General features: G+C 54.7%; 3 protein-coding genes and 1 long non-coding RNA gene across 15 annotated transcripts; 2 read left to right on the top strand and 2 right to left on the bottom strand.

Moving 5' to 3' along the window:
- The first annotated feature begins 27,656 nt into the window (after positions 1-27,656).
- On the top strand, positions 27,657-66,647 carry MAP3K1 (mitogen-activated protein kinase kinase kinase 1). Of its 2 annotated transcripts, none has more exons than XM_036408886.2 (20): positions 27,657-28,010; positions 44,671-44,821; positions 46,331-46,528; positions 46,774-46,968; positions 47,925-48,041; positions 48,375-48,523; positions 48,857-48,978; positions 49,449-49,530; positions 49,636-49,816; positions 52,082-52,354; positions 54,503-54,624; positions 55,752-55,843; positions 56,110-56,299; positions 56,555-57,827; positions 58,128-58,280; positions 58,905-59,067; positions 62,177-62,308; positions 63,394-63,536; positions 64,201-64,332; positions 65,826-66,647. In XM_036408886.2, exons 1-20 carry the CDS (start codon positions 27,673-27,675, stop codon positions 65,973-65,975), a joined length of 4,356 nt encoding a protein of 1,451 aa, XP_036264779.1. In that variant the 5' UTR covers positions 27,657-27,672; the 3' UTR covers positions 65,976-66,647. The 2 variants fall into 2 exon arrangements, with proteins under 2 accessions (XP_036264779.1, XP_045427607.1); XM_045571651.1 differs by having other exon boundaries at positions 46,768-46,968.
- A 32-nt stretch (positions 66,648-66,679) lies between these two features.
- LOC118702686 lies at positions 66,680-70,843 on the bottom strand. Of its 5 annotated transcripts, none has more exons than XR_006739756.1 (2): positions 70,434-70,843; positions 66,680-66,979 (listed from the first exon to the last, which is right to left on the bottom strand). It is a non-coding gene; the product is annotated as an uncharacterized LOC118702686 (long non-coding RNA). The 5 variants fall into 5 exon arrangements; XR_004982813.2 differs by lacking the exon at positions 70,434-70,843 and adding an exon at positions 68,269-68,789; XR_004982816.2 differs by lacking the exon at positions 70,434-70,843 and adding an exon at positions 68,331-68,789.
- On the top strand, positions 70,311-78,680 carry SETD9 (SET domain containing 9). 5 transcript variants are annotated; one of them, XM_045571656.1, is made up of 7 exons: positions 70,311-70,467; positions 71,690-72,030; positions 73,070-73,193; positions 73,397-73,512; positions 73,912-74,017; position 74,204; positions 76,541-78,680. In XM_045571656.1, exons 1-7 carry the CDS (start codon positions 70,370-70,372, stop codon positions 76,883-76,885), a joined length of 1,131 nt encoding a protein of 376 aa, XP_045427612.1. In that variant the 5' UTR covers positions 70,311-70,369; the 3' UTR covers positions 76,886-78,680. The 5 variants fall into 5 exon arrangements, with proteins under 5 accessions (XP_045427612.1, XP_045427610.1, XP_045427611.1 ...); XM_045571653.1 differs by lacking the exon at position 74,204 and having other exon boundaries at positions 70,312-70,467; positions 71,690-71,800; positions 71,876-72,030; XM_045571654.1 differs by lacking the exons at position 74,204; positions 76,541-78,680 and adding an exon at positions 74,255-74,380 and having other exon boundaries at positions 73,912-74,055.
- MIER3 (MIER family member 3) lies at positions 77,887-96,933 on the bottom strand. 3 transcript variants are annotated; one of them, XM_036408889.2, is made up of 14 exons: positions 96,842-96,933; positions 96,019-96,043; positions 92,722-92,867; positions 89,618-89,752; positions 89,073-89,144; positions 88,099-88,219; positions 86,848-86,933; positions 86,239-86,311; positions 85,148-85,299; positions 83,329-83,410; positions 82,299-82,393; positions 81,805-81,932; positions 81,595-81,737; positions 77,887-81,498 (listed from the first exon to the last, which is right to left on the bottom strand). In XM_036408889.2, exons 1-14 carry the CDS (start codon positions 96,848-96,850, stop codon positions 81,050-81,052), a joined length of 1,716 nt encoding a protein of 571 aa, XP_036264782.1. In that variant the 5' UTR covers positions 96,851-96,933; the 3' UTR covers positions 77,887-81,049. The 3 variants fall into 3 exon arrangements, with proteins under 3 accessions (XP_036264782.1, XP_036264783.1, XP_045427608.1); XM_036408890.2 differs by lacking the exon at positions 89,073-89,144; XM_045571652.1 differs by lacking the exon at positions 89,073-89,144 and having other exon boundaries at positions 82,299-82,390.
- Positions 96,934-111,743: the final 14,810 nt, after the last annotated feature.

Genomic DNA, 111,743 nt, shown 5'->3' with positions numbered 1-111,743 from the left:
CACACACTCACACTCACACACACTCACACACACACACTCACACACACACACTCACACACACACACTCACACACACACACACTCACACGCAGGAAGGAGGTCAGGCTGACCTTGAGGGAGAACAGGCCTGTTGGGCCCCTCTCCCCGGCACTGCCGAGGGCTGACCTGCCGGCGGAGGGCGCGGCCCTTTCCCGGCACCGGCACTGCCGCTCACCCACAAAGCTGCCTGCCAGCTGGCTCCGCGGTGGACACCTGCCCGGGCGGCAGAGCGGCCGGCAGCTGGCAGGCAGGCCACCGCAGACAGAGGCCCTCTGTGCCCGCCCCGGCCTCCCCCCCCCCGGCCTCCCCCTCCGGCCTCCCCCGGCCTCCCCCCTCCCCCGGCCTCCCCCGGCCTCCCCCCCCCGGCCTCCCCCAGCCTCCCCCCGGGCCTCCCCCCGGGCCTCCCCCGGCCTCCCCCGGCCTCCCCCCCCGGGCCTCCCCCCCCCGGGCCTCCCCCCGGCCTCCCAGGCTCAGGTCCTTCCTGGGGACCACGGCAAAAGTGCCTGTCTGAGGTTCGCTGCCCCAGCTCCCTGCCTGCACCCCTCTCCCCTGCTCCATCCCCCTCCCCTGCCCGCACCCCCTCTCCCCTGCCCACACCCCTCTCCCCTGCCCACACCCCTCTCCCCTGCCCACACCCCCTCTCCCCTGCCCACACCCCTCTCCCCTGCCCACACCCCTCTCCCCTGCCCGCACCCCCTCTCCCCTGCCCGTACCCCCTCTCCCCTGCCCGCACCCCCTCTCCCCTGCCCACACCCCTCTCCCCTGCCCGCACCCCCTCTCCCCTGCCCACACCCCTCTCCCCTGCCTGCACCCCAGCTCTGTGCCTGTGGGTGCAGACCTGGGAGCTGATGACCAGCAGCTGTCAGGGCCCCCTCCCCCCCAGTTCAGGCCTCCCCCTCCCGAGGCTCAGGGCTCACCCTCCCCCCTCCCCCGCTGGGGCACCCCTGGCTCAGGGCCCCTGGCCGCGCACCAAGGCCTCCAGGGCTTCCTGTCACACGAGTGAGTGCAGTTTCGCTCCCTCCGGGCAGAGCTCGGCCGAAACTCCGGCCTCACGTGGCGCGGGCCCAGCGGGAGCCGAGGCAGACGGCCCCCGGCCTGGCCGGCCCGGCCGCTCCTCACGGCCCCACGGCCCCGCCTGAGGCAGTGGCTCCTGTGGGCCTGCTCACCGCCTGCTCACCGCCGGCCGGGGAGAGCCTGCGGGTCCAGACCTGAGCGGCCACAGCGCACACGGATGAGCCCCACGCGTGTCACTGAGAGACGGACGCGCGTGCCAAGCCCAGAGCGGCAGAATCCTCCGAGGCAGGACGGAAAGGCCGGGAGGGGGGCGGGGCCGAGGAGCCGGAGGAGCCAGGCTGGGTTTTATGGGGGGCCGGCGGGGTCCCCCTGGTTCGAGGCCTCGGCCACACGCACTGGAGGCTGCTCTGACGGTGATGCCGGAGGGCAGGGCGAGGCCACGGCAGGTGCCACGGCAGGTGCTTGCTGTGCCTCCAGGGGTCTGTGGTGCTCGCTGTGGAAACTGTCCACACGTTTAAAACATTGGGAGGAGATGCACGGTGATAAATTAGCCAATATCCGTCCCCCCTTTCTTGCCACGTGACCCTTTCCCCACGAAACGTGGCCGGTGGAAACGGAAGGTCCGCTGATCTGAGCAGACACGGCGGCGACGGCTCTGCGGTGGCTGGTCCCCTGGGCGCAGCGTGGCCGCCCCCGGAGCGGGCATCAGTCTGTGCCCCCGAACCCGCCCGCTGCGCCCAGGGGCCGGCCCGCCCACGGGGGCCGCCACGCAGCGCGCTCCGGGGCGGGGGGCTCTGGAACGGCTCCACAGCACAAGCGCCAGCAGAGGAACCCGTCCAGGCCCCGAGTCACCGGCTTTGTGGCCGCTTCCCTTTACCACCGCAAACACAGCCGCCTTGTTCCCCGCCAGCGGTTCTCCCCCACAGACCCTCCGCCCAGACACACACAGAACCGCTGTGTGCCGGGCCTGGCCGGAACCGCCAACTCCCTTTGGGGGAAATTAAAGGAAGCCGAGTGAGTCTGCTCGCCGGGGGCAGAGTGCACGCCGGTCTGTTGTCCTCCTTGGCGAGCTCGTCGAGTCGCACAGAGACACACGCGTGTGCGGAGCCCCAGGTCATGCGAGGACGTGAGTCCTCCACGGAGTGGGGTCCGTGTCTTCACCCGGAGCCGGTGGGCAACCCGGTCCAGTGAAGGAGACAGACTCCGTTCACGGCCTCGGTGAGCGTCGTCCGTGCCCCAAGGACGCGGGTGCGATTGCCGAGCAGGGCCCGGGCGGATTGGCGAGACCCCAGTGCAGAGTGTGCAGGAGGCAGGAGGCAGCCGCTCCCTTTCCTGCTGTCTAAAGTCAACCAAAGCAAATCAAAAATAACTTTAAAAAACACATGTAAGCTTATGCAGAGTCAGACAATAACATGTCCCAGGCGCATGCTCTGTGCGTGTGCCGCCCAGCGGGGTGAAAACCGGGTGTGGCTGGTGCTACACTGGACGAAACTCAGGGTGAACCCCCAGCGGACCAGCCAGGCCCCGTTTCCCCCCAATCCCCTCCTCAGAGGAAGTGTCCGCGAGCAGCTGGTACCTGGGACTGCGGGTTTGATCAGCGTCTTCCAAGAGCCCTGTCCGCGGCCCCCGGCACACACACACACACACACACACACACACTCACACGTACATACACACATGTACATCCTCACACATGTGCGCGCACACAAAGTCACATATACATGTGTGCAAGCGTGTGCGCATGTACACGTGTGTGCACATGTGCACACACGTGTACACACGTTAAAAACGGGCCTCAGTCCTGGCCAGTTTGGCTCAGTGGGTAGAGTGTGGGCTTGTGGACTGAAGGGTCCCGGTTCGAGTCCTGTGAGGGATACGTGCCTCCGTTGCAGGTTGATGGCAGCCCTGGTCGGGCCCGGGAGAGGTCACAGCCACGTCTCTCTGTCTCCTCTCCCTCCCACTCTCTCTAAAAGCCGACGGGAAACACCTCCGGGAGGATTCACACAAAGCTGACCTCCGACCCTTTGCCAGGAAGCCTGGCGTCCCGCGGAGAAACCCACAGGTGAGACCATGGAAACACAGGTGTTTACATTGCGATTCATAGCAGTGACAACATTACAGTTAGGAGGCAGCAACGGAAAGTTATGGCCGGGGGTCACCACCGCAGGAGGAGCTGTGAGAAAGGGCGGCGGCATCAGGAAGGGAGAACCGCTGGCCTAGAGCTTTTGTCCATTCGCTGATCTGCTCGGCAAACAGCTCCGCCTGCACCTGCAACTTCCGAGGTGGCGGCAAAGGTCCTGCCCTCCGGGGGAGTGGGGGGAGGGAGAGACGAGAGAGAGAGAGAGAGAGAGAGAGAGAGAGAGAGAGAGAGAGAGAGAGAGGAGAGAGGAGAGAGAGAGAGAGAGAGAGAGAGAGAGAGAGAGAGAGAGAGAGGGAGAGGAGATACAGAGAGAGACAGAGAGACAGAGAGACAGAGAGAGAGAGGAGATACAGAGAGAGAGAGAGAGAGAGAGAGAGAGAGAGGTGACGTGCTCCGTGTCCGGTGCCCGGCGCCGGGAGAGGAAACAGGGAAAGTGAGGCGGTGCCGGGCTGGGCGGTAGGAGGTGCTGCCTGAGTCGTGGTGTATGACATGCCCGCAGGTGAACACGGATGGAGAGGAGAAAGCGTGCTTTGTGTGTGTGAGGAAGCGCCTGCCACAGCAGCCAAGTGCAAAGGCCTGAGGCCGGGGGCGTGTTCTTGGACCCAAGCAGGCCGGTGCGTGAAGCAGGCGGGGCACGGAGCGGGAGCCCGCCGGGGACATGGGGGGGGGAGCCCGGGATGGGGGGGAGGCCGGGATGGACGGGGGGGGGGAAGCCCGGGATGGGGGCGGGGAGCAGGGGGAGCCCGGGATGGGGGCGGGGAGGGGGGGGGAGCCCGGGATCGGGGGGGGGGGGCCAGGATGGGGGGGGGGAGCCCGGGAGGGGGGGGGCCAGGATGGGGGTGGGGAGCCCGGGACAGGGGGTGGGGGAGCCCGGGATGGGGGGGGAGCCCGGGATGGGGGGGGAGCCCGGGATGGGGGAGAGCCGGGATGGGGGGGGAGCCGGGATTGGGGGTGAGCTTGGGATAGGGGGGGAGCCCGGGATGGGGTTGGGGGAGCCCGGGATGGGGGGGGAGCCGGGATGGGGGGGGAGCCCGGGATGGGGGGGGAGCCCGGGATGGGGGGGCCAGGATGGGGGTGGGGAGCCCGGGACGGGGGGTGGGGGAGCCCGGGATGGGGGGGGAGCCCGGGATGGGGGGGGAGCCCGGGATGGGGGAGAGCCGGGATGGGGGGGGAGCCGGGATTGGGGGTGAGCTTGGGATAGGGGGGGAGCCCGGGATGGGGTTGGGGGAGCCCGGGATGGGGGGGGAGCCGGGATGGGGGGGGAGCTTGGGATGGGGGGGAGGGGAGCCCGGGATGGGGGGGAGCCCGGGATGGGGGGGAGCCCGGGATGGGGGGGAGGGGAGCCCGGGATGGGGGGGGGAGCCCGGGATGGGGGGGAGGGGAGCCCGGGATGGGGGGGAGCCCGGGATGGGGGTGGGGGAGCCGGGATATGGGGGGAGCCCGGGATGGGGGGGAGCCCGGGATGGGGGGGGAGCCGGGATGGGGGGGGAGCCCGGGATGGGGGGGGAGCCCGGGATCGGGGGGGAGCCCGAGACAGAGGAAGCAGGCTCTGTCCTTGGTGGTGGGCTGTGGGCAGGAGGAGCCAGGCTCTCCACGGGGGGCGCTCCGGATGGACTGGCCCGTTGCTACAATAGAAGGAGCGAACTCTGGGAGGAGCAGGCGTGGGTGCCGGGAGAGGCTACGAATCGGAGCCCCGCCTGGCCTGTGGCTGCGGGTGCCCTCATGGACATCGCTGATGGGCCTGCCACCAGACGTGCGTCTCCACAGAGCCGCTGCGTATGGCTGCTGTCCAGAGCAGGCCAGCCTGCGGACGCAGGTGCTGGTGCTGTTAGCGGGTGGGCGTACTGAGCCATGAGACTGTGGGGGCAGGTGGGGGAGAAGCAGGGCCTGAGACACCTCTGTGCTCAGAGGCCCACGGGGTGGGGAGCGACAGTGAGGGTGGCAGAGGAAGGCACGGGGCATGGACGAAGGGCAGACATGTGTTCCCAGGTCGAGTGAGTGACCAGCTGGGGGTGGGTGTGAGCAGAGTGATAACAGGAAAAGCAAACAAGAGCTGTCTGCGTCTCCTGCTCTCCTCGCTCCAGCCTCCTGATGGTGATGGTGATGGTGGTGATGGTGGTGGTGGTGATGGTGGTGGTGATGGTGGTGGTGGTGATGGTGATGGTGGTGATGATGGTGATGATGGTGGTGATGGTGGTGATGGTGGTGATGATGGTGGTGGTGATGGTGGTGATGGTGGTGATGGTGGTGATGGTGGTGGTGGTGATGGTGGTGGTGGTGATGGTGGTGGTGGTGGTGATGGTGGTGGTGATGGTGATAGTGGTGATGGTGGTTATGGTGATGATGGTCATGGTGGTGATGGTGGTGATGGTCATGGTTATGGTGGTGATGATGATGGTGATGATAGTTATGGTGGTGATTGTGATGGTGATTATAATTGTGATGATGATGGTGGTTATAATGGTAATGATGATCGTTATAATGGTTAAGATGGTGATGATGGTGATGGTGATGGTGATGATGGTGATGGTGGTGATGGTGATGGTGATGGTGATGATGGTGATGATGGTGATGGTGGTGATGGTGGTGATGGTGATGGTAGTGATGGTGGTGATGATGATGGTAGTGATGGTGGTGATGGTGATGATGATGATTATAATTGTGATGATGATGGTGGTTATAATGGTAATGATGATTGTTATAATGGTGATGATGGTGGTGATGGTGATGGTGATGGTGATGATAATTGTGATGATGATTGTGGTGATAATGCTGATGGTGATGATGGTGATAATAATGGTGAGAACAGTGCTCACCAGGAGCCACCCCTGTGGACCACCCGTTGGACCATTCATCGGGTCCCAAGGGCTGTGCTTGTGCAGGTCTCATGACAGCTCAGCCGGTGGGGTGGTCCCCGGGGCATCAGCTGAGGAGGAAGCTGGGCTGCCTCTCAGGGACTATCATGCTGAGAAGGAAGCTGGGCTGTCTCTCGAGGACCATCAGCTGAGGAGGAAGTGAGGCTGCCCCTCGGGGACCATCAGCTGAGGAGGAAGTGAGGCTGCCCCTCGGGGACCATCAGCTGAGGAGAAAGTGAGGCTGCCTCTCGGGGACTATCAGCCGAGGAGGAAGTGAGGTGCCCCTCGGTGCAGGAAGAAGACTGAGCTGGGGTTCTGCTATGGACATGAAACAAGGACTTGGCATCTATTTGCCAGGCGCTTGAGATCCCTGCAACAGGGCTCCAACATCCTCCCGGGCTCATCGCTCCTCTGGGCAGGTGTAGTCACCCCATTTTACCACCACAGACTCTGCCTAAGGGACTCCACTGCCTTCCCCGAGGGCGTGGGGCAAAGAGGACTGGCCGGGCCCTGCCCACACCATGGTCTCTCTCCATTCCCTGAAAAGTGCACCGAGTCTCAGACCCCGCTGCATTCCTCCGACAGAAGCCTGTGGTGTAGAAAGCATAGAATCAGAAGCATAACTTCACAAGTGATCGTCTCTTTTGGCTAAAAAATAAAAGTTAAAAAATAAACGGTGCAGCTGGATTCACGAACTGATATTTGCAAGCTTCAATAGAAGAGAAAAGGGAACAAAACAGGAGACAGGAGCCATCAACGCGCCTCACCTGCACGGTTCCCCAGCCGAGGGCGATGGAAGATGACACCGCAGGAGCCTCCGTCAAACACAGGGCTCCTGTGTTGTCTTCACCATCCCCATGGCAACCTCGTACTGTTCCCTGCCAACCGGCAGCTCCGTGGGCACCAGGAATTCCCAGCCTCTCTGGTAGCACCAAGCCCTTCCCACAGTCGTTTGTATTAACATTTGCAAAAGATTAATTTCCCTTTGATTCAAGTAATCCCACATTCCCAAGACTCTCTGGGCGGGGGCCGGCCAGCTGCCGGGGGCCTGCCGCGGCTCCGGTCCCGGTGCCGTGAATGGCTCATTGTCAGGGGCAAACCCGCCGTGGGGAGCGGAGAGGAGCCAGAGGAGGAGCCGCGTCCGGTTCGGAGCCGGGTCTGGACTCGTGGCCGTGGCCATGCGTGGCCACACCGGGGCTGCGGGCGGCCCGTGGCCAGGCCTCTGGGCTCCGCTCCTCTGGGTGCTGCCAGGACACTATCAAAGGTCAACTCACTTCCAACCAAGTCCTTCCTGGGGCCACACAGGGGCCAGGGCGTCCCCCGGTCCCCAGGCACCGGTGAAGCACCAGCTGGATGCAGGAGTGCACACTGGATCTCAGAGGAAGGCCAAGGTCGCCTTCAAACGCGACGCAGGGCTTGAGTGACTGGCCCGAAGCCCAAGAGATTTGGCCCAGCCTGCACCCTCTCCAATCCGGGACCCTTTGAGGGCAGTTGGACATCCCTCTCACAATCCAGGACTGCTGGCTTCCATTTTGCCTAACTGCCTGCCTGCCTTCCTGATTGTTCCTAACTGCTTCTGCCTGCCAGTCTGATCACCCACTAACCTAGGGGTGTCGAACTCAATCAGAGAAGGGGCCAAAATCTAAAATCCAGCCTAAATCGCGGGCCGAATGGTTTACTGAACAGTCATAAACTGTCATTGTGATGGAAACGCAGCGGAGTGCAGTGATGACAGCGCGGTGCGGGCCACATTGCAAGGCCTGGCGGGATGGATTTGGCCCGCGGGCCTTGTGTTTGACACATGTGCACTAACCACTCCCCTATCAGCCTGATTGATGCCTAACTGCTCCCCTGCCAACCCAATTGCCCCTAACTTCCCTCCCCTGCAGACCTGATCACTCCCAACTGCCCTCCCCTGCTGGTCTGGTCCCCTCCCAACTGCCCTCCCCTGCTGGCCATCTTGTGATGGCCATTTTGTATCCACATGGGGGAAGCCATCTTTGATCACCTGGGGGCAGCCATCTTGAGTGTTGGAGTGATGGTCCATGTGCACATTACTCTTTTGTTAGATAGGATTTGTGTTTTTCTTTTTAATAATCAGAGAAAGACCATATTCCAAGATAAAGCTCTCACACCAGTTCTCCAACCATTGCACATGTCAGAGACGAGGAAGTTGCCGAAACCGGTGTGGCTCAGTGGTTAGAGCACCAGCCTGCGGACTGTAAGGTCCCGGGTTCGATTCCGGTCAAGGGCATGCACCTTGGTTGCGGGCACATCTCTGGTAGGGGGTGTGCAGGAGGCAGCTGATCAATGTTTCTAACTCTCTATCCCTCTCTCTTCCTCTCTCTGTAAAAAATCAATAAAATATATTTTAAAGAGAGAGAGAGAGCGAGGAAGTGACCCAGACAATGGCTTCGCTGAGGTGGCAACTCACCTGCCGTGGGCACCACAGCCCGTCTGCTCCGGCACAGAGGTAGCTGATCCATCACCCTCCCCCTGCCCGCCCCTGCCCGCCCACACTCCACCGGGTAAGGTGAAAGGCGAGTGGACGCCCCTGGACTGTGCCTCGCGGCCGTCGGTGCCCAGCTCAGCGGGGGCTGCTGTGCGTGGAGTCACTTTCCCCTTGGCCTCCATCGCCACAGAGGGGCCTGTTTGTGCCACACTCCGCTGTCACCGTGGGCCGCTCCCCCGCGTCGGCTGCCAGCTACGAATCCTGGCAGCGGCTGCGAAAACATGGGGTCACGGCCTCCCCACGCCCGCGCCCGCTGACAGGCCTCGCCACTGGGAAAGCCCAGACCTTTCACGCCCCCACGCCCTCCGCGCTGCACCAACTTCTAGAAAGCGTTTGTGCTGCAAGGATTCAAAAACTGCCTGCGGCTGGGGAGAGGGGAGCGCGGCCCCGAGGACCCTGGCTCCCGCGTCCGAGGACGGACGAGGCTCAGCTACAGCCTGTCTTTGTCCCCCCGGTTTGCAATGAGTGCAGCCCCGCCCACCTGGCCTGCCCGACGTAGGGCAGAGGGCAGAGGGCAGAGGGCATCCGAGGTCGGCGACCCTGTCCCAGCACCTCCTTCCCCGCCCGCGACCCCTGCTCCTGGGCTCCCACAGGGCAGCAGAGCTCACCGGCCATGAGCCCTGGGTCTGGCCCTCCCAAGGGGAGTGGCCTGTGGAATCAGGCTGAAACCAGCTCTCCGATATGCCCCCAGGGGTCCCGGACTGCAAGAGAGCCCAGGCCAGGCTGAGGAGCCCCACTGGTGCGCGACAGAGCCGAGAAAGGACCATGGAAGGGCTCCAGGGCGTGTCCGGCCCATCTTGCTCAGTTCCAATCAGCCGGACCCAGCAGCAAGCTAATCGACCCGTAGGAGCATCTGCCCCCTGGTGGTCAGTGTACGTCATAGTGAGAGGTTGAGCAGTCTTAGCATATCAATAGCATATTACGCTTTGATTGGTTGGTAGGTTGTTCTGCCGTTCGGTCTATTTGCATATTGCCCCTTTATTACGTAGGATGTGATTTGTTTGTTGCTTAACTCATGGTAGGTGGACAGCGCAGTGTTGTCAGTGCGTTCACATGGTTGTGCAATCCCTTTCCAGGAAGCTCTCGTCTTGCAAAACCGAAACTCTGTCCCGTAACCAGCTCCCTCTCCCCCTCCCCTGCCAGGCACCACCGTTCTGCTTCCTGTTTCTATGACCGACCGCGTTAACACGCCCCGCCTGGCGGCCACCGGTGTTTGTCCTTCTGTGACCGCCTCTGTCCTCAGCACCGAGCCCTCAGGGCCATCCCTGCCTTCCGAGGCGAGTGACACCCGTGTGCGTCCGCCCCTCGCCCGTCAGCGGGCACGTGGGTGCTCCCCCCTCTGCTCCTGTGAGAGAGCTACTGTGAACACACGGACTCGCAGCTGCTGTTCACCAGGATAAGTCGACTGCATTCCGCCTGTTCCTCCCGACTCATGCCTCAGGGCCGGGTCTCAGACGCTCAGCTCTGCGCCGGCGGCTGTGGCTCAGGGCTGGGCATCGACCTGTGAACCAGGAGGTCAGGGCACAAGCCCAGGCTGCAGGCTCGATCCCCAGTGGGGGGTGTGCAGGAGGCAGCCAGTCCACGATTCTCTCGTCGATGTTTCTCTCTCATCCATGTTTCTCCCTCTCCCTTCCTCTCCACATCGGGACAAGCTGAGCCGGTGGCTGGGGCTGTGGGGGAGCCGTGCGGGGCGATCGCCCGGGCTGTGCCATGTCCTGGGGTATGACAAGGCCCGTGACTGCGTGTGAGTCTCGGCCCTAACAGCTGAGGCGCCTGACCTTGAGGAGGCACCTGACCTCCCTCGCCCTCAGGGCCGCCTCTGACCGTCTGTCCGGAGCCCCGTGCGGGGCGAGGAGTGAATGGCAAGGAGGACAGAGCGGCACTCGCTCCCCGTCAGCCTTTGCTCTGGCCGTCCCGGCCGCCCGCTCCCTCCCTCCCTCCCTCCCTCCCTCACGGCCTTCCAGAGGCTTCCTCCTCCTTCCTCCTCCTCTCTGCGAAGTGCCCGGCCGAGCCCCACCTCCCCCGACGGCAGGTTCTCTGGCGTTTCCCCCAGTCGCCCCGTCTCCCGCCCTTCATCCCAGCCCTGGCCCGGGCCCAGAGGCCCAGAGGCCCAGAGGCCCAGAGGCCAAGGAAGGCTCCCCCCCCCCCCCCCCCGCCCACCCCGCAGCTGGGCCGTCCATAAAGCCTCCATTTAGGCTCCTCATGCATACGCCCACGCTCCCCAGATCCCCCCTTCTCCCCGCACTGTCCTCACACAGGCCTTTGTGCCCCCGCCCTGGGGGGCTCCAGAGCACACCCCGAAAAACCACGTCGGGAGCATTCTCCGAACGTGTTTGTCTGACTTCCCTCCTACGCCTGCACCAACATCCACCCCACCCCCACCCCATCTACCCCACCCCCACCCCTTACCCCATTCCCCACCCCCACCCCATCCCCCACCCCCACCCCATCTACCCCATCCCCACCCCTTACCCCATTCCCCACCCCCACCCCTTAGCCCATCCCCGACCCCCACCCCTTACCCCATTCCCCACCCCACCCCATCCCCCACCTCTACCCCATCCCCCACCCCTTACCCCATCCCCCACCCCCACCTCATCCCCCACCCTCAACCCATCCCCCACCCCCACCCCATCCACCCCATCCCCCACCCCTTACCCCATTCCCCACCCCCACCCTCACCCCATCCCCCACCCCCACCCCATTCCCCACCCCATTCCCCACCCCCACCCCATCCCCCACCCCATCCCCTACCCCTTACCCCATCCCCCACCCCTTACCCCATTCCCCACCCCATCCCCCACCCCCCCATCCCCCACCCCATCCTCCACCCCTTACCCCATTCCCCATCCCCCACCCCATCCTCCACCCCATCCACCCCATCCCCCACCCCTACCCCATTCCCCACCCTCAACCCATCCCCCACCCCCACCCCATTCCCCACCCCCACCCCATCCCCCACCCCATCCTCCACCCCTTACCCCATTCCCCATCCCCCACCCCATCCTCCACCCCATCCACCCCATCCCCCACCCCATCCCCCACCACCGTGAAGCCGCTGCCCGAATGGGACACGCTCTGTCCCTCCAGCACAGAACCCAGACTGGTCCTTGTGGGGCCGAAGCTTGACCCTTTTACTGGTTTATTTAATACGTTTTTGTTGATGTCAGAGAGGAAGGGAAAGGGAGAGGGAAGCATCCATGATGAGGGAATCGTGGATCAGCTGCCTCCTGCAGGCCCCCTACTGGGGATCGAACCTGCAACGCAGGCATGAGCCCTGACCAGGAATTGAACCCTACCTCCTGATCCATAGGTCAATGCTCAGCCACGGAGCCTCTCCAGCCGGCTCTCCTGTTTCCTGTCACGGGGTGTGGAGTCACTGCTGAGGGCACCATCTCACAGGAAATCTGGCCTCTCTTGCCTCGTCTGCTACCCAGAGACCTGGAGCTCCTGGGACGGCACAGAAGGCCTGTCCCCGGCCGCTCGGTGCCTGCATATGCAAATTAACCTGCCATCTTTGTTGGGTTACTTTGCATGCTCACTCCTGGTTGGCTGGTGGTCAATTTGCTTCTTTCTTTTTTATTAGTGTAGACTTAAATGTGTTCCTTTTTAATTTTAAAAAATAGCATCGGCACGTCATATCATCACCTCTGACATCTGCCGGCTGCTTTGTTCTACCACCTTTCCTTTGGCCAAAAGTGTGGTCTCCTCACGTCACAGGACCTGGCGCTTGTGTTTCGGGCGAAGCGGACGGTTGCGGGTGCCTGGACTGCCCCAGCGATGAAGAGAAGGTTGTACCACAGGCCCGTCAGCCTGTTTCAAAGGAAGACGAAATCCATCTTCCTCCCTTGTTCCTCTCTGTGTTTTTTTTTTAGAAAATATTTTTTAATACTTTTCTTCTCTTTGTATTTATAGCATCATTCACTTCCACAGTCACAGATTTCCCCTCCCCCCCAAATGCCACAAACTGCTACGAATGAAAGCTGCTTATCAATTATACACGACAATGGATGGTTTACATAAACCCACTCATAGGTTAACTTGTTTCCAGAAACCTCTCTTTTCTCTTTTTTGGCCAACTTATCTAAAAAATGCTGCTGCAGATCTGTACAGCCTGCTGCTCTGTTCGGTGAAAAGGGGAATTTCACGAACAGGAGACGCTGGCGAGGCCCCGGCCGTGCGGTTCTTCTCACACTCACAGACCTGGGCCTGCCCCCAGCCCTGCCTCCCGGCTCTGCTCACAGGGGGCCGTGCTCTCCGCTCGCCAACGGGATCCAAGCAGCGGCCGCGCCCGCGGCCTTCCGAGCAGACACTGGGGAGCACACTTGCTGGAGAAACAGCTATTTGTTATCGTTTCTTCCGGCTTTATTTCAAGTCAGCGCGGCCTCCAGTGTCCTGCTGCACATTCCGTTTCAGCTCCTCCGTTCTGCGTCCTGTTCACCGACGTCTGATTTGTTTCCACTGTCATTTTGCTCTAAAAATTGGGGTCCTCCTCCCACTCACATAGCTGCACGCTGGGGCCACGCCAGAGCGCGGATTGCAAGCGGGTCCCTGGCTGGTTTGCTCTGTGCCAGGGAGCAGCTGGCCCGCGAGCAGGGCGGGCGTTTGGTTTCTCTGTTAGACACCGCGGCCGCCGGTTTGGGCTTAGGATCCCTGCGTCGTTTCTTCCGTTCTGCGATCATTTCCCAAGGTGGCTCCCGCCCCCCAAACTGGAAAATGAGAACACGAACGGCGCCACCCTCAGGCTCCCCCGGGAGACGCCGGCCGTGGCCGTGGCCGGGAGCGGGTTTCGGCGGGATTTTCGGGCTCTGCGGGTGGGACGGGGACGGGGACGGGGAGGACACGGGCGAGCAGAGCGCCGGGCAGGAAGGAAGGGCCTCGGAGGCCATGGGTGGCTGACCTTGAACCCCCGGTGAAACCACTTCTTGTTCACGGTCACATTCCAGCCTGAGCAGCAGGGTCTGAGGTGCTGCTGTAATGTTTTCACTTTAAGTTTTAGGGTGTGGCGGTGCCCACAAACCCAGGCAAAGCCTCTCCGCCGTGCCGGGAGCGGGGTCGGTGCCCGGCAGGCAGGCCGGCTCCGGGGTAAAACGGGTCCCTCGGCCCGGCTGCCCACGCTCCGGCCAAACAAGGCAGAGAATTCCGACACGAGAGCCGCTCAGCCTCCATCCAGTTTGCTGCATTTCGTGTCTTCTCCGTCCCCAAGGCCACACATTGGAAACATTACTGGGTGGAAGGTTCTGGAACTCCAGCTCCCTTTGCGGCCAAGCCCAGCGTCTGGGTCCCCCAGGGCCTGGGGCGGGGCCTGGGGCAGGCACGCCCATGACACCATGTCCGTGGTTCCCCATCACGCAGGCCCCGGAGAAGGAGGGCTGTTAAATAATAATAATAATAATAAATATAATAATAATAATAATAATAATAATAATAATAATATGGGTCTAGAACACAGCGGAAAGCTCTGTCTGCTCGCTCTGCTGCTCTTTAGCAGCCAGGGCCCAGGTGGCCCCAGCCTGTGGTGGGAGCCCCGCCTCCCCTCTGGGTGCCTCCGTGTGGGTGGCTGCTGAGCGCATTGCCGTTGGGAGGAGACGTGGGGTGGCAGGAAGGAGAGTGGGCGGAGGGATATTATCGCTGCACACACTCTCCCCTAACGCCCCGGGGAGACGGAGCAGCTCCTCGCGCCAGCTCCGAGGGAAAGGGCCAGAGCAGCTCACCTGGCGTCTGGCTCGGCCTCGCTCATGAAGGGGATTTTGGGGTGCTGTGGGGTTGGGGGGACTTTGGGATGTTGTCGGGCTGGGAGATTTTGGGGTGCTGTTGGGTTGGGAGATTTTGGGGTGCTGTGGGGTTGGGGGACTTTGGGGTGCTGTGGGGTTGGGGGACTTTGGGGTGCTGTGGGGTTGGGGGGACTTTGGGGTGCTGTGGGGTTGGGGGACTTTGGGGTGCTGTGGGGTTGGGGGGACTTTGGGGTGCTGTGGGGTTGGGGGACTTTGGGGTGCTGTGGGGTTGGGGGACTTTGGGGTGCTGTGGGGTTGGGGGACTTTGGGGTGCTGTGGGGTTGGGGGACTTTGGGGTGCTGTGGGGTTGGGGGACTTTGGGGTGCTGTGGGGTTGGGGGGACTTTGGGGTGCTGTGGGGTTGGGGGACTTTGGGGTGCTGTGGGGTTTGGGGGGACTTTGGGGTGCTGTGGGGTTGGGAGATTTTGGGGTGCTGTGGGGTTGGGAGGACTTTGGGGTGCTGTGGGGTTGGGGGACTTTGGGGTGCTGTGGGGTTGGGGGGACTTTGGGGTGCTGTGGGGTTGGGAGATTTTGGGGTGCTGTGGGGTTGGGGGGACTTTGGGGTGCTGTGGGGTTGGGGGACTTTGGGGTGCTGTGGGGTTGGGGGGACTTTGGGATGTTGTCGGGCTGGGAGATTTTGGGGTGCTGTGGGGTTGGGGGATTTTGGGGTGCTGTGGGGTTGGGAGATTTTGGGGTGCTGTGGGGTTGGGGGACTTTGGGGTGCTGTGGGGTTGGGGGACTTTGGGGTGCTGTGGGGTTGGGGGACTTTGGGGTGCTGTGGGGTTGGGGGACTTTGGGGTGCTGTGGGGTTGGGGGGACTTTGGGGTGCTGTGGGGTTGGGGGACTTTGGGGTGCTGTGGGGTTGGGGGGACTTTGGGGTGCTGTGGGGTTGGGGGACTTTGGGGTGCTGTGGGGTTGGGGGATTTGGGGTGCTGTGGGGTTGGGGGACTTTGGGGTGCTGTGGGGTTGGGGGACTTTGGGGTGCTGTGGGGTTGGGGGACTTTGGGGTGCTGTGGGGTTGGGGGGACTTTGGGGTGCTGTGGGGTTGGGGGACTTTGGGGTGCTGTGGGGTTGGGGGGACTTTGGGGTGCTGTGGGGTTGGGAGATTTTGGGGTGCTGTGGGGTTGGGAGGACTTTGGGGTGCTGTGGGGTTGGGGGACTTTGGGGTGCTGTGGGGTTGGGGGGACTTTGGGGTGCTGTGGGGTTGGGAGATTTTGGGGTGCTGTGGGGTTGGGGGACTTTGGGGTGCTGTGGGGTTGGGGGACTTTGGGGTGCTGTGGGGTTGGGGGGACTTTGGGATGTTGTCGGGCTGGGAGATTTTGGGGTGCTGTGGGGTTGGGGGATTTTGGGGTGCTGTGGGGTTGGGAGATTTTGGGGTGCTGTGGGGTTGGGGGACTTTGGGGTGCTGTGGGGTTGGGGGACTTTGGGGTGCTGTGGGGTTGGGGGACTTTGGGGTGCTGTGGGGTTGGGGGGACTTTGGGGTGCTGTCGGGGTTGGGAGATTTTGGGGTGCTGTGGGGTTGGGGGGACTTTGGGATGTTGTCGGGCTGGGAGATTTTGGGGTGCTGTGGGGTTGGGGGACTTTGGGGTGCTGTGGGGTTGGGAGGACTTTGGGGTGCTGTGGGGTTGGGGGGACTTTGGGGTGCTGTCGGGTTGGGGGATTTGGGGTGCTGTCGGGCTCGGGGCGCTGGGCCCAGGGAGGGTGTCTGAGACCCGCGCACTCACCAGGACAGAGCAATCGGTGCGGGTGGGAAGAGCTGAGATGAAGCGGAGTTTGGGCCTTAGTCCCCGGTCCCGGCCAGAAGCCCGGAGCACGCAGCCGGCCCAGCGGGGTGTCCGCTCTGGCTGGACAGTGGGTGCGCCTCAGGGTCACCCAGCAGCCGGAGCATTTGTCTATCTGCAAATTACGTTTTTAAAACAGCTTTTCTGCCCGATGTTTACAAATCAAATATTTCTCTTTTTAATGGAGATTCCAGCTTTTTAAAGAAATCAGGAGTGAGGGCCCCGCTGGGCCTGTCTCCCTGCCACGAAGGAGGGGCGGAGCCAGATGAGTTTCCAGCCCCCGCAGCCCCGCCCACCCTCCGTCCCCGCCCACTCACAGCTCCCACCCAATCACAGCTCATACCTACTCACAGTCCCCGCCCACCCGCAGTCCCACCCGCAGTCCCACCCGCAGTCCAGCATCACTAAAGGCTGGCAGTGGCTGGAGCTCAGAATGCGAGGATCAGGGAGCCCGGAGCGGAGCAGGTGTCCGCCGGGAGGAAGCGCCGCTAATGGGGCTGTTCCCGGACGTGGAGCCTCGGGGCCCCGCCAGCCAGCCTTCTGAAACCCTATTTGAGCAGACTTGCTCCTTCCAGGAGAGCACAGAATCCATAACAGATCATAATCCTCTAACAGAGGGACATGCTAACTGCTGCCGCCTCAGAGATGGTGGTGCCCACAGCCACAGATGGCAGCGCCCTGTCCCCTCAGCCCCACCCGAGGGGCAGGCCCGCCCTCTGCAGCCTGATTGCCCGCGCCTGCCTCCGGAGCCACCCAGGCCCCTCAGGCCTGCGCTGCTGGCAGTGGCAGCAGTAGCAGCAGAGTTGTGATGGGGCGTCGCCTTCCCCTGATCCCCGGTGGTCTCTCCCCCCCACCCAGGGCTCCAGGACTGTGAGAGGGGACAGACCAGGCTGAGGGACCCCCTACCCAAGCACTGGGCCTCTGTTTTTCAATAAATTATTTCACACAGAAATCATCCTGGCGGCCAGTTTGCTCAGTGAATAGAACATCGGCCTTCACACCAAAGGATCACGGGTTTGATTCTGGTCAAGGGCATGCACCTGAGTTGTAGTTTGATTCCCCAGCTCTGCTCGGGGTGCATTCGGGAGCAACCAATTGATGTGTCTCTCTCACGTCCATATTCCTCTCTCTCTCTCTCTCTCTCTCTCTCTCCCCCCCCCTCACCTCCTCCCTCCCTTCCACTCTCTTTAAAAATCAATGGAGGAAAATGAGGATTAACAACAACAAAAATTATTTCACCAAAACACTTACAGCCCCATTCATCAGCTGCTTTGTTTTTAATCTCGCCCCCGCCTCTGAACCAAAGCTCCCGGTGTGCGGGTCTGAACCCAAACCCGGTTCTGTCCCAGCTACGCTGATAAGAAGCATGAGCCACGTTGTTACCACGCTCTGTTCGCGCGCTGCTCTGCTCCGAGTGGAAGCCGCTCTCACCGCCGGGAGCTGTGCGCCGGGCGTGGGCGCCCACGCGGGACGCGGCCCGTCCTCCATCCCAGGAAAGCTCTGGCCGAGACCCTCTGCCCCGGAGGCACCGCCGTGGGCCCCCGCCCCAGGCCTGGAACCTCGGCCCACAACGTGGCTCCGTCGCCTGTGGCTGCCCTGCCTCCCCGCGCTTCTCTGGGGTCGTCGCGAGCTACGTGCGGCCATCACCGTTAAAACGCGGGGACGGAGGAGGCAGGGCGGGGTGCTGATGACACTCCACGCGAGAAGCCGAGTGGCTGCCTGTCCCATCACGGCGTTCGGTCCACAGCCAGGGCCCCCTCCGGGAGAAGAGTGCCGACCCGGTGAGGCCATCCGCAGGCCGGCCTCACTGCCCACCTGCGACGGCGCCGCGCCCCCAGCGGCCGCCATTCACGTGCGCACACACACACACTTACCGGTGCGCACACACGCACACACGTACACACTTACCGGTGCGCACACACGTACACACACACACTTACCGGTGCGCACACACGCACACACGTACACACTTACCGGTGCGCACACACGTACACACACACACTTACCGGTGCGCACACACGCACACACGCACACACTTACCAGTGCGCACACACGCACACACGCACACACTTACCGGTGCGCACACACGCACACACGCACACATATGCGCCCTTTCCTGGGGCAGGAACGTCTTCACGTGGGCTTAAGCTCCCGTGCGCGGGGTCGGGGGCACAGGCCTGGGCGGCTGGGGGAGGTGGACACGGAGCTCCGGGCGGCCGGACCGGCAGGCTCCCAAGGACCCCGAGCGGCGGGGCAGCCTCGCCTCCCCATCGCTGTCCGCACGGCCCTCAGCGGGGCCGCGCCCGAACCCCGGCCCAGACGGGGAGACAGACACGCGGGGCAGCTCCTTCCCGCCGAGTCCCGTTCGCCAAGACCTGGAGTCCACGGCCCACCCTCCCACCCACACTGTCTGCTCACCTGCTTCTTCGCAGGCAGAGCAGAGCAGGGCTCGCGGAGCGCCGGGCAGGCACTCGCGTGGCTCCTGGGGCCGCCCCGAGGCTCCGCCGGCTGCACCGCCCCTCCCAAGCCCAAGCCACAGGAGAAAGCCCGACTGAGGCCACGCAGAGGGTGGCTGGACTGACGGGGGAGGGGGCTCCTGGCCCCCAGCTCTGCACTCAGCCCCCCAGGGCACCCCATATCCTTATGGGACTTGAGGACTTAATATTCCTTCTTTTTTAATGTTAAGCTGACCGGCCTGCGTGGCTCCGTGATTGAGCATCGACCTGTGAACCTGGAGTTCACAGTTCCATCCTAGTCAGGGCCAAGCCTGGGTTTCAGGCTCAATTCCAACAGGGCGTGGGCATGCAGGGGGTAGCCGATCCATGATTCTCTCTCATCAAGAATGTTTCTCTCTCTCCCTCTCCCTTCCTCTCTGAAATAATTAAAAATATTTTTAAAACAAATAATATAAAAATGCTGAGCTGTCTGGGCACACAGACCCCTGCCAGGTACTGCTGTGCATGGCGGCTGGCACAGGTGGGTGGCAGGGAGGTGGCGGGGGCAGTCTGGACAGACGGGGAGGCTGAGAACAGGTGGGGAGGCCACAATCCAGGGTCCCCGCACCCGGTCTGGGCCCAGGACCTGGGGCCTGGACAGGGTGCCCTGCAGGTGCAGGTCTGTCCCAGCAGAGCTGCTCAGGGACAAAGCGGCCCCTGTCACAGGACAGGGGAGCCTGGGAGCCGGTGGGAGCTCCTGGGAGCTTGGGGGGAGGGCGGGCAGGGGGACAGCTCTCGGGCCTGCACTGGGTGCCCCTGAGCCAGGCCCAGCCCACAGCCACGGGGTCTCGGAAACGGAAGAGGCTGAGAGGCCAGATGGGGTCGTTCAAACGTGCAAAACGCAAAACCCACACAGTGAACGTCAGAATCCTCTGGCTCCCAGGATCCCGCTCTGGAGGCTGCAGCTTTGCTGGCATCACCCAGGTGTGGAGGGACCACCACCCAGGTGTGTGAGAGGCCACAGTCGTGGGGCGCGGCCACAGCGTTTAGACGGGTTCGGGCCTCGGACTAATGACAGGCACCGTCCCCTCGTGGCCACGGGCAAGTCCAGCCTGGAGGGCAGGGCCTCCCAGCACCGTGACAGCCAGCAGCTGTGGCTGTGAGCGTGCACCTTCGGTCCGAACGTGATAGAGGCTGCAGTAAACAGAGCTGGATCAGGTGCATGTGATTGAGGATCGGAATCCGCGCGAATGCTGTGAACACCTGAGCACGCCCTTCCTGTCCTCGTGGCATCAAGTATAAAAGACACGACTTGCGTCCCACCAAGACCCAGCGTCCCCTCTCGTGTCTTCTCTGAGCCTTCCCCCCCCCCGTCCGGGGCGCACTGGCAGGTGCGGCTGGCGGAGTCAGGTGAGCACAGGAGCCCCGGCGCTCGCCGCCCCGAGTGGTGACAACGGGCAGGACCTGTGCTCCCGCTCCGGGTGCGGGCTGGGAGGGGGCCGCGGCGCTCAGTGCCTCGTCTGCGGATTCCAGGAAACAGTCCGGCCGATGAAGGCAGGTGCCGAGACCGGACAGGAAGCACGTGCACAGCGCTGGGTCTGCCGCAGTGTGCACGCCCCTACTCAGGACAGACGTGTCCGAGGGCAGCGCGGGGGGTGGGGGGGGCGCGCGGAGCCCCATTCCAGCCCGTTTCCCACCCTCCCCTGTCCCACGCGTGTTTGCAGGACAGAGCGCACGCCGCTTGGAGTGGCCGGCAGACAGGGTGGGCGTGAGGGAGCGTGTGGCCCCCTCACCTGCCTACCCCCACCCCCACCCCCGTCCACTGGGTGGCCAACGACATCCAACCCAATGTCCGTGATTGTCAAACCAGAAAAAAAGTTGCCTATATGTCTCCACACCTATAGATACACCGTATCCATGGAGGTTAAACAGTCCGCTTACTCCGAGCCACCTCCTGGTTCCCGGATTCTGGTTTATCCGTGAAACTGACCACCTCTCTCCTGTTTCACTGTGTCTCCTCCAGGGATGCTGATGATCGCAACAAACATGGTTTTTATGAGAGACTTTTAATGGTTAACGGGAAGTTGTGTGATTTGTACATTAGGATTTCCGAACCCTCACTTTGTTTTTCCACCCAGTTCCGTAGCTTCTGCAGCCTTGCCTAGCCTTGTCCTCTGCGCCGGACGGGGCAACAATGGGTTACAGTTGTTCCATGGAACGCGATACAGCAGCTAATGGACGGGAGACCAGATAAGCCGTCTGGCGGCTCGGCTGCGTTCCCACCGGCCCGCGGTCCGTACCGGCCAGCTGGGACCGGGTGCCAGCGACGGGTAACCCGTCCCCTTGTGTCCGGACGCCTCCGAGGCTGGGCCCTGGGCCCTTTCGGCCTCCGTCGCGGCAGAAGATGCTGATAAATCAGTGACTTCAGCCGCAGCCCTTCGAGGGGAGCCGGGCGGCCGCAGCGCAGCCCGGGCGCCTCCACCCCCGAGTCTCTGATCGGGAGCGAGGACCGTGAGTCCGCTGCGGGGCCGCGTGGGCTCGATGGTCCAGCCGAGACCCTGTTCCTGCCCCGTGCCCACGGGCAGGGCTGCGGGCTGGTGTGTGACTTGCCTGCGGTCCGTCAGGGAGAAGCGGGAATGTCCCCCTGGCCGTTCGGCCGGGGATGAGCAGCGGGTGGAAGAGGGAGTCCGGGTCGGTCTCCCCTGAGTGCTGCCGAACCCGTACCTCCCCCTGTGGCCCTCCCCGGGCGCGTGAGCCACGAGCCCAGATTCTAGCTGCAAGGGAGGCTGGGAAAGGCATCGGGCCGGAGCTTCCCGGGCAGAGGGGCGGTCCTCACACACGTAAGGAAGGCCGTGTCCCGGACCCGTGTTCTCCAGGACCCCGTCCCCCGGCCTGTGTCCCCGCCCCGGAGGGCAGAGCCCATTGTTCCCGCCCACATGCTCCGCATGGGAACCCGCCCTTTGGCAGAGAGCCCGGCTATTTTTGGAAGCTGGAAAAAAATGCGGAGAATCTGGCTGGCCGAGGCGCGTACAGTATCGTTGTTTCTGTGTATCTGGGGCAGCGCACGGCCGTGTTTGACTCTGATTGGCTCCTGGGGACGTGAGGCGGGCGCTCTGGGCAGGAGCAGGAGAGGCGCTGGCAGCTGCAGTCCCTCCTGCTGGGCCTGGCCGCGCCCCCTCTCCGGGCCCCCCCCCCCCTGCCCTCTCCCTCGTACCCCACAGGAGCCTCTCCTGGACCGAGCGCCTGGGGTCCTCCTGCCCCCCTGCCCCCTGGCTCTCGCTCCCTCTGTTCCAGGCAGCGGCCCCCGAGGCCCGGCAGGGGGAGCAGGCACCGTGCCTGAGTTGCCCGCCTGTCACCCCATCTCAGTGGGTGCTGAGTAGGGTCCTTGGACCTGGGTTTCTTTCTTTTTCTTTCTTTTTTTTTAACAGAGAAAAAGGGAGAGGGATAGAAAGTCAGAAACATTGATGAGAGAGAAACATCGGTCAGCCGCCTCCTGTACACCCCCCACCAGGGATGTGCCTGCAACCAAGGTCCATGCCTTTGACCGGAATTGAACCTGGGACCCTTCAGTCCGCAGGCCGACACTCTATCCACTGGGCCACAATGGTGTTGGCGGACCTGGGTTTCTTTATCTGGAACCAAGCCCCTGGATTAGCGCCCTGACAGGCACTCTCCGCAGTCAGGAGCCCAAGGAACGGCCGAGAGGAGGGACTGGGCGTCAAAACACGCCCCAGGCGGGGCTGTGGGGAGGGTGCAGGACAAGAACGGTCTTTCCCCGGACGTATGTGGCCCCCGGCGCCCGGCCCTCCCGCCTGGAACACAGTCCCCATCCTCCCGGTGGCCAGACACACTTCCTTCTCACGTGACAGGGCGTGCTCGCCGGGACGGACCACGTGTTAGCACACAAAACAAGTCTCGGCAATTTCAGAAGAGGGAAAGCTGTAGCTTATGTGTTAACATCTGTTCCCAGAGGAGACGTGTCTTAGATCCTCTGAGAGAGCAAACACGACGGAAACGGGCGAAGGGTTTGCCGGCCGTGTGGCTCCGTGGCTGAGCGATGACCTGGGACCCGGAGGTCACGGTTGGAGCCCCGTCAGGGCAGGTGCCGGTGGTGGCGCCTCAGGGAGCGGTGCTGGCTTCCTGCTCGCGGGCGGGGGCGGGGAACTTTCGCTTGTACTTCCACATTGTTTCCCACACGTTGGAACAGGCATGTGTCCTTAAAATAACATGTTACAGATAACCAGCCTGTAGGAACCAGGAGGCCTGGCCAGTCAGTCCCCCGTGGGGGGTGTGTAGGAGGCAGCTGATTGATGTTTCTCTCCCATCGATGTTTCTAGCTCTCTATCCCTCTCCCTTCCTCTCTGTAAAAAGGTCAATAAAATATATTTTTTAAAATGTTATGTGTGCAAAGGACAGCCTGGCATCCAGCATGTAAAGTCCCCCTCTGACCCCCCTAAACCGCTGAGCCTCCCCTGTGGGCTCGTCACGAAAACCCTTTGCAAAGGTGAGGTGTGAGCCGACACAGCTTCCCTGCTGAGGAGACACATATTTTGGAAGATCCATTGTTTTACGGTCATGTGTCACAAGTGCAGATCGGTTATCTGTGACGTGTTGTTTTAAGAAGGAAACTCGCCTGTTCTAAGGCGTGGGCAACAACGTGGGCGTACAGTCGAAGGTTCCCGCCCGCGCCCACGGCCACGCCCGCGAGTGGGATGCCTGGCACCGCTCCCAGGCGCCCGGGCCTCTGCCGGGGGTCAGCCTTTCACAGACTTGGCCCCAGAATGGGTGTTACTGTCCTCCGGGCAGCTCCGTCCTTGGAGAGGGAGACACGCGGCCAGGAGGGGAAGGGACCGCGGTTTCTCGGGAAAATGGCCTCGGCTTTTCCCACGTCCCGTCCCGAGGGAGCGGGAGGCCGTCCTGCTGTCTCCGTCCCGTCAGCACGGGCCCTGGCGCAGCCCCGCCGAGGCTGACGGAGCGAAGTGCGGCGCCAACACAGCATCTGAAGCAAAACTCAAAACACGGCTGACAGCTGCTCCCGTGAAACCAAAACCAAGAAGGGCCCCTGCCGATCGGCTCGGCGCTCAGACCAAAGACCGGGCTGGACTCTGGTCGAGGGCTGTACCTGGGTTACAGGCTCGGTCCCGGCCCCAGGCTGGCTGTGTGTCTGTCTCCCCGTCCCTTCCACTCTGAGAATCAGAGGGAAGATACCCCAGGGGGGGGAACAACGAACGTGTGTCAGCTCTCAGCTGCAGCCAATCGGGAGCTGCAGAGCTGCCCGGCTCCCAGGGCTGCATGAACTCATCTCTTGGGGATGTGAGAGGCTCACCTTAAGTCTTCGTGTAAGTTTTTATCTATGTGTATAAAAGTCTAAGCAGCTGGAACGAGTGGTTGCTATGACATGCACTGACCACTAGGGCACAGACACTCAGCACAGGAGCTGCCCCTGGTGTTCAGGGCACCTCCACAGCCAGCCTTCCCGGCTGGCCACCCTCCTACGGCCCCTCCCCCGGGCCCTGGGGTGGGTGGTGGCAGTTGCAGCATCTTTCCCGGGGGGGCCAAGGGACGGCTTCCTTGGGGCAGACGGCCAACCTCCCATGCCCACCTTTCCTGGCCCACAGGCCCCGACCAGCCCACTGCCCACCTGCCTCGGAGGCCGTGTGGCAGTGAGGGGAGGAAGGAAAGGGGGGGAACGTGCAGTGGTGGCATTAGTGTCCGGCGTCTGTCCCTTCCACGTCTGTAGCTTCCTCTCCAGCCCGGCCCTAGGCAGAGTCCTGTATCTCTTATATCATTGTCTATAATTTCCACATCTATTTCTTTTATTTTTTCAATGTATTTTTATTGATTTCAGAGAGGAAGGGAGAGGGAGAGAGAGAGAGAAGCATCAATCATGAGATTGGCTGCCTCCTGCACGCCCCACATTGGGGATCAAGCCCACAACCCCAGCATGCGCCCTAATCAGGAACTGAACTATGACCTCTTGGTTCATAGGTCGAAGCTTAGCCACTGAGCGCTCAGCTGGGCCACATCTAGTTTCTTTAAAGCAAAGTGAAAAGGTTCTTGCAAAACAAGTCCTTGCAGATTTAAATGCATTTCTCTCAGCCTTTCACAATCATCATTCCCACAACCAGTCCGACAGACTTTCTCTGAGGATCCTGTCCACTCCTCTGAAAGCACTCACCTTCGTCTTCATTGGAGCACCTTTCTTTTTGCACTCACACACTAATGTTTCAATAATTTAATAATCAATGTAATAGAGCTTAATTAAATCCCCTCAGGAGAGTGTAATAGGTGTGACCAGGTGCGGGGACGACTGTGAGGATTCTCCTGGGGCGTGGCTCCCCCGTGGGAGGAGGGGGCACCCTCTGCCCGGGAATGGCGGGTGTTAAACTTTCTACTATCACGTCACCTACGGTGTCCTTGGGGCCCATTATCCCGTACATGACAAGGTCTTCGGACTTTGAACACCTGCCAACACCTGGGACATCGGTGGAATGAATATGGAGAAGCCGAGTTCCAGCCTGAGAGTGTACCCACCACCTAGATCTCAGAGGCGTGCACACGCACACACACACACACACATGCACGCGCGCACACACACGCACGCACATGCAGGGGTGCACACACGCGCGCGCACGCGCACACACGCGTGCACACGCACACGCACGCACATGCACGCGCGCGCGCGCACACAGCGACGGATCTGAAATGTCACTCAGTTCGATAAGTGCCCGCTGATACAATATCTCTAGAAGGGAATGTTTTATCCACCTAATTCCGTGAGGACGGAAAACCACGTCCTCAGAGGAGACGCCAGCGCCTTGCACGTGCTCAGTAGGCACTTCCTGCCAGTGCCGGTGAGATCTGCCCACGCCAATGTCGGCGACATCTGTGCCCGAGAGGAGATGCAGTAGCAGACACGGGTCCTCCGAGTGAGCCGCGTGGGCACACAGGGTGCCTGGGCGGAGGCAGTGATCTGGGAAACTGGTGCCAAGGTCACTGAGGTCACAGCATCTGACACCGTCGCAATGTGACACCATCTCCACGCCAGTCAGCGAGGGTGGACGGGAAGAGCTCTGAGCTCCCAGTGCACAGCAGCCTGCAGACACACATCTCCTGATGTCATCAAAGAGGTTAACAGCCTGGCCAGTGTGTCCAGTGGGTAGCGCGTCGGCCTGCTGGCTGAAGGGTCCTGGGTTCAATTTCAGTCACGGGCACATACCAGGGTTGTGGGCTTGATCCCGTCGGGGGCTGTGCAGGAGGCAGCCGATCAATGATTCTCTGCTATCATTTATGTTTCTCTCTCCCCCTCCCTTCCTTCCTGAAATCAATAAAAATCTATTTTTTTAAAAAAAAAACAAAAACGGGTGCAGGCAGCTGGACACATGCCACCAGGAAGGGTACAGCTCCGGGCCCACAGCTCCGGGCCAGCCAAGAGCCGCATCCCCTCCAGGCGGATTCCCTGGCTGCAGAGGAGGGAGACCCATCCGTCCTTCATTTTCCTCTTAATTTTTTTTTTTGTCTTGATGCATAAGGACAAATCTTTGCATAAAAGATGGAGAGAAGGACTCAAAAGCCCCAGAAACCCGGCAGAGACCAGCGTGGGCCAGGTCCCGGCGGAGCTGCGGACGGAGGTCTGGGAACCTGGCCAGTGGGCGCTGAACCCTCACTCGGTCCAGTTCTCACCGCGACAGACCCGGAGGAGGGAGAGGCCGGTCTCTGCGGGGACCCCTCTCCCGCCTCTCAGCCCCGTCCGCGGCGCCAGGCTGGAGACACCGCCACCCGCCCGCCCTGGGCAGGCGCTTCCATGGAGCAGGAGGAGCCGGGGATCAGGGATCAGACTGGAGCAGGAGGAGCGGGGATCAGGGATCAGATCGGAGCAGGAGGAGCGGGGATCAGGGATCAGATCGGAGCAGGAGGAGCGGGGGATCAGGGATCAGATCGGAGCAGGAGGAGCGGGGATCAGGGATCAGATCGGAGCAGGAGGAGCGGGGATCAGGGATCAGATCGGAGCAGGAGGAGCGGGGATCAGGGATCAGATCGGAGCAGGAGGAGCAGGGATCAGGGATCAGATCGGAGCAGGAGGGCCGGGTCCTCTCCGGGCGGCGTGGGGCGCGGCCCGGGCAGACCGCCCTTCGCCCGGAGGCCGCACGTGGCCAGGCGGACGCCGACCAGGACTTTAGCGGATTTGTCCGAACTTCCGGACGTCCCGCCGGACTCACGCCCAGGTGCCGCTGCAGGGGCCGGAGGCTCAGACGCAGGCTGGCCTGGGAGCCGGCGGTCAGGACCCCGGGGGCCGGCCCTCGGTCCCGTCCACGCCGGGGACCTGCCGCTCTTTGACCCGACAGGCCCGGGCGCCCACCCACCCCCGCTCAGGGGGACCGCCCCGCCGTCTGGGTTCCGCGGGAGTCCCGGCGGGAGGGGTGGCCGCAGGTTTCCCGGGGCGGGGGGGGGGGGCCGGAAACGTTACGCGGCGGCTCCACGCGCCCCAAGAAGGTGGAAACCAGGAACCGGTCCCGGTGGGACCCACCGCCGGCACCCGCGCTCCCGGCCCCCCACCCCCGGCTGGCGGAGGGCCCGGGGGCGGGGCGGGGGAGGTGACCGGGCCGAGGCGCCCGGAGCCCCTCCCCCTCCCCTCCGCGGCGCCGCGCGCACCGGTCAGGTGTCTCCGCGCCCGGGGCGGGCGGGTCCCAGGTCCCGGCCCGGAAGTCTGTTGGCGGCACCGGGCGGGGCGGGGGCGGGGCTCGGAGCTTTAGAAACAAACACGCGTTTCTGTGTCCGCAGGGGGCGGCGGGGCTCCGGTCCCGTCTGGGGGGAGAAGGGCTGGTCCCCGCGGCTCCCCGACGCCCCGGGCGGACGGCGAAGGGGAACGTCGCCGGCGGCCCCAGCGCACCGCGCACCGGCCCGCGCACAGCCCCGTGGCGGGGACCCTCCGGCGGCGGCGCGCACGGCGTCCCCTCCACCTGCGGCCCGTGCCCCCTGGGGCCCCGCCCACCCCGGGCCCGCCCCCGCCCCGTAGCCCCGCCCCGCGCGCCTGCGTCCGGCCGGGCCGCTCCGCCGCGCCTGCGCAGAGGCCTCGGCCCGCTCCGCCCCGCCCTCCGCCTGGCGGACGCGGCCGCTACAGAAAATGGCGGCGGCGGCGGGGACTCGCTCGTCGTCGTCGGGACTGGCGGGCGCGGAGGCGGGCGGAGGGTCCCTGCAGGCGGGCGGGGCGCGGGGCGCGGACTGGCGGCGGCGGCAGCTGCGCAAGGTGCGGAGCGTGGAGCTGGACCCGCCGCCGGCCCCGCCCCGGTCCCCGTCCCCCGCGCCCGAGCCCGCGGGCGGCAGCGCTGCTCTGCCGGTGCCCGAGCCGCCGCCGCCCGGAGCCGCCGGCCGCGCCGGCGCCCACGCCCCGGAGCCCGGGGACCGCGGAGACCCGAGCGCCGCCGGGACCGAGCCCGCGGAGCCGCCGCCTGCTGCCGCCGGGTGAGCCGCGGGCGGGACGGGGCGCGGGGCGGGGAAGGGCGCCGGATTGCGGGGTGCGCGCCCTCCGGGTCGGGATCGGTGATTGTTCGCGGCCGAGCTGGCGCCGTCCCGGGGCGCCGGGACGCGGGAGGCCGGCGATCGGGACTGGCGAGCGCTGGGCGGACACGGGCCCGGCCTCGGGCAGACGCGGGGGCGCCTGTCACGGCCCGGGACCGGCCCGGCTCCGGACGCGGCGCCGGCTGCTCCGGGGACGCGGCTGCACCACAAGGACCGCGGCGGCCTGGCTGGCCGTTTGCGCGCCTGGCTCCGGGCCGCGTGTCCGCCTGTCCGCTCCCGGCGGCACCTGCCCCCGCAGCCGCCCCGCGAGGCCGGGACCCGGGCCGGCAGCCGCCGGACGGGGACCTCGCCCCGCGGGTCTAGCCGGGCGCCTGTCTGTGCAGGGACTTTCCCTCCGTGGGGCGGGCCACCCGCGCTCCATGGTCTCCGCGGAGTGTGCACCGCGCGGTCCGGGCGTGTGCGGCCGCCCCTCCCCGAGCGGCTCTGACCTTTCCCGCAGCGCTCCCGGACCGCACCGGACAAGCGCTGGTTTTGGTTAACGTGCGGAGTGATTTGGCACTTCTTTAGAACTTGGCGAGTTAAAAACGCCGTGTTTTCCTGGGAGGGTGTCCGCGCGCGCACACGCCGACCCCGAAATCACGGTCACCCCGCGCCGCGCGCCCAGGGAAGGGCACCGGCCGGCGCTTCCTGTCCGCGCCCCGAGCCCGGGAGAGCGATTCTGAAAGCAGCCGGCCGCCCACAGGCTCCAGAGAAAACACGGAACCCGAGTGTGGTCACCCCCCTGCTCGCAGGAGACCACCGTGTGCGGGTTCGGTCCCGTTCCGCCATGTCCGCACCTGCTGGGGACGAGCTGCGGGGCGAGCCTCCGTGCTGGCTCCGCGGAGCGGGACTAACCGGGCTGGCGGATCCGGGCTGAGGGAGGTCCCGGTGTGCCATCGGCATCCATACCGAGGTCTTCCCTCTTTGTTTATGGAGCATTCTCTCTGCAAAGAAGGTGAAATAATGGGCTTATCAGCATGATCGTTTTTTAAGGGTGAATTTCACGGGCCAGAATGCTAGTGTATTCACCCCCAATGTCATAACTGAAGACTTTTTATGGTAAAAGATTCTCCAGCTTTTGAAATAGTGACTCCCCCCCCCCCCGCCCCCAGCCCAGTTTCCTTGTCAAGAGAGTTAAAATTCATTTGAGTCTGTTGGTATAAACACTTTCATTGTAAGCCGCTCAGTAAAATCTCATTTGAACTCTGCATTTCAATTTTCTTGACAATAGTCACATTCATACTTCCAGGAGGAAAATCCTGCGATTTGGAACTGCTTTTACGTGGCAGTAGTAGCCGGGTCTGGGAGCCTTCTGTCTAGAGAGAGTTCTGTGACATTTTATTCCAGAGTTTCCTCCTGTGGTCCATCTTTGGATGTAGAAATGGAACGTGTAGAAAGTGCATTTGTGAAGTATAAATTGCACAAATAATGCTTGTATTAAAAATAGAAGGTTCCAGTCTGCCCCTCATCCTCGGGGTCGCAGCGAAGTCAGTGAAGGCTTTGTGCCTGTAAGTGGCGCCCAAGGGTTTGGAATTTTTCCTTATTTTGCAGAATTAGGGGCTTTTTCTTCCAGTGTGCTGTCTTTGAAGAAAAATTACAGTGCTGCTCTCCAGCGAGCAGGCTGTTGAGAGTTTGGTGGATATAATTACTCCATCCTATTTTTGTAACAAAAAGGCCTGGCTATCAGTTTGCTGGCCCAATGAGCAGACGAGGTGTCTGTGCTTGTAAATGTTGGTTTTTGTTTAAAACTGAAGCTGTTTCGTAGGCTGCTTCCTACCTCCTGGCACTCAGCTTTCACTTCCTGTTAGACTCTTGCAAGGCTAAAAATACAACGTAGTGATTTAAAGGTTTTTTTGTGTGTGTTGTTTTGTTTTGTTTTACTAAAGGAGGTATGGGAACATTACTACCTAAAAGTAAAATTTTTAATTATGTTGGTTGATCCTAGATAATAGAAAGTTACATAAGTGAGGCTTCCATGAATGTGTGTGTTGTGTAGCTGTGTAGGTCTCCGAGGTCTGTTTTGAACCAGGGAGGGAATTAATGCGTTCTTCAGAATTAACCTTATTAAATATGGTTCTGAAAGGGAAAGATGAGCGCTGGCGTTGGTGCCAGCTCCTGTTTTCCTTTCCTATCTGATGCTGGCGAGGGGACCGGTTCGCCAGCATTCCTCCCTGCCTGGCTCCTGCGCACAGCAGCTCTGCTGGGCTGGGCGCTGAGAGCGGGAGCAGCCCTCCGGGCAGACAGGCCTGGCTCCTGGCTCCTGGCTCCTGGAGCCGAGGGCGCAGGTCTCAGACACGTCCGACCTGTGACCTATGACCTGTGGCGTGAAGGTTGCCACATAGGGAAAGAGGCGTGCCCTTCGCCTCCCGCTGAGCAGGGCCAGCTGCAGCTTGCCTGGCGTCTGAGGGCTGCTGGCCCAGCTTCCCCAAGAGACAGGGTGGCCAGGCCGTTTCCAGGACGGTCCCCGGAGGGGAGAACGGGGCAGCCTTGGCATGGTGCCGCCCGTTCCGGGTGAGAGGCGTTTGGCTGTGGTGGCGGCGGCAGGGAGCTGGGGTGGCATGGGAAAGTGACCGCCTGGAGCTATAGCCGCCTCTCACCTGGGACGCCCAGCTGACCAGGTCTGCCCTGGGCTCCGTGTTGTCCTAGTCCTGGCTGCCTCACACCCTGAGTCCAAGTTGGACGGCGCTGAGCAGGGGAATGGGGAGATGGATGGGAGAAAATGGATCAGGAATGAACCACGTTCTTCAGGAATACTTTAAGATTGTAAACGGGAGAGGATCAGGAACGCTGAAAGCAAGTGGCCCCTCCGGGGCCAGAAGCAGGTGCGGCTGCAGCTGAAGCACTGCTGGGACTGGGGGCCGGAGGGGAGGGGAGATGCCTTTTCTGTGGTTGCCTTCCCTGTCGCCATAACCGTCACCGGTGCATCTGATTTCGCTTCTGAGGCAGAATTCGTGTGCGATCATGAAGCCATCATCACACAACCGGACGAGCTGGGTTCATGCACGTCCTGACTACACGGCCCCTTTCTCCGCTGCTCTTTGCTGCCTCCGTTTCTTTTTCAAATTAATAACCAGACTAGCGAGCCTCTAAGGCGGAAGTGGCCCGGAACAAGCTGGCAGGTTTGTCTGCAGGCCAGCGCCAGCCCCGCTCGCTCCGCAGCCTGGCCGAGCCGCAGTGCAGCCAGCCCAAGTGCGGAGACGGCTCGCTCCTGCTGCATTCATCGTGCGTGACCTCGAGGAGAGACTGTCCCTGGGCTGGGCTGCCCGGGTCTGCCTCGGACCCTTCGCCAGCATTTACCCCTGCAAGGCCGCGATCGGCGTGCGGGAGGGAGAGCATCCCATAGACCAGTCCTGTGGGTAGATCTTGAGGCGAACAGGTGTTACATACAACCCCACGTTCAGTGCAGTGACATAGGACTCCAGATTACACACATGTGCTTGGGATCTCACCGCACGGCCCACACAGTGCCCCTCTGACTTCTGAGGGCCTGGGCCCCCCAGGCTAGTTTCGAGGGCCTGAGCATTGTTCTTCCCTTTGGTCCCCTGGCGTTGGCTCTGCCTCTCGCCTCCCGTGTTCCTGGGACGCGCGGTCCAAGGCTTAATGTCCACGGGGTGGAAGAGCAGTCTGGGTCCCAGGTTATTTCCAGCCACTCCTGCCTGTGCTCTTAGGTCCACAGGACGCACTCGGAAGGAAAAGTAAAAACGGCCTGGGGAGCGAGAAGCTCAGTGCCGGCCAGGCCATCGCTGGCTTTAAGCCTGTCTTTCCTTCGAGAAACCAGCTCTGCTGGTTGGGAACAACAGGAGCTCCATGCTTGTGGCCGTGGGGCTGGGGCCGTGGGGGAGGAGGAGCCGTCCTGGGGCCTGAGCACCAGCCGCATTGAGTTTGGGGTCAGGAGCTGTGAGGTTCTCGGGGCCCCTCAAGCCCCTCCTCCTGAAAGGACGGTGCCACCTGGGAGCTCCTCAGGAACCCCAGGCCTCTCGGAGGCGGGCGTGGGCGCGGTGAGGGGTGAACTTGCTTGGCACACGTCAGCGTGATGGTGAGGGATGTGTGGCGAGGGAGGGAGGGAGGGAGAGAGGGTGCTGGGTGGTGGCGGAGGCTTCACTCCTGACTGATGCGATGGTCGCCGTTAGTGCCCGAGTGGTCCCTTCCGGCGGGTCTAGCGGCCCTCGGTGTCCTCGCTGTCCTCACCGACGCCAGCTGGTGTCTGGCCTGGGGAGCAGTGCCAGGCGCCACTTTAAAATCGGTGGATCCGAAGGTGACAGTGACCCACCGGTGTGAGTCCGTGCGTGTCTGCTCGCGCGCTCCAGGCGCGGCCTGTGCTCAGGAGCTGTGGTGCCGGCTTGGTGTCAGCTCTTGCTGTCTAGCACGTGGGAGTCGGTAACGTCGATTAGTCACCAAGTGGCCAGAGCTATGCTCCAGCTGTCTGGTGCTGGGAGTCCAGGCTCTGCAGTTGGGAAGCGTCTGGCGTCTGGGCTGGTGGACGGCCCTCCCTCTGTGGACCTGACCATCCTTCCTCTGGCCCCGTCATCCTCCTCAACGAGAACGTGAGCAAATGGGGTCCCAGGCTTCGTCAACTCCTCCGCCCCCCCAGCCTCAGCAATGCCTTTGGCCTGTGATGGGCATGGCCCCCCTGGAGGCTTCCGGGCCTCGAGGGCGTGTGGCCTGCGACCTGCCCGCTGCCTCCTGCTGCCCGTCCAGTCCACTCTCCCTGTTATGTAGCCAAAGTGACCGTTCACAAGAATAAATCTGCTTATAAGTTTCTTCTGGCCAAAACCGGTTTGGCTCAGTGGTAGAGCGTCGGTCTGTGGACTGAAAGGTCCTGGGTTCGATTCCGGTCAAGGTCATGTACATTGGTTGCAGGCACATCCCCGGTGGGGGGTGTGCAGGAGGCAGCTGGTCGATGTTTCTCTCTCATCGACGTTTCTAGCTCTCTATCCCTCTTTCCTTCTCTCTGTAAAAAAATCAATAAAATGTATTTTTTTAAAAACAGTTTCCTCTGGAAAATGAAGTTTTTAAAAATTAGCAAATGGAATAATTTAACGTCAAAGAATCCCCGTGTTTCCACTGGGAAAGCCCAGAGAACTGTGACGTGCGTGGAGTCTGCGGCCTGGCCCCTGCCGGCCCCAGGCTCCGCCCACACTCGCCCCAGCTCCACAGAATGGCTCTCTTTCAGGTCCTCAAACTCAGCCACACCACCGGCCACTGGGCCATTGCACGCCCACGCCCCCTGGGAGCGCTACCCAGTCCCCAGCCGCTCTCGTCAGCCTGATCTCAGCTCACTGCTGTGACTTACAAGTTATCCCACGCTTTTCCCAGACACGGAGGCCTGAGGGGCAGCGCCCGTGGGTGGGTGGGACCCAGCATCTGGCAGGAGACCTGGCACAGCAGCACTCAGCAAATACCTGCTGACTGAGGGGGGAGGAGTTGGCAGCCTGGCAGTGCACCTGTGGGCTGGCTGTTCTCCCCTTCGCTCCACGCCAGTGGGGCCCTCGCTGACGGGTTACCCGGCAAAACCTAGGCAGTCGATTCCTGTGGGCAGACCCTGGAGGGCCTGGCTGTTAGACATGCTGGTGCCTCCCGCGAGGGTGGACTGCGCAGCCGGGTGTGGAGGGAACAGCCACTGCTGCAGGGTCACCTGCAGGGCAGAGAGGATTGAATTCTGCACCTCCCCGGGAGCTGTGTGTGTGTGTGTGTGTGTGTGTGTGTTCATGCACACGAATAGGCACCAGAAGGAGCTGTGTGTTAGTGTGATGATTCCTTCCGTCAAGTCCTCAGAAGGTTGTGTAAACTTCAGACCACATTTAGGACTCTTGTCCTAATCACTGCTTTACCCCAAATATATTAACTTCTGACAGTCATTCCACTTGGGACAAATAGAAGTTCGCATTGGCATTAACGCACAGATTTTCGCTTGAGCAGCGTGGCTCAGTGGTTGAGCATCCACCTATGAACAAGAAAGTCAGGGTTCAATTCCCTGTCAGGACACATGCCAGGACTGCAGGTTCGATCCCCAATGTGGGGCGTGATCCATGATCCTCTCTCGTCATTGGTGTTTCTCTCTCTCTCCCTCTCCCTTCCTCTCTGATGTCAGTAAAAATATGTATTTTTTAAAAGCAAGGGTGTGCTGGGCAAGCACGGCATGCGGTTCTGGGACCTGGAGGAGCCGGGAGCCCAGGGCTGGTGTAACTGAGCCTGCAGCCCCCCCCCGCTTCACGGGGGAGGGAGCCCTGGCCGCCAGAGGCTGTAACCAGACCTGGCTTTGAAGTTCTCTGATTTTACACTTGGGCCTGGGCTCCCAGCTCAGCCTCGAGGACACCTCCTTAGGGTGGTGGTCTTGCCGCCTGCGAGCAGCGCCCTGAGGGGCAGCAGCCAGCAGCAGCCATGAGAAGGACTGGCCATGGGCGAGGCCCAGAGAGAGCCAGGAGAGAGGACACCTCCCTGCAGATGGGGCCACCTGGCACTGCCGGCACTGCCTCCTGGGCACCCGGTTCCTGTGGGTGAGTGAGATGCCGTGTGCGTGCGGCTTTTTTAAGGGCCACCGAGGCCCGTTCCAGCGTTGCCCCGTTTCTGCAGCCGGCGAGCTGAGCCGGAAAGCTGGGGCCGAGAAAGCGTTTCACTCCTTGAGGAGCAAACGCCTGGCTGGCATGCGAGAGCGGCTCCTGTGCCTTGCGGACACGCGTGGGAGTGTCCTTAGAGCTTCATGCCATCGGTGCCGCGTCAGAAACGCCTCCGGGTTGTTCAGTGGGAAAGTGTTGCTTGTCCGGTGGCCATATTCTCTGCGGTTCCTTTAGGAACTGACTTGTGGGGAGGTGGGAGGCGGGCAGCGAGGCTGAGTCCCTCCAGGTTCTGGTTCGGTGTGGTGCTCCTTGAAGAGCATTTAGCGTCTTCACGCTCTGAAGGGATGTTTGAGACAAATGGTTCACATTCCTTTTTCTCTCCTTCAAAGTAACTGGCTACATCTGTTACTTTCTGCATTTCTGTTGGTTTTTACCCTCTCCTCCGCAATCAAACGACGTCCATTGAGCCTTAAAGGGTGACGTGTGCTGGATTGCTGTAGATGTCAGTGTATCTGAAAAACGTGTTTCCGTCTAAGTTTACGTTGAATTTTGAGAACGTGTCTCAGTTGCTCTGGTTTAACGCGCCCCCATGGCGTTGTACGTGGGATTCAGAATTCACAGGATAAAACATCTTCACAGACGATCGCTCAGTCCTGAAAGCACAGAGGTTGCTTTTAAGATGTGTGTCTTCACCCCTAACGAAGGGGTGGGTGCTCTGCGGCCTGGGGGAGCTGCAGTGTCTCCGTGGCCTTGGGGGTGGTTTGCGTGTTGGGCGTGGAGTGTCTTTTTCGTGGCTGCATAGTAGTCCACTGGATGGCCGGCTCATGAACCAGTTTCCTGGTTTTAGACATTTGTATTGTTTGCTTCTTGGCTTTGGATTCTGCCATTGCATGTCTGTTTTCATATGTTTGTGCGTTTAGTTCTGTGAACTATTCAGGGGTGGAATTGCTGAGTCAAAGGACACGCGTCTGAGATGCGGTCACGTGGCTGTGGCCTGGAAACGCCGGCCGGGTCATGTTGCTCTGGTGGAGGGCCGCGGGTGAGGGGCCGGCCCGGCTCCCTGGCGGCAAAGGCAGCTCCATCCTGCTGCTTCCCAGGTCTGGGCATCGCTGCGCCTCGTCCTGACGCTCCAGGCGCGTCCTCTCCCGCGGAGAGTGCGTTCTCCCCTGCTGGGCGCTGGCGCCCTGCGTGTTAGAAGCTTCGCTCCAACTTCCTCGCAGCTGGTTTCCTCCGCTGCTGTTAGACTTGGGGTTTCAAGGACGAGGTGGGCTTTCATTTTTCTGATGGGTCTCAGAGACCCGCCTCGTAGTGAGGGGCAGAGACTTGCTTGGTCCCCTCACTGTCCTTGGTCCCCCTCACCCCATCACTCCCCAACTCGCCCTTCTTTTTCTCCAGGACTTCAGTGGGCTCCTCTCTGGAACACTGTGGGCCCCGCTGCGCTGTGTTGCATTGAATATAACGCAGGTGGGTTCCCTGCTCGTGTTGCTGACATTCCAGAGCTTGGCCTCAGGGCGGTGGTATTGGTGCCCAGCAGAGTGCTGTCATGGGAAAAAGCACTTCAGGTGTGAGGTTCTGATCTCTCCCGTCAGAGGAGCACATGCAAGGTAGGTGCCCAGTGTCAGAGCCGCCATCACTGCAGACCGGGCAGAGGCCCGGCTCCCGAGGGCACTGAGAGGGGGGCCGGGTCCACGAGGAGGCCTGTGAAGGCTGCAGGCAGGGGTCCATGAGGCAGGGGTCCATGGTGCCGGGCTCAGGGCCGCCTGCTGGGCCAGCCTTTCTAGGGAGGTCAGCAGGTGGCAAGGGCCTGCAGTTTCGGGGCCTCGGAGCAGGGGCAGGGGCATGGCAGGGGTGAGGGGACCTGGAGGAGGCCTGCTGCTCCAGGAAGCCCCGTGGTGGAGTGCAGGGGGCAGGTGGAGCACAGGAGACAGGCGGCCTGGACCCTCCTGGGTCGGCTCTGGGCTCGTCAGCGAGCATAGTGCTTCCTGCTGCACTGGCCAGCCCCAGGTGTCCCCTGGACAGAAGCAGCCTTTGTCGCCTGTCAGGTAACCACAGGGCACTTGGAAGTGGGTCAGGAGGCCCGGGGAAGGGCTGCCTCGGAGGGTGTGGGCAGTCAGAGTGCGGGGCTGCCTGGGACCCACAGGGCAGGGTGCAGGCAGCCCCTCGGCCCCGCCTGGTCCTGCACCGGCTCCACTGCTGGGCTGGTCACCTTGGAACGGCACACAGCTCAGTGACGTGGTTAGGAGCAGGCCCGGGAGTCAGCCCGCCAGCCCTTCCTGCCCTGGACCCAGGGGGCCCTCGCCTCTCTGCACCTCCACTTTCCCTCTGGGAATGGGGAGATGGGTGGCTAGTGAGGGGAGGAGGTGCTCCGTGACCTCGCAGGCCTTTGGAGCAGACGCTGCTCCTGATGAGAACCAGAGCCCCGTATCTGAGTCTCGGCTGCGGTGACCTGAGCTGGCTGCCCGCGCGTACCAGTGAACGGGCAGCGCACCCAGGAGTCATCGGCGGTTTTCCGAGTGGACAGTGCATGCTCTCTCCGCTGCAGGAGGGCCTGCTGGGCCAGTTAAATGGAGCAGAGACAGGAGAGCAGGGCCAGCCCAGCGGGGGTGGGTCCGGATGGCAGCCAAGCCTCTGAGAGAAAGGCTTTTGCTGGGGAACTTCCTGCTCCTCCTCCCTCCTCCCTCTTACTTCGGGCCGAGCTCTGGTGAGAGGATGCAGCCACCAGTGTCTGAAGTCAGCTTTTCTCTAGTGAGCAGCTTGCTACAGAAATGTGCTCAGAATCTGCGTCTCAGGAGACCTTTTCCTTGGAGATACGAGTCTGAGGCTGACGTTCGTGTAGAGTTATGCCTGGTGACTGCCATTCACTTACTGATGTTGCTCTTCCCCACATAAGGCAGCACATGCTCACCCCCAGTGTGTTCTGCAGGCACCTTCCCTGAGGATTAAGGGAGCTTCTAGCTCTGAGAGAAGACACAGTCCCCCCAGCCACGGTCCCCCCAACCCAAGGTCCCCTCACCAGTGGTCTCCCTCACCCGCGGTCCCCCAACCTGCCTTCCCCCCAACCCGCAGGACCCCACCTGGCCCCTGGCAGACAAAGGAGATGACCTTTGAGTTGACCTCAGAGAGGTCACGGGGTAAAATGAAACCCGCTCCATCCCTTCACCATGTCTGATGTCCCACTGTGCGCCTTCTTAACTACACTGCGCTGTGTCTGCTGCCCCGTTGGTCTCACACAGCGCGTGCTGCCCGTGCAGCATGCCTGTGGGGTGGCGTGGCCTCTGACATGCTGCGGGTGCCTGTGCTGGCAGCCGGTCTCACGGAAACTTGCAGGAAGCAAGGGCAGCCCCTGTGGCCACGGGGGAAGCAAGGACAGGAGGCAGGACAGTGTTTGGGGGACGTCCTCCTGAGAGAGGTCAGGCCCTGCCCCCAAGTCCAGCGCAATCCCGTCAGTCCTGGAACCGACTGTCCCCTGTGAAGCCTCCCGGCATTCCGTGTGGAGACGGCCCCTGGGAGGACGTGCTGTCAGCCCGTGTTTGACGCTGTCACGTCCAGCTCCAGCTGCAGCCCCTGATGCCAGGGTGAGGGATGAACGAGTGGCTGTGGATCTCTCGGGCCCTTGAACCCCTTGACCCGCAGGCAGGTTCCTCTCGTTGGCCCTGACTCCGCCCTCGGAGGGCTTGGGGCTTCCTGGAGAGCAGGGAGCATGGGGAGCCCAAGGGGCCGGGACGGTGGGAGGGACCTTGTCCAAGGGGAGGATTGTCTTCACGTGTCCCGGACTGGAAGGCCAGGCAGCAGATGGTCTCCACACGGGTGGTGTGTGGGTACCCGTGTTGGAGCAGGTACTCCCTTAGGGGTGACAGATGCTCCTTGAGAGGCCAGAGCAGGACGGGGCGGGGAACAGGGCGCACGGGGTGGGGGGGGGGGGGGGGGGGGGGGTGCTGAGGTTGGTCAGCCAGCAGCCTCGAGCAGGAAGATGGCAGAAGCCCCGAGGCTGGAAGGTGGGGAAGGAGGGTTCACAGTGAAGTAGCGAGCAGCTCCTGAAACCCTGATGCAGGAGGGCTGGCCTGAGTGCCAGGGAGCAGCCTGTGATGGTGTTTCCATGGTTACTAAATGCTCCATAGCCGTTCTGAGTTCATCATTGTAGCTGATGGTATAACAAAACATTCATTCAACAAACTGAGGAAGTGTTGGCTGCATGCCAGGCCCTGGGTACCAGCCATGACAGAGGGACTCCTGCTCTCGTGGGGACCGCATTGTGACCAAAGCGTGCGCTGGCGTGCTCGGGGCCCACTGGGGGCTCCCACCAGCCTCGCCGGTGCCCCTGCCGAAGCTGTCCAAGGCCCTGTCCACCCTCCTGCAGCCCCTGCCTTCTCCACCTCTTCCGTCGTCACTGAGTGCTGTCCCGGCTCCGTTCTGAAGGGTCAGCGTGGGCCGCCTGGCCAGTCGGACGGATGCTGAAGGCACAGTGTGGCGGCCCAGGCAGCTGCTCCGTGAGGGCCTTGGTGCTGACAGGGTCTGTGCTGGAAGAGCGTGTGGGCCGGCTTCCTCGTGGCCCTGGGAGCGCGCTGGCCATCTCGCAGCTGCGGGGCGTCCCTGATCGGCAGCGAGAGGTGACGCTGACACGGGCAGTTTGGTGTTGGTCTCATCACCTCGGGATCGGTGACTCGGTATTGCCTGTGGTCACAGACAGTCAGGCCTCTGCCTAAGGAATGTTTGCCATCGTGTCTGAGCACCGAACGGTGGGAAAGCTGCTGCGCACCGCGGCTCCGTTCCCGGTGAGCGCTGGGCCCCTCAGCAAAGTGCCGTGACGGGAAGGGCCCTGGGGACCGGCAGAGCTGATCCCGTGACCCATCGCCAGCTTGTATTCCTGATTTGCGTGGACTTCAGTGCTCAGCTGCTCCTGTGCCTTCAGCCTGAGTGCCACGACTCTGCTCTCCCAGCCCGGGCAGAGTCCACATTCTAACCAGGTGCCTGTTCTTCCTACTTCTTGGGGGTTCCGTGCGCCCCCAGATGGACGAGGCCGGTCCAAGGAGCCTGGATGTGGGTGCCAGCCCCTCCCATTCTCCCCACCACAGCTGGCCCTTTCCCTGCCCCCTTGCTCCCAGCAGGATGTAGGTTGTGGTTCTGCCGCTCCCCCTGGAGTTTCTGGGCCCGTTCCCATTGGCCACAGGGAAGTCGCAGCTTCTCCCTGCGTTTCCCGAGAACCAGTGGTGGGTACTGAGTTGCCTGGAGCCTCCTCGCAGCCTGTGTGAGTGCAGACGGCCAGGGCTGTCAGAGTGAAGACAGGAAATGGGAGATGGAGGCGGCAGGGGGAGGGTGCCAGGGGGAGGCTCCCTTTGCCAGCTCTGCTCTGCGAGGGCAGGGACAGGAGTCAGGGCCCATGGCTGCCCTCAGAGGCCACCCAGCCAAGGGTGGGCACTTGAGGCCTTTAGAACAGGGTGCGCCTGCCCGTGGGGTGGAAGACGACCCCCAGACTGAGTTAGAGGGGCCGGGACAAGTGGGGGATTGGAGGTAGCCGTCTGTGACAGCTGCTCCTAGGAAGGGGTGTCCCTGAACCTGCGTGGGGACGTGGGCCTGCAGAGTCTCAACCCACGAGAGCTGCCTCAGGAGGGCCCGGGTCCTCTTTGTCATGGTTTGCTTCTGCAACTGGTCATCTCACATTTTATCTTGTTAGAGCCTCACGCAAGGATATGTAAGCAGAGAGAGAGAGGGAGGATTGATGTGAGAGAGAAACATCGATGGGCTGTCTTTTTTTGCACACATCCTGAGCAGAGACCCTGAGCCTGGGGATGTGCTGACCGGGACTCGAACCCACAACTTCTTGGTGCACCGGAAGATCCAGTTCACAGAGCACCAGCAATGGCTAAATTCATATTGATTAACTTCCAGTTTTGTTTCTATTTTCCAACTCGGAGGTTCTGAGGTTAGCATCAGCCGAAGGTCAGTGACTGAGTAGAGGTTATGCTAAGTCAAGAGGATATTCACACGCACGCTCATGAAAACAAGTAAGACGACGATGCGCTTTGATTTAAAGTGGTCACTTGCCCACTCGCATTCGCGTTGTTCTTTTATGACAGAATTCACTGGGTCTTGAAGCACAGACCAGGCGAGTCAGGGTCAGAGCTGCCGGGTTACCGTAAACCCGTCTGTGCTGGTGCTCCTCAGTCGTGGCTTTGGTCTCGGGGGGAGGAATGGGCACAGCTGTGAACACTGCGGGAGCGAGGATGGTGGAGCCACAGGAGGCAGTGCCTGCTGCGTTGAGTCTCAGGTCAGTGCCCACGTGCATTTCCTTTCCTTCCATCCTCGGGGGAAGGGCGCCACCTAGCGAGGGAAGGTTGCTATCCTCCCTCCATGGGGATGCGGTGCACTTGCATTCTTGTGTCCAGGTCTGCACTGTCGTGCACGCCAAACGTGCCAGAGCAGTTGGCTCCCTCCTGGGCCCTCCCAGGGGTCAGCCAGGTGGCAGGTGTCTTAGGGGGAGTTTGTGTCTCCAAACCAGTTGTGCCGACAGCATCGGAGCAGAAGCGGGAGCTGGCACCTTGCCTGCCAGAAGCCGTCCCCGTCCCCTTCCTCCTCCCACTCCAAGTGCTCACGGGTGTCCTGTTGCTTGGGGAGCAGGCACGGGGAGCCCAGCTGGGCACAGTCATTCCGGGACCTGGCGGGGTGGGAGCACAGGACGCTGGTCAGGATCTCCTGGGACGGATGCTGTCCCCACAGCTGGGCTTCAGGTCGCCTGGGAGGTTCCTGGGTTGCAGACCCCCATCCCTGCCCCCAGGACCTGTGGGCGCTTTGGGAGTTCTCGGTGAGAAGATGGAGTGTCAGGGAGAGGTGAGCGCTGAGTCCTGGCGAATACACGTGGTTTCACAGGGAACTTCACAAGGCCTGAGCGGCAGTTCATCGGCACACGTGTGGTGTGTGGCTCACTTCGGCGCAGGCTCCACTGCTCCCGCCTCCCCTTCCTCGTTCATTAGGCTCTGCAGGCCGAGCGTGTTTCTTAAACAGAGGCCGGTTGTGCGGTCGATCTCCACGAGTGACAGAGCCCTCTCCGTTCCTCGCTCTGGGCTCTCCTCGGGGTGTCCAGACTGTAAGAGGAAGCAGCTGTCAGGTGGGTTTGGCTGGCTTCTGTCTGCACCGCAGACCTGAGTCCTGGGCAGAGGGAGTGGCTCGGCAGTGTCTTGGTGACAGGTCAGTGCCTCTGCCGATGCCCATCTCTCAGGATGGGCTGCGGGCTGTCTGTCTTGGTGGTTCTTGGTGCCTTCACGCTGAAGAAGCCGAGAGGTCTGTGTTGAGACGCACAACTGCCACGTGGATTTCTTCTCTGGGTTTTCTCCCGATGCTGCTGACTAGCTGAGCCAGAGGGGCGCAAGGGAGGGTCCTGGGCCGGTGTCTGCAGCCTGCCCCGCCCCCTGCCTGCATGGTGGAGGGAGTCTTACCCCCGCTCCCCCATGTTTATGTGTCACTCCTCCTACACATCCCAGCCGGGCTTGCCGAGCAGCACCAAAGGGGTTGTTGAAAGGAAATACATTTAGCAAATACTTTGACAGACTGCATCCTTCTCACTCACCACGTCCCATCTGTGTTCGGAGATTAGGAAGAGGCTGCTCACACGCCTGTTTTCCAGAGGTTTCTGAGGCTTCTTGTCAAGTATAAAGACACAGCAAAGGAAAAGTCAGCCACGGGAGGTTTAGCTCCGAATGTCCGAGAGCACAGATAGCGCCCTGGTGGCTGCGGCCCCGGAAGCAGATCCCTGAGCTGGAGTCCCAGGTGAGTCTCAGCCTTTCTGAAAACGGTCGAGTGTGAGGAGTAACACTCCTGGACAGCTGGTGGCTTTGGCCCATGGGGCTTGCCGGTCCTTCTCTTGCTGTCATCTGATTGGTGACACAGTGCCTCCTACAAACTCACAAAACCAGCATCCAGTTCTGACCGCTTCTACTTGTCGCATAAACAGTCCCCTCAGATTTTGGTCCCTAACTTGGGACGTGTCAGTGAATTCGTGGAGCGTCGACTATCACACACCTGGCCACATGCCGGTTCAGCTGATGTGTGCTTGTGCTTACGGCGACAAGGTGCCCGACTGCCGTTCAGGAAGTAGGGTTCTCACTGCAGCGTCTCCGTCATCCCCTCATCACTCTCCCCCGCGCCCCCCCCCCCCCAGCAAGCTGGCTGAGTATGTGGTGGTCCCGAGGCCCCTCTTCCTCTGGCAGGTCTTAGCATCGTCCTGACCAGCCGCTCACACGTCTGTCCCCATGGATGCACGAGAACTCACCTGTCTCCCAGCTCCGTCGGTGCCCGGGGTCAGTTCCCGCTTGTTAGAGGGTGGTTTCATGTTCACCTGTGAGCACACTTGGGTTTATGGGGAGTCTCGGCCACTGAGGAAGGCTGTCCGCGTGGTGCATCTTATACCCGCCTGGACACACGCACAGCCTGCGGGCGAGGCTGAAATGGAGCCGCTGCGATGCCTGGGGGGCGGGGCCGCTGCTGGATGTGCTTCTGGGGCCGAGGGTGTCTGGTCTCTGTTTAGCTGGTCTCGGGCAGGAGCACGGCCTGGGTGTGGTGTCCACGCCAGTTTCAGCTTGTCCGTCCGCTGGGCGGTCCGCCTTTCTGAAGCCACTGCCTTGGGCGGTGACTCCCCGCCTTTTGTGAACTTCCTGTTGTTGTGTCTGCACAGAGATTGTTGAGCGCTTGTCCATGCGCTAATTTAGAAGCAGGAAAGTCTTTCGAACAGTCTTCCTGTTTTCTTTGGAATTCTTTGTATGCCCCAAAGGGACAGGCAAATGATGAGTTAAACGGCTGTGTGACAGCCACCACCCTGACTTGAGCCCACCGGCTTCGGTCCAGGTTCCACACACACACACACACACACACACACACACACACACACACCAGCTGTGTCCCTGCCACAGTTCCCGGACCCAGGCCCGAGCAGTGCTGCCTGGGGGGCTGCTGGGAGGGAGAAGTGCGTATCCCCTGTGCCCATCACCCGATCCCTTAGACACATCGTGTCTCTCTCGCCACTGAAGGTTGACGAAGAGTTCCCAAGTTGAGGATGAACCATTAGGAAACACATCAGGCTGAAACCGGTTTGGCTCAGTGGATAGAGCGTCTGTCTGCGGACTGAAAGGTCCCAGGTTCGATTCCGGTCAAGGGCATGTACATTGGTTGTGGGCACATTCCCTGTTGGGGGTGTGCAGGAGGCAGCTGGTCGATGTTTATCTCTCTCTCCCTTCCTCTCTGTAAAAAATCAATAAAATATATTTTAAAAAATATTTTTTAAAAGCCGAGACCGGTTTGGCTCAATGGATAGAGCGTCGGCTTGGGGACTGAAGGGTCCCGGGTTCAATTCCGGTCAAGGGCATGTACCTTGATTGCGGGCATATCCCCAGTGGGGGGTGTGCAAGAGGCAGCTGATCGATGACTCTCTCTCATCGATGTTTCTAACTCTCTCTCTCCCTTCCTCTCTGTACAAAATCAATAAAATATATTAAAATATATATATAGAGAACACATCAGGCCGAAACTGGTTTGGCTCAGTGGATAGTGTGTCAGCTTGTGGATTGAAAGGTCCTGAGTTCGATTCCAGTCAAGGGCATGTACCTGGGTTGCAGGCATATCCCCAGTAGCAGGTGTGCAAGAGGCAGCTGATCAATGATTCTCTCTCATCAATGTTTCTAACTCTCCTTTCTTCTCTGATAAAGTCAATCAATAAAATATATTTAAAAAAAGAAAGAAAGAAAAAGAAACATCAGTTAGCGAGGACTCGTAGGTTCTGCTTGAGCATGTCGGAGTTTCCCTGGGTGAGGGCTGGCGAGCAGGATGGGTAGGGGCCTTCCTGGTTAGAGGCGTGAAGCTGTGCTACCAGGCAGCCCTAGCAGGACTCGGGCCACGGTGATGTGCGCATGCCCTCTGAATGCCCGGGCGGTAGCCGTGACCTTCCTAGTTACATGTCTGTGTAAAGTATAAACTGTCGCTTTACTTGTTCTCACCAGTCAACTTCTGCCCGCCTGCTGCAGGCCGGAGATGGAGAGCAAGGACACGCTGCGGGGGCTGCACAGGATGGAGGACCGGCCGGAGGAGCGCGTGATCCGAGAGAGGCTGAAGGCCACTTGCATGCCCGCCTGGCGGCACGAGTGGCTGGAGCGCAGGAGCCGCAGGGGCCCGGTGGTGAGTGGGCCGCAGGGCGGAGGGAGCTGGTGTGTCTTCTGTCCAGTGCACAGGCGGTTTCCTTGCTCTTGTAGCTGCTGAGAACCCTCAGCTCACCCTGTTCACTGAGTCACGGCATGCATGGGCTGGTGGCCGGAATGCTTGGGCAGCACTGCCCTCTACTGCCAGCACCTAAAATCCTTAGTGTTATACTGGTCTTAGAACTTTAAAAAAAAGCAATCTTTCAAGTTTTCTTCTGATGCTTTATCTCTAAGGTAGGATCCAAGGGTCTTAATAACAGAAATCTTCCAGGAAATCAGAAAAAACGAAGTAGATTTGGATTTGAGACGAAGTAAAAGGATGTCTAGGTTGGGGACCACAGCCCAGAGCCTCAGTTCGGAGGGGCCATGGCTTTTCCTCTAAAGCGCAGGCGGGCCTCAGAGACGTGGGGGGCCGGTTCCAACCACCCCAGTGGAGCAGCCGTGATCTTTCTGCAGGGGCGGCGTCGCCTTCGTTTGTAAAAAGCGCATCTGTGAGCGCAGGAAAGCTACACACAGCAGAATGGGACAGGCCTGCCCCTCAGATCTGAGATGTGCTGCTTACGCCTTGTGGAGGGTGCAGGGTCCCAGTGCTCAGTGACCCAGGCCCAGTGCACACCATGGTGTCTGCTCCTTCTTTATGAACAGATGCCATTGGAGAGGCGTGTGCGTGTCTGTGTGTGTTTGTGTGTGTATGTGTGCGTGCACGGATATGTGCGTGTCAAGGGACGGGGACGTGGCTAGAATCATGAAAGTTACTGAGCAAACCATTCATTTGGTATTGGAAACGCCTCCACCACAGCCCTGCCCAATGATTTAACTAGCGCTGGATTCACCCCATGTGCCCGTTTAACTTTAAACATGAATAAAAGTAAGAATTCCATCCCTCGGTCACACCGGCTGCATTGCAGATGCTCTGGCAGTGAACAGAGGAGAGAGAGTGGGCGGCCGGCTGAGCCGGGACTGGCCTGAGGTGGCAGGGTCAGTGCTCGCTCTTGGCCGGGCAGGGTCTGAAAGTGCAGGTGCAGGGACAGCAGATTTGGTAAACTGCGTCCCCTTCGGAGACTGACGGCTCAGCTTTTCTCCTGAGCCACCGGCTGTAATGTGACCTTGCCCCAGATAGCACACACGGTTTCCAGGAACCAGTCGGAGTATTTTATTCTTTACGTTATGCCCAATGGCATTTCCAAAAAGAAAACCCTGCTTCGGTCTGGCTGAGTGAATTCCCTGTAGAAGCTGTAGTGCTTGTTTCACATTGATTTTGAATACTGCATGATCAGCGTGATACCGTTCCAGAAGGACATGTAATAGCGTGTGAACCAGTGAGCAAGCCTGAAAGACTGACATCTGTGGGGGAAACATCTGGCCTTCGTGGTTGAAATCATGCCAAGTGAAAGCGATGAGCTGCTGTTACATGTACAGTAAAGCTCACTGGTTTATGTTCAGATTTACTTAGGTTTTTAAGTAATCGGAATATTGGCATTCCGTTTAGGTGGTGAAGCCAATCCCTGTTAAAGGAGATGGATCTGAAATGAATAACGTGGCAGCTGAGGTGCCAGGAGAGGCCCAGGCGGGCACGGGCCCAGCTCCCAAAGGCCGCCGCAGCCCATCCCCCGGCGGCTCTCCGGCTGGGCGCCCTGTGAAGGCCGAGTCCCCAGGAGTGAGGAGGAAGCGAGCATCTCCGGTGCCAGTAAGTTCATGTTTAGCAAGCATGTTGTTTCTGTGACCCTCAGACTCGTATGTAACAGACCGTCACGTGGGAGAGCGGTAGGGCTCAGGTGCGTTGGACATGCATTCTGTCCGGTTGCATCAAACATGGAGGTTTTTCTTCAGAATATAAAGTGCCACGTGCCGGCTGATATGACGTGCTGGGGTATTGTTGCTTTGGAGAAGTAAGCCATTTTCCTAACACACGCCGATGCTGTGAAGTTTCAGAGCGGGAGGACCACACCGCCACGCAGAGCCCCGTCCCCCGACGGCTTCTCGCCATACAGCCCCGAGGAGACCAGCCGCCGCGTGAACAAGGTGATGCGGGCCCGGCTCTACCTGCTGCAGCAGATCGGCCCCAACTCCTTCCTGATCGGAGGCGACAGCCCGGACAACAAGTACCGCGTGTTCATCGGGCCGCAGGTGGGTCCTGCAGGGTCTTTATTCCGACTGCCACCACTCAGGTTTATGCACGACAGCTTTCTGAAATTTAGTAAACTAACCCGTGAGTTTTAAATATATTTGGGTTAATAAACGCTTTTTTATCCTCACCCAAGGATATTTTCCCATTGATTTTAAGAGAGAGTGGAAAGCGGGGGAGAAACATTGATGTAAGAGAGAGACATCATTGGTTACCTTCCGCACACACCCTGACTGGGGCTGAGGATCAAACCTGCAATTCATATGCATAACCCATGGATACAGACAATAGGGTAGTGAAGGTGGGGGTGGAGGAAGTGTGGCGTCTGGGGAAAGGTTGGAAGGGTCAAAGGGATAAAAAGCGGGACATATGTAATACTTTCAACAATAAAGAATTCTTTTTTTAAAAAAAAGCTGTAATCCTGCTGAAACCAGTTGGCTCAATGGATTGTGTGTCAGCCTACCGAATGAAAGGTCCCGGGTTCGATTTCGGTCAAAGGGCATGTACCTTGGTTGCGGGCACATCCCCAGTAGGGGGTGTGTGTAAGAGGCAACTGATCTCTCTCATCGATGTTTCTAACTCTCTATCCTTCTCTCTTCCTCTCTAAAAAAATAAGTATATTAAAAAAAACAAAAAAACAAAACTGTAACCCAAGTATGTGCCCTTGACCGTGAATCAAACCCAAGACTCTTTGGTGGCGGGCCAATGCTCTAACACCAGCAAGGGCGGACTAATACCTATTTTTAATGTATTTTTGAAGTTTTTTACTCTTGACTTAACATACGTTAGAGTACAAATTTGTTCTATTTAATAGATTTACCAGAAATCAGAGATTTGTGGAGATAGCTGTAGACTTTCTTGCATATTAGCTAGTAGAAACTTGAGTACAATAAACTTGGAGATACTCTCTAAGAAGTGCTCGCTGAGCCTTTGAGAGCACTTCCCGGTGTCCCCGCAGAACTGCAGCTGTGGGCGTGGCGCGTTCTGCATCCACCTGCTGTTCGTCATGCTCCGCGTGTTTCAGCTGGAACCTTCCGACCCAATGCTATGGAGGAAAACTTTAAAGAATTTTGAGGTAATTTTAATTAAATGCTAGAGTAAAACTGTCAACAAATTTTTATGATCTGTTTCTAAAAATTTTCCGTAAGCTCTCAATTTAAGCTGTCATTGAGTAGGTTGTGAAAATAAATAGTTCTCTTGTAATCCGTTGATGAATTAGTCTAAAAACCAGTAAACACTGCCGGCTGTAGTGACACTGTCTGTAGTAAGCTGTGTGTATTCTTCGTTCTGAAGCTCTTAGATGGCTTCATGAAGAACTTTGAAACGAAACACAAATAGTTCAGCCTCTAGGACTGTTCCTGTGTATATTATGGCACAAATATCATTGTTACTATTTCTTCAATGGTAGGTTGAGAGTTTGTTCCAGAAATATCACAGCAGGCGTAGCTCGAGGATCAAAGCTCCCTCTCGGAGCACCATCCAGAAGTTTGTGTCCCGCATGTCCAGCTCCCACACGCTGTCCTCGCCGAGCGTGGCCACGGCCAGTGGGGAGAGCAGGTGGGTACTGTTCAGGCACTGGAAACACTCTGTCCACTGGGCAAGGACATTGACACCAGCGTGGCCCGTACACGTTTGGCGTGTGCGCGTGTGGTCACAGCTGTTGGTTTATTCAGAAGGTGCCAGGCAGAATTTCGGGTGCAGTCTTAAAAGCTAGCTCACACCATGGCCTGCACTTTCGCATGCGTGCGTCTGAAGGAAGAGAGGACAGGAGAAAGAGCCATTGCACGGGGGCTCCTCAGTCGCACTCTGAGGCCACGTGCCTGTGGCGCTGGCTCGGCCCCCTCTCCCAGCTGACGCTGCCCTCTGGCCCCTGCCCTCTTGCCCCTGCAGCCTCAAGGATGAGGAGGAGCAGCTGTGCCCCATCTGCCTGCTGGGCATGCTGGACGAGGAGAGCCTGACCGTGTGTGAGGACGGCTGCCGCAACAAGCTGCACCACCACTGCATGTCCATCTGTAGGTGGCGCCACTGCCCTCGCCCCTCCTGTCCACTGTCCTCCCTCCCCTCCTCTGACGGTGGTTGTGGTTAGGACACCTGCCAGGTTTTTGGCACCTGGAGGTTAGGGGCCATCCCAGATGAGCTGTAGCAGTGAAGAGATGTAGTCTCGCGTGAGGGCCAGACGGAGAGGAAGCGCAGCTGTGATCTGGAAGGCACACATGCAGGGGCAGGGGCACGGACAGGTCACAGACCAACCTCGGAGCGAGGGTGGGAAAGACAGGCCAGGGCGCTGAGTGGCAGACGGTTTGAAAGACAGCAACAAAGCCTGTGTGCTCACTAACGGCATGGCACTTCCCTGCTGCCTTGCCTGCTTTTGGGTCAGTACTCCATCACATTGTCCTCCTAGGTCCCCTCCGTCTGTGCACCCTGGACTAGCCACTGCAGTTACTCCTGATAATAATGAGTAATAAGGTATATTTTTTCTCAGGGGCAGAAGAATGTCGAAGAAATAGGGAGCCTTTGATCTGTCCCCTCTGCAGGTCTAAGTGGCGGTCCCATGATTTCTACAGGTGAGTTCCAGGGAATGGCTGGATGCATCAGGTAAAAACTGCAGTGTTCTCTGGGGTGATTTGCACCTGTCAGTTACCTCAGCAAGTTGTTGCTTTTTCACTTAGTCACGAGCTGTCAAGCCCCGCGGATTCCCCGTCCTCCCTGCGGGCGGCCCCGCCGCCCCCAGCACAGCCTCCACTGGTGGGACCGCAGCACAGGGACCCGGAAAGCAGCTCCGGCCTCACGCACTACGGGGCTCAGCACATCCCCGCTGCCTACAGAGACCTGGCTGAGCCCTGGGTCCAGGTGAGCCCGCGGGTCTCCCAGGTGCTGGGCAGTCAGGAAGGGCTTGCTGTGCCCTGGGGACATTCAGTCCCCTGGTGACGGTGCCGTGCCTTCACGGAGGTCAGCTTCAGCGTCTCCAGAAACGCCTGTCTGACGAGAGACAGACGATTGCCCAGGCCAGGCAGCAGCCTCAGGGCCCTCCTGCCAGTGCTCAGTCCATCCCGCTGGGCTCGTCCTGGTCTGTCCTTGTTACCATTGGAACTCGGCTCTTCCCTTGTGCTGCCTGCTATAGCCGGTGCTTTGCTGCCGAGTGTGGGAGCCGAGAGGTGGTATCTCTCGTCTTGGCCATTTTTTAGGAAGGGTCTCCTTCCTCCACTTTCTCTGCCGACGCATGCTTTTTGTCCTCAGTCGTTGGGAGTTTTCGGTTTCTTGGTTGTTCAGTCCGTTATGTTTAAATAGAATCCAAAGCAGACAGTACCTTCAGGAGACAGGAGTGAAATTTCTGATAATCTGTTAAGATCTGTTTCCTGCTCTTAAATGTGTAAACAGGCACAGTACTTCATCAAGCCTGTACACCAGGGGTCCTCAAACTTTTTAAAGTGGGGGCCAGATCACGGTCCCTCAGAGAGCTGGAGGGCCGGACTATATGAACTACTAATTCCTACTGTAACACCTCGGCTGCGCTCACTGCCCAAAAAACCTGGCGGGCCGGATCAGACTCCTCTGCGGGCCGCATGTGGCCCGCGGGCCGTAGTTTGAAGACGCCTGCTACACCATTAGGATTTCTTTCCTTTCTCCTTGCATATCCTGCAGCTTTTGAATTTTCTGTTCTCAGTGTGTTAGCAACCTCATGTGAGTCAGATGAATTTGCAGACTTAGTGAACGCGTCTTTTCTTTTGCCTGGTTCGTACATGGCATGTGCATAGGCCCTTGCCTGCCCCTTCCTGAGTCCTCAGGAGAGCTCTGGCTTCGACACGGAGACATGGGCGATTCCAGGCCGAGGTCTGGTTAGTTTGCAGAAGCTCTAGGTTGGACGAGCTGTATGTTCCCAGCTTCTTAGGAAGAAGATCCTGGGAGACAGAACTGGGGCTTAGCCATACGCTAATACGCCGGGCGCAGAATCAGTTCCCTATTTCTAGTCAATTTGTTCGCTTTTATATCACTTTAAAACAAACACACAGGTAAATACATCATTTGTTTTCCCAGAATTGTCTCTTCATCTCTGATATTTAGAAACTGCCCATGTAAGTTACCATAGGTGTGAAGTTTGCCTGTAGCTGATTGGCCATCATCTCGAGACCCGGTCCCCTTCTCCCGGGTTCCCAATGGCTTCACGGGTGGTGACACACACCTTCACCCAGGTGCTGCATCCCCCTCGGCTGGTTTGAATGAAAACGAACTTTTTTTTTGTCTTGATTTTTCACTCACTGGTTTCCCGCCTGTTTTGTCTAGTTTAGCTATTTTTTGTACAAGACAGAATTCAAGTAAAAGCCCGTAACTCACCAGTCAACTGTAGTACGAGGCCCCTCCTACTCCCACCCTAGTGTCTTTCTGGAGGTGGCTTCTCTTGATCTTGTTTTTCTCTGTAAACTCCCACAACGCAAACATGGAGCTAAGGTCTGCCCTGCCGTGTTGCTGTGTCAGCAGAGGAGCACAGAAATAAGTGTGACACGCGTGTGTGCCCATCCACTCACTGGAGGTCACTCTTGAGTTCACAGCAGCTGATAATTACAGTTCAACTTGAGGCTAAAATTCCTTATGATTTTTTAATTGATTTCAGATATATATATATACATATATATTTTTTTCTTTTTATTTATTTTTTTCTTTTTTTTTTTGAGCCTTTTAGTGCACAGGATGATGCTCTGACTGAGCCACCCGGCAGATTCCTTCTTATGGTTTTGTTTTGTTTTTTTGTTTTTGTTTCCTTCTTATGGTTTTTAAGTGGCTGGACATATTTGAAACTGTGGTGCAGTGAAGGTTTAAGAAATGCCAAATCCATCATCTGGTGTGGATCAGTGGTTGAACGTCAACCTATGAATCGGGAGGTCAGGGTTCAATTCCCGGTTAGGGCACATCCCCAGGTTGCAGGTTCAATCCCCAGTGTGGGACGTGCAGGAGACAGCCGATCCATGATGCTCCCTCATCAGTGATGTTTCTATCCCTCCCTCTCCCTTCCTCACTCTGCAGTTTAAAGCACACACATACGTGTACATGCATGTAGGAAGAAATGCCAGTTTTCCAGCCGCTCCTTTCTCCCTACTGAAGCTCTGTGTTTGGTTGCAGGTGTTTGGGACGGAGCTCGTTGGCTGCTTGTTTTCTAGAAACTGGAACATCCGCGAGATGGCTCTGCGGCGACTCTCCCACGACGTCAGCGGGGCACTGCTGCTGGCCCACGGGGAGAGCACCGGGCACTCGGGGGGCGGGGGCCGGAGCAGCCCGGGGGCCGGGGCCAGCAGCGCGCCTTCCCCGCCCACGGGCGACGTGGTGGGGGCCTGCTGCAGCGTGCTGTCCATGGTCTGCGGCGACCCTGTCTACAAAGTGTACGTTGCTGCTTTAGTAAGTAGCTCCCTCCCTAACCTCGCCTCGGGACGGGTGGCTGGTTTTACATTGTTCCTAGATGGCATTTTTAAGACCCAGTAACACATCATCTAATTGAACTGAGACAATCCCAATTTTGTCTTCATTCCATAATCCCAGGAAGTTGCCATTTCCATTTAACCCCTCCACCGGGCTCCACTGTTACCCTGCTGGGCTTTCCTGCAGACTGCTCACTCTCTTTCCTGGGCAGCCACGTCTCGCTGTCCACAGCTTTACATTCTCCTTACTTCACACGTAACCCAGCTCACAGGACTTGGTGGGGTGCCAGCAGAGCGACTGGTTACTCATTAAATGTGTATGAGTAGCCATTGAGGGGATGGACTTAGTGAGCACTGTGGACTCAGGAGTGTTCTCACAGATGAGGGCCCGTGAGTGAGACCATGGCCGCCTTGTTTTCCTGGCTCATGCCGTGAGAAATCTCCGTGCGTGGATGGCGTGGTGAGGCTGTGCAGATCTGTCTGACCTTCTCCTGCGTGGAGAGCAGGTTGGGCGCAGGTTCTCAGCCTCAGCACTATTGAGCCACGTAGCTCCTTCGTTGGGTCAGGGCTGTCCTGTGCAGGTAGGATGCTCAGCCGCACCCCTGGCCTCCACCCTTGGTCCTGGGAGCACCCTTTCTCCCCCTCAGGACACCGGGGGTCTGTTGAAGTCCTGAGGTCACGATGCCCCCAGTGCAGAACCACTGCGGCAGGAGAATTCCTACCCAGTTTGGTTTGAAAACTATTTCTTTTTTTGCTCCCACTGGCGGTCTCTTCCCGACCCTCCTCAATCACTGTGCCTAAGGCACCTCTGGTTGAGCAGTGCCCACGGTGGTTCTGAACCTGCTTTTGGGTCCAGAATTGAGTGGTCTCGTGCGTTAGCCTCCACGTAGCACACGGTGATGAGCAGCTAGTTACTGGGCTGACCTGGGCAGTCTGGACTGTGGCCAAGGTGGTAGGGACACGGCTCCGTCCTGGGGTGCCACCTGCTGGTGTGACCACAGGGCTCCCAGTCCAGCTCTCCCACCTGTGACAGCGATGTCACCGCGCGGAGTGCAGCATAGGAGTGCTGAGCACAGACGAGCCACCGCTCTGCCTGGAGCATCATTTCGCTATCTCGGCTTGGAGACTGTCAGGGTATCTGTTGCCTTCGCAGCATATCCTGGCACATGTCCGTGGCGGGTGGGCGGGGCTGTGAAAAGTTCCTTGAGAAAGGAGCCGTGTTCACTTAAAACCAAGGAACACAGTCACATGGGGCTCGCTGGGTCCGCAGGGTCAGGGCCGGGGGCTTCAATGTAGCCATCGGGAGTCCGTCTATATAATCTGAGGAGGAGCATCACCTCCTAGTGGGTCTCCCAGGCGTTTCCCGTGGCCTCTGTAAGGCCCAGCACAGCGCAGAAGACAGACCCGAGTTCCTGGCCCAACTTCTGGCCTCTTCCCACTGATTCCAGAACGAACCTCAGGCACACGTGACGCTCAGCCCACGCCTGCCTGGCTGGCTCTTCTCGGTCAGCTGTGTCCTGAGTGGCTGAGAGCTGCAGGTGTGCAGGAGCATGGAACTGGTCAGTCAGGGCGCTGGGTCCTGTGCTGATCCTTTAGAGGTCGTGTGTCTGCTCAGTGAACAAGGGGACTCCTGACCGGGAACCTTCCGCCTCCCACTCCTACATGCAGCATTCTGCCACTTCTCTAAAGCTGGGACTGTCTCCTCAAAAATGACACTCCCCCATGAAACCACAGGGCACGCGCAGACCTAAGCAAGGCCACGTGGCCGACAGCCGTCACAGCCCACACCGTGCCCGTGCCCGCAGTGTCCTGAGCTGCCCGTCGCCGTCAGCTGTGGCTTGGTTCCTCCTGCTGTGGCTGGGGAGCTCCCTCAGGGTGGCTCCTGTCTTTTTTTTTTTCTTAATCTTTTTTTGACTTTTTACTTTGAAACTAATCAGACTTTAAAAAGATGCAGAAATAGCTCAGAGCTCCTTCCTACCATGGAGTTTGCAGTCATTGTTTTATGGCGATTGTCATCTATTCCTGTCACCGCTCGTTCTGCTGCTCATATTGCGTCAGGAGCGCGATGCCCGGATGTTCCTCAGACGTAGTTGAACTGACCTTCCCTTCCCTTCCGTTCCATCCTCAGAAAACCCTGCGGGCCATGCTCGTGTACACGCCCTGCCACAGCCTGGCTGAGAGGATCAAGCTGCAGCGGCTTCTGCGACCGGTCGTGGACACCATCCTGGTCAAGTGCGCAGACGCCAACAGGTAAGGCCGCCCGATGGGCCAGGCTCGCCCGGTAGGTCAGGCTCGCCCGGGTAGGTCCGAGGCATGTGACTCAGTGAGGCTCTGGGGACTGGGCGGAGTCACAGCTGCCAGAGCTCACTGTGGGGTCTCCTCGAGACATTTCATCTGAAGTCCCGTTGGTAAGGACCCCGCAGTGTACATACCACAGGCATGACCTCATCTTAGGGAGGGTCTCACGGCATAGGGACCAGTGAAGTCACTGTACATGCTTCACCTCGTTTTCAGGACCCCCACAGAAACCCTTTCTATGTCATGAACTCTTCCTCTACTTATGACAGTTCACTCTCATTATGTCAGTAACCCCACTCCCAGTCCTATCCATCCCTCTGTTATCCTTGAACATCGACAAGGAATGAGAACAGCCCTACCTGGGGGCAGATATCCACGCAGGAGGGGGGTGGAGACAGCCCACGTGAGCCTGGCGGTGCTTGTCAGATGCGGTTCCTTCCCGTCTAATGGGGAAGACCAGCATGGCTAGGGAGCAGGTGTTGAGCGGCCCCGTCTCTCCGTGTCCCCCAGACCTCCGTGGTGTGAGCATTGACTGTCCCGAGTTCCTCGTCTGTAGAGGTCTTAGAACCAGGTGCTGGTTCTGGCCTTCTGCCTGTCACCCCTTCTCACAGCCACAGACGGCAGGTTGCTCAGAGAGAACACACGTCTGAAAGCGGGGCAAGTGAACAGCTTGTGAAGTGCGTAGGGAATCATGTCGTTCACACACGGGGGCAGGCATTTTCTGAGACTCCACTACTTCTGTGGCATGGATGCTGTTGTCCACTTTCTGCCATCCAAAAGTCAGGTAGCCTGCCTGGCCACTTGAATGAACCTCATAAGAAACACTGAGACGCTTCAGTTTTGTTTTAACAAGTTGTGAGCGTGAGAGCACGCCCTTTACTATATCTGCTGGCCGTCAGCCCAGAGGTCCTGGGGACAACTTGGAGTGGGGTGAACTGTGAACGTGTTACGTACGGCGACGTGAACGCAGGCTCTGGGGTGGAGGGCACAGTCCTGGGAGCCTCCCCTTCTCCCGAGGCCATGCCTTCTCGCTCCCTTCGTGTGTCTCACCCAAGCCCGTCTGACGCCTGTCGTTGCAGCCGCACCAGCCAGCTGTCCGTGTCCACGCTGCTGGAGCTGTGCAGAGGCCAGGCGGGGGAGCTGGCGGTCGGCAGAGAAATACTTAAAGCTGGTAACAACTCTTCCCTTCTCCTCGGCACGTTAGCATGGTCCTTCCCAAGCTGTTGAATCTCCTCATCTCTGTTGGGCAGTTACGGGATTTCTAAGCGATTTTGGAACTTGAGTCCATCAGCTCCCATTAGAAATAGGATGTGAACCGAAGAGAGTAGTTCTTAAATGAGGACGACCCGGGGCACTAGGCTGGGCCACTTGGTCACGTTTTGTTTTCTATTGTAATGTCCTGTGTTTCAGTCACTTCCTCTTCCATTCCTTCTGCAGGTTCCATTGGTATTGGTGGTGTGGATTACGTCTTAAATTGTATTCTTGGGAACCAGATGGAGTTGAACAACTGGCAGGAGCTGCTGGGCCGCCTCTGCCTGGTGGACCGATTGCTGCTGGAGTTCCCCGCCGAGTTCTACCCGCACACCGTCAGCGCCGAGGCGGCCCCCACCGAGCCCATAGAAGTCAGGTAATCTCTCTTGGGGTGCCGGTCCTGTGCCTCCCTGCTGTGCCCACACCTACCCCAAGGACGAGGTCTAGATGCACGGGACTCAGAAATCAGAGGAACATGTAGGTTACTAATGTCTAACAGCCAAAGTCTGGGCTGGTTACTTAAAAACGTCTAGGCCTTGATTATATTTTTGGAATGCACACGCATAATTACCGCCATTTTTGTTTGCATGTTTTGCAGTGATAACTGTGGGCTAACACGTATTTTCTGCAGGTATAAGAAGCTGCTGTCCCTGCTGGCCTTTGCCCTGCAGTCCATCGACCATGCCCACGCAGTGGTCGGGAAGCTCGCTCGCAGGGTCTACCTGAGTTCCGCGAGGATGGTCACTGCTGTGCCCCCCGTGTTTGTGAAGCTGTTAGAAATGCTGAGTGTTTCCAGCTCCACCCACTTCGCCCGGATGCGCCGCCGCCTGATGGCCATCGCAGAAGAGGTGGACATCGCCGAGGCCATCCAGCAGGGCCTCGAGGACGCCTGGGACGGCCGACGTGATAGCTTTCTGCAGGCGTCGGCCCCTGAGAGCCATCCCGAGTCCCCAGGGAGCAGCCCTCGGCAGGGCCCAGACCATGTGGAGAAAACTGGAAGAGGACTGCGCCCTTCAAGGCTGAGCGCCAGCTCGGAGGACATCTCTGGCCGGCCGGCCAGCACTGTCCTGGGGCCTCCTACTTCAGCAACGACGGAGCAGCCAAAGCCAGCGGTGCAAGCGAAGGGCAGACCCCTCAGCCAGTGTCTGAGCTCCTCTTCCCTGTCCCCACCCTCCCAGCCAGTGCTCTCGCCCTCGTCCACCCCGGCTTCATCAGCCCAGACCACACCAGCGGGCCCCGGGGACTCCTCTAAGCACAGATCTCAGGGATTCGTTCCCTACAACATACCTTCCGCGTCGCCTCCACCACATCGCAAGTTTTCCCTGCAGTTCCAGAGAAACTTTTCCGAAAACAGAGACTCGGACAAGCTCTCCCCCATCTTCACGCAGTCCCGGCCCCTGCCATGTAGTAGTATACACAGGCCCAAGCCCTCTCGGCCCTCCCCTGGCAGCCCCGCAAGACAGGCCGATGCCGGGACAGGCATGACCCTGGACCTGCATGGGGCCTCCGAGGGCGGCAACAGCTTCGGCAGCAGCAGTAGCAGCAGCGCCGTGATCCCCAGCGAGGAGACAGTGTTCACCCCGGTGGAGGACAAAAGCCGACTGGACGCCAGCACCGAGCTCAGTTCGAGTATCGAGGACCTGCTCGAAGCGTCCATGCCCTCCGCTGACACCACAGTGACTTTTAAGTCAGAGGTTGCTGTCCTCTCTCCTGAAAAGGACGAAAGTGACGATACCTACAAAGACGACATGAGTCATAATCAGAAGTGCAAAGAAAAGATGGAGGCTGAGGAGGAGGAGGCTTTGGCGATCGCCATGGCGATGTCCGCCTCTCAGGACGCCCTCCCTGTGGTGCCTCAGCTGCAGGTGGAGAATGGAGAGGACGTCATCATCATCCAGCAGGACGTAAGTACGCTCCGGGGAGGCTGGGCGCGTCCTCAGACCACGTGCGATAAACCCAGTTCAGACAAGTTCATCACTAGAAGCGGGTCTTGCATGTGGAATCAGTGTTTATGTTGCTGTGGAAACAGATAAGTCCTTGCCTGTTTCAGAGGCGTTTCTGTGGACACTGTGCATAGCGCCCAGCTGTCCATTCCGCAGTTCAGTGGTGGCTCAGGAAGCCAGACCCAACGGGAGTAGTGTTGGCTAGGCTCACTGCACAGGCTTCCTCTTAACAATAAAGAGCTGCTTTCCTTTGCTGCACAGACGCCCGAGACCCTCCCAGGACACACCAAAGCAAAGCTGCCCTACCGGGAGGACTCGGACTGGCTGAAGGGCCAGCAGATCGGCCTTGGGGCCTTCTCCTCCTGCTACCAAGCTCAGGACGTGGGGACCGGGACTTTAATGGCCGTGAAGCAGGTAAGCAGCTAGTGAGGGTGGACATGACGAAGGTGGTCACAGCGGAGCATGAACAACTGAGATGATGTGTTCTGTGTGTATGTGCTTCGTTCTCTGCGTTTTCAGAGACCTGAAGGTCAGAGTAGACATGGTCTCGGCCATAAGCTCTGCTACGGTTGGAGCAGAGTTGTGGGAGACACACTCCAGGGTCTCTGCCAGCCAGGCCGCTTCCGTGCTTGTCACACCCAGAGCAGCTTCCTACTCGCCAGCAAGGCCAGGATGCAGGTTGTCCTGGGCTCCGGGCTACTTTCTATAGCGAGCATGCAGATCAACATGAGAAGACTGCAAAGCTTCCACTTTGAAATCATGGGGCTTTTTTCACTTTCACACTGTCTTCAGACAGTTTAGGAAGATGGGTTATATTCCTTTTTGGGGGTCATTTTCCTTTTATTTCATTGCTTCTAAAGTAAGATTCTCATTTAAAAGATTTTTTGGTAAAGTATCTACACTGCACCATTAGCATAAATGCCATTTGCTGTTAATATAGAAGCTAATTTGCAATTGCCCACTTAGATCAGATTGTTAGTGAGAACTATAAACAGAAGCTCAGCAGTGAAAACTCTGTCCACGTGTTTACTGCAACAGGTGACGTATGTCAGAAACACGTCGTCGGAGCAGGAAGAAGTTGTGGAGGCACTGAGGGAGGAGATCAGAATGATGAGCCACCTGAACCACCCGAACATCATCAGGATGCTGGGAGCTACCTGCGAGAAGAGCAATTACAACCTCTTCATCGAGTGGATGGCAGGTATGCTCATGTCCCAAGTCGTGAACATCGTACACGGATTTAACTTTCTGCTAGATATTTAGGAAAAATGTTTTAATGACCACTGATTTTTACTAAATAGTTTACACAAATCACCTCTAATGTATGACAAGCTGCAAATATTTGTGTTGTCTTTCACTTAAACTTGAAACATTCATTACCGCTACCTTTTAAACTTTTTCAGTGTTTCTTTTAAAATGATTATGTACACTGTTTTAAAAGAATAATTTTTTTGAAACCTGGTAGATACAAAAGCCTATTTTCCCAGGTAGCCTTCATTAATTGGACAGGTTTAAGAGATGATTTAACATGAAAGTGTGAAACTAAAATCGATTAATGTATAACTTGGAAATTTTACTCTAGGTAAACTAGTACTGGAGCATCAAGTTGAACCTTGTCATCCACTTCAGCAAATAATGACTATGTTTCATCTTGTATTATGCAGTGTACATAGTAAAACTAAGACTTGGGATGGAATCAGGAGATAAGTGCTTGGTTTAACTTCTTAGACCTTTTGTGTTTGGAGAGAGTATATCTATTTACAAATCAGCTCTTCTTTTTAGTTGAAGTACACTTGACATACAGTATGTGTACAAGTGTACAACATAGTGATTCAACCTTTACATACTTTTCAGTGTGATCACCACACTAAGTTTAGTAACCCATCTGTCACCATACAAAATTAAGATATTGTTGATGATTGTTCCTGTCCTATAAACTACATCCCTATGACTTATTAGATAAAAGAATTGCGGGATCATATGTAATTTTATTTATTCATTTATTTTTTAGGAAAATCCATACTTTTCCACAATGGATGTAGCACTCTGCATTCCCACCAACAGTGCACAGGGAGTTGCCTTTTCTCCACATCCTTGCCAACACTTACTCTTTGTTGTCTTTTGATAACCATTCTGACAGGTGTAAAGGCATATCTCACTGTGGTTTTAATTTTCATTTCCCTGATTATTGGTGATTATTGGGTACCTTTCTTATGTCTGTTGACCATCTGTATGTCCTCTTTAAAGAATTGTCTATTCAAGTCCTCTGCCCATTTCTTCATTAGGATTGTTTGGTTTTCTTTTTTTTTATTATTGTTTAGTTTTTTAGTGTTGAGTTATAGGAGTTCTTTATATATTTTAGATCTTAACCCCTTATAAAAAGTACCATTTGTGAATATCTTCTTCCATTCAATTGGTTGCCTTTTTGTTTTGTTGGTTTCCTTTACTGTATAAAAACTTGCTTTGATATAGTCCCATTTTGTTTTTGTCTTTTTGTTGTTGCCCTTTCCTGAGGGAAACATATCCAAAAAATATTGAAGAGACTGCTTTTTTTCCCTATTGTATATTCCTGCCTCCTTTGTCATAGATTAATTGACCATATAAGTGTGAGTTAATTTCTGATCTTCCTAGTTTGTTGCATTGATTTATATATCTGATTTTATGCTATTTTATGCTAGAACAACATACTATTTTGATTACTTTGTCTCATGATACTGTTTTTATTTCCTTTGATTGTTTAGTAGCATGTTGTTTAGTCTGCGTGTATGTGTTTTTCCCAGTTTTCTTCCGGTAGTTTGATTTCTAGTTCCATACTGCTATGGTTGGAGAAGATGCTTGATATGATTCCAATCTTCTTAATGTATTCAGACTTCTTTTGTGACCTAATATCTGGTCTATCCTGTGCACTTGAAGGCATATTCTGCTGCTTTTGGGTGAAATGCTTTTAAAATATCAATTAAGTCCATGTAGTCTAATATAATATATCACATAAGGCCACTGTTCCTTGTTGAATTTCTATCAAAATGATCTATCCATTGATGTAACTGTGGTAGCTAGGCCAGCTGCACTTCCCAGTCTTAGAAGAGCGATCTTATGTAGAAGATGTCTTGTGGGGCACAATGCCCTAATCTTTCTTGGTGCCCAGAGTCAGGTGCTTCAGGGTGTTCCCTGTGTGGGCTGAGTGCATCCTCCTATGTAGTTGGGCCATGAGTGCTGTGGGCAGGCCAGTGGGTGAGGTTTACTCTCAGGCTGACTTGCTCTGTTTCCCATAATGTGAGAGAACCCATTCTCCTGGTGCAGTTCCCTCATGGCATAACAGTTGGGTGTGGGTCACATGGGGTATGGACCCTGATCAGACCACAGTTCTGCCTTACTACTGTTTCACTGTGTCTTTTTTATATCCTGGGTATAGAGGTCTTCTCAGTTCGTCTTCAGGTCATTCTCAGCCATGGTTGCTCTGTGTATCGTTGTGGTTCCAGTGTGCTTAGGATCTGCGCCGTGATCTCTGCCTCTGCAGATCAGTTCTTTCATATAGTCTCTGATGCTGGTTGTACTGGGTTGATTGTTGTATTTAGGTTGAGATTATAAATACTTTTAAATGAGGTTCACTGAGCTTGTGGCTTGCCCCAGATTAGAGCTAATGAATAGGATATCAAGCCCAACTCTGGGTCTTCTGCTTTGTACTGTTCTCTTTCCCTTCTGCTCAAAAACAGTTAGCACTGTTTACTCCGGTCATTGAGAAGGACATTTTGGCCCTAGCCCATTTGGCTCAGTGGATAGAGTGTTGGCCTATGGACTGAAGGGTCCTGGGATCGATTCTGGTCAAGGCACATGCCCAGATTTCAGGCTCAGTCCCCAGTAGGAGGCGTGCAGAAGGCAGCCAATCAATGATCCTCTCTCATCATTGATGTTTCTATCTCTCTCTCCCTCTCCCTTCCTCTCTGAAATCAATAAAAATATATATTTTTAAAAAAGACATTTTGTATATCTTGGTCAAAAAGACAGAGAAGTAATTGTACATTTCAGAAATAGTTTCACCCAAAATTGTTAACTTTGAAAGCTTTCTGAAATCTTAACCTTTCAGAAAACTAGTTCATGAGGGTTCCATAAAAATACCTAATAGGTTCTGAGATTACGTAAATGTGTTAGTTTTTAAATCAGTTGCACTTCCTGGTGCAGAATATAAATGAACATTTCAAAAGCGAACGTGCACTCATAAAGTGCAACCTTATGTAACCAAAAAGTAACAAATAATTTTAATTCTGCCTTAAGTTTACAATAATTATTACCATTTTATGTTTGTCTTGTAGGGGGATCTGTGGCTCATTTGCTCAGTAAATATGGAGCCTTCAAGGAATCAGTGGTCATTAATTACACTGAGCAGTTACTCCGAGGCCTCTCCTATCTCCATGAAAACCAGATCATCCACAGAGATGTCAAAGGTAGGGATTTCTTCATTGTTGTTCACCAGCAATAAATAGAAAACAAATGTAATTTTAAACTTGGACCTTTGCTGCTAGTTTCAAACGTAAAATCAACTAGAGGACTGTTTCTCCTGAGTCACTCAAATCATCAGACGTGAAGGAATCTTCAGGGTCACATGACCTGACTTCCTCAGAGAGGCTGTAACTTTTCTGAAGACAACTGATGGGAAACTACATACAGAATCGGCTCTCCAGTCCTGGTCTTGATCTTATAATGTACTGTCTCCCCAAAAGTTCCTGTTCCCGGTTTTATTTAGAATAATGGCAATATTATAAACTTTCAAGAAAAATCCTTTCCAGTCTTTTGCAGTTTAATTAACAGCAGCTTTGATTTTGACATAATATATTCAAGTAGTTTAATATTAATTTTATTAAAGCTGTAATTATGAAACTACAGTAATTTGAATTGGTCCAGGTTAGTATGTTTCAACAAAATTTTGTTTGAAAATATAAATGATGCTAAAACTTGAACTTTGAGGAAAGATTTTTGTTGAGAATCATTCTTTTTTTCTTTTCTTTTTTTTAATCCTCACCCAAGGATATTTTTCCATTGATTTTAGAGAGAGTGGAAGGGGAAGGGAAAGACAAGAGAAATGTTGATGTGAGAGACACATCAATTGGTTGTCTCCTGCAGGTGCCCCAATCAGGGCCTGGGCTGGGGAAGAGCCTGCAACCGAGGTACATGCCCTTGCCGGAATCAAACCCAGAGGCTTTGGTCCACAGGCTGACACTCAATCCACTGAACAAACCAGCCAGGCAGGGAATCATTCTATTAAAGGTTCAGCACTTACCTGGTTTCCCTGGACCTCTGCCTGTTTCCTTGTGCCTGGTGCTCTGTCAGCTGTCCCACTGAGGCTGTGGTTGTGTTTACACTGCGGTGACCTGTGTGTCTGGCAGGAACGAGTGAGCAGAGAGGGGGAGTAACCAAACCTGTCATGTGATCCACTTCTCGTCTTTGTCTCCTGTCGTCATAATATTTTACAGAGTGTGTCATCTGCCCTTTGGTGTTAACATACACACTCACTTGCTGTTTTTGTCGACAGGTGCCAACCTGCTCATTGACAGCACAGGTCAGAGACTGCGAATTGCAGACTTCGGGGCCGCAGCCAGGCTGGCATCAAAGGGAACTGGTGCAGGAGAGTTTCAGGGACAGTTGCTGGGGACAATCGCATTTATGGCACCTGAGGTGAGAAGCAGCTATAGTGTGGCAGGAGAAAATATACCAAATTAGTTTGCAGTGTTATCCAGTCTGTGCTTACCAGTTAGAAGCCCAGGACTCTAAGCATGAGGCTTTAATGATATCCTTAATTTCAAACCCTAATCCCTGCCTTTCCATCTTGTCTTAACAAAATTTTAAAAGATACGTTTTAATAGAGTTGCTTGAAGGCTATTTCTAACGAAGACTTGATGGGTAATTGATAGCAGTTGTTTGTAGTAAACAAAGTACACCTGTTAGAGACTTTTTACATTACTCTCTGTGCCAGAGGGAGGTGAGCAGAGGTAGGTCCTCCTGCAGCAGAGGAAGAATAAGCAAGCGCTGCTGTTGCTGCTCTGAATTTGGCCTCTGCTTCCTGGTGCTCACACAGTGATTCTCGCTGCCCCCTTGCCCTATAACTTACTAAGTGCACTGAGCAGCACTGAAATTCTGTGATTACTCATGACTCTTCCGGATCTCACAATCCTCTAAAATATCTGTGCCATATCAATTAATAAGCTTTTTAATGAAGTAAATGAGACATCAGATCATCCACAGAGTTGCTGTTTGTACCTTTTGCTCTGAAGTGAAAAACTAGAATCCTAACTACAGGGTGGCTTTCTGTTTTTTTAAGTGAAGCTCCGCTTTCTTTTAGGTCCTCCGAGGTCAGCAGTATGGGAGGAGCTGTGATGTGTGGAGTGTCGGCTGTGCCATCATAGAAATGGCTTGTGCTAAACCGCCTTGGAATGCAGAGAAACATTCCAATCATCTCGCTTTGATATTTAAGGTAATTATGAGATGAAAACTATTTCTTTCTGCTAAAATTGGCAGCAAGCAGATACTCATGGTTTCTCCTTAACTGTCAGTCTGACACAAAGGCACACCTTTCCTCAAATAACTGTGTGCACACCTGTAGAACCGCCTGTGGCAGACAGCCAGGCCTCACTCCTCCAGTCAGGGATGTTCTGTGAAGATGTTGGGGACAGTGGATTAGCAAACACTGAGCCATTGCTCCCAACTGGAATAGGCACATAGATATCCCTGTCAGACTTGCAAATTTTAAAACTTGAAACTCTTCACATACTGTGTACAACCCATGTGTTTTCTAGATTCCAATTTACTATTTTCTACATTTTAAAAACCTTTGCCCTGGCCAGGTTGCTCAGTTGTTTCAATACTCCAAGGCTGCAGATTCAATCCCTAATCGGCACAAAAAGCAACCAATGAATGCATCAGTAAGAACAACAAATCAATGTTCCTTTCTCTTTTCACCTTCGCCCCTTCCTCTCTCTCTAAAATCAATTTTAAAAATTTTAAAAAAAAAAAGTCTGTTTCCAAATCCTGTCTTCTACCTTTCTGACAGTTCAAGTCCATCCTGTTCATTTCCACCAGAGATCAGAGCAGTGGTTCAGATTGTTAGCTTTGAGTCGGCCAGGTTCCTGGGTAAAAGATTGGGCTTGGGAGTCACACAGACCTATTCCAGCCCTGCTGGTAGCCACGGAGCAGGAAAATTCCTTGTCCTATCTGCCGTTTTGTTGTGGTTTGTTTATAAGGTAGGTGTGATACAGCACCTACTTCCCCGGACTGTGATGAGGACACGGAAAATGAGCCCTAGGCCTGAGGAAAGCACCCAACACACACACACACATTCACTCCTGGGCGTGGCCTCTGCCTGTCCTCCCTCATCTCCTGTCTTCCTTGGCTGCCTGAGGAAACCAGGGCAGGGTTTCTGATGCTCTTAGTGACTGGCAGGGCTTAGTCTTTCTCACTCTCTGAAACAGTAGACCCTGCAGGAAGCCTCGGGGACAGCGTCTAGGAGAGCAGGTTCATTGAGTGAGCACTTTACCTCTGATTATTTGGATGCACTTTGCCTTGCATTCGAGACAGTAAGGAACAAAGCAGATCCACCTGACCGGATGCAGTTGATCAAGTTCTAATGCCCTAAAGCACATGTGTCAAACACAAGGCCCTCGGGCCAAATCCGTCCCGCCAGGCCTTGCAATGTGGCCCGCACCGCGCTGTCATCACTGCACTCCGCTGCGTTTCCATCACAGTGACAGTTTATGACTGTTCAGTAAACCATTCGGCCCGTGATTTAGGCTGGATTTTAGATTTTGGCCCCTTCTCTGATTGAGTTCGACACCCCTACCCTAAAGTTTGAAGGATTCTTAGATCCTTCCATCCAATGTCGAGTTTCTGCCTCACACCATTAGCAGTGTTCCCTCTGGTTTGCCCCTCCATGCTCTTCTGGGTCAGGAGTCCCACTTGTTTCTCCCACAGATCGCGAGTGCGACAACCGCCCCGTCGATCCCATCACACTTGTCTCCCGGGTTACGCGATGTGGCTCTTCGCTGCTTAGAACTTCAACCTCAGGACAGACCTCCGTCAAGGGAGCTGCTAAAGCACCCGGTCTTCCGCACCACGTGGTAGCCAGCTGTGCAGACGGATGCACAGAGACAGATGCTCAGTGAGAGGAGCACGTCAGTGGGAACCATGGTGATAATCCGCTGGCCTTCCTGCCACTGAACAGCTATGAACGCGCCCCATGGCGAGCCCTTACCTAAGTATGTGATTGACAAATCATGTCTGTACCTAAGCTGAGTCTGCACCTGTGCCGAACTGCAAACCGTGCCTTTCAGGGACTGGCCCTTGGCGACAGGACAGCAAGGAGTTTGCATGACTAAGTAACATAAGCATAGTTTTATGATTATTTCTCTTGGAGCACTTTTTCAGCAATATTAGCAGCTGAGGGGCTCAGGATCTGTTTCACTGTCTCAACTACTCTTCCATTTCGTATTGCAATCATAAGCAGGGGTCTGCTTTCATGCAGTTTTTTGTCACTGGCTATATAAATCAGTATCTGCCTCTTTTTAGGTCAGACTATGCTATAATTAGCGGTAAAGAAATATATTTTTTAAAGTTGATAACTTCTTTATGACCCACAGTTGACCTCTATTTTTTTAAAAGCCTGGACAATTGTGGCTCATTGTGCATTTTACTGTTGGCCCATTCATTTCTTTTTTGGAAATTATGGTTCTATGTTTTCATTTCACCTTCATTTTTTGTTTAATATTCAGGGAAAGGTGATCTTTTCAATCCAGAGGAAAAAAAAAATAGAACTAAGTGTGAACTAGAGTTTGTTGAATATCTTGCTGTGGCAAGAGTTTTTTAATACAGAATTTTGTTTTTTTTAATTGGGTTTTACTACTACCTTCATTGAGTCCATCACTGCTCTCTGGTGCAGGCTAAACGTAAATTCAGAGAAAAGCAACTGTTCTCAGTGAAGCAGCGAGCCAAGATCAAGGTTACCTTGGAATCGAGTTTCTGTAATTGGTTTCATTTGTAGGAAGCTTCACCATCTAAGTCTCACTCGTGTGGAAGTCGCCACCGCTGTGAGCGAGGAGCTGCTGTTTTCCTTCTCTTCACAGGTGGCCCTGGTGGAGAATGAAAGAAAAATTAACTTCATTCCTCAACCACCAATGAGTGAGAGTGTTTTTAAACTAGAAGTTTGCTTTGAACTTGGAAAATGTCCTCATAGAAAAGTGAACTGAATTTCCATTACAAACTAATTCACTGGATCATGCACAATTATCTAATGGTTTTTGTCTCAGTTTAATTCAAATCCTGAAGGAAAATGGCAGCTCTTTATCCTTTTTTGTGAGTCTCTAAATCAAGTACTGATTAAGTTTTAACTCTTCAGAAGCCAGTTGAATCATGGTGGGATGATAGAATTGGTTATTCTCAAAGACTCAGGATAAACTAAATAAGCTACACAGATTGCATTTTAAATGTACACCACAAATTGGAAGTCACAAATAACTTACCAGGTAAGTTTGCAGGGATATATTGCATATAATTTTTAAAAGGCAGTTTTTAAAATGTGAATGTGTTTCTTAGTGAAATTTTACATTCCTTTGTTTTGGAAGATTGGCAATATTTGAAGAGTTAAAAATAGTACCGAAATGTGAAGTTTGGTAGCTCTAAATGTGTTGTACTTGACTTTCTTTTTTATTTCCTTTTTTTTGACTACTTGGCATTTTCGCAGTCTAATGAGATTGTTTCGAGTCCCACGTGCAGGCTTTAAAGGATGCACTCTTGCCATTTTATTACTGGAAGATCACTGGTCAGACGAATCTGGTCTGACAGCAACTGTAAACTGTGTACACTGAGGAACCGCAGCGCATCAGTATTACTCTGCAGATCACCATGCCGCCAGAGTGCGAGCTGAGACAGCGCGGCATGTCGAAGCCCATTGTTTGAGTGTGTGTGCAGTTCCCTCAGCTTGCTGGTAATTGTGGTGTTTTGTTTTTGTTTTGTTTTCAATGCAAATGTGATGTAATGTTCTTATTTTCTTTGGATCAAAGCTGGACTGAAAATTGTATTGTGTAATTATTTTTGTTCTTAATGTTATGTGGTACTCAAGTTGTAAATAACGTCTACTGCTGTGTATTCCAGTTTCTACTACCTCAGGTGTCCTATAGATTTTTCTTCTACCAAAGTTCACTTTCACAATGAAATTATATTTGCTGTGTGACTATGATTCCTAAGACTTCCAGGGCTTAAGGGCTAACTTCTATTAGCACCTTACTGTGTAAAGCAAATGTTACAAAAAATCTCTGGGTTAAGAAAATTTGGCTTAAATGTATCCTTTGTTATTTTAAATATATCGAGATATTTTAATTAAAATTTTTACCCCATTGAACCAATTTTATAGTATTTGTACCTATTTTGGTGTTTTGTCTTTATAGTAAATAAAAGTTTTTGAACAAAAGTTGTTACTCTTACTTTGAAATAATTTCATACTTATAAGGAGATTGTGAGAACACCACAAAGAATTCTCATCTACCCAGAAGCCCTGCTTGGGTTGTGCCAGCTGCCGTTAGGTCCTTGAGAGCCAAAACAAGATCTCATGCTGCTCGTAGGTGTCCTGTTTCTTCAGCCTCATTCTGTCCAGAACTATTCCTGAGTTCTCCCTGACCATTGACATTATATACATCCACGTAAATATCTCCCAGTTCTAGACACCATAGGTCAAATTCAATCAGTTCTATTCACATATCTCTCGATATACTACAGCATTTAAAAAAAACAAAAACTTTTTTTAATATGGCATCTTTTTATAAAGCAGGACATCTGCCCTCCTTGTTCCACTTGTGGGGAGAATGAAGGCTCCCTCACGCCGTGTCAGGCACACTGGAGCACAGTGACTGCTCCATCTGACCAAAGAGATGATTTTGTTCCTGCTGCAGGAATGAATCAGAAACACACTGATCCGACCCTGCACAGCAAGAGGCATCACTGAGTAGCTGAGCTCAACAGCCTGTTCCGCGAGTCTAGGTTAAGTTTCTGTATAAAGGGCACAAGTTCGTCATTTTAGGAATATATTAACTGCAGGCCACATAGACTCGAACAAGGTTGGGTCTCATGCCCACACAAAAGTGCCAATGAGTGCGTCTGTGAACCGGTACAGCAATCCTGTACAGAGTAACTGCACCAACGCTGCCATCAGGGAACGAGTGACCAACAGAAACAGGAGAATGGCAGTTTTCCTGTCAGGACAGCTTTATAGGTTTACGTCATGATGACTGGACATTAAGGGAGGTGCTGACAGACCTGGTGGCCACTGAGCCTCAGACATGACCTGGGTTGAATCTGGCTCTGCCACTTGCCAGCCATGTAACCAGCCCGTGGCTTCTGGAACCTCCCTTTCTGCATCTGCCAGAGGAAAGGAACGCGTTGGGAGAAGAGACCTGATGTGTATGGCCAGGCCCAGCACACTGGGTGCTCAGTCCCTGCGTGTGTGAAGGTGTGTGACCAGCAGGGGGCAGACTCAGCCTCTGGAGCTAGCATCCCTTCAGAGAGGCTGATGCTGCCAGGTGTTGGGTGTTCCTTGCCAATTTGTGTCTAAGGGGCCAGGATGTCCATGTTGGAAGAGGGGAGGGGAAGGGAGCCGTGTTCCAAAGCCCCCAAATTTCCAAAAGCAGCTGGAAATCGAGATTTTACGTGCTATTTCCTGACGTTTAAACACTGGGAACGAACTTACTATGAACCACAGCACTAAATCACTCATCCGCTGGATCTGGCCTCTTTTTTACCTCTGACCTGGGTCCCGGCACGCAGAAATACGCCGAGAACTGGAGGGAACCTCGGCTTTGGGAGCCTGTTTCTCCTCAGAGAAATGGATGACTGAGAGGAGGGCGGGTGGAGGCGCTGGCAGACACCGGAGCGCGGGCCTCAGAACGTCTCGTCGCCACGAACGCCGGGTGGCCGGGCGGCGGACGGGGCGTCCGCAGCGTGAAGGGCCGCTGGGCGGGAGCCCGCTCATCCCGCCGCAGGTCTCTCCGGGGCCTGCGACCCCGCCGCCGGGCCTCCCGGCCGCCGCCACCACGGCCCCGCCGCTCCGCACCGCCCTACGGGCTGCGGGGCCGGCGAGGCGGGGAGCGCGGTCTGCGGGGCCCGCGGCCCTTCCCCCGGGCCGGGGTCCGTGCTTCTGAGCGCGCTTTCCCTCAGGGCCGGGTGCTCGGCGCGCTTCCTCCATAGCGAGGGCGGGAGGTGACACGGAGGAGGCGGAGGCGAGGCGGCGGGGCCTGACACTCACCAGGGCCTCGCCTGACCGGCCGGCCGAAGGCCGGGCAGCCCGGGCGGCTCCGGTGCCCGCGAGGAGACGGCCCCTCCCACCGCCGCCTCCGAATGGCCACAGGCTGGAGACCGCCGTCCAGCACCGCCCGCCGGCCGGGCCCCGCGCCGAGCCGAGGGCGGGACTCAGCGCCTCAGCCCCGCCCCTCCGGGCGCGCCCACGTCCGTCCGGGCGCCACGGGGCCGCCATGCCGGGCCGCCTGCTGCGGGGCCTGCGGCAGTGGTGGCGCAGCTACCGGTACCGCTTCGTACCTTGGATCGCGCTGAACATCAACCACAACCCCAGGTGAGCGGACGAGGCGGCCCGCCGCGGGCTCTCCCTCCCGCCCGGAGGCGCCGCCGCGGCCGCGCCCCCTGAGGCCCGCGGCCCCGGGATGGGCGGAGCCTCAGGCAGGCAGAGCTTCCGGTGGCCGCAGGCTTCGTGGTGGGCGGGACCTTATGTGGGCGGGGCTTCGGGGAGGAGGAGCTTCCGGCGGCCGGTGGGTCTGTGACACCACAGGCTCCTGGTGGGCGGAGCCCTAGGTGGGCGGGGCTATGACAGAACGCCGGTGCCGGTGGGCTGGGGCCGCAGGGGGCGTGCGGTTTTGGGTGGGCGAGGCCTGGGCCTATTTCCCATCGTACCCCGCGCTGCCGGGTCGCCCGGTTGGGGCCCCCCCGGGCGGTGTCACTGTTGTCCCTGGCCTTTGGCGCGGGCTGGCTTGCCCGGGTCTGGACAGAATATAGACACCTTTGGGAAAAGGGAAACGCCTGCAGCGTGAGGGTGCGCAGCCCTCCTCCTCCCGAGGTGTCGTTGGGAGCGGGAGCGCCTAGGGGAAGCCACGCCGAGTCGTTTACGCGGTGCGAGCTCCTCAGCCCCGCGGTGCGGGAACGGCTCGGAGTGGCGGGTGCGTAAAAAGGAGCCGAAAGACCCTGAAACAGCAGGCGTGTGGGGCTCAAACACGGAGCCGGCGGGAAGACGGGGTGCCGGGGGCGGGGTGACGCTTCGCTAAGTGGAAAGCGAGGGATGGAACCGGCCCCGGGGAGCCCACGGAAGCGGCCGGTAACCAGTTTTCAGTCCAGAAGAAAGAAGAAACCTGTTCCGGAGACGGAAGGGAGGCTGTCACCGAGGGCGCTCACTCCCACTCCCGCGGAGAGGGGCCGCGGAAGGGGGCACCTCAAGTTCGTGCGGGAGCCACGCCCGGAGAGCCGTCACGTGAGGCGCTGGCGGGGCGGGCGGCCACGTGACGGCTGTGCGGGAGGCCGCCCGCCCCGCCCCGCCGGCGCCGCCCCGCTCCCCGCCGGCGCCCCCGGACCGGCGGCCGCAGGGCCCAGCCCGGCTCCTGGCCCGGGAAACGGGAGAGAGGAGCGTGGGGGCCGGCAGCGCTCGGTCCAGGCCGGGCCTCTCCTGAGGCCGCCGCTCGGGATCGGGCCGGGACGTGGGAAGCCAGTAACGCCCCAAAGAGCCTCCAGGGCGCCCTCCGCTCCGCCCTCCGAGGCCGCAGGCTCGGGCGGACTGTCTCCTCCCGCAGGACCCGCCGGGACGTCCCGGGGAAGCGCGAAGACAAAGTGCTCGCGGACGCCGAGGTCCTGGCGGCGCTGCTGCGCGTCTTCCGGGCGCTGCTCGCCCACGACCTGCCCCGCCAGCGGGAGGTGCTGGCGGCGCTCCCGGAACCGGTCCGGTCCGCGTACCGACACCTGCTGCCGGACCGCGGGCCCCGGCGGCCGCACGCCCGGAGCCCGGAAGACGTTCTCCTCCAGACGCTGGGCTTCAGCGTCGCCCGCGCCGCCAGCTCGCTGGTGTCCGCCGGAAGGGGCGTCTTCGTCACCAGGGGGCTGGCACCCAGAGGCGCCGTGGTCTCCATGTACCCCGGTAACGCACCGCTCGCCCCCGGCCGGGACGCTCCCATAAACCTACGCCCCAAAACACAGCCGGCCTGCAACCCACACCGCGAGAATCTGCCTTGGAAACTCGGGTTTCCACGGGTTTTTAAATCCCGGTTTGGCAATTAGCTGCTAGTAACTCACCTTACTTTAGAAAGTACCCATGTGTACTTGTGGGGTACTCTTCTTTTAAGGATATTTTCCTACTCAGTGTTTACATTTAGGAGATTATGGTATGGCCTCCTCTGATCAGACTTCAGACGTGTTACTTAGAAAGCACCAGAGGGTAAGTCAGTTTGGTTTAGAAAAATGTAAAACAAAGGAGTTGGACATGGGAGATAGAACTTAAGTCACTAAATAGCCCCGGCTGGTTTTGCTTAGTGGATAGGGCGTCAGTCTGCAGACTGAAGGGTCCCCGGTTCCATTCTGGTCAGAGCATATGTCGAGGTTGTGAGCTCTATCCCCCGTGGGGGGCATGCAGGAGGCAGCCAATCAAAGATTCTTATCATTGATGTTTCACTCTCCTCCCTTCCTCTCTGAAATCAATAATAGGTACATATTTTAAAACACAAATACACACAGCAGCTCTGGCTGGGTAGCTCATAGGGTGAGGGTTAGGAATTACTCAGGGTTAGGGTTAGGATTAGCTAGGGCTGCAGGTGTGATCATACAAGAATCAACCAATAAATGCATAAATGAGTGGAACAGCATATTGATGTCTCTCAAATCAATTAAAACCCCATGATTGTACAACTGAATCTGAAATGTGTTCACATTTTTAACAACCCAGTCCTATTTCCAGCTGTGTGGGCACGTTGGTTCTGTGCTCTGTCTGCTATTGGGTCCTCTTCAAAGGGTGAAATTGCCAAATAGGATGTGATAGTCTAAGTTGGAGGTAAGAGATCAGAGAAAAGTTTGAGAAAACAAGTTCTTACATGTTATGTATATGTTCCAGAGAAAGGTCCTTATCATGGTGTTAGTGGGTTTTACATGTTGCTGTAATATCCCTTTGTCTTGTTGTATGACAGGTACAGTATATCAGAAATATGAGCCAATCTTTTTCCAGTCGATTGGAAATCCATTTATTTTTAGATGCTTGGATGGCGTACTCATTGATGGAAATGACAAGGGAATATCGAAAGTCGTGTACAGGTAAGTTGGTGCCTATCTTTGAACTTCATTATAGGGGACGAAACCACACAGCAATGACAGTGACCAGGAGCCTTGGTTGCCATCTTGATTGAAGTGATCTTGTAAGAGAAATTGCACTTTCTCAGTTGTAGGGTTGGTTTTGTATTTTTGAATTTTCGGATTTAGAAGAACAGTCCCTTGGCTGATGCTCTCACCTGTTTCAGGTCTTGCAGTGGAAGGGACCGACTGGGCCCTTTGAAAATGAGTGACAGCACTTGGCTGACATCAGAAATTCAGAACCCTCTGGCGGTGGGCCAGTATGTCAACAACTGTTCCAATGGTAAGTGGGCACCATGGGCTGAGAAAGACAGAAGCGGTACTTCCTTCACGGGCCACGTGACCGAGAGCCAGAGCAGAGGAGCTGAGCATGTCAGCTCTTCAGAGCCTTGAGTAAACACACACACACAGGCATCCCAAAAAACGTAGATTTCCATTACAAGATGAAATGCATTTGATAAACACTGCCCTTATAATTATTCAACGTGTATATGCATTTTGGGGGGACACTTTGTATATATGTTTTATACATATAAAACCCAGCAGTACCCAGAACATAATAGGGATTACTAACATGCACGTGTTCTCATGGTTTAGAGATCCATACAAGTGTCAGAATTCAGTGCTGTTTTCCGTGGCCTAGTAAGAGGGCTGTTTCTGAAAGTTACACACTCGTTCCTAGACAGACCAGCCAACGTCTGCTATCAGGAGTTCGACGTGCCCCCGAGTTTCCCTGTGGAACTGAAGCAGTACCTCCCCAACACCACCTACAGCTGCGCCCAGCAAAGGTGAGCCTCCCCGGAACCTGCCTGCCTTGTCCTGAGCTGTACAAAAAAGCATTTTGTCTAAAAAAAAAAAAAAAAGCTGTATAGAATTTGGGGTTCATTGTTTCTTTAGTGAAAAATGATAACTTAGATTTTTTTAAATATATATATATTTTATTGATTTTTTTACAGAGAGGAAGGGAAAGGAAGAGTTAGAAACATCGATGAGAGAAACATCAATCAGCTGCCTCCAAATGACAGGATTGGACCTAGCTGAAGGGGTCAAATTACACGTTGTTTCTTTTGCTCTTTCCACTATTAGATGTGGAAACTTGATCGTGAAAAAAGGAGTAGGCCAACTACACTTAAATTAAAAAATAAAATTTTTAAAAATAGTGAAAAAAGGGAAATACTCAGAAGATAACATTTTTATTGTAGCAATTTTCTGTCCATTAAGTCTACTGAGAATACTCAAGTTTTCTTTTTTTTCAAGTAACAGGGTTTTTTTTGTTTGTTTGTTTTTATTGATTTTTTACAGAGAGGAAGGGAGAGAGATAGTTAGAAACATTGATGAGAGAGAGTCATCGATCAGCTGCCTCTTGCACAGCCTCCACTGAGGATGTGCCCACAACCAAGGTACATGCCCTTGACCGAAATTGAACCCAGGACCCTTCAGTCCACAGGCCAACGCTCTATCCGCTGAGCCAAACCAGCCTCGGCAAGTAACAGTTTTTAATAAATGATTCTGTGGAGTTATCAACAATGTGGTAGGAAAATGTAATCTTTATATCATTTCACTGAGTTGCCAAACTTAATTTTGTATGGGTCCTAATTGTCCTTTTAAAAGGAATGGTACTTAAAACTTAGTAACTTTACTTCGTGCGTGTGTGTTGGGTATTTGTGTTTAGTTTTCTTTAACATACTCTGGGGCATAATATGTTACTACCCAACCAGTACAGGAAACACTACATGAGTAGGAACATTGAAGATTATACCTCTTGTCCTGGCCAGTGGTTAGAATGCCAGCCGCACACAGGACGTTCAGTCTGGGGTTCAATTCCCCATAAAGGACACATACATGGGTTGCAGGTTCAATCCCCAGATCAATAGGACACGTGCAGGAAGCTGCTAGTCCAAGTGTCTCTCACATCAATGTTTTCCCTTTCTCTCCCCCTCCCACTCTCTCTAAAAAAAAAAAAAAAAAAAAAAAATCCATGGAAAAAAGTATCCTCAGGTGAGGATTAACAAAACAAAAAAGATCATGTCTTAGTGTGTCCATAAAAAGTATTTTTTAATCCAATTAATTTCAAGTAATGCTTCTAGCTTTGCAGAATACGAACATACAAATTAATTTTAAAATGCTAAACTTGCCAAAAGCGGTTTGGCTCAGTGGATAGAACATTGGCCTGCGGATTGAAAGGTCCCCGGGTTCGATTCTGGTCAAGGGGCATGTACCTTGGTTGCAGGCACATTCCCAGTAGGGGGTGTGCAAGAGGCAGCTGATCGATGATTCTCTCTCATTGATGTTTCTAACTATCTGTAAAAAATCAATAAAATTTAAAAAAAATGCTACTTATAATGCATACTGTTTTTAAATGCTTTTTTGCAATACCAGTTTTGAGGACCTGAGCATAGGTGTTCAGAAGTAATCACTTGTATAAACTCATTGATCTGCCCTAGCTGGTTCGGTTCAGAGGACAGGTGTTAGCCTGCGGTCCGAAGGGTCCCGGGTTCCATTCCAGGCAAAGGCACGTGCCCGAGTTGCAGGCTCAGTCCCCAGTCAGCAGGAGGCAGCCGATCAAGGATTCTCTCATCATTGATGTTTCTAGCTATCTCTCCCCCTCTCCCTTCTTCTCTGAAATCAATAAAAATATATTTTAAAGAAAATTAAAAAAACGAACCCATTGCCGAAACCGGTTTGGCTCAATGGATAGAGCGTCAGCCTGCGGACTGAAAGGTCCCGGGTTCGATTCCGGTCAAGGGCATGTACCTTGATTGTGGGCACATCCCCAGTGGAGGGTGTGCAAGAGGCAGCTGATCGATGACTCTCTCTCATCGATGTTTCTAACTTTCCCTCTCTTCCTCTCTGTAAAAAATCAATAAAATATATTTTTAAAAAAACAACTCATTAACTTGTGGTCTTTTTAAATGACATGTCATAGTCTCCATTTCATCACCTCCGTCAGGGATAGTAAGGCCTCAAGGAGATCAAGTGCATCCTGGAGAAGGCAGTAAGGAATGTGTACAGAATGACACAACGAACCCCATGCTGGTTAGGTTAGCTGGGCTGTCCCTGTCCGCACTGACTGGTGTTAACTGGGCTCTCCCCGTCCGCACTGACGGGTGTTAGCTCTCCCTGTCTGCACTGTCGGGTGTTGGTTAGCCGTGTTCTCCCTGTCCGCACTGACGGGTGTTGGGTTAGCCATGTTCTCCCTGTCCGCACTGACGGGTGTTAGCCCTCCCTGTCCGCACTGACGGGTGTTGGGTTAGCCGGGCTGTCCCTGTCCGCACTGATGGGTCCGTACTGACGGTGCCTCTTGCTCTCAGGCCCCTGCGCTGTGTTGTCCTCATTGCTCTCAGGGATGTCGGCCAAGGAGAAGAGCTTCTCTCCAACTACTACACCATTGTCCGCTGACTGAACAAGGAAGCGGTTCTTCTACTCGGTCCATGTTAGTATTTTGGTTAGTCATTTCTGAATTCCAGAGGAGGAACTTATTTCAGTTTTGTTTCAATCCCATGCTAAAAATCATTTGCTTAATTTCAATTTCAAATTCACAATGCAACTCCAATTTTACTTCATTTTCACCTAAATACAGTAGCTTATTAAAACCTACTGCCTGGATTTATAATTTTTCTTGTGTCCATGTACATGTGTGGTTTACAAAATTTTAGCCAATTCCTCAGCAATTCTTTTACTGTTGATGTATATGAACTTCTGAAAAATGTTTTTACAGAATGAAAACCAAACCATTTTTGTTGCCACAAGTTAATTGGTGTGTGTGTGTGTTGATTTAGCTGAGGGGGAAACTGGAGTAATGCCATTTTCTTAATTTGCACATTTACACAGATTAAAGCACCACGAGAGACTGTTTGGCATGGGAAGTCACGTCTCCATGTGGCGTCCCAGACACCAGTGTGAAGTGTCCGTTCTCTGTCAGGGCCAGGGCCTGGGAGACTCAGAGAGCAGCAGGCTCAGACGCCTGCCAAGGACGGCGACTGTGGCCCAAAGGGACGGGCCTGAAGTCACCGTTATCTTGCTCCGGCCTTGGAGGCCTCTCTGTAGCTCTCCCTTCAGACACGGCCGGAGGCAGTGTGCCTGAGCCTCCCTCACTGAGCTCGCTGGCGTCACGGGGGAGGGAATGTGGTTTTAGACCAGTAACCAGAGCCTGGGGTCAGGGCTTCGTTTCCGTTCTCCCTCTCCTGTCCTCACACAGAATCTGGACATCGTGTGCCATCTGACCGGAGCAGACTAAGGGAGCCAGAGAAAGCTCTGGTCAGAGCAAGTGCCGTAGGGACACCTGGGAGTTAGGCGGAAAGACCCTTAGTTGAAAAGGTGAAGGCCAGAGTCTACTGACTGTGACTGTTATGAAGAAATAGTGATGTGACCAAATTTCAGGTATCGTGTCTTCTTAAAAGCCACTTAGAACAGTGTCTAACACATCAAAATGTTCATTAAATATTTCCTGAAATTGTAATCCTCACTTTGGGATGGCTAGTATTATAAATGGAAATTTATTATAGAGAATTTACAGTAACTTTTTTGTCTACCAAATACCTTATTTACCCTATCTAAAACCAATTTCACAGTGGTTAAATATCTATGTGTGCGTTATAGCTTAAGACTCATTAAATAAAACCTATTTGTAGCAAATATTCACACAAGCCAAGAAAGGAAAAAAAGATTCCCAGATTTTTATTTCTGGAACTGTACAGGTATTAAAGTACAACAGATACAAAATAATGCTCAAAAAAATCAGTGTTTATGTACAAATATTAAAATCAATGCAACAATAGCAACTTCCTCTTGAATATCTGTTACTAAGACTTGTTCTGATTGTCACTAATTCATTTCATACTCAAGGGTACTTAGCTCAAACTGGGACCATTGGATCACTGGTTTTCTAAGAGGAATTTTAATATCTACCGTATTTAATAATAAAACTAATAGCTTCCTCCTTTTAGTGAAAAATTAAGAACTTTTTAAAAAACATAGTAATGTCAATATTCTTATAAATTATTTCAGTTTCCATTTGTAGACAATGTGCTTTGAAACTGGGCAAACAATCTCCGTGGTGGCCGGGGTTCCTCCATTAGTTTACATTCAGAGTTGAGTCACTGGAGACTTTGGTTAAATTCAATAGTTAAAATCACTCTGCTCTGTGAGAGCCGACGTCCTCAAACACTCAGGGCCCTCAGTCGTACAAATTAATAGGAAACAATTGCACAATGCTTTGACCTAATTGTACACACTTTAGTATCGTTTAAAAATTATTCTACATCCTTCAAGTAAAGTCAGCAGCTGACCGAGGAGAGCCGGCACCGAGCGCGGCTGCAGGAAGTATTGCTCTAGTCACAGCACCATCGCACCCACCGCTATCCCCAAGTCTCCACAGAAAGACACATCAGCCCACTGCAATCGCTCACCATGGATTTTTGGTTTGTTCGTATGAAAATAATGCAGCCAAGGGGGGGTGAGGAGGGGGAAAGAATTTATCACAGTTTGTTATAAGAATTGTGCTTAACACTTGATAATAAAGGCATTGTTATCTCTTCATATGATTGCAAATCGTTATCTTAACGCTCTCAAACGCAATTCTTCTAATAAACAGTAACAAATTCTGTGTAAGATGCTTCAATGGAGAGGGGGGAAACAGTCAATCCAGCTTTTAAAAGAAAATTCAATAAATAGCTATTTTACATGGACAAAGTGGTATCATGTATGTCACATCAAGCATGCACAAAAATGCTATTATACATGGCAGACGCAGTCAAAAAAATACGGAATCAGATCTAAAAAGACAGGAAGAATTTACACATATATACAGGAACCTTGCAGATTATTGCCTCATTTTCACAAGGAATTAAAAGTAAACATCGCCAGCCCGCCAGCACTCTCTAAGAGGCTGAACTAGCTTGGCATCTAAACATCTATAAACTAGCTGGAGTTTATGTTTCTCTCAGATCATTTTCTGAATTTTGGTCAAAAATCTTTATTCAGATAACATGTCCATTCCACTTGCTGATAATCAAAGCTTGTGGTGAGAAACACCGTTTCCGTCCTGATGGAGCCCCAGCAACGCGTAGCTGCACGACCAGAACTCGGCCTGGGCCTGAGCGTGCTCGCGCAGTGTGGCTGGTGTTAGCGCTCGGCCATCTGTGTAAATCGCCACACCCACCAGCCACTGTAAACCTCGTGAAAATTAAAGTCTGAACAATGGAAGAGGATGGCCAATACCTTACAAATCATAGCTGTACTGATTCTTTCCGCAAGAACTAAGGTCCAAAGCTAACACAAACTGACAGCTCAGATGGCCTGAGAGAAGCCTTCCCATGGCTGTGGTGTGCACAGGAACGCTGGGCTGCAGATGTATAAATTAGAGACTGTTTTAAAGTTATTAACTTCCTACTTCTGTCCACTGTGCTAAACTACATTTTATGGTAAATGTGCTATGCTGTGTAAACACTTCAAAGCAATCTTCATTAAAATGCTGCAAAGAAAAACAAGAATACACTTCATCCAAACCCAGGATGCCATTGCAGTTCACAGTCTGTGTAATAAATACCCTCCCTGCCCACACGGCTACGGTCACTACCATCTACCTACGCGCCAGCACCACCTTGAGGTGACGTAGATCACAGATCGGCAATGCGGCCACACATCTCAGCCACCTGCAAAGCAAGTCACTCGCAGAAACGGGAAACCCTAACAAAGGCGGTGCAAATAAAAAGGTACAAGTCTGTCTTAACTGAACTACCGTATAAAAGCAAAACTTGGCGCGTCCGAACACTGTACTGCGTGTGGTCACCTCAATGCAGGCCACGGCGCACGGCGGCCACGGTGCAGGACCACAGCTCGCCTCCGTTCAGGGATGTCCGGATGAACGGGAAACAGCTGAGCGCATCCAAGCACCTAAACCTGCTTAAGCCTAGAAGTGGTCAAGTACCGTTCTATTTCAGACAGTAACTCAAGTCAAACAAAACATGTGAATCTACTTGAGGTTCTCCCGCCGCCTGTGGAACCTCAACGTCGTTCCTCGGCACTCACACCGTACGGCAGCGCTGCCCGCGCCAGTCGCGTGAACAGGAGCCTGCCCACCAGCCACCGCCCCAGACTCCACGTCGATGGCGGTGTGGCTTTCTAATCACAACCTTGACAAGGATGGACAAGCCCTATCTAGGTACCACATCTTCAAATGCCCCATCTGTAGCCAACAAATGAAGTTCATAAATCTTCCGACAGTAACATCCGAGCACCGTCTGCGCGCAGCCCTCGCCAGCTCCGAGGTGGACGTGCTGTCTGTAAACGGAAGTGCTCTAGCTGAGGAACGTGAGAGAAGTTTCCACTTAAAAAACCCTTGCATGTCTGTGCAGTTTAAAGAAACCTACCCCTGCTTTTGCTTAATTAAGAAAACCAAAAAATGCTACATTTTGCAGGGATGAGGGTCGGCACCTGTAAACACTTATTCTGATGCATCCGTTACGGCAAAAGGACCTTACACGCGAAGACACCACTCCTTCCGTCCCGAACATGTGCTGGTTTTGAGCTGGTGGCCTGTCTACAGGCCTTAAACGTGGGAGCAAGAGACTGGAAGGGGGCGTGGTGGGCCTGGGAGGTGAGGGGGGAGAGCAGAGCTTAAAGCTGCAGAGTCCCACCTTCGCTCCCAGCTCTGCTGTTCACGGTTTTCCACATTTATGGATTGAGAAATGAAAATATTCTTGATAAATCAAGATAGAGTCTGTACATGCTGACATCACTGATGTCATAGTGAACACGTCCGAGCTTCCAGTGAAAGACTAAGCAGCCCAACGTGTCTGCGCACTGGGCTGAGGCCGCCATCACTCGGAGTGGAGGGCGGCGGGCGGGTGCAGGGCATGGGCACTGAGGAAGCCGTTGGCCTCGCCGGCAGACAGGCTGCCAAAGTCCGCCACGGACACGGCCATCTTGGCGCTGGCGATGTGGTGTGTGTGGCTCTCGAAGTCCACGCCTAGGCTGCTCACAGAAACCTCGCTCAGGAAGGGCTCCGGGACCGCCAGGCCCATCTTCAACCTCTTGGCTGGTCTCTCTGGCTCCTCACTGCACAGGGCCATGGGGTTGAGCTCCGAGTGGTAAAAGCCCGTCTCAAACAAGTTAAAGCAGTCGCTCTCCCCGTGGCTGGGCAGGGTGAGCAGCTCCTCCGTCGCCACGGGCACGGGCGTCACCGGGCCGCGGGGCAGGCTGCCCAGCGGGGGGAAGCCCTCGTCCAGGCAGCTCACGGACCCGGGGGTCGCTGCGCTGCCGGTCAGAGCTGGAAGGAAGGGGAGTGGAGGGGAAGGGAGGGGAGGGTTAAATGGTGTGAGGACGCCAAGGGGACTCCAGGCGAGCTGAGCACCAGGGCCCTCACCTGTCAGGTCGCCTGCGGAGAAGGAGTTGAGGATGTTCAGCTGCGGGTCAGAAACAGGCTCTGGGCGGCTGGCGGTTAAGACGGGAGAACTGACGGTCCCGCCCAGCGCCTCCGTCTCATCCACCAGGCGGTCCATGTAGTCCCTGGAAAACAGCCCCGTGAGCAGCACATCCGGAAGAGGCAGCCCGCCCGGCCTGAGCCAGCACTCACGTCACTCCAGGGTGGTGGTTGTAGCGCTTCTTCCCAAACCTCGTCTGCTGGGCGAAGTAGTCGTAGCGCTCCGACTTCTTCCACATGTAGTAGAACGCCACGCACTCGGCCACCGTTCTGGTTCTCACCTGCCCAAGAGTTGGATGTTTAAAAACAGACAGAATACTTATTACCTCTTTTACAACACCTGTAACTTCTATCCATGGAACATTTTCCATCCTCCCAGTTATGACACCCTGAAGATCTTATGAGTGAAATGGTAGAAGAGTAAGACTTTCTGAAATCCAGTAAATCCCTTTCTGAGTGGAGGACGCTGACTCGCGTCAAGAGGACTTGGGTGCCCCATCAGCCACCCCAGGAGTGGTGGCTGGGAGCAAGCCCCATGCTCAAAGCAGGAACGCGTGAGCAGGCTGTGCCTGTTTCTACACAGGTGACAGCAGCTCACAATCATCGCGATGACCAACAGGCTCTCTGTAGTCATGTGCCTGACTCACCTTGTTCTTCTGTATCAGATAAAAGTCTTTTCCAAACAGCATGAGTGCATGTTCAAAGCTTCGGCACTCCTCTTCTGTCCACACAGCCATTCCTTCTGAGGAAATTGTGAAATGAAATTCATTCGACTCAAAACACTTTTATACGAATCACTGACTTTCAGTATGTTTTCCATAGAAAAAGCCACACACACAGGTTCTATACGTCAGAGATTTCAGTTAGAATTACCGGTAAGTTGCATACCAGAAGTCTTACCGGAAGTCTAGGATACCAAAATACAAGCACTGATTATTTTTTCTGCATGGTGGGATAAGAATTGAATGTTTTTCTATAATTTATCTCACTGTTGGTCTGATTTTTTAAAACAATGAACATATACTTTAATTAGGAAAAATGTTTTACTTTATGGGGGGGGGGAAAGTCTTATTTTGCTCCTACATTAAAACCCTAAGGTTCTTTAATTAGACTATAAGATCAACACACATTTATTTACAGTCTGTCCTCTGGGAAGGAGAACAGCCATGCTCTCAAAGTCTGAACCCGTGAGGCTTCCAGGACGCCCCTACAGCTGCCTCCTGACACTGAGGCAGGACACTGACAGGCCATGTGACACAGGGACCAGGTCCCCACTGCCAGGCGCATCCACAGGTCAGATGAGACATACTCTGAAGTAAGGAGGGAGCTTCTACAAGGAAACATTCCAACAGACTGTCTGCACCTACAAGTCTCAATGTACTGTTCCTGACATTCCCAAGCCCTTTCTACAACCTCAGGAAGTGCTAGTTCTTCCTACGTGGTGACCGCTACGGGGCATGCCACCTGCTCCGTAATGACAAGCACTGAAATCAGTTCTGCATTTGACCAAGCAACACAGAGCCCAGGCCTGTGGAAAAGCCGGGACGGGGACTCATCTCGGGGGAACTGGAGAGCAGAGGCCAAGAGGAAACCACCATCCGCCGGGAAGACGGGCCAAGACCTGGAGGGACGCGCGGGCTCTGACCCGAGGCCGCCTGTCCCTGGCACAGTGCTCACCCTGAGAGGCCTTTCCGCTGCGGCAATGCCTCTCGACGGCCTCCTGCACGTTGTGGTCACACCGGAGCAGTTGGTACAAGGCCTGGGGAGTGGGAAACAAGTCAATAAAATAACACAAAACGCCGACTCAGCAGCATCCAGAACAAGTGAACAAAACCCCAGTGTTTCCAAGTGCTGCCAACACTGGCGAGAGGCTCTCTCTTTGGGACACGGGGGGAGATCTGCTCAGCCTGCAGCCTGATGGCCGTGTCCTAGGCCCTGCCCGTCATCCTCGACTGTTTCACTGCCTGGCCTCTCAACTGGGGAACCCCGTCCTACGTTACTTTTCTGGCTGGGAAATGAGAGCTCTGGTCCTACTCCCTGCCTTTGAGTGCTTTAATAACAGCAGCAGCAGGCCTGGTTAAGAGTGTGGGCACCTCAGCAAATGAGTTTACAATGGTCTCCGTCATCTTCATCCACCATCAAGTGTCGCTTTTTAAAATTAGGATTTCTTCCTATTAATAAGCCTGTTGGACATTATGAATATACTACCGGTAAATAGAAGCAAACAGGAACTACAAGTTAATACTCCACCCTCCCACGTAAGATTCAAGAAAGGAAAGGATAGCTCAATATTGGTAAGCCTATTAACATATAAAGAAGTTAATAATCAATGCATTATCAATCTCAACAGCTGCTAAAAAAAAGCCTAAGATAGATTCATGCCCATTTCTAATTTAATAACAGCAGCAGCAGCTATTGGCGGTGACCCCAGCTCACAGTCCTGACGACAGCTGTGGGCCAGGCTGGTGACACTCCTAACATCCAGGCTAACAGCAGGCCTGGGGGCCGGCCTGGCCACAGGAGCCTGGAAAACCATTGGGGGAGGCCCTGCCAAGGCAGGGGTGAGTGAATTAAATGTCTGGCCGACAGAGCAGGCGGACGGTTGAGCTAATCATTCTGTGGCCCAGAGTGAGGTTTAAGTCTCCCGCCGGCCTTGGCAGGAAGGTCCCCAGCCCTGCCTCAGGCGCATCACCCAATTTAAAAGTAACGCATTCCTCTACACAGACAACCTTTAACTATAAATATAACAGATCCCATTTGTAATAGCACTGAGTGCATACATACTTTAAAAATATTGAAGAGTTAAGTTAATCAAATGCATGTCATATTCAAATAAACAAAGACATCTGAGTGATAAAGTCCAAGTAAATGGAGAATCACAGATCATACTCTTGAAGTGTAAGGGCTAATGTGTTAAAGGCACTAATTCTTCCAAAAACTAATTTGCAGTTTTAATGGAATATGAGCACAAAACCCAACGGGAGTTCCTTTGACGGCCAATAAAACTCCCCTGAAGTTCAGCTACTGTGACCTCTCTGCTACTTGGGAACAAGTCTAAGCCCCCACCCCTGGGTGCCATTGGTCAGGATCCCGGGGGCTGGTGGGAAAAGGTGCCTGAGGGGCAAAACAAGGGTTTTCAAAGGGTACTTAATGGGCAATACTCCCACTACCCCACCCAACCAGGAGAGTGAAGCTCAAGAATAAACTAAAAGGTCCAGAATGTCCAAGCGATGTTACTCCTCCAGGACGGAGCCCAGGCATTAGGAATGAGGTCGTCAAGAATTCTCAATGGCAAGCAAAAATAAGATGAAGTGACTAAAGAATATTAAGCAGTCCCTAAAGTAAGACAGGTGTGTTATGTACAGAAAAAAGACCAGGAAAGAAACGAGCAGGAGGACCAGTAGATCTGAGACATCCAGCCGACGTGAGAAGCACCAGCCTCACGGTAACCAGCCGCCGAGCAGAAGTGCCGCTGTGTCCAGAGGTGCATGCCCACCTGCTCACTGTCCCTGACAAGCGCGCCGGCAGAAGCCCTGTCCACCATCTTCTCGTTCCCGGTTCGGAGTGCGGCCTCCACCAGGTACTCCTCCACCTGGCTCTCTGCAACCACGCCCGGACGCCAGAGGAGCTGGTCTCCGTCCTCAGACTCTGAAAGGAACGTCAGGGGAGGGCAGTGAGCACAGGAGCCAGGGCACGTGCTTCTCCTTCCGCACGGGCGCCAGGACGGGGTCACGCAGGCCCCCGGCAGCGGACGGGCTGCCATGGAGCCGGCTCCAGTACGGTCCGAGCCTCCGTCACTGTGTGAAGAACCAGGGCTCCGCGGCTGACGGAGGAGCTGGGGCTCATTCCCTCAGAAGACGGGCGTCATGCCGTCTCTCCTGTGAGGAGGCGACCTCCACGCGGCACTCACAGGACAGGTGCACGCACAGTGTGTGGGTGGCGGCGGGGACTGAAGCCGACCTGCTCGTGCCTGCTTCCCGGGCATCTGGCCAGCACTCTGCAAAGGCCTGGGGAGGGCGGCCAGACCTGCCTCCCTCTCCCGGCGGACAGCCCGTGTAGTTTCGTGGCAATGACTCCACAGGACGAAGCAAGGCGCTGGGAGAAAGGCCAGTCCGTGGCCAACCTGCCTGGTCTCCACAGTCAATGAGGAAGGCACAGCTCTTTACTCCCCACCTCACCCTCCACACTGTGAACCAATGACAGCGGCATCTGGGACAGCGTGAAGAGAATCATCACACACAGGTGGGTGCACCACACAGAGCAACCTTCCAGCCACACCTGCCCTCGAGCGCTGGCCGAGGCCTCTGGGCCTCGTCCCGAGAGGATCGTCTCTGCCATCCTCGGGGACAAGACGGACCAGCGTGCGGAGCTGGACGGGTGCAGAGCAGGATGCAGGCCGCCAGTCCTGAGCACGCTGGCCGAGGAGGCCGTCCAGGCCAGTGCTACTCCTGACCAGCATTCCTATGCCAGCCCCATGTCCCAGTTCAAGCCCATCTTTGCATCACCAAGACGGGTTTCCCATCAGACATTTAAGTAAGCCCATGAACGGTAGCCTACAAATATTATAGAAATCAAAAGCCTCCTTACCTTCCTCATTATCATCATACTCTCCAAGGTAAGGGGGGATCTCAGCCTGATACTGTAAACCAATCATTATTTCCTGTAGGAAAACCCAGAAGTAAAAACAACATATAAAAATAAATTTCCAACTCATTACTTGGTTACTGCAGATGAAAAATCCTCATCATGTAATAACAAAATTTCAAAAAAAATTTTTTTGAGAGGGAGAGGAAGGGAGAAACATGGATACAAGAGGCCAATATCGATTGGTTGCCCACTGCACACACCCACACTGAGAACTGAACCAGCAACCTGCGTACGTGCCCTGACCAGGAATGTACGACACTCAACCAGCTGAATCACACTGACCAGAGCCCTGGCCTGCAGACCAAAGGGTACTGCTCTCCATTCTCATCAGGGCACAGGCCTGGGTTGTGGGCTCCATCCACAGTAGGGGATGCAGGAGGCAGCTGATCCCTGAGTCTCTCATCATTGGTGTTTCCATCTCCCTCTCTCTCTCTTCCTTCCTCTCTGAAATCAATAAAAATGTATTTTTTAAAAAGGTTTTAAAAACATTCAATACTACTTCAATACATTGGTCCAAATAGCCCACTAAGATATGGCAACGCAACTTACCTTCCTCAGATCTTCAGGTGAGTTACCATTGTCTGCTTCAACATCTTCAGTCTCTGACTCTTTATCTCCGTCACAAGTAGTATTTGCTGAGGAGAAGAAAATCAAATGTGTAAAAGGTTTTTATTGGCTGTTTCTGTAGCGTCTGGAAGAGCGCTGGCATGTGGAATTTACTGAAATTTGCTGAATAACTGAGATCAGCAAGATGATCCTAACCCCTTGTGCTTCTCCCATTTCTGACACATCAAAGCCAGCCCTGCAGCGGCCCCAGCAGGGACAGCAGTGTGCAGGTGTCTCTCAGCTGTCACTGAGCGGCTCAGGCACAGGAGCCATAGGAAATGAGCAAGCTGCACAGAATAAATTATTTCTGTTTAAAGACCTTCTAAATATTATTGGTAAATATTAAGGGATAACACAAAAATAAAAGGAAAGAAAAGGAGTAAGTAAATCACTAAAAATAAAAAATGCGCTGAAACTGGTTTGGCTCAACGGATAAAGCGTCAGCTTGGGGACTGAAGAGTCCCAGGTTCGATTCCGGTCAAGGGCATGGACCTTGGTTGCAGGCATATCCCCAGTAGGGGGTGTGCAAGAGGCAGCTGATCGATGACTCTCTCTCATCGATGTTTCTAACTCTCTCTCCCTTCCTCTCTGCACAAAATCAATAAAATATAAATAAATATAAATAAATAAATAAATAAATAAATAAAAAATATTAGCCCAGCTGGTGTGGCTCAATGGTTGAGCATCAACCTATGAACCAGGTCGCAGTTGAGGGTTCAATCCCCAGTAGGGGGCGTACAGGAGGCAGCCAATCTATGATTCTCTCATCATTGATGTTTCTCTCTCTTTCCCCCTTATCCCTCTCTCAGAAATCAATAAAAACACATAAATTTCTTTCTGAGCAACTGATAGTTTTCAAAACCAGGGGAGTGAGGGCTATTTTATTTTTTAAATTTTTTATTGTTGAAAGAGAGGAAGGGCTTTTTTTAACTGAAGTCCAAAAAATGCCTATAAGGTACATGGTGGAACTAGGGTTACCATAGCAATAGAGGAATCCTGGGAAAGAAAGCAGCCTTGCAAAATACGCAAATGTTTTGATTTTCAATGAAATAGTAGCTGACCTCTATCCCAATAATTATAATAGCATTTTATGTCCATTATAAGTTGACTTGGAATATTTTGACAAACCACCGAAGACAATACAAGTACGTAAGCCCCAGCAGCGTCCCGCCCGGCGGCGAGGGCGGTTCTTACAGCGCAGCGGCCGCGGGAAGAAGTCGGGGGCCTCGTGGGACGTCACGGATGGCGTCAGGTCGTCGGCGGAGGACTGCGTCTCCTCATCGTCCCCGGACAGCAGGTCCTTGGCTATCTCCTCCTGCGAGGACAGAGTGCAGAGCTGTCAGCAATCACCCACCCCAGCTTCTGAACTGTCTTTCGACATTCTTCATAAACATTACTGTGGTGTTATGACATAATTAAGAACGAGTGGAAGCTCCCTTAGTTTTGAGAATTTGAAATTCTGTAATTTATGTCATGTAAATATTTAATACTATTAAAGACTTAGTCCTACAATAACCATACATTTACAACACTTTGCCTTATCTGAAGCTGCAGGCTAGTTTTCAGTCACTATAAAACAAAACAACTTAACTTCTAAGTGGTTAATTAAAATCACTTTCTGCCAAAATAAATATATAAATAAGTAGTAGCCTGCCCTCAGTATCTGAGGTTTCGCATCCACAAATCAACCCACTGAGATAAAAAACATTTGGGAAATAAATAAAAAAGAGGGGGGCAGGTCCCGGGTTGCGCGCACACACACGCACTGCCCGCAAAGGCTGTCAGTGCTGAACCCCGACTTTTTTCACATCGTTTTCCCCAAACAAGCCAGCACGCTCCAGCGGTTCCCACAGCACTGGGTCTGACAAGTGCCTGGGCTGATGGGTGTGCCATCTCACACAGGGACTAAAGCATCCTGGGTATTTCTATTTGTGGGGACCAGATCCAACCCCCACCCGCCCAACAGACACTGAGGGGGGACTTCCAAACCAGCCGGGCCTCCTCGGCCCCTCCCGCAGCCCGGAGCCCGCTCTGCGGGAGCATGCCGTGGAGCGCGGCGCAGTGGGCGGTCACGTGCTGTGACAGCGACACTCCGTGGCTGCGGGACGCCGTCACGAGGTCTGTGGGCATTAACATCACATTTGCTGAAAAGGGGGAACGTGACTCACAGGAAGAGGTTCCAAGATGTGGATTCCTCTCCCTGCCTGAGCTCGGAAAGGCGAGGGACGCTTCCCCGGGATCTGTTAGCAGAGACAGTGGCTGTGAATCCTCCTCAGCGGACAGGCTCCCCAGCCAGCCTGCAGACGCGTCCCCGAGCCTCGGCCGCTCGGCCGCTGTCCCTCGCAGAGCCCAACACGCAGAGCTTCTCGCCAACCCTCCCGCCTGAGCCAGCTGGTCTGAAGGCTTCTGGGATTTACTGATCAAGGCAGTCAAGTGTTGGCAGGATCCACAGAGGTTAGGACAGAATCTAAGTTCAGGCACACACGTCGACAGGAAAGATGGGAAACATGGACGAACACTGAAACATGCAAAGTCTTGTGGAGCCACTGCTTTTAACGTAGCACGATCGAGGCCCGACAGGACGTAAACCATCACAGCGTGAGGTGGGCAGTGGGCCGAGGAGTCCCCACCTCAGATTAGGGACTCCACTGCGCTCAGGAAACGGGAATGTCAGTGCCACAGCCCTGGACTGCCTCCTGGGGATGGCACTTACCTTGTCCAGCGTCATGTCCGGCAGCTCATCGGCAAGTTCGCTCGGGGAGCTGTTGGCACTGGGCTCCACCACGGCGGGCAGCGTGGGCTCGTAGCCGTAGAAGGCCAGCAGGTCTTCCAGAGGCATGTTTCCTTCCTGCGTGGCAGGGCAAAGGGAGCTCAGGGCAAGCCCACAGCCAGTGCCCCCACCGTCTGTTCATCAAGCCCCTGATCAAGAGCATCGAGTGACAGGGTCACAGGCCTGCATGAGTTTTCCTTTCTGTTCTGCTGCCAGAAAGCAGCCTCGGCACCAGCTGCTGTCAACGTGCTAACAGAAGCCTTACACTTAGCTTCTCCTTTCCACTTTCTAGCTCCACTTCACTTTCTAAGGAATTCCTCAAATATTTGCTTTAATATAGTTTTTCTCTAGCTTTCATACCTGCATGAGGATTTGCCTTAAAAACATTTCCAATCAATCAATCACTTCACATAACTTTCAGCTTGTTTCCTTGCAACTGAAAGCTTACCACCTGGTTTATCTGCATGTTAATTGCAAGATTCCTGATGGGAAGCTCTTGCTGAGCATTTACTAACACCAACAATACTTATCACTAATGTTCACAACACAACGATCCTTCTAAATTCCTACTGTGCACCTGTTTGTCTTCTACACCAGCTGTATTGGTTTTGTTTTCCTGAACCTCCCAGTGAAATCGGTATTATTGCCACCACCCGACAGATGAGAAACTGAAGCTTCACTCTGGGTTCGAATCCCAGGACCCCCAGAGCTCTCTTCCTGGCCATGCCCCAGTAGCCCCTTCCCGATCCCCCAACTGACCCATCGGAAACAGTGTCCACATGAGCTGTAAAGCACAGCTTGAATGGTATTGGTCCGCCTAAACGTGGGTTTTTCCCAATATACGTACTGGAAAAACTTTTTGGAGAGTTGTGACAACTTCTTAGAAACTTTCAGACAAACCTTATAGTTTTCTTTTCTCCTACTTACTTAATTACAAGAATATAGTATATAACATACTCAATATGGGTTAACTGGCGATGTGTATTATCATTAATGCTAAGTAGGTTATCAGTGCCCTGGCTGGTACTGCTCAGTGGATGGCGCATCGGCCTGCAGACTGAAGGGTCCCAGGTTTGATTCCAGTCAAGGGCACATGCCTGGGTTATTGGCTCAATCCCCAGTGGAGGTGTAACAGAGGCAGCCAATCAATGACCCTCATCATTAATGTTTCTATCTCTCCCTCTCCCTTCCTCTCTGAAATCAGTAAAAATATTTTTTTCAAAAAGAGTAAGTTATCAGTTAAGATTTTGGGGAATCAAAAGTTACAATGGATTTTCTACTGTGTGGGGATCAGTGCTCCTAACTCCACAGTGTTCAGGGTAATTTACTAAAGTATATAGAACTACTTATAATTTTTTAAACAATTTTAAAACAATCTATTCCTGGACCAGTTGTTACATAAACTGTGGGTACAGGGAATGGGAGAGACACACCAGGAAGGATGGTATGGGGCAAAGGCTGAGCTCCACCTGGAGTCAGAAGGCGTGCCCCGGACTTGTGGTGTCCGCAGACGCTGCCCTGCACCACGAGGCCCTGTGTCAGTGTGGGGACACAGTCAGGTCTTGCCCTTCCACTGCTTATAGCTTCGGGGGCACATTAAAGATGCCAAACAAGAAAAAGGGTATGAAAACTCAAAAGATTAGCCCTGGACGGTGTTGCTCAATGGATAGTGTCGGCCTAGGGACCAAAGGATCCTGGGTTCTATCCTGGTCAAGGGCATGGACCTTGGTTGCAGGCTCCTTGGGCCCTGGCCAGAGGTAACCAATCGATGTGTTTCTCTGATGTTTCTGTCTTTCCTCTCTCTTCTCTCCCTAAAAAAATTAATGGAAAAATATCCTTTATTTTTTGTTAATCCGGGTGAAGATTAACAAAAAATAAAAATAAATTTTAAAAATTTCAAAACATTATTATACTTAATAGTATTTCTGAAAGTTTTTATTATTCTGGGCTGATTAGAAATTTGCCAGGGGGGTTAATTTATAGATAAGTATAATCCTACATTTTTTCAAGGTGATTAGTAGGGCAGGCCTCTCTTTGTAGTCCTGGTATAAATATGTGATTTAAAACCCAGTTCATTTGCCGGGACTGGTTTGGCTCAGTGGATAGAGCGTTGGTCAAGGGCATGTACCTTGGTTGCGGGCATATCACCAGTAGGGGATGTGCAAGAGGGAGCTGATCGATGACTCTCATCGATGTTTCTAACTCTCTTATTTCTCTCCTTTCCTCTCTGTATAAAATCAATAAAAAATATATTAAAAAAAAAAAAAACCCAGTTCATTTGAATTTATATTGATTTTGGATTTAAAGTTATAAACTACATTTACTCCTGCCAATTTTTTTAAAGGACAACTGGGGAGGGTTAGAAAATGAGATATTACTTACATTTTAAAGCAGAGCAAAACTTTTTCTCTTTTAATTTTCTTAAGAGTATTGTACCATTCTGTAAGTAACGAAGGAAAAGACTTCTCCCCGTATCAACTCCAGCTAAACTCAAGCTGGGCCTCAGCACAGTGCAGTCTAATGCATGGAGGCGGGGCTAAGATCAGAACCAAGCCCAGGGCCTACACAGACTACCCGGAGTCCAACTGTACAATCATCTGGTTCTGGTGGCACACTTGAAAATTAAGTTAATAGACTTAAAATAATTTTGAAAAATCAAATTAAAATGCATTTATTAGGCTATCCTCCAAAATAATGAAAATCAGTGACATTCTGTAAAAGTTAGATCAAAAACAGATTGTAAAATAATTTACTATAGAATTTCAAAATGTTTTTTTTTTTTAATACATTTTATTGATTTTACACAGAGAGGAATTGAGAGGAACAGAGAGTTAGAAATGTCGATGAGAAACATCGACCAGCTGCCTCTCGCACACCCCCCACCGGAGATGTGCCCGCAACCAAGGTACATGCCCCTGACCGGAATCGAACCCGGGACCCTTCAGCCCGCAGGCCGACGCTCTATCCACTGAACCAAACCGGTCCCAGCAGAATTTCAAAATGTTTGCTGAAAGTTTGTATTAATATACTAAAGTACCATCCTTTACCTTTTCCAAGTCTTCGATTTCAGAGCTGAAGTTTTTACCCCCGTCCATCATCTCCTCTTCTTCCAGAGTCCTTTCATCATCGTAGTCATGGACCAGCATCTCAGCCGTAGGGTCAAAATCATGATCCTCCGAAGACAAAGACCCAACTGCAATGAAGCAAGCAATCACTTTACAAGTTCACAGGCTACTTACAAAAGAGTAACATGTGTTCTTCTGCCAGTTCCTTTTAATGCTTACATGTGAGCTTTATTGAATGCATTTACTATATACCTTACCGCTTATAAATTAAGACCACACAGCCGAAACCGGTTTGGCTTAATGGATAGAGCGTCGGCTTGGGGAATGAAGGGACCAGGGTTGATTCCGGTCAAGGGCATGTACCTGGGTTGCGGGCATATCGCCAGTAGGGGGTGTGCAAGAGGCAGCTGATCGATTACTCTCTCTCATCGATGTTTCTAACTCTCTATCTCTCTCCCTTCCTCTGTACAAAATCAATAAAATATATTTTTTTTAAAAAAATAAGACCACACAGTTCTGAAAAGGTATGTAAACCAGCAAAGGAAGCAGGCAGAGTAACTTTCACAAGAGGTCCGACCCATGCGAGTAAAATTTATAATAGCAGCAAAGTGGTTTTTAAATGGGAGTGGTCCTCAAAAATATCCTAACAGAACAGTCAAACCTGCTCATGAGGCTAGTTACATTTGTCTAAAGCAATGGAAAAATATCAGCAGGATTATGAAGATTCCACAAGAACCCATTATAAACTAAGGCTAAACACTTTGGGAGAAGAGAATATAACCTGAGCCAGTTTGGCTCAGTCAATAAGAACATCAGCCTTTGGACTAAAGAGAATATGTTACCCAAATTCTAAACCTCAAAAAAAGGTGCAAAATACAACAGAAATCTGGTTCTGGAACACACTCAGTTTCTGTGCAGCAAGCAGCTTCCAGCAATGCCTACACCGTTCCCCATTGACAATGGCATTGAAGCTCTCCACGTTCCGAGGGAGGCATTCCACTGAGAGGTGCTCCTTGGGGTTACTGAGGAAAGTCCTAAGCGACCTGAAGGGATGCAGAAAGCCACAGCGGCAGGTTTTGGAAGGTGTATCCCCCTGCAAGTTGTTTTGGTCAAGTCATACTTGTTTATATAACTGTAATGCATTTCAATGGCCAACATGAAGTTAGCAGGATTTTCTGAAAACCAGTGGAAAGAAAATAAGATCCATAATCCCGAGAACAGTATCAATGATAAGAAAAAAAAAAATGGGTTTTCTCCATTTGCTTTACTCCAGAATCTAATCTGATTAGACCAGTGACATTCAGAGCAGAGAGAAGTATCAGAATAGAGGTCAATGGAGGGAGAAGTGGAAAGACATGCATTCAACATAAAAAGTTTGATCTCCTTTCAGTCAAGCTATTTATTTTAAAATTTCAAACATTTACAGTATGAGGTCATTAATAAAATCCTGAACTGGACCTCAGATTCTTCACTATGGAAAAAAACACAGACGTAAGTCGATGTTTATGATTCTGAGTTCTGATCATTTGCTCCAAAAACCACATAATTTCTATGGGACTTAATTCTTTAGGTTTACATTATGGTGTTTCCTTTGTAATGTTGAAAACTAGTATTTGCTCATTTTAAAACCTGTTAAAGTATATACGTGAATTTAATTTTCAAAGGGAAAAAATATTTAATAGCTCAAAAGCAAAACACCCACCATTACAAATTTCCTTTTTTGAGGAATTCCTGGAAGCCTATGTTGCGCCCAGTGTCAGGGTGACACAGGATAACTTTCTACCGCTGTGAGGGCAGAGCTCGGTCCGCGCTCGTGTCCTCCCCCCTCCTCCCCATGCCTGCAGCAGCTGGGGGTGAGTGGAAGGCGTTCCCTAACAGCCAGCCGAGGGGCCTCGGTCTGCGCTTGGCTCTACCCCTGGCTTCTGGGACCTGAGCAGTCATTTAAACTTCTGGGCCTAGGTCCAGTTTTTCATTTGTAAAACACACAGGATTGGCTTAAATTACCTCAAGAGTCTCTTCTAGCTCTAAAATTATCTTTAAAATTGACTAATCGATTGAAAACAGGTTATAAATTTGTTTAAACACCAAAACCACAGTCTTTTTGCTTATTTAGACTGCAATGTCTTAAAAGCAGTGATACAAAATGGAAAAATTCCATTATCATCCAGATGTTTGGCAACATGCACGTAAATATTCTTTTCCTGAAATCAGTTCTAACAAAAAAACGTTTGTCTCAAAATTAGAGAAAGGTTGTAAAACCATTTTTAAATGTAAAGACAGGGACAGCTATTTTTAAAAGAGCCAAAAATGCCCTGTTCTCGGTGTGGCTGACAACACCCTAAATGAGAACTACGTGAGGCCTCCAAAGCGGGCCGACATGGGACCGCCAGGAGGCGGGCCACGGGCTAAGGCGGCGGGAGGCGGGGTGGGAGCTCATCCAGGCTCTGCTGGAGCGGCTGCAGCTACTCCAGTGGTCCTGAGTGTGCAGTGTACAGGGTACAGTGAGGGCTGGACTCCGCGCAGGAACTTCTCCTGGAGACCGAGGGAAGGAGCAGCCAAGAGGGGGCTGGGCAGCGGGGAGATGGAAACAAAGCCACCCTCTCCTGTTAGCCGAGGCCAGCCCTCACAGGGACCCCCGACTGGAGCAATGCTGCCTCTGTATATCCTGGGGGCCGTCCTCGCTCTCCTCGTGTCGTCAGGGGGCTTCCGAGGCCCAAAAGGCTAAGAAATGGGGTCTCGGGGTGTCACCTCAAAAAGGGTCAAACTCGGAAGTTCTGCATTCCTCTTGATTAAGGCAGCTTTATGTAACCCAAAATTCGCCTTAACACCCTCTGCAGACATTCCTCCGTTATGGAAAGTGCGTGAGACAGTCAGTGGGGAGGGTGCCGTGGTCACCTGAGGGCAGCGTCCTGGCAGATGACGGATTTCCCACAGACCACAAAGCTAACTCTGAACTTGAGGAGCTGCGGAAGGACGGCTTCGGATTAACCGTCTGCAGCAGGGGAGGACAAGAACTAAGGGCCGCTTCCAAAAGCGTTTTCAGCAACAAGAGCGAGAGGCGAAGGAGGAAGGTGATGGGGGCTCAGCAGAACCCTGCCCCGCCCCCCAGCACAACTACCTACCAACACGGACCCTGACACCACCACCAACTGGGAGGAACTCGGGCAAACTCGTGGGGAACCTTCAGCTGCAGGTCCGGGACCCAGCACCCGGGGGACTCGCCACCCGGGGGAGACCCAGCACCGCGGCCCGGGGAGGAGAGGACGGGGACGGACGCACCTGGGCTGGAACTCCCGAAGGAAGCCTGCGGAGAGAGGAGACGCGGTGAGCGGGCGGCGGGGCGGCCGCCGAAGTGCGAGGGAGACCGGCCCTCCCGGCCCCTCCGAGCCGGGTGCGCGGACCGAGCCAACAGGCGCCCGGGCGCCCGGCGAGCTGCGCCCGCGGCCGTGGGTGCGCAGCCCGGGGACCCAGAGCCCCGGCGCCCCGTCCCGGCCGCGACCCCGCCACCTGCGCAGCCCGCGCCGGGCCCGTCCGGGCCGAGCGGAGGCCGGAGCGCAGCCACCGCCGCCCGGACAGGACGGACCGTCCCCGGTGCGAGTGCGATACACCGGTCCCTCCGAGGGGCCTGGCCCCGGCCTCTCGCCGCCCGGCTCCCCGGTCCCGGCCTCCCGGCCTCCCGCCGCCCGGCTCCCCGGTCCCGGTCCGGGGGGCGCGCCCCGCCTCAGGGACAGGCCGCCGAGGGCCGGAGCGGGCGCAGGTCCGCCGACACCGCCTCGGCTCCGCACCCCGCCCTGCGCCCCTCCCCGGCCGGGACCCCGCGGCCCGGACCCGCTCCCGCCGGCAGTGCCGCAGCCCCCGCCCCGCCCGCAGCCGCCCGAGGCAGCGCCGGGCTCCGCGTCCACTGCCGCCGCGACTCGGCGGCGTCCCCCCGGCTCCCTGCCCGTCGCCCCCGCCCGCCGCCGCGGCCTAGTCCCGCCCGGAGCCCAGGCCGCCCGCCCGCCCGCCGACGACGACCCCAGGAGAGGGTAGGCCCGGACGCCCAGGCCGCCGGGGCCGCGGGGACGCCGGGCCGCGCAGCCGCCTCCCGCCGGGGCCCGCTCACCTCCGCCATGTTGCTGCCTTCAGGGCGACGAGCGGCGCCGAGCAGGCCCCGGATGGCGCCCTGGCCTATGGGCGCCCGCGCCCCGCCCGAGGCCCCGCCCCGCCGCGCCCGCGCCCCGCCCCTAGCCCCGCCCCAGGTCTCCCGCCCGCGGCTCCGCCCTCCACGCCCCTGGCCCGCGGCCCCGTGCGCCCCCCTGCCCCGAGGCCACGCCCTCCACGCCCGGAGGCCCCGCCCTCCACGCACCTGGCCCGCGGCCCCGCGCGCCCCCTGGCCCGAGGCCACGCCCCCCACGCCCGCCGCGCCCCGAGGCCCCGCCTTCCACGCCCCTGGCCCGCGGCCCGCGGCCCCGTGCGCCCCCTGCCCCGAGGCCATGCCCCCCACGCCCGCCGTGCCCTGAGGCCCCTCCCGCTCCCCGCCCCGAGGACTCGCCCCCGGCCTACCGCCACGCCCTCCACGCCGCTGGCCTGCGTCCCCGAAGCCCCCTGCCCCGAAGACCCGCCCTCTACACCCCTAGGCCCCGCCCCCGGCCTCCACGCCGGCGGCCCCGCCCCCCACGCCCCCCGCCCGCCCCGCCCGGCCGGCCCGCCGCGCCCCCAGCACCCCCGTCCCACGCCCGTGGTCCGCCGGCCCCCGCCGCAGCCGAGAAGTTCCTGCCCCGCGGGAGGCGATCGGGGCGCGGGGACGCAGGGACAGCGGACAGGCCAGGGCCCCGGGGCGGCGGGGCCCCTGGCTCGGAACTCCTCCCGAGGCCGAGATGACAGCGCCCGGACGGCGCCTGCGGACTTGCCCGGCCCGGCTCACCGCGCCGCGGCCGGGAGCGGTCCGTGCAGACCGGCTCCTGGGACACCGGCTCCGGGGGCACCGGCTCCTGGGACACTGGCTCCGGACACCGGCTCCCAGGACACCGGCTCCGAGCGCACCACTCCCGGGCACACCAGCTCAGGGGACACGGGCTCCCGGGACACCGGCTCCGGGGACACGGGCTCCCGGGACACCGGCTTCCGGGACACCGTCTCCGGGACCACCGGCTCCGGGCACATCGGCCCCGGGCACACCGGCTCCGGGGACCCCGGCTCTGGGGGCACCGGCCCCGGGCACACGGGCTCTGGGACACGGGCTCCCGGGCAGCGCCGATGACGAGCGCAAAGACTTGGAGAAGGCGGGAGCGCGGCCCGGGCTTCAGTCACCGGAGGGCACACCGGCGCTCCGCGAGGAGGCCCGGGGCGCCTCAGACGCCACCGCCTCCATCCCCGAGGCCAGACCTCACAGTCAGAACAGCCGGTCCTTCGGGGGTGGCGGGGCCCCCGGAATGGAGGGATTGCGGCGGACAGGGAACTGCTCCTAATCGGATCCACCTCGCTTCCCTGTAGGCCTGAGTCCGTGTCCATTCTGAGCAACTTTGAGCAGAGTGCCCACAAGTACTGAGTGCCCTGGCTGGTGTGGCTCAGTGGATAGAGCATCAGCCTGTGGACTGAAGGGTCCATGGACAATCAGAAGAGCAAGGCTGGCCAGGTGAGGGTTCCCAGACCCCAGAGCTCTCCCCCCAATGCCTGCTGAGATGGGATGGTAAGGGACAGAGGGGAGGGTTTTGCTGATCTCAAATGTCAGCACTCCGGGCTTTAACCTGGGTCGTGTGTGTGTGTGTGTGTGTGTGTGTGTGTGTGTGTGTCCCGCAGACGGGTCCAGAGAGGAGGGGAGAGGGTTAGTCTGTACGTGCTGCCAAGGCTTCTCTAAAGTTGTTCATTTGTGGAAACTTCAGGGAGAAATCGCTCCAGGCATTTGCAGGCGTCAGGAGGACATGGAAAAGTACACCTTCCTGCTGAGAGCTCGCTGGACCCTCCGTGCAGTCGGATAACTCCGAAACAGCTCAGCTGTGAAGCCAGAGGCCCGGCTCACAAGCTCTGTCCTCGGCGAGGCAGGCAGCGTTTTCAAAGTCACGGTGGCTTGAGCCTTGGATGCTATGGCTCAGTGGATAGAGCGCCGGCCTTCGGACTGAAGGGTCCCGGGCACAATTCCTGTCAAGGGCACATGCCCAGGGGTTTTTAGACTATGTGGTTCTCTCTCACCATGGATGTTTCTGTCTCTCCTCCCTTCCTCCCTGAAATCAATACGAATATTTTTTAAAATAAAATTAAAAAAATAAAAAGTGGCTTGAAATGAAGGGCGAGTAAGATTAACTTAGATCTGTGGTGGGAGCACGCCCGGTAGACAGAGCCGTGGAACAGGGCCTACAGCTTGACCACAGGGCCCGGGACTCAGTCCAACAGCTCAGACTTAGCACTTCCCAGCAGAGCAGAGCCAATTTGGTGCCAGTTCGCCAAATGTGAGGTGTCCGGACTCACGCACTCCCAAGAACTCGACAGCAGAGTCCCCTTTTATTAAACTGCCACGATTCTGCATAAGCAGGTGTGGTTTTGACTGATTATATTCTCTCGATTGTCCTGCACGGCCATGGGGTCCGTGTCCAGGGTATCAGAGGAAGATTCGCAGAAAGATGCGAGCAGCTCAGTTAATCCCCGGCTGAGGCTCCTTCCCACCCTGCCCGCCCAGTGTCACCTAACACAGTCCTTTCGCGATCGAGTGCATTAAGTCTATCGCCAGGCAAGCATCTCTCGTCCTCCTCACGACACGAGTTGGTACAGAGACAAACTCCCCTTATCCCGGGGAGTTGTGAAGAGAAATTACTCTTGCTGTTGGTGTTGTCATGCTGTCCCTGCACGGCGGGTGATGTTACATAGAGAGCCAGTGCTGTGCTGACACCGGGCCCTGGGCATCGGCACAAGGCCCTCATCCCTCGAGATCGTGGAACCGAGTGGATGCTCTGCGTGGCAGACGGAGCACCGGCTCGGAAAACGAGGAGCAGAGGAAACTGTGGGGCCTCCTAAGGCCGTGGTCGGCAAACCATGGCTCTTGAGCCACATGTGGTTCTTTGACCCCTTGAGTGTGGCTCTTCCACAAAACACCACGGCCTGGGTGAGTCTATTTTGAAGAAGTGGCGTTAGAAGAAGTTTAAGCTTAAAAAATGTGGCTCTCCAAAGAAATTTTTTTTTTTTACTTTTTTTAATATATATTTTATTGATTTTTTCCACAGGGAGGAAGGGAGAGGGATAGAGAGCTAGAAACGTTGATGAAAGAGAAACATCGATCAGCTGCCTCCTGCACACCCTCTACTTGGGGATGTGCTCTCAACCAACGCACATGCCCTTGACCGGAATCGAACCCAGGACCCTTCAGTCCGCAGACCAACGCTCTATCCACTGAGCCAAACCAGTTTCGGTTCCAAAGAAATTTCAGTCGTTGCCCTGTTGATATCTGGCTCTGTGGACGAATGAGTTTGCTGACCGCAGTCCTAAGGAGATCCTCAGCCGCCGTGAGAAATGAGGCGGATCCAGAAGAGAAGGTGGGATGTGAGGCCCTAACCTAGGGGTGTCGAACTCAATCAGAGAAGGGGCCAAAATCTAAAGTCCAGCCTAAATCGCGGGCCGAATGGTTTACTGAACAGTCATAAACTGTCATTGTGATGGAAACGCAGCGGAGTGCAGTGATGACAGCGCGGTGCGGGCCACATTGCAAGGCCTGGCGGGCCGGATTTGGCCCGGGGCCTTGTGTTTGACACATGTGCCCTAACCTAAGGAAGGGCCGGGGAACTGATCGGTCTGGGAGGTTAACGCCTGAGAGAGGATTCGAACCAGCGGGACACAGCATGAGAGCAAAGCCCAAACGTGGCTTGGAGCTTTCTGGAGCCAACGCAAAAAAAAAAGAAAAGAAAAAAAAAGTAAATACAGCCTGTGGTGTGGTTCTCGTTGTCTCTGGGGAGAAGACACGCATTCCTCCATGAAAGCCCGGCTGCCAGACACTTTATCCGGGACCCAGAATGCTTGTGGGAGCTCCACAGGAGCAGGAACCTGAGGGACACATCCGGTCCCAGCAGGAGTCCCAGTGGCCACCGGGAGCCCACGGCCACCGGTGCAGTGCGGACCGACAGGGCAGTGTAATGACCCCACAGCCGATGGAAAGCAGCAGGCACCCACAGCCAGTCTGTCTGTGGCCCTCGGGCAGCGCTGGAATGAGGGGAGCAAGCCAGTGTGAGGGGGGCAGTGGCACAGAGGAGGACGAGGGTAACCCCCCCTGACAGGGGCCGCCAACATCTCAGCAGACAGCGCTTCCTCAGCCTATCTCCCAGCGCCCCAGACATCCTCGTTGTCCAGAACAACTGAAAAGCCAGATTTCTAGGTGAATTCTCCTGCTTTTTAGAACTTGTCAACTAGCCAATACCGGTTTGGCTCAGTGGATAGAGCCTGCGACTGTAAAGGTCCCAGGTTCGGTTCTGGTCTAAGGGCATGTACCTTGGTTGCGGGCACATCCCCAGTAGGGGGTGTGCAGGAGGCAGCTGTTAGATGTTTCTCTCCCATCAATGTTTCTAACTCTCTATCCCTCTCTCTTCCTCTCTGTAAAAAATCAATAAAATATATTTTAAAAAAATAAAATAAAACTTGTCAACTAGCCAGGTCCGTGTGGCTCAGTGGTTGAGCGTCGGCCTACGGACCAGGAGGTCACCGGTTCCCTTTCCAGTTATGATCTGTAGAGAGCCGCCAGAGAAGGCACGTGGACATTCTTTTCATTCTTATCAGCTGAGTCCGAGGGCACTGGAAGAATCCTGTTATCAGTGCTGATTTCTTATCTTTTTCCATGTGCTTGGAATGAGGAACAAATAGGACCTTGACTTACCCAGATTTTGATATGCTAAATCTTATACCAAAAAGGGAGAAACTTATTCAGATCTTGATGAATAGAATCTGGGCACACCCGAAACGCCTCTTGACCTTAAAATCCCCTTTGGAAACCAATAAATATGCTGTGTTGTCTGTGGTGAGTGTGACTACCTCTCCATCAGAGAGGTGGTGCCCACCTAGCGCCCAGCTTGATAAATCTATTTCTGCCTCTTGTCTCTTTCTTTCTCTAATTTCTGGAACCTGTCGTTTTCCCCCACACAATGATCCCCAATAGGGAGGCGTGCAGGAAGCAGCCAATCTATGATCCTCTCTCATCGATGTTGTCTCTATCCCTCTCCTTTCCTCTCTAAAAACCTATAACAAAGAATAATAATAAAACTTGTTAACTTAAACATTTTTTAAGCACCCTGTAGGCCCAATAAATCCTGTTAAGTAAATCACGCTCACCAAGAGCTTCCACGTGGCTTGGGATAAGAGTGTCAGGCCCCCCCTAGCCAGTTTGGCTCAGTGGATAGAGTGTCGATCTGAGGACTAAAGGGTCCCAGGTTCGATTCCAGTCAAGGGCATGTACTTGGTTGTGGGCACATCCCTGGTAGGGGGTGTGCAAGAGGCTGCTGATTGATTTTTCTAATCTATCCCTCTCCCTTTCTATAAAAAATCAATTATATATATATATATATATATATATATATATATATATATATATATATATATATTTAAATGTCAGGCCCACAGTTCAGCTCTCCATCACATCGCACTTTTTGCACTTTTCTAAACATACCAGCTTTTGTGTGAAACAGGGATATTTTATAGGAATGAACGACTATGCTCTGAAAAAGGGAATTCACTGTAGTAAACTTTGCCTAAACAGAATTGCTCACAGAAGGGAGATTATCTGCATGGCACCTGAAACAAGGTAAGGACTCACACCTGTCAGAATGGCTATCATCAACAAATCAACAAATGACAAGTGCTGGCGAGGATGCGGAGAGAAAGGAACCCTCCTGCACTGCTGGTGGGAATGCAGACTGGTGCAGCCGCTGTGGAGAACAGTAGGGAGTTTCCTCAAAAAACTGAAAATGGAACTCCCATGTGACCCATTGATCTCACTTCTAGGAATATATCCCAAGAAACTAGAAACACCAATCAGAAAGGATATATGCACCCCTATGTTCACAGCAGCACAATTCACATAGCTAAGATCTGGAAACATCCTAAATGCCCATCAGCAGATGAGTGGATTAAAAAACCATGGTACATCTACACAATGGAATACTATGCTGTGATGAAAAAGAAGGAATTCTTACCATTTGCAACAGCATGGATGGAACTGGAGAACATTATGCTAAGCGAAATAAGCCAGTCAGGGAAAGATAAATATCACATAATCTCATTTGTGGGATATAATGAACAACATAAACTGATAAATAAAACAGGTGCAGAGACAGAGAAGCATCGATCAGACCATCAAACATCAGAAGGAAGGTAGGGGAGGGTGGGGGTAAGAGCGAGAGATCAACCAAAGGATTTGTATGCATGTATTTAAGCCTAATCAGTGGACACAGACACCAGGGGGGTAAGGGCATAAGTGGGGGAAATGGGAGGGGGGATAATGGAGGGAAAAGGACACATATGTAATACCTTAATAAAGAATTTTTTTTAAAAAGGACAGGAGCCTTCGCGAGATGGGAGAGTGACCCCCAGTTCATACAGGAGGGACCCCAGTCTCCAGGCTATCTTCCCGACGAGTCGATGCCTCAGACCAGCCCACCACTGCCTGTTCCCCCTTACAGCTCAGTGACCTCACATCTCAGAGGTATTCTCAGAAGAATTTCGAAGAACTGTTCCCTTCCCACAAATCCACGCTGGCATCTGATTTTTTTTCACGTGAGTTTAAGTAGTTGCTAACGTATTGTCATGGTCATTTTATTTATTTATTTTTGTCTTTTTTTTAATATATATTTTATTGATTTTGTACAGAGAGGAAGGGAGAGAGATAGAAAGTTAGAAACATCGATGAGAGAGAGTCATCAATCAGCTGCGTCTTGCACACCCCCTCCTGGGGATGTGCCCACAACCAAGGTACATGCCCTTGACCGGAATCGAACCTGGGACCCTTCAGTCCCCAAGCCGACGCTCTATCCATTGAGCCAAACCGGTTTCGGCTGTCATGGTCATTTTAAAAGAGTCTTCACACAACACTTTTTTCTCATACAACACTGTAAAGTGGATGCAATGGAATCTAAATACCATAGCAATTTGATAGATCCATCATTCTTTTTCTTTTTTTTTTTAAATGGACGTTCCCTTAACAATGAGCATTCTGTGATTGCCTTTCTCCTTGATCTCACATTCCCATTTTCTTTCCCCCACGAAGTTTTTTGTTCCAATAAACTATGCTCCGTGGCTTGAAGTCTTTTGTTGATCCCCTACATCTTGCTTTAAAACTGAAATATCTCACCATGACCTTTTGGCTCAGAGGATAGTGCCCCAAGCAGATCCCGGGAAAGGATCGGGGTATTTATCTAAGGCATCCCTTGAGATAAACTTTAACTGAGCAGGTGCTGGAACAAGTAGCTGCTAGCGAAGAGGCTGCTCTAGCACCAAGGGCAGGCCTAGGACCAAAAGACCAGAAGCTTTAACTTCAGTTTTAAGCGCACGCAAAAGGATTCAGTGAACGGCCGGAGGAATTACACCACATGGCACAGATGCAGCTGCCGGTCACACAGCACTTTGTTACTCACACACGTTCCTGATGCTGAGGGTACAGGCTTAACAGATCCCCGTGGTGCTGTCCTCTGGGGCCCGGCAGCTGGGCTGGCCTGGGCCGGATGCAGGGGGCCGGCGTTCCTCACCCGAGAGCTCCGAGTGTCTCGATCGGGAGGTTACTAGCCGTTCCTCTGTTGTCTGGCAGGGAGAGGAGCGTGGATCGGTGTCGCTTGCCGGGCTGGCAAAAGTATTTGCCTTTGTGGCGGTCTCAACAGGTAAGCACAATTGGCTCGTCAGTTTTTATCTTTATTTTACTTATCTTATTATTTTTTTAAAACATGGAATTTTTTTAAATGTATTTTTTATTGATTTTTTACAGAGAGAAAGAGAGAAGGATAGAGAGTTAGAAATATCGATGAGAGAGAAACATCGATCGGCTGCCTCTTGCAATCTCCTACCGGGGATGTGCCCGCAACCAAGGTACAAGCCCTTGACCAGAATCAAACCTGGGACCTTTCAGTCCGCAGGCCAACGCTCTATCCACTGAGCCACACCGGTTTCGGCAGGACCCGTTTTTAAAGCCTGTCCACACCCGCAGCAGTCCAGGTGGCTATCAGTGTATAACGTCAATGCACACACGTTAATCTCAGACAGGCTACACGTGGTTATCTAGCAAGAGTACAACACTCACACACATGGTTGTCTTAGCATGTCACTCTGAGTCAGCAACTGAAGTTCAAATCCTTATCTGTGGGGTACACTCGCTTCAGGGCAGTGGGGACTGTGTCCTTAATATCACACTTTCTTACGTTTTAAGAAAGTTAATTCAAACCTTTTAGAACCTTTTAAACATTTGTAAACATTTATATATATTATTATAACAGATAGAGCATAGGTCCGCAGACTGGAGGGTCCCAGGTTCTATTCCGGTCAAGGGCATGTACCTTGGATGGGGGCTGGATCCCCAGCAGGGGATGTGCAGAAGGCAGCTGATCGATGTTTCTCTCACATAGATATTTCTAACTATCTCTATCTTCCTCTCTGTAAAATCAATAAAATGTTAAAAAATAACAAGTAAAGCAAAAATATCTCTAAATTGACACTCAAAATTAATAGCCTTCCTCTTATCAGTACATTATTAATTCACAACTGATTAAAACAATATAAATGCATTACGCACTTTTATTAAAATGTATTGAACAAAAATAAAAATCGTGTTGGAAATAAGTCTCTTAATAAGATGAATGGGACCTTAAAAATTAGTTCATGTATCTGTGGATGAATATTACTTAATGCCAGAATGAGCGTGAGTCTAGCATCAATTACATTCTTAACCTTTATTTGTTTAGAAGCTCAGAGAAACCATATTCAGACAATAAGTACATGGCAAGAGAAGGGTTTTATTATTAAACCATCACTCAGTTCTTTGAACTCAGTAATGTATCATGCTGTGATCTTCTGTCAAACATTATTTTCGATGTTCTTACACTGATATTTTGATTGCCTTCAATTTTGCTGAGAGCAAAGAATTAAAAGCTACCTAACTGGCAAAAGGATTTATTATCCAGCCCTTACAGTCCTTCATTATAATCCACTTAAGATTTTATGAAAAATACCAAAAAAGACTTTGCTAAGACTTCTACAACTGTTCATGGTACCGTTTTTTTTTTTTTTTTTCTCTCTCTTACAAGTACCTGTCTACCCCCAACACACCCAGAAAAAGGAGGGGAAATGAAGATATTATTAATTGTAATACTCTCTTGCCAATATAGTATTTTTAAGTAAAATGTTTTATTGTGTCACACACTTAAAACATATTTTTGGCCCAGCCAGTATGGCTAAGTGGTTGAGCGTCAACCTATGAACCAGGAGGTCACAGTTCAATTCCAGGTCAGGGCACATGCCCAGATTATAGGTTTGATCCTCAGTGTGGGGTCTGCAGGAGGCATCCGATCCATGATATGCTCTCATCACTGATGCTTCTGCCTCTCTCTCCCTTTTCCTTCCACTATGAAGTCAATAAAAGTATATTTAAAAAAATAAAAGATATTTGTCGAAATCTTGGGGCTGTGTATTTATCCCAGCGAGCAGAGACGCCTCTTTGTCAACCTGAGTGCCAAGCCAGGCCCACTTCCTTTCAGAAGCCTGACTCCATCTCTCAGTTCTGATGAGCATGTTGGGTCTTATTCTGAAGCATATTAAAAGCCATTGACAAGTAAATTACAAACCATGTACTTTAAAGAAGACAACTGAAGATTAATGTAATTTACTCACTTTTTAATAAGATAAAAAGATCAATATTTAGCTCCTCATTACTTAGTTTATTATGATTCACTGTGATGTGTAGCAAAAATTTATGTTATTTATATGGCAAGGAATATAAAAGGCACAGGATTCCTTTGGCAAACGTGTCCCATGTACTATTGAACACTGGTATTTGCTTTGGAAATAAGAATTATGAGAAGTCCAGCCGAAACCGGTTTGGCTCAGTGGATAGAGCATCGGCCTGCAGACTGAAGGGTCCCGGGTTCAATTCTGGTCAAGGGCATGTACCTTGGTTGTGGGCGCATCCCCGGTGGGGGTTGTGCGGGAGGCAGCTGACTGACCAATGTCTCTCTCATCCATTTTTCTAACTCTCTATCCCTCTCCCTTCCTCTCTGTAAAAAATCAATAAAATATATTTAAAAAAATAAAAAATATATATATACATAAAAAATTAATAAAGTATAATTTTTCTTAAAAAAGAAAAAGAAATTTCAGTCGTTGGACTGTTGATATTTGGCTCTGCTGACTGAGTTTGTCCACCACGGGTCCCTTTGGTTCCCACGTGGTGTCTGAGAAGTTCTCTTCATGGGAGAACTGGTGGGTGCTGGGCCAGGCGTTGATGCATTCACACATCTGCATATTCATAAGCAGAGGCGCCCAGAGGCTGCTTCATGAATAATTCACGTATTTGACGGTAACCTGTGTTATCCAATTTATGTAAAGACTACACTCAATACAGCCCACAGCTCTGAACACACAGCAGCCTGTCCCTGACTGCGGCAAGCTTTAAAGTTCCCTTTCGGTTCCTTCCTCCTCCCATTGCACTGCAAACACAGGGTAATTGCCAATAATTCCATCTCCATTTTGCCTGTCACCACAATCAACATATTGATTGCTTTTTGATGATGATAAATGGCTGGTTACATTGAAGGTTTGCGATTAAGCGTGTTAAGCTCCGATATTCATTTGATTCAGCTGCACCAATTTAGGTTGTACGTGGTAATTTCATGAAAAGCTTTTGAGAATCAGAGCAGTTATTTGAATCGAGTGACAAAGAGGCATTTCTCCCGGAGAATCAGGCTTTTGAGTCAATTACACCAACGAGGGGCTAGACTTGGGCTCTCGAGCGAGCTCACAACCCACCCAGTGTGATGCAAATGGGAGAGGAAAACCTAGGGAATTCCTTGGTTAACTCCTTATTCTAGGATTTAAAGGAACAAGTGTCAGAGAAAGAGATGAAGCCTCCTGTACACAAAACTGTGCTCTCCCAGGTGTAAACAAACAAGGGCCCAAACTGGCTGAATGACGACACAAACAAGAATTATGGAAGAGACATGAGGACGGAAGGGGCCACATGCTAACCTGACAAGCTCATGGCGGCCTCACAAACTCAGAGCCCTAAGTAACCTCAAGGACGGTCCGAAACTAAAACTAACGGGAAGCAGTGATGGTGGGTAGTCACCCCCTAGGCCGGTGTCTTCCCAGACAAGGTCAGTCTTTACCAGAACGGAGGCTGTTGTCTTTTTGCATCTATGAGAACAAATCCTAGAAATGTGAGGGTAACTTTAACTTCCCTTTTTTCTGGACCCCTCCGGGCACAACCCAATGCCCGGGGCACAGACCACAAATCCCTTCATGGTCACTGCTATCATGTTAGCTGCTGACAGTTAACTCTGCTGTACCCGCCCGAGCACAGACCACAAATCCCTTCATGGTCACTGCTATCATGTTAGCTGCTGACAGTTAACTCTCCTGTACCCGCCCAAGCAAAAGAACGATGTGTCCTCATTTTACTTTTTCTCCAATCCCATAGGTTCCCTGCCCTTTGCTTTCTCCCACCTCCCTACTCTATCACCATGGATTTCATGTAACCCACTTACCTCTCCTCCTTTGATGGCAATGTATGAAAGTATATGAAAAACCGCCATTCTCTGGAGCATTAACCCTGGTTGGTCTATATGTAGATCTTTTTGATTGCCTTAAAATGTTTTTTATATACAATATATATAATTTGTATTGATTTCAGAGAGGAAGGGAGAGGGAGAGAAACATCAATGATGAGGCAGAATCATAGATCGGCTGCCTCCTGCACGTCCCCTACTGAGGGATCGAGCCCACAACCTGAGCATGTGCCCTGATGGGAATGGAATGGAATCTGGGACCCTTCAGTCTGCAGGCGGACGCTCTATCCACTGAGCCACACCAGCCAGGGCCCCTCATTTTCTTAAACTATATTCCACCCCCCCAACACACACTTTCTATAGGGGACTTCTCCTCAAGGGAAAACAGAAGCTATCATGTGGGAACGCTTGCCTTTCTGCTACCCAATGCACCACACACTTTCTGAACCTCTTCCCTCTCCTCCATTGTGGGCGGGAAAGAGGCCAGCCTCTGGCCTGAGTCTGTTCTCTCCGTGTAACCTAATGACCTCGGTCCTGCCGTTTATCAGGATCATATCTTCACGGCTGTCCTCATGGTTGTCCTTCCTGAAGTCATTCCTCGTCCTAGTGGCCCCACCTGAGAAGTCAACCCACTCCCAGCTCCACGTCCCCCCTTTCAGATTGTTCCCCCTTTCACACTCCAGTCTGCACCCCTCACCTCCTCTTCCTTACGTCACTGAGCCTGGGCTGGCTTCTCAGTCCGCTGAATTGTCCCTGCCCTCCCCCCATCCAGTCTTCACCCCTGTCCTCACACCCAGAGGACTCTTCCCAGTCCTGCCTCGGCCACATCAGCCTGGTCATTCTTGTTGAAGCTTCCTTCTGGGCCGCCATGTTCTCCTGGCCCCCACCTGGCTCCTGTGGCCACTTCTTCTCAGCCTTTCCCCCCAGCCCTCTGCTGTCCACCCTGTGCGTGGGGGCCCTTGGTGCTGTGGAAAAGACTGTGGAATGGTGAACCGGCAAACTAAGACAGACAGCGTGCAGCAGCTTGCAGCCACCAAGCAAACCCTGTCTGTCCTAAGGGGTTTGCATGTCTCCCCAATGGGAGAGCAAATTACTTAAATCCTCCAACCCCGAGAGGCAGGCAGCAGACACCCGATCAAGTGCCATTTGGCAGCTGCACCCAGGGACCGACAGAGTAGGAGAACAAATCTCATTTTGGTCCCTCAGCGTAAAGCTGACCATAGTCTGTTGATTCACCCCTAAAGGCCCAGCCTTTAAAACCCCTAAAAACAAGCCTCCACCCCACCCCACCCACCTACCCCACCCCCCAACCACCGACCCCACCCCACCCTACCCTCCACCCCACCCCACCCTACTCACCCCACCCCACCTTTAAAACCCCTAAAAACAAGCCCCACCCGCCCTGGCATATGCCCCCAGGCCGCTGAGGGACCATGAGACGCAGCCGGGGAGCCATGGTCCTGTCTCACTGTCCTCAGAGCTTCTGCTGCGGCCAATGCACTCCTGCTTGTTCTACACTTTGTCTCTGATGGCCGTCTCTCCTTCAAGAGACAAGATCGGGGCCTCTGGTCTCACGGTAACATCGGGTTCGGGTGGGCCCTCTCCCCCCCCCCTCTGCCTTCGGGACCGTCATGGCGGCTCAGGGGTTCCCAGCAGGGCCTCCAGGGTGCGATTTCACGTGCGAGGACTTCCTGGGGGACGTCAGTGTGAGAGTAACAGTCCTCTTTTCTGCCAAATGACGGGTCAGACGGCCGCCATTTTGGACCCGTGACTTGGCAGCCGCCGTGTGGGCCAATTGGCTCGCAGCTCCCCTGGGGGCCGCCATCTTGAAACAGCCAAGGCCCACCCCTCCCTTTGAATCAGCCAATCGGGAAAGACTGTGGCCTGGGCTCCAATCAGAGCGCAGGACAGGTCACGTGTGTCGGGATGATAAACCTGAGTGGCCCACCTGCTGGGTGTGTGCGGCTCCCAAGCCACGTGTGCCCCTTTCCACTGGGCACTGACGTCCGGACCGGAAGGCCGTGAGCGGAAGCAGCAGGCGCAGGCCCGGCCTCGTGGGTCCCCTCAGACACGTACCTAGCGTCTTTGACCGCCGTCTCTCTGGGTGGCTGTGACGACTCAGTGGGTCGTTACTTCAAACACAGCGCCTGTCCTGTGGAAGGCGCACCCTAACGTTCTCTTCATGTTCCCAAAAGTCTCGGTTTAACGCTCCCTCCGTCCTCTGCGACGGGCCTTCTTCACTCCCTCCCCAGCGCTGCCTCCTTCCCGCACGTTCGGTCATCTTCCCCCGCCCCTCTCCCTCCGTTTCCGCCCAGAGCGGACGCTGGCCGCGTGGCTGAGGCGGACAGGCTAATGGCTTCTGCAGGAACCGCGGCGTGGGACACAGCACATCCATAGTTACTGACGCGCCGTGTGAGTGGAGGCGTGGCCCGAGTCCCCCCGGCGGGAGACGATCCATGCCATGGCCGGAGTGGATCCGTGAATGGTCTCTGCGGGAACGGCCGGCAGCTCCTTCATCGTGGACACGGTGCTTCCCTCGCTGCCGGGTTGTAAACGTGGGCGCGGCGGGAGCTCTTGGCCGGGTCCTGGGCGCCAGAGCGTAGACATCTGACGGGGACAAAGGAGAGGCTAGACCACATGTGTCAAACACAAGGCCCTCGGGCCAAATCCGTCCCGCCAGGCCTTGCAATGTGGCCCGCACCACGCTGTCATCACTGCACTCCGCTGCGTTTCCATCACAATGACAGTTTATGACTGTTCAGTAAACCATTCGGCCCGCGATTTAGGCTGGATTTTAGATTTTGGCCCCTTCTCTGATTGAGTTCGACACTCCTAGTCTAGACAGAGACCTTCTCCCCCGGACGGTTTGGAAAACTGGCTTCGGACTCCTGTCCTCCGTAGAATAATCCGCTAAGTCACCAGTGAGCTCCAGCACGGACTGGGGCCGTGTGTGTGCGTGTGTGTGTGTGTGTGTGTGTGTGTACGTGTGTGCTCATGTGTGTTCATATGTGTATGCACGTGCATGCATGTGTGCACGTGCTTGTGCGTTCGTGTGTTCATGTATGTGCGTGTGCATGCATATGTGTGCGTATGTGTGTGTAACAGGAGGACCGTGGGGAGGGTGACAGGGTTCAGCAGGTGCCCAGGTCATCCTCTGTCCCTCCCTGTCACCCTCTCCTCTGCCCACGCTCCGTCCAGAGGTGACTCGGTGGCGGCCTTGCTCACTGGGGTGGGGGAGCAGCCCTGAGCGAGTTCCTCTCCCGGTTCCCTGCCTCCGGGCCCAGCGAGCGAGCA

The sequence above is a fragment of the Pipistrellus kuhlii genome, unplaced genomic scaffold (genome assembly GCF_014108245.1).
Source record: "Pipistrellus kuhlii isolate mPipKuh1 unplaced genomic scaffold, mPipKuh1.p scaffold_m20_p_4, whole genome shotgun sequence".
Classification (NCBI taxonomy): domain Eukaryota; kingdom Metazoa; phylum Chordata; class Mammalia; order Chiroptera; family Vespertilionidae; genus Pipistrellus; species Pipistrellus kuhlii.
The sequence above is the reverse complement of the archived record's forward strand: the minus strand, read 5'-3'. Positions and strand labels throughout refer to the sequence as shown.

Coding starts and splice junctions, on each gene's coding strand:
- MAP3K1 (XM_045571651.1), top strand. CDS start 27,673: ATGGCGGCGGCGGCGGGGACTCGCTCGTCGTCGTCGGGACTGGCGGGC. Junction 28,011..44,670: donor CCGCCGCCTGCTGCCGCCGG/GTGAGCCGCGGG, acceptor CGCCTGCTGCAG/GCCGGAGATGGAGAGCAAGG. Junction 48,524..48,856: donor ACGGCCAGTGGGGAGAGCAG/GTGGGTACTGTT, acceptor TTGCCCCTGCAG/CCTCAAGGATGAGGAGGAGC.
- SETD9 (XM_045571656.1), top strand. CDS start 70,370: ATGCCGGGCCGCCTGCTGCGGGGCCTGCGGCAGTGGTGGCGCAGCTAC. Junction 70,468..71,689: donor AACATCAACCACAACCCCAG/GTGAGCGGACGA, acceptor CTCCTCCCGCAG/GACCCGCCGGGACGTCCCGG. Junction 73,513..73,911: donor TGTCAACAACTGTTCCAATG/GTAAGTGGGCAC, acceptor ACTCGTTCCTAG/ACAGACCAGCCAACGTCTGC.
- MIER3 (XM_036408889.2), bottom strand. Junction 86,934..88,098: donor CTTCCCGCGGCCGCTGCGCT/GTAAGAACCGCC, acceptor TCTTCTCCTCAG/CAAATACTACTTGTGACGGA. Junction 81,499..81,594: donor CTCCGCAGGCGACCTGACAG/GTGAGGGCCCTG, acceptor CCTTCCTTCCAG/CTCTGACCGGCAGCGCAGCG.